This window comes from Capra hircus, chromosome 18, assembly GCF_001704415.2.
Source record: "Capra hircus breed San Clemente chromosome 18, ASM170441v1, whole genome shotgun sequence".
Taxonomy (NCBI): domain Eukaryota; kingdom Metazoa; phylum Chordata; class Mammalia; order Artiodactyla; family Bovidae; genus Capra; species Capra hircus.
In genome coordinates this window covers 783-121,019 of record NC_030825.1, presented here as the reverse complement: position 1 = coordinate 121,019, position 120,237 = coordinate 783, and the positions used below count along the sequence as shown (strand labels likewise).

Genomic DNA, 120,237 nt, shown 5'->3' with positions numbered 1-120,237 from the left:
GTTAGCCAAATGGAAGAGAAGAAGAGAAGACAGGATGGTCTGAGACCCTCAGGTGTCTGCCAAGTTTCCTTTGCTCCTGCAAAGCCCCAAGGAAAACAATGCTAACAGCTCTTCCCCAACCCTGATGGCATGCGGCCCTGCTGCTCCAAACTGCAGGTCAGAGGCCATAAACTGAGTGTTTTGTTTGGCAAATGGACTGTTTTTATAAACTTAGGCCTTTTTTTTTTTTTTTTTAACAGGAAAAATCTGCATAGAAATCCAGATTTCTGAGAATTCGCTGCTGGTCCACTGGCTAGGATTCTGTGCTTTCACTAGCTGAGAGCCCCAGGTTCAATTCCTGGTGCGGGAACTAAGATCCCCAGAGCTGTGCAGCACAACCCCTAAAACACAAACAAAAAACCCTGACTTCTAGCTGTTTTTAAAAAACAAACAAACAAAGAACTGGCTTCATGAACTGATTCCCCCATATGCGAGGACCATCAGCTGGAGCTCCATCCAGCTGGCAGGTCTCTATCCCCAGCCAGAGGTACCCGCCCCACGTTCCCCTGTCCCCACCAGCCACATGATGCGTGCAGCCTGCTGGACCCCTCTGGCCACCAGAGGCCGTGGAGTTTGCTCCCTTCACTGCAGCCTACCAGGCTCCTCCGTCCATGGGATTTTCCAGGCAAGAGTACCGGAGTGGGGTGCCATTGCCTTCTGCGATATGAGAGGGTAGTGGCTCTGGTAAGCCCAGAAGAACTTTCCCTGGTGGCTCAAACGGTAAAGAGGCTGCCTGCCGTCCGGGAGACCCAGCTTCGATCCCCGGCTCAGGAAGACCCCCTGGAGAAGGAAATAGCAACCCACTCCAGGATTCTTGCCTGGAAAATCCCATGGACAGAGGAGCCTGGTGGGCTACAATCCATGGGGTCGAAAAGAGTTGGACATGACTGAGCAACTTCACTTCACAAGCCCAGAAGACTCAGGAGTATACAGTGACTGACAAAGTAAGAGGGCTGCAAAGGGTCAACAGGGAAGATGAAGCACTGCGTGAAAACGATATCTAATCAGATTTAACAAAAACAAATCCATCCACAAAGCTCCAGAGAAAGAAACAGGTTCAGGGATCTGTAACTAAGCAATACTAATCCTGAGTTTCTCATTACATATAATTTTTGTGTTTACGGTTCAGAATGACTTAATTTTATGTATGCAACAGAATGAGAGGTAATTACTTGCTTAGGCAGTCTAGTGTGATAGTTATGAGATAGGGCCTTTACAGGACAATACTGCTTGAGCTTTTGTGAAGTTTGTATTACCTTTGTAACCATGAAAACAAAGATACGATTTTTAAAGGAAAGTTAAAATACAGCTTGCAATATTAAGAAAACTATCTGACAAGTGTGTATGGAATTATTTTTCTTTCCACCCCTCTGCCCTCTTTCCTAATACAGGTGGCTTTGTCATAAAATAAAGAGCATCAGTCTACCATTCAGACCTTTTCTATAAATAGAGATGCCAGTTGAGAAGTAAACAAGCAGGTCCATTAAGGAACGGGGGCAGGAAGTACAAGCTTGAGCACAAGGCCTTGTGTTTCATCTGGGTCCTTGTTCTACTGCCTTCTATTGGGGTGACATTGGACAGTTACTCAAAGTTTATTTGTCTCAGTTTCCTTACTTATAAAATTATCCATAAAAAATGGGAGTAATGATACTGCCCACCACACAGGTTCGTCATGAAGATCAGATGATTACAGTAACATGCTTAGAATACAGACTGGTATGCAGTTTAAGTGTTCAACACACGTTGGCTTCCCCAGGGGCTCAGTGGTAAAGAATCCATCTGCCAATGCAGGAGATGCTGGTTCTATCCCTCAGTCAGGAAGATCCCCTGGAAAGGGACATGGCAACCCACTCCAGTATTTTTTGCCTGGGAAATCCCATGAGCAGAGGAGCCTGGTGGGCTATAGCCCATGGCGTGGCAAAGAGTCGGAAATGAGTTAGCAACTCAACAACAACATCATCATTCAAAAGAATTTGAATTTTCCCTTTCTAAAAGATATACCTAAGACTTCTATTGAGGGAATTCCCTGGTGATCCAGTGGTTGGGGCCCAGCTCGATCCCTAGTCAGGAACAAAGATCCCACAAGCCCCTCTCTCCCCCAAAAGACTTCTACTGTGTAACTATATTCCTTATTGAATTCAAAAATAAGAAAAATAATTTTACACTCAAGATATACAGCAATACATTTTTAATAACAATATAGATTCGTGTATAAATCCAACACTGGGTAGGGCATTTAAAGTGAAGCTGGATCTCCTTGTGTAGATAAATGAAATACAATTTTAAGGTCCAGAAACATTTGAAATAAAGCAGACACTTTCAGCTCACGTCTACACAATCTAATATGCTGCTATCATCATAGTGTCGTTAGGGTGAAAGGGAGAGAGGACGGAAAAAGGTAAAAGCTAGGAGTTGGAGGTGCTCAGGAGAGGGGAAAGCCAAGGGGAAAGGAAGAAATGTCCCTGTCACCAGATGGTCTTATCCTTTCAAGCCCTGGTGAACACACCTGGCCGGCTCTGGGAAGCGTCAGGGCAGCCTAAAAAGCAAGATGGGAGTCAGGAGGGAATCATTCCTGCTCTGAATGGGAATTTGCAAAGAGCATAGAATAGTGGGGGAGTCAGGCAAGGGACATGGTGAATTTCCTAGGCCCTCGGCACTTTTGCCCTTGGTGGGGGCCTCCTCTTTCATAAAAATAAATATTTTTCTATGGCAAAACCAATACAGTATTGTAAAGTAAAATAAAGTAAAATTAAAAAAAGAATAAACATTTTTCCTAAAAAAAATCACATTTTACAGCTGCATTGGTATCAAGGTTAATATCTTAATACTTAAAGTAAAATCTTATTTTTTAATTCTGACTTTATAAGAAGGGAAACATTTTTGTGTTCTCATAAAAATACTATGGGCCCTAGGCAGAGTGGGAACCGTTTGGAATAGAACCTTGGAAAAATAAGAGTAATTTCGGATCAAGAGAAGCAACACAGCCAACTTCATTATTCTGGACCTTAGTTTGCTGAACAAAACAGATTTCCCAAAACCTTAGAAATCAACCATCCGTAGAGCTCCCTCTGCAGGCAGGAGATGGAAACACATCAGTTCCCCAGTCCAGTTCAGTTCAGCCGCTTGGTCATGTCCGACTCTTTGCAACTCCATGGACTGCAGCATGCCAGGCTCCCTGTCCCGACTCCCCATCACCAACTCCCGGAGCCTACTCAAACTCAGCACTGCCTCTCACCCACAATTCCTTGAATAGAATACATGAAAGATTAAACTCTGTTTGAAAGTGCAAGTAGCTCAGTTGTGCCCAACTCTTTGAAACCCCATGGACTGTAGCCCGCCAGGCTCCTCTGTCCATGAAATTCTCCAGGCCAGAATACTGGAGTGGATAGCTGTTCCCTTCTCCAGGGGATCTTCCCGACCCAGGGACTGAACCAAGGTCTTTCTCATTATAGGCGGATTTTTTAACCATCTGAGCCACCAGGGAACCCAATGCTATACCCATCTCTGCTACAAATGTGACCGACTCAAGAATGAACGACAGTAACTCAGCAAAAACCAAAGTCAAAATATAAAGTACAACCTCGGCCTTTTGCAAAAAAAAAAAAAAAAAATCTAGAAAAAGTTGAAGAGCCCACTGTTAGGGAAACTAAATAGTCTTGATTAGGTTTCAGAGACAAAGCAGGGCAGGCTTCTGACCTTGCTTCTAACCTGCCTGGACACTACCTTGACTCTGAGTGCAAGATTTGATAGATAAGCCCCATACATAAGATAGGGGACCTACCTTCCCTGGAGGGGATCAGGCCAACCAAGCCCCAGGCTTAAGAAAATTCCAAGTTTTACAAGACAAAACAAATAGCCTTAACGTGAAATCAGAGCTGCAATTTGCTCACAGATTGATGATGATATCAGTTTATGTCCTTGGATTATAAGCAGGAGCCCTGAACTGTAAAACTAAAAAGAAATTTAATGAAATTAAGATACTTGCTCCTTAGAAGAAAAGCTATAACAAACCTAGACAGTGTATTAAAAAGCAGAGGCAATGCCAACAAAGGTCTGAATAGTCAAAGATATGGTTTTGCCAGTAGTCATGTATGGATGTGAGAGTTGGACCATAAAGAAGGCTGAGCACTGAAGAATTGATGCCTTGGAACTGTGATGTTGAAAAATATTCTTGAGAGTCCCATGGACATCACGGAGATCAAACCAGTCAATCCCAAAGAAAATAAGCCTTGAATATTCATTGGAAAGACTGATGCTAAAGCTCCAATATCTTGGCCACCTGATAGAAACAGTCAACTCATTGGAAAAGGCCCTGATGCTGGGAAAGGTTGAAGGCAGGAGGAGAAGGGGACCACAGAGGATGAGATGCTTGGATAGCATCATCGACTTAATGGACATGAGTTTGAGTAGGCTCTAGGAGATGGTGAAGAACAGGGAAGACTGGCAGTTTGCAGTCCATGTGGTTGCAAAGAGCCAGATATGACTAAGCAACTGAACAACTACTGAACTGTAATTTTTCACCCACACATCAGACTCACTTCCTGGGACATTTTCTCAATTGGGACTCCAGATGAGCTGTGTCATGGGTCTTCCCAGTGCTAAGTCTGGATGTTGGTCAAAACCCATTTTGATGATGTATCCTCTGCTGTTTCTATTTCTTTTTTAATGTTAGTATATTGAAAATAAGCTGGATAATTCTCTAATATATATTGGTATTATTTGTTTGTATATAATGAGTGGCTTATTTTGTTAAGCCTTTGAACCTGAGAAGTGAAAACTTTCTGTGAAACACCACAGGCTCTACCAAAGCTAGCAAGAGCCTCTCACTCTTAGTAGAAATACAGGGAGTGTTTTGGGACTAGTGATCCTAAATCAACTCGGAAAGCTAGGTTTCATTTGAACCCACAGACTCTGAGTATAGGGCTGCTATTCATATCCTCATCAAAGTTGAGGCTTCCTTACTACTTCCAGAGTTTTAGGCAAAGTCTAATTGTGATCACACCTTGGTTGCTTAATGTTGACTCCCTGGTGGCCTAACTTTTGTCAGCTACAAATTAGCACTTGCCAAGAGCATTGTCAGTGACCGAACAAGGGCATTTGCCATCCGCCTCTGCGGAGATTGAACCCCCTGGTGCCACAGCTGTTGAACTTCAACACTCCCAGAGGGAATTCAGGGTGGAGGGAGGCACTCTGTGCTCCAGGGAGTCTGGTGGGACAGGTCTTTAGACAGTTGGATATTTTCAAGAACTGATTTCATGATTCCAATACTTGCATCTCCTCATATCTAGAAAGGCACTGAAAGCACTAAATCTCTTCACGGTGACAGCAAAGCCTCAGGACTAGCAGAAAAGAGAAAGTCAAAGTGGCTCAGTTGTGTCCGGCTCTTTGCAACCCCCTGGACTCTCTAGGCCAAAATACTGGAATGGGTAGCCTTTCCCTCCTCCAGGGGATCTTCCCAACCCAGGGATCGAACCCAGGTCTCCTGTACTGCAGGAGGATCCTTTACCAGCTGAGCCACCAGGGAAGCCCGACTAGCGGAAAACCTTTTGTAAAATGAGCGTTTAATTGTATTGAACTCCCTCCTTCACCAGAATCTTATATACTGACTTCCCACCTCCGCCTCTTTGGAGCAGTCTCTCAGAGCTATTTGAGGTGCCGCCTTCCAGGCTCCAGTCCTCATTTTGCCCCAAATAAAACTTAACTAGAAACTCTCAAATTGTGCATCTCTTTTAGTGGACACTTTAATCTCACTAGTTGTTTGACCCAGGTCAGCTAGCGTGGATTTTAACACTAAGCTGAATTTAAGGTAGCAACTGTACCAAGCCTTATACCTTCTCTCACAACAAACCTATGGGGCAGGTTATCATTCCATCCCGCAAAGCGGCGGACCCAGGGTAAAGAACTTGTGGAAGGTCACGCGGCTTGTCGACAAGAGATTCTGAGTTTGCTCCAAGTCTGTTCCTCTCCAAAGGCGCTTATATCAAGGGCATCCCTGCTCCCAGTTAACGCAGAAACAGACAAGCATCCAGGCAGCGGAACGCTGGGCCACACTGCACCCCCTCTGAGAACACTTGCCCCAAATTCTAAACGCACAGAAGCTACGACAGTGAAGCATCCTGCTCACGTCCTAAGAAACTGGGGCTGACGTCGGCACATCCATGGTCCAAGCACTAATTCCGGCGGCGGGGAAAGCTGTTTGCGGGGTTGGTGGTGAGAGGGAGCGGCGGAGGGGCTAAGGAATGAATAGTTATAAAGCTGACGCGGGTCCGCAGGCGCCTCTACCAGCGAGCTTGCCCATTCGCATCCGCGATCCTTCCCAGGTCGCGCAGGAGGCCGAGGCTGCTGGCGCTCTCGGTCAGTGAAGGTCTAGAGTTCGCGGCTGTGCGGCGCTAAGGGCGCGGGAATAGGGCGCTGCTCCGCGTCCCCGCCGCCCGGCGCGCCCCCGCCGCAGCCTGGGTCCCGGGTGCGCACGCTCGCTAGCCTGCTTCCTGCCGTCGCCTCCAGGGCCATGGCGACCTGCCTGCGGCTGCGGAGCGCCTGGCTCCGCACCTCCGGCGGGCACCTTCCAGCCGGATCTGCCGCCCCCGTGCCGACTGCCCAGTGGCCCCGATCCGCGGCTACGCCCGAGGCCCGGCGGGCCTCTCCTCGGCTCTGCTGCGCACCGACGGCTTCGTGGGCGGCCTCTGGGTCTCGGCAGCCACCACCTTCCCGGTGCACGACCCGGCCAGCGGCGCCGAGCTAGGCTTGGTGGCCGACTGCGGGGTGCCCGAGGCCCGCGCCGCCGTGCGCGCTGCCTACGAGGCTTTCTGCAGCTGGAGGGGGGTCTCGGCCAAGGTGAGTGCGCGCCGGGTGCAGGGGCGATCGGGGCTTTGTACCCTAGTGAAACCAGCTGTGTCACCTCTCCCCTCCCCAGTGCTCTAGGATACACCATGTGGAACGACTTAGTAACAATAAAGAAGTTTGGAGCGTAGGCTTTGTGCGTAGGCGCCCGCCGCTGCGGGCGTTAGAGAGCATGGCCCCGCCCTCGAGCCTCATAAAGGGTCGGGTAGGGGAGCAGAACACGAACCTGCAATGATAAGCCAGCAGACCGCAGGGGAAGGGTGGTTGGTTTCGGGGAAGGTGAGAACACGTGTGATTTCAGAGCATCTGAAGTACCTGTCTGGCTGCAGGAACACCACGCAGGAGGCTAATGGGGTGGTTTACAGCAAGGCTGGTAATGAGTGCTGGGGCCAAGTCATGAGCTGGGGAGTGGAGAGAACTGGAAAAAATCGGGGGCTTTGGGCAAGGGAAGAGACAAGCCCAGACCACCCTCCAGGTTTGGGGCCTGAATAGGCAGATACATCCTTTAACTGACATAGACAGGAGCAGAGAATTGGGGGTGGGGGGGTATCAGGGGGGAGAGATTGCCAGCGATGTTGAGGCAGGGAGATTTCCTTCCTCTTCCATTTAGTTTATGACACCGGAGTCAGCCCAGAGGTCATTTTCTACCATGCCCTTCAGCATCCTTTGTCTGAAGGAAGACAGTGCAGCATTGAGGTCCAAGTACCAAGGGAATCTAACACTGATTCATCCATCAGACATTTTCTGAGCACCTGTTACGCCTGCCACTGTGGGAGGTTCTGGGGATACAGCAGTTCCACAAAAGAAACATTCCTGCCCTCTTGGAGTTCACTTGGAGGTGAGGGGAGGGAGGAGATTTAAGCTGTGACAAATAGCATAGCTAAACAAACAAGTCACTTCTCCTTTCCCCTGGGTCCTGGTGCACACAGGGTGTGCTTGCTCCTTGGAAGAAAAGCTATGACAAACCTAGACAGTATCAAAAAGCAGAGATGTCACTTTGCCAACAAAGGTCCCTATAGTCAAAGCTATGGTTTTTCCAGTAGTCGTGTGCAGGTACAAGAGCTGGAGCATAAAGAAGGCTGAGTGCTGAGCAACTGTTGCTTTCGAATTGTGGTGCTGGAGAAGACTCTCAAGTCCTGTGGACAGCAAGGCGATTAAACCAGTCAGTTTTCCCTAAAGGGGAAATCAATGCTGAATATTCTTTGGAAGGACTGATGCTGAAGCTCCAATACTTTGGCCACCTGATGCAAAGAACTGACTCATTGGAAAAGACCTTGATGCTGGGAAAGATTGAAGGCAGGAGGAGAAGGGGACGACAGAGCATGAGATGGTTGGATGGTATCACCAACTGAGTGGGCATAAGTTTGATCAAACTCCGGAGATGGTGAAGGACAGGGAAGTCTGACGTGCTGCAGTCCATGGGGTCACAAAGAGTCAGACACGACTTAGTGACTGAACAACAACAAATAAGTATGTTAGAAGTAATGAATGCTATGAGAAAAAGTAGAGAAGGCTAACAGGATCAGAGGCCAGAGAAAAGGGGCAAAATGTAAAGCAAATAGTGTGGACAACTGTATTAATTTGCTAGGGCCTCCATAACAGAGTATCAGACTCAGTGGCTTAAATAGGAGTTTCTTGTCTCAGAGTTCTGGAAGCTACAAGCCTGCTCTCAAGACATGAGGGCAGGGCTGGTTTCTCCTGAGGCCCGTCTCACATGGCCATCTTCCCTATCGTCACATGCTCCTCCCTCTGAACTTGTCAGTGTCCGAATCTCTTGAGAGGACACTAGTTATATTGGGTTAGGATCCACTCTTATGACCTCATTTAATGTTAATGACCTCTTTCCAGAGCCTGTCTCCAAATGCAGTCACATTCAGAGGTACTGGGGAGTTACATGAATTTGGGGGGAACTGAATCCAGGCTGTAACATCAGGGTAGGTCTCACTGAGGACATGAGATGCAAAGACCAACGGGGGTGAGAGAATTCCGCTGGAGCAAAAACCCAAGTCAGGAGTGTGCCTGATGCACGTGTAGATCAGCAAGAAGCCCCGTGTGCTGAGGAGACTGACGTGGGGAAGAATTAGGAGAGGGCTGGATGGAGTGGGGTGTGTAGCCACTCTAAGGACTAAGTGGGATCTTACTCTAAGTTAGGCGGGGCTTCATTTCAGGGTTTTTGGGGAGATCTAACTTGCCTTCGGAAAGGATGCTCTGGCCACAGTGCTGAGAATAGACTGTAGTGGGGGCAACCGTGGAAGTCCAGGGACCGCTAGGAGGTGGTGATTTACATGGGAGATGCTGGTGGCCGGCGCTAGAGTTCGTGGTGGGGGCGGTGAGGATTGTTCTGATAAAAGATATGTTTTGAAGGTGGAAGACAGCTGGTTTCCCCAACAGACTGTTACAGGGGAGAGAGAGAGATCAAAGACAAGACTGAGGGTGGGAGAAGGGGAGGAAGGTGAAAGACAGGACTGAAGGATGACTCCAGGGCTTTTGGCCAGAGCCACTGGAGGGAGAAGGAAAAACCACACACTGGGATGGGGAAGGGGTGAAAGGAGCATGGGGCAAGAAACTGGAGCTCAGTTTTGGCCCCACTGAGTCTGAGATGTCTCTTAGATGCGAAGTGAGGGTATAAGGGGGATGTTGAGAGGAGCGCCTGAACTAGAGAGAATGCAGAGGAGTGCTAACAGCGGTGGGAGACAGGAGCTTCCGAGCTTGGAGGAAGCATGTGCACCGAGGCGAGCCCTGGGCCCTCTGAAGTCCTTTGGGAGCTCCCCCTGCCCCGCACCAGGGCCTGCAGACTCAGCCTGCCCCGCTGGGCTGTTTCAGGGGCCCAGGAGCAATTCCAGGTGCAGTCAGACGGTTCCCTGGGGCCCTTTGGGGATCCCTCCTTCTCGAGAGGACCTCGGAGCGACTTACTAAGGACGTGGTGGGGTCAGCTTCCCACCTCTGCTGTCTGGAAGGCAGGGTGCAAACGCAGGTTGTAAGGCGGCTCTCTTGTCCCCCACCTCCGGCTATTCTCCTCTCCCCTCTCTAGGCCCATTCATGTCCCGGGTTCCTGAGGGGTGGTGGCTCCTGTATTCTGCCAGGGAGCCCGTCGGCCTGCACAGCCTGCCGTCACTCACTTCTCTGAGCCCGTGGCGTGGCCCCCACCTCCTTCCCCACCTTGTGCACCCCTGGAGGGGTTCAGAGAGAGAAGGGAGCTGATGCTTGTTGACCACCTTCTCACCTGGTGCATTCGCTTCCTCTGGCCGCTGGGACGAGCCATCCCCAGACTGAGGGATTTAACGTGATGCAACAAAGCAAATACCTACCGTCCTGGAGGTCCGAAGTCCAAGAGGGGTTTTCAGGGCTGCATTTCCTGGGGAAGCTCTGGGGTTTCCTGGGCTTTTCCACCTTCTAGAGGCCTCCCAGGGCTTCCCTCGTTGCTCGGTTGGTAAAGAGTCTGCCCGCAATGCGGGAGACCCAGGTTCGATCCCTGGGTTAGGAAGATCCCCTGGAGAACCCCGTCATGACTTAGCAACTAAACCCCCACCCCCACCCCCAGAGGCCTCCCTGAGTCGGTGGTCTGTGGCTCCGCCTTCCTTTGTAGGCCTCCTAATGATTATATGGAGCCCACCTGGATAACTCAGGCTCCGCTCTCACCTGACCTTAATCAGGTGGGCAGAATCCCTTTGGCCTTGTGAAGCAATACATGTAGTCACAGGTTCCAGGGATTAGGAGGGGAACGCCCTGAGGGCCGCTCTTGTGCCCTCCACAGCTGAGCACTGTTCTTGGTGCTTCTTGTCCTTTCAGTGGCTGGCTTCCTTGGTGTCTCAGATGGTAAAGAATCCGCCTGCAATGAGGGAGACCTAGGTTTGACCCCTGGATTGGGAAGATCCCCTGGAGAAGGGCATGGCAACCCACTCCAGTATTGCGGCCTGGAGAATTCCACAGACAGAGGAGCCTGGCAGGCTACAGTCCACGGGGTCACAAGGGTCGGACTAGACTTAGCAACTACACCACCACCACTCTACAGAGAGGGTGAAATGACTGTAGTAATATTGTTTTAAGAGCTGTCAAGGCCTCCTCTCTGGGGGTTTGAGATTCAGACGACTCAACAACACCACTGAGAGCTAAGATAACAAAGCATGTTAGCTTATCCAAAATAGGGAGGGGAAAGAACACAGAGAAAGACAGTAGGTGGTGTTTCCACAGCCTCAGGCTCTTGGCTCAGGAGTGGTATGAAAAAAATAATTTAAATCTTACACCTACTAAATGGATTAGAATGACAAACCAGGTTTGCTCGTTGCTATGGGCAACCCCTCGGGCAGGTAGGAATAAACCACAGAATCTCCTTTGCTTCACGGACACCTGTTTAGATGCAGGAGGCAAGAGCTCTGGGGATGCTTTCCTTCAGAGCACCTCTGTGTAGTTTGCTTGACCTGGGTTCTCTTTTTTATTATATAAATGAATTCCTTTTTAAAAAAATATTTAAGAAATCATTTCTTCCACAATATACTTAATCCAGTTTATTTGTTCATCCTTTTATCTTGGAAAAATTTTTTAATTGTGATAAAATGCCTATAATGTAAAATTTACCATTTTAGTTCTTTGCAAGTGTACAGTTGGGTGGCATTAAGTACATCCACAGAGTTGTGCCTGGCCTCTCCTCTGAAGTGTGCAAAACCCTTTCCTGAGCTTCACAGACCCCACACCCTCCACCCCAGTCTATGGGACAACTTGCCGGGGAGTCATTAAAATAAAGACCTGGCCATTTGTTGGTGGTCGCTGAGCAAAGATGCGGGCGGCTCTCAGGGGTCTGCCCGGGGTCTCCATTCGGGGAGCCTGAGCAGTGCCCAAGGTCTGCACAGCTCGCCTGTGTCCTGTGGCAAGAACCTGCTCAAGAAATTTGCTTTGAAAACCAAGTAATTTGGGGGTCCTGCAAAGGCTGGGGGTCTCCACCTGGGTGTTAGCCTGCGGCCAAGCCCGCAGCCAAGTCTGTAAGCGCAGTCTCCGCTTGTGAAAGCCCACCCGTCACCGTTACCGTTTGCGGTTTTTCCACCCAGCCTTTTTTCTGTACTTTGATACAGTTGTGATGGTTTTAAGTTTGCTAAAAGCAAAGTGAACTTTCAAAGCAAAGTGATGTTTACATTCCACCCTGGGTACAAGGTTCCAAATCCTCGGATTCAACCAACCTTGGACTGAAAATGTTCTGCAAAAATTCCACGAAGTTCTGAAAAAAAAAAACCTAAACTTGCCTTGCTGGCAACTGTTTTCTTAGCATTTACATTGTATTACGTATGGAGGGAGTTTTGGTGTGAAGGTCCTTCCTTGGGCTCTCACTTGACCTACAAGCCATCCCGGTTGGAGTCCTTGATTAAGAGCACCTCCAGGAGAACCCGAAAGGAAGACCAGGGTGCCTGGGGGCGCTGAACGGCCTCTACAAAGCACTCTCAGACTTGCTATGCACCCCTGAAGTGAGCCAGGAGCTGTGCGACCTGAACGCGGAGCTCTGCAAGGTCTCTCTGGCTTCAGGCTTCCCTGCCTGCCGCGTCTTCTGGAGGGCGACCTCTCTGAGGCCCAGCACACACACTAGAGGCCGTCCTGCGAAGAGTGCTGCACACATGGGGCATCTTCTGATGTCCCAGCAGACCCCGAGGAACGTGCTGCCCAAAGTGTTTGTTCAGGACAAAAAATATGCAGCTATGATGGAGATTTATCGGCTACTGGCAATTGCTGATTTTGGACCCCGAGATGACAAGACTTTGTAACAAAGTGATTTCAGCGACCCCGAGGCCCTGGACTCTGCTTTGCCAAGTGATACCCAGGGCCCTGCGGCACACTCGTATCTGAGTGGGATTGACCACGAGGCACTCAACAAGCAGATCCTGGAGTACAAGAGGAGGAGAGAGAAAGGGCACGGGACCGTGGGCCCCCTGTGGCCAGAGCACACGGCTGAGCTCAGGAAGCAGACGAGGAAGAGGAAGGCCAGACCCCGTGTGGATGATGACCTCTCTCCCGAGAACTACGTGCAGGGCGGGAGTGACGACGGAGGGGGCCTTCTGCGGAGCGCGCCCCGGGCTACGAGTGGGGCGCCAAGAAGCAGAGCAAGAACAGCGATGGAGAGAAAGGATCAGAAGGGAGTGGATCGTGACCCGACTCGGGTGCATGCGCGCTGCTGGTGCCCCCGGGCGCCCTCTTGCGGCTGCAGGTGTCGTCTGCACCCTTTGTGCTGTGTTGCAGGAGAGGTGGTGAGGCCTGCGGGAAGGGTGTAAAAACCTTAGTGGAAAAAAAAAACTTAAAAAGAACTATACTTGAGGACACTGTGAAATAAGCCAGTCACAGGACAGAGGCTGTATGATTCTACTTATATCAAATTCCTAGGGTAGTTAGATTCATAGAGACAGAAAGTATTAATAGAATGGTGGTTGTCACAGCTGGGGGGAATGGAGAGACAGGTCCAGACTCTCAGTTTTGCGAGCTGAAAAGGTGGTGATGGAGGGTGGTGATGGCTGCAAGACCATGTGAAAGTGTTGTACTTAATGCCACTGAACTGCATACTGAAAAGTGATTGAGATGGTAAATGTTGTGTTCCGTGTATTTTACTGCAAAAAGTAAGGAATAATACCTTTGTGTGGTGAAATTCATTATTCGCATTTACTATAAATAGTAACAGTCGTTCCACAAAACTTTTTTTCCGCTTTTACAATTTATGACTCAGCACACCCAAAATGGAATCTTTGATATTACTCACCAAAGAAAGGTCTGTACCCCTGGAACAAATACAATGTTGCATGTCAGTTATACCTCAGTTTAAAAAAAAACAGGTCAATATATGTTTCCCCAAGAATGAGAATGCACAGCAAATATTTTAGAAAACTGAAGACTTTAGTAGTCTCTCTTATACTTGGCATTTTACTGTTTTGTATTTTTCAGGAGAGGAGTTCTTTGCTTCGCAAGTGGTATGACTTAATGATACAAAATAAGGATGACCTTGCCAAGATAATTACAGCTGAAAGTGTAAGTTCAGGACCTAACTCAGTACTTGAAGAAACTGTCCAAGAGTTCTTAGAAGAAAGCTTGGAGGAGTCTCTAACTTCAGTACTGTTAGGTAGCTAAAGAAAATGTGATTTCTTTACTTCATGATCAGATATCAGTTGTTATTTTCGGCACAGATTTTCTGATTAAATCAGGCACACATATTTGCTAAATCAAAATTTCTGTGTTCTAACTTACTCTTTAATAATATGCAAGAAATCGATTTTGAGTGGAACTATGTGAATACTGCTTTTCCACCATTCTAGGTTTTTTTTTTCCCCCACATGACTGCTTTGATTTTTTATGTTGTTTTTGTACATTTGCAAAGGTACCAGCTTTTTGGTTGCTCTGATAAATTACTTTCCACTGTCCACAACATTTAGAAATATCAGAAGGAAAAAAAAATTTGAAGAGGCCGTTCTAGGTGCCTCCTCCTGACTGTAACCTGTTAAGGAGGTAAATGACGACTGTGGCTCAGGGTGACCTGGCAGGCTTCCTTCCATCACCATTTGTGATTCTGCTTTCAAAGACTCACACTGAGGCTAGAAATTTCTCCACCACCCAGTGAGTTTTGTAATGGGAGACTCTCGTACTCTGCTTGAAGAACTGAGAAACACAGAATTGCACTTTTGTTATTAGAAGGTAATGAGTGTGTCCTCTTCTGATTTAATTTAGGGAAAGCCACTGAAGGAGGCACAGGGAGAAATTCTCTATTCTGCCAACTTCCTGGAGTGGTTTTCAGAGGAAGCCCGCCGTGTTTATGGAGACATTATCTCCACTCCAACAAAAGAAAGGCGGGCTCTCGTCCTCAAGCAGCCCCTCGGTGTGGCCGCAGTCATCACCCCGGTATGTGGCAGGATCAGCGAGATCCGGGGGAGGAGGATGAATGGGGCTGGAGCAGCTGTGCTCATCCTGTGATCTCTGGCACCTGTGCTTGGCTTCCTGATGCCACTGCTGGAGGCGGAGGCGTGTTTCCTGGTGTCTGTGATAATGAGAGGTGTGGTGGTAGCCAGTGTTTCCTAATGCCTGCAGGACGGGGATGACCCACAGGAGGACCCTGGGGGCTTCTCTGACTTGGCATTAAAGGCTTCTTGGCGTTGTCTAGTACATCTAAAACAATCTTCTGGTGTTTATCATTTTTAAAAAAAGACTTAAGATGTGACACTTTCAAAGTATTTATGTGCCTTTCAGCAGGCACTGGGCCATATTCTGAAAGTTAAAAGGCTGAGAAATAAGATACTGCATCTGCCTGGATAGGACTGCAGTATCCTTGTGGGGCAACCAGCTTTCTCTACCTGAGTTGCTTCTCTTGGGTCCATCTTCTGCTAGATGCCGTATTAACTTCTCTACAGTGTCTGCCAGCTGGTCTCAGGACTGCTTGTCCTTCCCTGCTCACCACAGTCACAGAGAAACATTCCCCTCGCTGTCTGGACTGACTAGGCTTGACCCAGAACTCAGCCTCCACTAGCTTGTGTGACCTTGAGCAAGTTTCTTAACTGCTCTGTCTCCAAACCTGCAAATACGAAAAATACCAACCTCATTGGGTTGTGATGAGGATTTAATTATAATAGTATAATAGTACGTACAACAGTGCTTAGGTCAGAATAAGCACTATACAAGGTTTTGTTGAAACAAAATATGACTATAAATATCCACAGGGAGCTATCTATGAATATCTAGAGAGGGAAGTAATATATCATATACCATCTTCAAAATCACCTTTGCTAGTATTTTTCCCCAAAGGGTCACCAAACCACAGCCCTCAGGCCTATATTTGTAAATAAAGTTTCACCGGGACAGAGGCACTCCCATCTGTATATATGTTGTCTAGTTGTGACAGAAACTGGGCATCCCACAAAACCTCTTTACTACCCAGCCCTTTACAGGGAGAGTTGGCTGTCACCCAGGGTAGATAATTTTATAGTGTTTTAAACTCTGAAGGTGTTTTTGTCTCCACAGTCCCTGGAGCCAGCAGGTGTCAGGTGTTCTGAGCTCCTGAGTGTAAGAACACCTCTGCCAGGCAGGTGTGCAGAACTTGCGGGCTAGTGTCTTGACCCGCCTGCCTTTGGACCAGCCCTTCCTCTCACTCACCTCCTCTCTCTTCTGATCCAGTGGAATTTTCCCAGCGCCATGATCACGCGGAAGGTGGGGGCCGCCCTGGCAGCCGGCTGCACGGTGGTGGTTAAACCTGCCGAGGACACGCCCTTCTCCGCCCTGGCCTTGGCTGAGGTGAGCCTCTATGCACTGGGTCCAAAAAACGACATTATCTAGCTGGGACATGAGGAAGCACTTTCGAAGCCTCCTTCTTTGCCTGCATCTCCTGTTTGATGGTGCTGTGCTTTAAATCACTAGTCATTATTTTAGGTCAGATGTTCCTCTTTTTAGAAAAAAGTAAGGGGAATTCTCTGACATCTATAGGCTGTTGTTTAGGCTACCCCAACAATGATATCTAGCCATCGTTTTTATTAAGTCATAGTAATGTGACTAAAAGGTGGGCATTTCTCACATTGAGGGCACCTCTTATTAACCACTCCCTTCTCCAGCTCAATCTGCATTCAGTCAGATCTTGTTCTTCTGTTTAAAACCCTCTAACGGCTTCTCATGTCACGCAGAGTAGGATCCAGACTTCCTGCAGACATCTGATGAGTTCCTTCTGTTCGGCAGATTCCCCTCCATCCTTTTCTTTCCCTTACAATCTGTCTTTTGAGAAGCTGGACATCTGACCGGTAGAGCTCCCCATCAGCCAGGCTTTGCAGACAGCACATCAGGAACCATGTTCCTCTGTCTCCTGCGCTTTCCAAACTGGCAGCTGTATCCAGACACCTCATCAGACTCGGGGTCAGTCCCATCTTGTGTCCTTTTGTCAGGAGGAAAGGTCTGGCCGTGTCTATGTTCACGTCTGCACCCATTGCTGTATGATGCTGCCCGGTCTGTTAATTCATTACGAGTTGCCCAAATGGTAATATTTGAATTCTTTCCTTTTTCATTCATTTATTCACCAGACCACTTCTGTAAATCAAAGCTTCCCATCAACTCTATGGTTACCAGCAGTGAATTCACAGAGGAAAGGCAGTATATTTGATTCTTTTTATTTACCAGTTTTTCACATAAATGAATCTATTCCTGTCATCTGCCAAAGGTTCCCAATTTGTTTTTTAAGGAGCATTATGTGCTAATAGATTTTAATGTGTTGGTATTTGATGAGTTTCACTTTCTTGTGGTTATTATCCTTGATGAAGCTCACATTGCTCCCACTTTTGGCCAATAGCAGCCTCTTAGAGTTGGCTCTTTAATCTTTTAACATAACTCTTAATAGTTTTCGAGACCTTCTTTGCTATCTAAGATGACAAGATATTTTAGACTTATCATATATATTTCTTGTCTCAGACCTGGGATTAACTATTTCTGCAGAAAGCCTTTATTTCCTCTGGTTCAGTTCAGTTCAGTCGCTCAGTCGTGTCCGACTCTTTGCGACCCCATGAATTGCAGCACGCCAGGCCTCCCTGTCCATCACCAACTCCCAGAGTTCACTCAAACTCATGTCCATTGAGTCAGTGATACCATCCAGCCATCTCATCCTCTGTCGTCCCTTTCTCCTGCCCCCAATCCCTCCCAGCATCAGATGCTTTTCCAGTGAGTCAACTCTTCGCATGAGGTGGCCAAAGTACTGGAGTTTCAGCTTTAGCATCATTCCTTCCAAAGAAACCCCAGGGCTGATCTCCTTCAGAATGGACTGGTTGGATCTCCTTGCAGTCCAAGGGACTCTCAAGAGTCTTCTCCAACACCACAGTTCAAAAACATCAATTCTTCAGCGCTCAGCCTTCTTCACAGTCCAACTCTCACATCCATACATGACCACTGGGAAAACCATAGCCTTACTAGACGGCAAAGTAATGTCTCTGCTTTTCAGTATGCGATCTAGGTTGGTCATAACTTTTCTTCCAAGGAGTGTCTTTTTTTCCTCTGGTAGGAAATGATATTTTAAGACTACATTTAGGGCACCAGGGATGGCCACTGCTACTGGCTGGTCACTGTCTCTAGGCCTTATTAGTGGCACAGCTGGGAAATAAACATACATTGTGTTCACACACGCACATAAAATACTGCTTAAAATTCATGCAGAGACTTGCAATACATTAATACCACCCTGTCGCTCAGTCGTGTCTGACCCTCTGCAGCCCCATGGAGTGCTGCCCGCCAGGTTCCTCTGTCCATGCGATTTTTCTCAGCAAGAAAACTGGAGTGCATTGCCATTTCCTTCTCTAGGAGATCCTCCTGACCCAGGGATCAAACCCGGGTCTGCTCCATTGCAGGCAGACTCTTTACCATCTGAGCTACCAGGGAAGCCTGAATACCACTAATGTGGCACTAGTAAGAATCTTACTTCAGTTCTAAATATATTCTATCCGCAAAGTCAGCCTATGTTTTTTGTTGTTTTTTTTTTTTTTTGCCATTGCTTTCTGGGTTAAAACATTGATTTCTCTTTTCTGTTTTTCCAGTTTGCTCATTTGCCGCCACATGTTTGCTGTTTGTCTTTATAGCTTGCAAACCAGGCTGGAATTCCCCCAGGTGTGTACAACGTGATTCCTTGCTCTCAAAAGAAGGCCAAGGAAGTAGGGGAAGCACTTTGTACAGATCCTCTCGTGTCTAAAATTTCCTTTACTGGTTCGACAGCCACTGGAAAGGTATGTGACTTAAGTCTCAAAGGAAACAAGTGTCATTCTAATAACTTCTCTATATACAGTATCAAAAATACTACTTCATCTTGGTCACCATTTGGAGGAAGGTTCCCAGCGGAGTGTTAGAAGCTCTGTCCCATATCGTAATATCTGATCATCTTCCAGAAATATCTGGATGGTGTTCCTCATTGTGACGTGATCTAGGTTCCTGTTTGACAAAACTGAAGGTTTAAAGGTAGACAAGGTTCCCATTATTTCCGCATGTGAGGTAGATGAAAGTTGTCCATCACATTCCCATAACTCTCAAATGTGTGTTTCTTTTATAAGCTAGAATTAATGAAATGGATGCCTTAGAACAAAAATTGTGTTTAGTATAAAGATACTTACAGAAACACAAAGATCATTTTTTTTCTAGCTTTCTTCTCCCTTATATGTTGAAAAGTTCTTTCCCCAAAACCTCATTTGTGTGCCTATGAGTGCATTTTTATTTATCCTTTTAAATGTTTAAAACAGGAAAAAGGCAGAGTAGAGCAAAAGTTCTTAGTTATGGTGTTTCTCTCCAGATAGTACACATTTTGCTGCTAGTGTTTGCATACATACATGCACATGCTCATATTAGAGAGTACATAAACGTATCAGATTAAAATAATAAAAACCTAATCTGAACGTTTTGGTGAAACTGGTCATTTTTTGGACACCATGAGAAGCAGGAGAAAATAAACCAATTTTAGTAACTCCCAGCCATAACCATGTTTGTCATGCCACAAACTCATACTTGGGAAGCCTGCCACTCATTCATTTCAGAAGCGTGAATTTTTAGATCCACAAAGTGCTACCACCCTGCTCCAGGGATATGCAGAGCAAACTTATTCTCAGAGGGTTTCAAAGTCGTTGGAGAAAAAGAGAGAGGCCTGGGAGAAGAAGGGTTATAAACCTTTGCCACTGGAGCCGGAGAAGTACCCAGACGCTAGGCAAAGGCCAGCCACTCACTGTTTAACCTTACTTTGCTCAGCAAACTGTCCCCAACGGACAGACCCCTAGGAAAATGTTGACCGCGTTCCTGCCAAGTCCAACTGTCCTTTTAAGTTATTTACACGGGACAGTGCTTCGCTTCAAGTGGTTTAAAGGGAAGAGTGATAGGAATCACTGATAAGCAGCCATTCTCCATACCAACGGCCTCTTCAGAGCTGATCTTTGCAGAAAATCAGTGGCTCAGCTCTGGATCTTGGCACATAGAATCTTGCCTCTAACTGAACCCCCATCAGTCAGCCTCTTCTGGAGATGCGGCCCTGCCCTTACCCTTCCAGGGGGACCGCCCCTCCCGGGGCCTGTGGAGGGGACAGAGTGCCTCGTCTGCTCCCCACAGAGAATTCAGCAGTGAATGGGCATTTGACCTGAGGAAAACAGATTCAGAGGCTGGCCAGTGACCAAGAGCCAATGTCTCATAGAAAGGTAATCTGGGCAGTCATGCTCCCTTTCTAAGGCTTTGGAGGCTGAAGTCCCGAGAAGGTCAGCAGGAGGAATGGGAACAGAAAGAACTCCTCGGGACGTAGCAGGATTGTAGGCAGCAGGGGCCAGAGTCGGGTTCAAGCTCTCATCATGGGTGCTGAGTGTGAAGAAGACTGAGTCAGAGGACGCACGTGGAGGCAAGCGACCCAAGAGCAAACCGAGTCGGGAAAACCAATGACCTGGCAAAGAGCATTTCTTAAAAGTTCTAAAGAAAATAGCTATCTTGAGTCCAATAAAGAAACAGGTTTACTCACACCAGTCAGAATGGTCATCATTAAAATGTCTACAAACAATAAATGCTGGAGAAGGTATGGAGAAAAGGGAACCTTCCTACACTGTTGGTAGGAATGTAAATTGGTACAGCTACTATGGAAAACAGTATGGAGGCTCCTTAAAAAACTGAAAAATAGAGATGCCATATGGTTTAGCAATGCCACTCCTGGGCATACATCCAGACCAAACTATAATTTGAAAAGATACACACACCTCTATTTTCATAGTAGGCAAAACATGGAAGTAACCTAATGTCCATCAACAAATAAGTGGATAAAGAAAATGTGGTACACATATACAATGGGATATAACTCAGCCACTAAAATGAATGAAGTAATGCTATTTGCAGCGAGATGGATGGACTTAAGAGACCGTCATACTGAGTGAAGTCAGAGAAACGAACATTGTATGACATCCCTTATATGAGGACTCTAAAAAGAAATGACATAGATGAACTTATTTACCAAACAGACTCACAGACTTAGGGACAGGGATACTTAGGGACTTTGGGATGGACATGTACACACTGCCTTATTTAAAATGGATAACCAGCAAGGTCCTACTGTCTAGCACAGGGAACTCTGGTCAATGTTATATGGCAGCCTGGATGGGAGGGGAGTTTGGGGGAGAATGGATACATGTATGTGTGTGACTGAGTCCTTTTACTGTCCACCTGAAACTATCACATTATTAATCAGCTGTACTTCAATGTAAAATACAAAGTTGGTTTTTTTTTTAAAAGGTACATATCCCTCTGTGTATATAGCCAAATTCTGGATAGATATACCTTAGGATTTTATCAGTGGTAAACTAGGGGTTCTTGGGTTCTGGGTGATTTTATTATCCTATCTCTGTGATTGTTAAGCTTGTTTATAATTTTCTGAGTAGGTCACACATTGACATGGTTCAGAAATCAGGGCAATATAAACATGCTTATATTCAGAAGTTTCACCCTTACCCCATTCCTGGTTTCCTCCCTTTTAAACATAATTATTTTTAGTTTCTTGTCATCTTCTCCATGTTTATCAAATATAAGCAAGTATGAATATATATATATTATATAATTTTCCCCATTTCTTATGCAAACTGTCATCCCATATATACTGCTGTGTACTTGGCTTCCTCCTCTATTGGGTACTTTTTTGAAAAAAGCCTTACCGGTCCCTGTTGTTGATTGGGCGCTCAAAGCATCCTCTGTCTGCTCCCAGGTCCTGTTGCACCACGCAGCAAACTCTGTGAAGAGGGTGTCCATGGAGCTGGGTGGCCATGCCCCTTTCATCGTCTTTGACAGCGCCAACGTGGACCAGGCTGTTGCCGGGGCCATGGCCTCCAAATTTAGGAACTCTGGACAGGTGAGTCCCGGAGCATTTTTCTGGGTTGTGCACTTTACAAAGATCCTACCCCCTTCCTCAGCTCCTGGGAGAAAGGGCACTTCTGGGTTCTTTCCTTCATTCTTCATGCATGTCCTTTATCGGATGTTTAGTGAGTGCCCTCTCTGTGTCTGGGACTCTGCTAGGCTCACAGGGTACAAAGGGAAATAAGGTGTCTTCCTCCCTGGCTTCGAGGAAATTTCCTGAACAGCAGAAGCCTTTTAATCAAATTGTTCTCTTCTTTCATCTCCTCTTTGAATCTGGTTATTTTCATAGTTTTCCCTTGCTGGACTTTTCTCTGCTGAACAGGTTTAAACATCTCCTCAGATCCAAATAGCCTGAACAGCTAGGGTCTGGAGCCCACAGTGTTAAGGAAAAGAAGGTTGGAAAATGTTGAGACGGTGCCTTGAAAAACTCAAAACCCTACTGCCTGGGTCTCACTCTTCACAAAATGAGGGGGGCAGGACAGGCCTCCACTAGAGGGCCACACACACCACAGTGGGCCAAGGAGAGTCCAGCTTGTCCCCGGGAGACTGGTGGCCTGCACTCACACCTTCTAGGGAATCCCAGAGCATTAGATCCAGCAGGGACCTTCCAAGTTATCTCATACAAAGTAAGCACTTCATCTTAGAGTACCATCAATAAGCGATTTTAAATGCATTCCAAAAAAGGAATAAAAACTGGAAAGTTATCTAGGAGGAAAAAGGTGAAGTGTATAATATTCTTTATTAAATAGTTTTCATCCTGTTTTGACCATTGGTAATTAATTTTTCTCCTTTCACATAACCTAGATAAGCTTGGTTGTTTCTGAAATAGGTATGTTTCCTTTTAGAAACACAAAATGCAAAGGTGTATAACCTTCAGAGTTACACTTACAAAGCTACAACTTTGGGGTATATTGCTTTAAGCCAATAAAAATGCACAGGGTACAAAATAATCTACAAACTGTTTCTATTAGAAAACACACAATTAAGAAAAAAGCCAAGAAGAAAATGTATCAAGGATAACCTCATTTCCAATAATGTGTTTATATTGTATAACTTGAAAATATTAGGTCTAAACTAGAAAATATAATAAACAAAGGTCTTTTCAATAATTTAGGCTGGAAGAATGGTCTTGTGTCCATTTTCAAAATGTTGGATTCTGCCAAGCTGTTGAAAGGTTCACTAAGCTAGAGGACATAAATTAGCCTCTGAATCCTTTTCCTTCTAGCTTTTCCTCTCTGTCGCTGAGTATCACTGTCTCAAGGAGATATTTCTTGTGTTGGCTTTCTCGTTCCAATATGAGCCATTTGAAAAAAACCTGGGCTAGTGGCTTTTTGCTCACAGATTATTTATGCTCGCTTATCTGTTTGACCACAGAGGCGTGGTGGCTGTGGAGGGGCCTGGAGAAGTACAGGCTCTTGGCATGTTTGTCGTTAGGGCTAAGCTCGAGTATGGAGGTGGGACCCAGGACAGGAACCACCTGGGAAGTACATTTACATTCAGAGGTAGCAGCAATCATAGGTTTATTGGTTGGGTCAGTAGCTTCTGATGAACTGTCGATGTGAGTTTCTTTCTTTCTGCGTAGACGTGTGTGTGCTCCAACCGTTTCTTGGTGCAAAGCGGTATCCATGACTCCTTTGTGAAAAAATTTGCTGAGGCAATTAAAACAAACCTTCATGTGGGTAATGGATTTGAAGAGAGAACTACTCAAGGCCCGTTAATTAATGCAAAAGCTGTAGAAAAGGTAAGTCTGTCTTATTACCTGTTCAGTGTCCTGGTTTCAGTATCAAAAACCACTCTGGTCAGGTGCCCAGCAAGGTGGTTTTGGAAACATGGAGAAATTAGAAAAACTAGTGAATTTCTGCCAGTTTGTATGAATCAAGTGGCATCGTCAGGTTATAAGCTTTTCCAGCTCTGTCATTTAGCTGAGTTCCCATGAGATCTGCCTCTTTCGTTCTGCTGCCGTCCCTAAATTTTCTCTTGCAGTGGTGATAATTCTGTATCCTGCTGCTTCAGGAATTACCATCTTGAAATACAAAGTTCTTTCATCTTTGGAACACCTAAAAGGAGAGGAAAAAGGCTTTTTGTTTTTGAGATCAGACATTTCTAGGAATCTAATATTGTCCTCCGAGAGTTTTGAGAAGACGGGACATACTCTTGCCTGGAAAATCCTATGGACAGAGGAGCCTGGCAGGCTACAGTCCATGGGAGTCACAAAGAGTTAGACACAGCTGAACATGCACCCACACCCACACGGGGGTGTATCCATTTTAGTGATAGAAGCTCTACAAAGACTTGAAGTGGAAAAAACAGGTCTATCAAACAAATGCTAGAGGAAACTTGTCAGAGCTAGGAGGAAATAACTTGATTCTTCAGATTGAAAGACTTTGTCAATTGCCAAGTATATAGAATTAGAATAAAGAGAAAACCCAGGTGTGTTTTGCTAAAATTTTAGAATATCGGGAACATACAAAGAAGATTCAAGAAGCTTCTAGAGTGGGGAAAATTGACCCATAAAGGAGTGAGAACTGTTTTTGAGTTAGAATGTTCATTGAAATATACTCAACACTCTGAAGGAAAATTATTTGGGGTCCAAATTCTATTACCAGCCAGTGCAAGATAAAACAGCCCGACCTGCAGTTATCAGAACACTCTGAATATAAACCACCTTCAGTGCACCTTTTTCGAAATAACTAGTACTTGAGGAGGAAATATTAGAACAAAGTGAAAGAGAAGTCCAGGGACAAGAACAGCGTGGGATCCAAGAGCCTGGAACTAACCCAGGAAGGCAAGGAGAGCAAATCCCAGAAAGGCAGCTGAGCATCAGGCCTGGAAAGACACGAGTGTATGTTTATTAGGCCGTTCAGCAAACAGTAAGACCCAACAGCCAGAAACGCACAGAGCAGGGTTGCTGCTGTTCCGTCGCTAGGTCATATCCGACTCTTCGCGACCCCATAGACTGCAGCACGCCAGGTTTCCCTGTCCATCACGCCAGGTTTCCCTGTCCATCACCAGCTCCCAGAGTTTGCTCAGGCTCATGTCCATTGAGTCGGTAATACCATCCAACCATCTCATCCTCTGTTGTTCCCTTCTCCTTCTGCCCTCAACCTTTCCCAGCGTCAGGGTCTTTCCAAGGAATCGGCTCTTCGCATCAGGTGGCCAAAGTATTGGAGCTTCAGCTTCAGTCCTTCCAACGAGTGGGGAGGAAGCAGCATTGTATATACGACCTGCCCTCTTGACTCCATATCTGTGTATCTGGTTCTTCCAACCTAGAAGGAACTGGGGTACATGGTTTCAAACCTATTTGAAAAAGAAAGAAAAGTCCAGTTACTGTTTTTGACGGTTTAAACATTTTCCAAGCATCCTGGATCCCCTTTCCCAAAGGCTGTTCCTTTCTTCCTCACACAGGTAGAGAAACACGTGCATGATGCCATTTCCAAAGGGGCCACCGTTGTGACAGGTGGGAAGCGACACCACGTTGGGAAAAATTTCTTCGAGCCCACCCTGCTCAGCAACGTCACCCGAGACATGCTCTGCTCTCAGGAAGAGACTTTTGGGCCTGTGGCACCTGTTATCAAGTAAGGCCATCCAGCGTGTAGGAAGACCGGAGGAAGAGTAGGAAAGGAAAAGGAAGCCTGGAGAGTAATCCAGTTCCTGTGTCATTTGCGACCTGCAGGAGAGGGACAGGAGCAGAGAGTGGGGCTGTGTCAGGGGAAGGGCCAAGACCAAGGCATGGTTTTTTAAACACTGGTTTTCGTTATTGCCCGTTTAGACCACAAAATTTACCAAATTCTCTACTTTGCTCCCTGCCGAACTCATTTTTGTTCATAACAGAGTGCATCCTTCAAGACTTCTTTCAAGGGTGTCTGTGGGAAATGAACTTTGTGTTCGTATGGGACCTTTTATCCCACACTCACAAGTAAATAATAATCTACCTGCGTAAAAATCTAGCTTCACAAGATATCACTCCTTGGTCTGCTTATTTTCAGGGTTGTTATTGAGAAAGCTGATGTCTGCTTCTTGTTCCTGTGAAGGGAACTTTTTCTCTTCAGAGACTCAGGGCCTTTGATGTTCTTAAATTTTACCATGGTAGCTTAGGTATGGCATACTGTGAACTTTTTTTTTCAATCTGAGATCCCAAGGCCTTTATTTAAAATCTGAGGTGTCTGTCTGTTTAGTCCTGGGAAATTCTTGGTCATTATTTCTCCAAATATTTCTCTCTCCTCCATTGCTAATGAAATTTATAGATTAATCTGACATTGGGAGAATGGACCACTTGGAGAACTTTCATCTTTTAGTAAAAAAATTTTTTACCTAGAATATGAACTTGACATTTTCCAAAAGGATGCAGGGGTTAGGAATGCAGGCTTTGCTACTTTATACCTGTGTCCCCTTGAATGAGTTAACTTCTCTGAGCCCCAGGGTTCTTCATGGGAAAAGGACTAAAAACTAGTACCTGCCTCATGACTTCCCAGGTGGAACAGTGGTAAAGAATCTGCCTGCCAATGCAGACCTGAGAGACTCAGGTTCAGTCCCTGGAGTAGGAAATGGCAACCCACTCCAGTATTCCTGCCTGGAGAATTCCATGGACAGAGAAGCCTGGTGGGCTATAGTCCATAAGGTTGCAGAGTCAGACATGACTTAGTGACTCAACAACAAACAAAAAAACTTGCCTCACAGGACAGCTGTAAGGTTTAAATTATGTAATATACATAAAGCACATCACCTAATATCAGTGTGGTTGTTATTGTGTAAATAGTGAAGTCATGCAGTCACGTCCAACTCTTTGTGACCCCGTGGACTGTGGCCTACAGGCTCTTCTGTCCATGGGATTCTCCAGGCAAGAATACTAGAGTGGGTTGCCATTTCCTTCTCCAAGGAATCTCCCAGACCCAGGGATAGAACCTGGGTCTCCAGAATTGCAGGCAGACGCTTTACTATCTGAGCCACCAGGGAGTTCACACTCAAAAGGTGAAATCATTGAGGATGTCCCACCTGATACTGTGATGAGTGCATTTTTGAGGGACACGTAGGCAGTGAGGACATGGATGACGCCCTGGTTTTTATTCTCTGGCAGATAGAACGGCTTGCTCTCTACAGTGGAGAGACAAGAGCTGCTCATCCTTGGAACAAGTGATTCTCTTGGGGTCCCCCTCCTCTCTCTCCCACTCGTCCTCTTGCACTGACCAGGGTCTGCCAGCTCTGCCCGAGCCTTCAGAGGGCTGACTGCTGCTGGGTCTCTGATTTGAGGAGCTGGGATGCATAGAATGTTCTGCCCTCCATTTACAGTTCTGGGGCAATAGAAAAAGGCCTCTGAAATCTAGTTTCAGAAATAAGATGATCAAGCTGGAAGCGACTGCATTAGGCTTCCATACTAGTAGTCTCATTTCCAAGGGGAACAGACCCCCAGCACTGTTAAGCAGTGGGGCCAACACTGGAACCCTGGGCCCCAGCAGGCCCTGGGTGTTGTCTTTCTCCCACATCATGGCTGCTTCTGAAGTAGTTATGATTGGTGCACGTCTTAAGACAGAACAAGAGCAGTAACCCTTTTTCTTAGGCATTTTATTCAACATTCTGAATACACTGTAGCTCCCTGTGTGTCTCCTGTTCTCCTAGAAGAGATGAACCGGTGTTGATCCAAGCTCCTTAGCCTTGAACTCAGCGTGTGCAGTGAATAAAGGTGTTTTCCTCTCTGCTCCTTACAAAACTCTGATTGACCCCTGGCTCTTATTTGGGAAACAGATCAGAAGGAAAAACAGCTGGTTTTCGTTCCCCTGTGGGATTTTGCTGATGACCCACCCTGACTTTGGCAGGTTCAACACAGAGGAGGAGGCGGTGGCGATCGCTAACGCGGCCGATGTCGGGCTGGCAGGTGGGTGTCTGTCCTCACTTGGCGACAATCACAGTCACTTCTCCAGCTATGCCTTTTAAATGTCGGCGTTTTGAGAAGTCAGCTTCTTTGCAGCACATGTTTCATTGCTTTCCAAGGGGCAAGGGCGGGTTTGTGCCAGTCCAGGTTCTTTGCTGTGTCCGCAGGATGTGGGATGGGAGCTCCCTGGTCGGAGCTGGGCATGGTGGAGGGAGAAACAGCAGTGCCAACTGTTCTGGGGAGAACCACCCACACCCCTTAAGCCCCATGTTCCCAGAGGCTCGATGCCTGGAAATTCCAAGTGCTTCTCCTCGCATCCCTCCTGGAAGCGTGAACAAGAGATAGCGCTTGACTTCACAGAGAGCATCGGGGCGATGAAGGAAGGGAAGACAGCCCAGGCAGAGGGAACCTCAGGGAGTGGCTGCCGTTCTTGCAGTTTGGACATGGTCAAGGCGGCCACAGTACGTACCGTGTCCCTGACAAAACTATGTCTGCATAAAGACACTCAACAAATCTGTCTTTTGCATCCACTAGTGAAGGAAGTGTTGGCAAAGATAAAAAGACATAGATTCAGCCGTGGCTCTACAGGCGCTTCTCTGGGTGGACAGGAACCACTGATAACCAGAGAAAGGATGTCCACACTGTAGAGTCCCTTATTCTACAGCAAAGACTCCGAGTTGCTGACTCAGAGGGCCTAACGCTCGAGTAAGACGTGTGCACGAGTGCCCCTGTAACACTGAGCTCAGTATTCTTCTCGTCCCTTCTTGATGGGATGATGGTGGAGGAAGCCACATCCCAAACCAGGGCATCCATTCTGGGCAAGACTCTGATGGTGCAGATTGAAGAAGAGAGGTTCTGGGCAGAGGGGGACCTAGGGAGTTAAGTGAAAACAGGACAAGGAGAACTGGGTGGACGAGTTTGGTGGAGATGGTCGGTGACTGGAATAATGGAAGATAAAGCTGGACGTGTTGATTGAAAGCACATTAGGGAGAGTTCGAATACTCACCAGGAACTTAACCTTATTTATGGGTAACAAGGAGTCACTGGAAGGTCTGGGTAAAAACATCACGTGGATAACCTAACAGATGTGTGCAGGGTGGATTGATTAGGAGGCCATAGGAGCCAGGTTCATTGTTACAGTCCTCGCTGGAGATGGTGAGAGAGCTAGCGAGAGTGGAACAGAAGCAAAAAGATAATTTCTAAAGGTTGTGAGATGAAGACATACATGGAACCAACTAGGGGCTCCACTTGGAAGCAGGAAGGTTCCAGCCCGCATGACTAGGTAGCTGGTCATCCATGGCACCCTCAGCTGTGGACATGATGTCTTTAATGACTACATCTGTGTCTTTTATCCCCATGACAGGTTATTTTTACTCTCAAGACCCAGCCCAGATCTGGAGGGTGGCGGAGCGGCTGGAGGTCGGCATGGTTGGCGTTAACGAAGGACTGATCTCCTCCGTGGAGTGCCCTTTCGGGGGGGTGAAGCAGTCCGGCCTCGGGCGAGAGGGCTCCAAGTACGGCATTGACGAGTATCTGGAGCTCAAGTATGTGTGCTTCGGAGGCTTATAGGATTCTTCAAGAAATAAAAAGGGAGGCTTACCTATGTATGGGGACATGACATCCGTTATTTTAAATAAACCCATAGGGTAGGTGAACTAGGAATTTTAAAAAACGAATCATCCAATCCTTATAAGCAGATACAAAGCCTATCCCTCCCCCTAGCTGGCTTGGGGCCAATACATGCCACAAGCCTGTGGCCACAAATCCCTGAGAACCAGCAGTGGGTTTATAGGATGACGCCCTGGATCGCCAGCCCCCACCCTCCCCACCCATGACCTCATCTGCCTCAGAGCAAAGTGCAACAAGCTGGTCCTGAAGCCCCCTCATCATGGTGGGGCCACAGCCTGGGCAATGACATAGCCAGCACCCACGTGGCTCCGGAGCTAAGACCCAGGGGGCTGCGGGGGACATCTCTTGAGTGTGACTGACAGGCTGGGCAGGATGCCACTGCATGCTTGGTGACCTGCCAGCTGGGTATTCGGAGGTGTTGCTGCAGCGGCTGAATCAGTGGGGTTTTTTTTGTTTTGTTTTTTTTTAAGAACTTTAGACACAGCACAGAATTGCCTGCATTTCTTTGAGAAGTGAAAGAACCCCTCTCTTTTTTTTGACTAGTTTTTAAACTGAAAGCTCCATCATCCTCAACTGCTTAAAGATTCTGTGTTTACTTCTGTGCTGTTTTTCCACATCATGTTTCTGAGAGAAAATAAGCATAAAGCAGAGCGCAGCAGCAGTGGCTTGGTGGGGCTTTATCCACGGGTAACAGCCTGGCCAGGCTTTATCTGCACAGACATGCTGTCTACCCCCCACACCCAGCCCTCAGTACAGTGGAGATTCTGTTCATGCCTTACTTAGCTCCATGGGATACTGTGAACCCAAGAGAAAGCAAACATATGTATTTGCCAAAAAGTGAAAATTCGATGTTCAGTACAGGAGTCATCATTGTTATGGGTGGCACCTCCCAGCCCGGCTTGGGTCTCCAGCAGTGGCTTTGCCAAGGTGAGGGGAGGCTGGTACCCACCTGCTCGGCACCTGAGCCCGAGGGCGGGCTGGTCTCCTATAGCCTGCTCTTTATGACATGCTGCTCCTTCACCTGCAGGGAGCGCAAAAGCACTTTGAGCACAGTGATCTCAAAAGGGAAAAGAATTTCCATAGTTGCCAGTTGGAAGAGGCGCTTTTTATCCAATGAGTTTTTATAGTTCTTCTTTTAAAAACAAAAAGCCCAACGATCACTGTTTCCTGTTGCTCTGAAAGAAAAACTCTTAAGAAAACAGTAGGCTTTTCTGTACTGTGTCTCTAAACGTCCTGATACATGAGGAAAGGGGAGGCTGGTCCTGGTGGAACAGACAGGGACGAAGCTCCCCCTTTCCCACTGTGTGTGTGTGTGTGTGTGTGTGTGTGTGTGTGTGTGTGTGTGTGTGTGTGTGTGACAGGGACGAAGCTCCCCCTTTCCCACTGTGTGTGTGTGTGTGTGTGTGTGCGCGCGCGTACTTCACTGACATCCTCTGGATGTTTTGGGGAGCAGAAGGAAAACATGAATGAAAGGAGTGCTGGAGGCAGTTGCTCCTGGACCAGCCAGGACATAGCACCCCTCACTGAGCCACGGGGAGCTAAACAGCTAAAGGTCTGAGATGTCCCTGTGCACAGAGGTACCACGGCCAGTCCCGGAGCTGCCTTGTGTTTGCCCTGGGTTACATCAGCCGTCCCCCTGAGGCCCAGCTAAGCAATCAGCTGAAGTCCACCTAGTGACAGGCACTGCTCAGACTCCGTCCACAATCACATACACATCATATTGACCGTGAATTTGCACTTACTAGTTCTGGGGTTGTTTCATGTGACATTTTAATTACTTAATGTTTGGATGTGTCCATCTGTTTTCTATTAACGATAAAAATGCTCTAAATAGTTTTTAGAAGTCCAGAATACTAGTGCTTGAAATGTTTGGGGGAATACATTCAAATACGTTTGTTAATTTTGTAACTCAGCAGATGCTTTGGCTTGATGGCAGATTTTGTTTTCTAGTATATCTGTTTGACCAGGTACATAAATTGAGGGCCAGAGACTCACTGCAACATCCTTGATTAATTCTGGAATTAAAGTAAGTTGAAAAGGAAATAGCTTACTGTTTAGTAAAATTGATCTGGATTGTGGGGAAAGACGTATTTTTTAAATGAACATTTTTGGGGGTTATTGTTCAGTAAGGTGATCGATTATGTGATGGAATATGTGATGGATTTGTTAAAAATGTGTATTTTAACATTAAATAGAAAAGGACCATTAGACCAGGGATTGGCTCACAGGCGAAATCTTGCCTGCTTTTGTACAACCCAGAGCTAAGAATGGTTTTTATATTCCCAAATGGTTAGGGGAAAACAAATCAAATGAATAGTATTTCATGACACATGAAAATTTTCTGAAATTCAGATATTAGTATCCATAACTCTTTGCGATCCCATGGACTGTAGTCCGCCAGGTTCCTCTGTCCATGGAATTCTCCAAGCAATACTGAAGTGGATAGCCATTCTCTTCTCCAGGGGATCTTCCCAACCCTGGGATCAAACCCGGGTCTCCTGCATTGCAGAAAGGTTCTTTACCATCTGACCCTCAGGGAAGCCCCAAATAAAATGTTATTGGAGCCCAGCCACGCCCATTCAGTTACCATATGATCTGTGGCTACCTTCTAGGCAGAATTATTTGCACCACAGACAGAACTGCCCACAAAACTCTTTGGCTTTTTACAGAAATAATTTGCCAACCTCTGATCTAAACCAAGAGGGAGATACTGACTTTCCCATGTTAATGAGGCATTATTTCATTTTATTGAACACCTACTCTGTAAAAAATACTTTTCCAGGTCTTGCTCCAGTGAATCCTCACCAAGAACTTTCCAGCAATCATCACATGACTCATACGAAATCACCCAGATAACAGGAGTCGTTGGCCTTGAGAAAACAATTCTCAGTTTACTTTCCCTAGCTATGCAGGGATTCTCATTTTAAACCTCCTCTGTACCTGTTATCTTTATCCATTTGAGCAGCTTTTAAATATAATTTTATGTCAAGTGTTGGCTCATCTACCTTTAATTTTTATGGAAAGACTTAGTGAAAGTAAAGATCAGAAGCACAATGCAGATAAATCTGTTTTATTGTAAACTTAGATCATTAACTTTAAACTGTGCCACATGACTGCCTTCTCTGCAGGCTGAAGCCCAGGGCTTTAATTATTCATATACGGCTATGATAGATAGCGTTTTACTTCAAAAATATTTATGCTTTGGTTTTTTTTCACGCTGTATTTTGCGGGATAAAACTTAGGGATAAGTGTAGTTGGAACTGTGAAAACGTTTTGTTTTTTAAAAATGTACATGTAATTCACTTTCCGGTTTTTGATAACTGTGTATGTCAAGGCAGTGGAGTTGTGCGTGTGTGATTAATAAAGGTTGAATTAACAGAATTTCCTGTTTTAAGTGAAGGTTTCTGGTTTGTGGGATTTTTCTTGCCAGTTCATCATCTGAGTTTACTTTGGAGTTTATTAGACCAGTTTGGATATGTATGCCCTCCTCACAATATGACTGTAGGAGTTCAGGACACACCACCCCAAAATGTGCCACTTTGGCATAAGGATTTTTGTGAGCTGAAGACAATTAAGTAGCAGATAAAAGAAGAGCACTCTGTCTTTTTGTTACCCCTCTATTTGCCTAAAAGCAGGATGAGTGCTAAGTCGCTTCAGTCATGTCCGACTCTTTGCGACCCCATGAACTGTAGCCTGCCAGGCTCCTCTGTCCATGGGATTCTCCAGGCAAGAATACTGGAGTGGGTTGCCATGCCCTCCTCCAGGGGATTTTCCTATGCAGGGATCGAACCTGTGTCTCCTGTGGCTCCTGCATTGCAGGTGGATTCTTTACCACTGAGCCACCGGGGAAGCCCCAAAAGCAGGATACAAATTTACAAAGGTGCCCCCTTTCTATCAAGAGGATGGGATAAAGGTTAATTCCCAGAGACAACTTCAGGCCCAATCAGCCTGGATTCTAAATAACAAATTGTACTAACTAGCCTTTGGCTCCACCCTTGAAAGCCTACAACTGTTTTCCTCTAGCCTGTCATTTGTCCAGAGATTTATTCTTCTTTGTTGAAGATGCTATGTAAGCTGACGCTTTAAGCCACTCTCACTTATCACTTCTCTCTGAGATATACATGAGAAGTTTATTAAAACGTCTGCTTTTCTCTTGTTAATCTTTTATGGCAGTGGTCTCAGCCAACAACTCAGAAAGGGAGACGGAAAATTATTTCTCTGCCACATGTATAAACAATGCTCCTTTGATCTGTCTGTGAATCTCCTGGGCAGGGAGCCAGCCTATGAAATTTGGTACCCTAGCACATTCATACAGGAGAGACTATAACAGGGAAGAAACTTGTAGTATTCTACTACAAGTTAATCGGACTTCCCTGATAGCTCAGTGGTAAAGAATTTGCCTGTCAATGCAGGAGACATGTGTTCAACCCTTGGGTCAGGAAGATCCCCTGGAGAAGAAAATGGCAACTCACTCCAGTATTCTTGTCTGGGAAATCCCATGGATGGAGGAGCCTGGTGGGCTACAGTCCGTGGGGTCGCAAAAGAGTCAGACAAGAGTCAGATACAACTTAGTGACTAAAAAATAGCAGCAAGTTAAGCTTAAATTATTTGTAATGGCTCGTCTCTGAGAACCCTGCTTCCCAGGTAATAAGCATTAACCTAAAATAACTCTGTTTAGCTCAGAGGAAATATCCTGACCAGGCCCATCTGTGAATGGCTGTAGGAAGAAACCTACACACCCCTTCAGAGGCTGATGGAAACCAGGAAGTGTTTGAGTTTACTCTCTCCTCTTTCAGTATAAAAGAAGCCTGAATTCTAACTCAAGCAAGATAGTTCTTTGGAACATGAGCCCTCCATATTCACAGCCTGCTGCCTTTCTGAATAAAATCATTATTTCTTGCCCCAACAACCCGTCCCTCAATTTTTGGCCTATGTAGGGAGAGCAGTAGGAGCTTAGACTCCAGTGAGTCTAAGGTTACTGAGTACAGGCTTACTGAGTCTAAGCCTGTCCCATGGCTTGTGCTAATACATGCTTGCTGAATGAAACTGGAATTTACCTGGTTTGCAGGTGTGGCTGTCTAAGAAAGGAGGATCCTCCAGCTTTCTCAAGTTCACCAATCTCTCTCTGCTACACAGGCCACTATTATCCATTATGTAGTTTTTTCAAAGTTTGGGTTTCTTGGCTACAGAAATGTATGAGGAAGACATTTATTGAAACCCTGCTATTCAGATAAAATCACTATTAATTATTTAGACAGCGTATCTTATACTTTCATACAGTGTTCATTTATATTTTCAAAATTTTCACGTAGGCCTCACTGAATCCAAGGTACATCAGTAGGCTTTGAACAAAATAAGAAAAAATAGCATTCTTTGGAAAAAAGAACAGCATTCCTGGATACCCATCTCCCTTTATCATACCATTTATTCCATGCGTTCTCTTAATCTGCTTTTGATTTTTAAAATTACTTTACCAGGAGAAATGATCCACTTACCTCTTGTGACCTGAAACAAACTTCCAGATATTGCTCCAGCCAAGATGGGTTTAGTTAGGACGAGCAGAGAACTAACTGTAACTTGAGATCTGCAACCATGGCCAGCTGCATCAAGTCCCTGCACATCAGCAGAAGAAAAATGCTTTTATAGGGAGGAAACGGAAGTTGGGCGGGTTAAAGTGTTCGTGGCTTTTCATTGGCTGAGTCCTTATCAGGAAAGAGAGGCCTTCCTCCTGGCCGGCTCTGCTGTCATCACAGGGCGTGAAAGCGCCCTCTTCTGGTAGCCTGACTCTATTGATGTTTCTGTTTATTTTTTACACTCAGTTTGTGGGTTTGTTCCATGCTTAGTCTAGGCCTTCGCTTGGAAGTGTATTTTCTTCTTCCTACTATTTCCAGCAGTAAATTTTCACCTGTTACAGTTTCTTTATCTCTGACTTAGCTTGCAACAAATTAAAATGCAAACTAGTGTGGTTTTCATTTTCATTTCATCAAACTAGTGGGAAATCTGGCGGGAAAAAAATTGGTCATGCTAGGTGTGAATATTGAAAGGCTATATTCTATTTGTATGTTATTTATGAGGAAGTGGAAGTGGGTTTGGAAATTGGTGGTCTGTAAATCTACCTATAATCCATCCATTTTATCAGCTAACCAGGAAGGAGTGGCCACAATTCAGACCACAGACAACACCACTGTCCCAGTGGGTTAGTGGGCGAGAGTGATTGTTCAGGTGTTCTGCCGAATTATATTACATTACATTATATTCTTAGGACACAGTCTCTGTTTAAACTACTCACTTCTACTCTTGTAGCACAAAGGAAGGAATGAATGTTCTTGTGTTCCAATAAGACTTTATTTAGGGACACTGACATCATTGGAAGGACTGATGCTGAAGCTGAAACTCCAATACTGTGGCCACCTGATGCAAAGAACTGACTCATTTGAAAAACCCTGATGCTGGGAAAGATTGAAGGCAGGAGGAGAAGGGGATGACAGAGGATGAGATGGTTGGATGGCATCACTGACTCAATGGACATGAGTTTGAGTGAACTCCAGGAGTTGGTGATGGACATGCTGCAGTGCATGGGGTCACAAAGAGTTGGATGTGACTAATGACTGAACTGAACTGACATCTGAATTCCATGTGAGTTTCAAGCGTCAGAGAAATATGATTTTTTTCACCCATTTAAAAATGTAAAAACCATTGTTAACTCACTGGCTGCAGGAAAACAGGTCATGGGCCAGTCTGCTGCCTCCTCTCTGGGAAATCCCTCTACACAGAGGTATAAAGAATGAATATCATCCCAACCCACACAACAGCATGGACGCATTACAGAGAATACAGACACCTTTATTCAGATTAGCACATACATTTAATAGTGTTATATTAGAAATGATACCTTGTCAATACATGGGGAAAAGACATTTTAAAAAAAAAGTAAAGAAAACCAAGACTCCAGCCAAAGTCCATGATGGTTTGGTCACACACAGAAAAGAATGGTACTGCCCCTCCTCTCTGCCCATAAAGGAGGTGGTGTTGGCATGCCACATGGTATTACTCCTTACCTCACTTTGTCTCTTTCAGCAGGTTCCTTAGTCATACACAGGCTTGACCTCTTAGTACTGTGGGTTTGAATGCTCCGCCATTGATTTTTTTAGCCAGCAACTAATAGTCATCTTGTGAGCCCTACCACTGGCCTCTCCCACATTCTTGGGCCCTGCTTTGCTCGTCTAAGCTCCTGCAGAGCTTCATCTTCCCAAGGCCCTTGATGCAAAGTGCACAAGTGAGGAATGCTGGCTGCATTCCACCTCATGCTTGGCTCCTCTGCTGAGAAGTGGGATAACAAGAGACGACTCACTTTCTGATTGCTGGTGTGGTGTTTATGTTTGATCCACCATAGATTCAAGAGCCATTGGTGGCAGAAGGATCAGACCCACTGGGCTGGAGACAGGGTCAGAAAGGGAGCAGAGGCAAAAGCAGTGCTCAGCCACCCAGAGGGGCAGCCTCGGGGATGATCCCGCAGAAAAGATGAAGTCTTCTCCCCCTTTGCCTTCTGCTCCCTTCACAGAGGGAATTCTTGGTCCTAGGAACAAAACTTCCAAGTGGTCCAAAAGACACACCAGAATTTGCCCTCCAATAACTGGGCATGGGAGTTCTTTGTGTATAGGGGAGGAGGGTGGAAGGCATGGACCTTGCATCTTACAAAATCTGCATTCGATTCCTATATCCACCACTGACTGGCCATGACCGTGAGCAAGTTACTTAAACTCTCTGGGCCTTTATTATGTTCAATATGAGAATAATAGCTACCTTTCCAGCTTGATTGTAAGGATGAATAGAGTATGTAAAATACATATATTATGTACACAGATAGCACTTAACACATGATCACTTCTTCTCCATCACTGTGCTCTGCGGACATCATATTTAGGCTGCCATCCTCTGTGCCAGAAATTTCCAGTTGTGCACAAAGGTAATATAACTGGCCACTGGGTAGGGCAGATTTTAAGTTTATGAAGATAAATATTTATGTAAAAAGCATCACATTTTCCTTTTAACACCATCAACAGGACTGAACTGGCTGGCTAGACAGAAAGTGTACACATAAAGAAATGCTTAAAAATAAAGTCATACCTGTATGCTTTTTACTTTGCCATTTCCCAGAAAACAGAATAATTAAAAACAAGACAGTCTCAAGAGGATGGATATTAGCAGCGAGAACAGCAGCACTGGAAAGCTTCGTTTTTTTTCAGTGGCCCATGGGAACTGTTTTCTCTATTGTCCTGTCCTGATGATTTAAACCTCATGATTTAATGGCCTTGCTTCTCCACTTAATCATAGCAAAGCAATCCCAGTTTCCCTCTCCTGTGACAAAAGCTTGTGCAACAGAATATTGCTTAAATGTGGTCATGCTTGACGCCACAACCCTGGTTCTATCTGCGATGGGCCCCATCTCTCATGCTGATCTCTTCACGAAGAACGCCAAGGGCACCGCCCAGGCCATCAGCCTCAGGACCAGGGTGGATGGCAAAGGATCAGCAGCCAGCTGAGTTCTCAGGCTACAGTTCACCGTAATTCCTTGCTCTAGGATGCGGCTTTGTGATTAGAAATGCTTTTTTTCATACACTTAAAATAAGCTATTTAGTAGAAAATGGCAGAATAAATACAGTTTTAAACAAATTAAGTGGATATCTATGTCAAGTTATTAAGAAGAGTAACTACAGGGGCCGAGTATCAAAAGCATACCATTCTCATTAAGACTGGCGGTATTTCAGAGTTTGAGAATACACTCAGCCCTCCCCCTTACCACTTCTGCATCCACGGGGCCCACATCCCTGACCGTGTATATTACCAAGTTTCTGAGTCTTTATTCCTATTGGTGGAGGTCCAAACGCATGGCCTATTGCACATGATAAACCACTGATGAATTACTAATCACTTTTCTTGTTTCCTGTAAACTGGAGCTGAGAGAGGCTTCAGCAATAGTTTGTTTTTTCTCGGAAACCTGTTAAAATGTTACCTTCGATTTTCAACCCACAAGTCAGCAAACCCCACCTCGCTCTCTGTTGCTTCTGGTCCTCAGAATACAATTCTTACTGAGCTCTCAAACTTCCTAGAGCTACTCGCTAGAAACAGCACAGAAATGGTGGCTGGCTGTCTCGAAGCAGCAAAAACAGGAGACCTCAGCTCTGTACGTGTGTCTCTTTAGCACAGGAAACTGGCTGGACAGAGGGCAACCCACACCGCAGATAAATCAGCTTAATACACACAGACCTCAGGCTCCAAGACTCCTATGACAGAAACCACGCTAGGAAAGTCATCTTTAAAGGCAATTACTGCTCCTAAGAGAAGTCAGTCCTCTCTGCATCCGTACTGAACTCACCTTCCCCAGGGGTCTGCAGATAGAAACAGATTCATCTTTTTCTTAACATAGGACTATAATGCTGTGTTAGCTACAAAAACACAGACCTCTTTTAAGCATATACCTTAGCGTCTTACCCCACCTTTACTCCTACTAACAAGCATCTCAGTGAAAAGAGCATTGTTTTCATTCTGTTTTGTGTCTCGAAAACCCCAAGAAGACACGTCTTTGCAATTATGGGGACACACCTCCAGCCCAGGGTGAAAGGACGGGAACACGCTATTCTAACAAGAGTGAGTTTTGTCTGTAACTCCCACCGACTCTTGGGATTAAAGGATTCCTGTAGGCGTCCTTCTGTTTCACAACCAACCGCTCCATTATCTGTCCTTTGAGCAATAGCTGAAGGAAGCTCCGTTTCTGATGGATCCGTTCATGGAAACCTTCGGATTCCCTCGCTCCATCCTCTCTCGGCTGAAGATTGTATCCTGGTCGCTGTCAAACTCGGACTCAGACACCATCAGGCTGGAGTTGTGCTCTGTGCTTCGGTGCTTGATTCCTAGGGAGAAGCGGACAGACGCTTCTGGAGGGGAGCAGCATCCTCCCTCTCCGCCATCCATCATTCTGGTCCTGAGCACTGAGCCCTGCACTCTGCACCTGCAAAGCCATCACTTCCGAGGCAGCAGGCGCTTGGGATTCCCCGGTGGGTGTTAACAGGGACTGTGGAATCACTCCTGACCCTGAGCCCAAGCTCCATCACTTATCAGCTGCGTTCTCACAGAGTGACTCTCAGACGCCGGGATTAAACACTGGCAAGGCGCTGGGAACCTGTCTCGGAGACTCACCATATTTGGGCCTCAGCTCCATTCTTTCCTGGTCATCCATGTCGTCCAGGATGGTGTACTTTGTTTTCTTCCTTATTTTTGTCCTTTTTCGTCTGAAAAGGACAAAGAAAAAAGTCAGCTCAGATTCTCAGAGAGGTAGGTGGGATCCAGGATTTAAAACACACGGAGGACACTAAAGGAAATGCTGTGCCTTTAGAATGCTATTTCATTTCATTTTATTAATTGGCATCTTTTATTAATGATCTGTGGGGCTTCCCTGGTGGCTCAGATGGCAAAGAATCTGTCTGCAATGTGGGAGACCCAGGTTTGAGCCCTGAGTTGGAAAGATCCCCTGGACAAGAGACTAGTAGGCCACTCCAGTATTCTTGCCTGGAGGATTCCATGGACAGAAGAGCCCGGAGGACACGACTGAGTGTCTAACACACAAACAATCTTCTTTATTAATGATGTGTGTCGCAGCCAAATCTGGGTTTGGTGAGTCTGAGATACATCATGTACCTTTTTTTTTTTTTTAACTTTTTATTTGATATTTCTGTTATTTAGTCGCAAAGTCGTGTCCAACTCTTTTGTGACCCCATGGACTGTAGCTGGCCAGGCTTTTCTGTCCATGGGTTTCTCCAGGCAAGAATACTGGAGTGGGTTGCCATTTCCTTCTCCAGGGGATCTTCCTGACCCAGGGATTAAGCCTGCATCTGCGTCTCCTGCAGTAGTAGGTGGATTCTTTACCACTGCCCCAACCAATTAACACTTTTGTGATAGTTTCAGGTGAATAGCGAAGGGACTCAGCCATACATACACAGGGATCCATTCTCTCCTAAACTTCCATCCTATCGAGGCTGCCCTATAACACCGAGCAGAGTTCCATGTGCTGTCCAGTAGGACCTTGCTGGTTATCCATTTTAAATACAGCAGTGTGTACCTGTCCATTCCAAAGTCCCTAATGATCTTTCCCCCCTCATCCTTTCCCCAGACAAACATAAGTCCGTACTCTAAGTCTGTGAGTCTCTTCTTATTTGCGCCATGCATCCTGGAGAAACACATGTTGGAGCAGCACTGCTATCACCTGACTGCAGGCTCCTCCGTCCATGGTGGGCTGCAGTCCATGGGGTCGCTAAGAGTCGGACACGACTGAGCGACTTCACTTTCACTGTTCACTTTCATGCGTTGGAGAAGGAAATGGAAACCCACTCCAGTGTTCTTGCCTGGAGAATCCCAGGGACAGAGGAGCCTGGTAGGAGGCCGTCTATGGGGTCGCACAGAGTCGGACACGACTGAAGTGACTTAGCAGCAGCAGCAGCAGGCTCTCACCCAAGCCTCAAGCTGAGGTGCAGGGACCTTTCCAGCAACTCTGTGTGTTGGCCCAGCAAGCTTTTCTCCATGAGGAATTCCTTCCTCAGAAAAACCTGGATGAACAAGTTTCCCCCTGAACCTATACTACCCTGGGATGTTGAAACAGGCAAGAATGATAAGATGACATAACTAGCAATCAGAAAAAAAAAATCAACAGAAATTATAATAAATTCTCCCAAAGGAATAAGCAATAACTCAGTCCTTCATTTTTTCACAACACATCAAGACACCCAGGCTGATCCTATGGACTTCACCCTGTGCTTTAGAGGATAATTTGAAAATACACATCAACACTATGGTTTAAGATTTGTAGAGAACAAAGGCAATAATCTGAGAACTTGATGATTAAGAGCATGGGCTTCCAACTCTGGGTTTACTAGCTGGGTGACTGTGAGGCCATTTATTGTCATCTCTTTGACTGTAAGTTCCCACCTGTAAAATGGGAATAAGAACAGTTCCTTTCTCATATGATTGATGGGAAAACTCAGTAAGATAACACATAGAAAGCACTTAGAAGCATTCATTATAATGGCAAGTACTTAATAAATGCTCAGTCACTCTTGTCATAATCGTCATCTACTTGATACAAATGTCACAAAGCTGTAGAATTTTGAAAGCCAAGCACAGCAGGGTGACCTTCATCCCAGATGGTTCTGGGAAAAGGTAATGCGATAGAAGCCGCTAAGTACCTCTTCCCATGCACTGGTTCACTGGTTCTACCTTTGGGAAAGTAATCACAAATAAAACTACAACAATTGATAAGTGATCTCTGAAAAATAACTATTATTATGGTATAACATTACGTTTTGTTTATCCAATCCTCTTCGGAGAGCATTCATAGAGTTCCATGTAGGAAAGTGGATGTAATGCTGCCTTCTAAGGACTTGAGTAATCATTATTCTTATGAATGTCCTCACAGAGGGTTGGGCATGGGGTTCTGGAAGGTTCAGACCATAAGGTAAGTCTGGGGCTCCTCAGCAGTCAGCTTCATGGGGAAAAAAAAAAAAAAAAAGGAAAACCTAAAGCAAAACTTCTCTTTGGTGATGTTCCCACCTAAAGTTTTGCATTTAGGAAAAAGAATTCAGGTAGATTTGTTGCTTCACAGATGAAAACTAATGAAAACCTCCCGTTTGGATCAGTATATTCTAGAACTCCTTTCTCTAATGAGAGTGGATTAGTGTTGTAGTGACGTGAGACTGGTAGAAAAGAGGATTAGATTTGATACAGAAGCATTGAATCTTCTAGAAAATATGACAGCTTCAATGAAAAAAAAAGTTGCCTCTAGTATTATTCCATTTAACTAGTAGGCATATAAGCCCTTGTGGGGGAGAACGTATTATCATGTGGTTTTAAAGTGGAGTCTCTCTTCATAAAAAGAGGGATTGTCAAAAGTTGAGCAGTTTCACAAACCCAAGCAACAGCCCTTAAACCTACCACATCACCTTGAATGCTGCATCTTTATTTTCAAAGAAATAAATAAGCATGCCAGGTACCTCTTAGAGCAGCAGATGCAAAGCCATGTTAAAGCCCCTGTTAGCACAATGAGAGCGAGAGCCAGTACTGTCACATAGAACACGCTCCACTCTGAAAAAGAGGAAAACCAGAGCGGACACGTTACATACCCTTTGCAAAACGGCTTTATTTCAAGAACTCTCAATGAATATTTCTGAATCCTTACAAGCAAAGGCCATCTGTGGTGGTGTGACCACCTCACCAGGCTGGCTGCAGGGGCTGGTAAAATACTAACAAATCAAGACCAACTTAAAACCATCCTACATTTGTCCAACTGGTTCAGAAGAAACTGAAAAAAATAAACCCATCAATGAAGAAGGCTTCTTAAACAGCCAAGTAAGGCACACCAAAACATTCATTCCAGAAATACAGAACCTCAAAACTGGTTCTGGTCTGGTTTCAATAAAGCAAATAAGGTGTTTATTTGCATGGCTGCCTGGGACAGGAAGATACTTATCATAGAGCCCGACAGTCATTCAGAAACTATTTCCTCTTCACTTCACTTCTTCCACAGCCTTACAAAAATCCAGTGTAAAAAGCTTTGCAACCACCCAGGGAGAGAGAAACCAATGGAGCAAAGACACAAGGTTTAACTCCATTAAACGTTACAACACTACTTGGAATAATGATTCAAGGGCTGGTTATTTTCAAATTCTTAAGAAGTAGAAACAGGAACATAATTTGGCAGGGAGCTCGTCCTAATTTTTCTGCCAATTATGTCCATCTGCATCCCCAAGAAGACAAAATGACTCTTAGAGGCAGACTGGCATTAAAACACAGTTTCCTCCTTAGAAGAGACAGGCGGTGGCTCAGGCCGACGCTGGCTGAGATGGTGGCTCCAATGTTTGGAGCCTGCTTGAGCAGACAGTCTGGTGAGTGGGTCAACTTTCTTGCTCATCTGATTCCAGCCAGGTCCATACCAGGGGCCACTTCTCCAGAAGGTCACACCCAGTTCAAGCCAAGGCAGGTACAGTCTGGACATGGGGTCCATGTAGCCCAAAGAGACCTTCTCAGCAATGATTGGCTACATCTGCTCTGCTGAGGTGGATTTCCTCAGCAGGAAGTTTTAAGGAAAAGTCTTAAACACATCTCCAAGGTGAATTGTGGGAATATCTTGACCCATCACAACATGAGCTGGTTCAATGGGCTTTGGGTGAGAAAAGGGATGAATTTACAGCTGTACAGTCAGGCAGGTCTTTCTGACAGGTCAGAATGATTTGTCTGAAGCTTCCTCACCCGGAGCCACCCACCACGCCAGGACTCACCACAGTTGCTTTCCCCATCCCGGATGTAACGCTGGATCAGGTTCTCCATCCACAGCTGGGAGCAAATACAGCGCTTTGTGATGGGATCACAGTGACCATGGCCAGAACACTTCAGAAGGCATCCTGCAAGGAGGCGAGTCAGGCAGAGGTTATCATGGAGCAAAGGAGGTTCCCTGGCTTCAGCTGTGTCTTTTTCTTCCATAGACCCGGAAGAGAGGCACCTTGTTGAGTCAAGTGCCTCTTACTGTATGGACAGTGGTCCAGGGATGGTCTCTCATACTGACAATCTCATTGGGAGGTAAATGGCAGAAACATGTCAACACTTGCACCATGAAACAAAAGCCTTAAACATGTAGTGGAAATGCAGCACCCTCTGGCCCAAGAATGATAAATTCTAATGATTTATCCAGCGAAAATGATTGGGGCGGTGCACAAACATTTATCTACATTGTGTATGTGTGTGCTCAGCTGCTCAGTCATGTCTGACTCTTTGTGACCCCATGGACTGTAGCCCACCAGGCTCCTCTGTCCATGGGGTCCTCCAAGCAAGAATACTAGAATGGGTTGCCATTTCCTTCTCCAGGGAATCTTCCTGACCCGGGGATTGAACTCAGGTCTCCTGTGTTACAGGCAGATTCTTTATCGTCTGAGCCACCAGGGAATACTCTCTCCGCATTGGTTTCCAATTGCTGCTGTAACAAATGACTGCAAACTTGAAGGCTTAAAATCAACCTGACAGTCTGCGAGTACAGAATTAGTTGTATAAACTGTGGAACACATCCAGGATGGAGTACTATGTGACCACAAATATCTTACTGAGGGATAAATTCTAAAAGATTTGAGAAAATGATCATAATATGGTTTGAAGTTAAAAAAAGCAGATTTAAAAATATGTATCAAATTATCCTGATTGCATTACATGTGTCTAGAGATGGGAAAACTAGAAGGAAAAACATCAAATTATTAACAAAAGTTATCTTTGAATGGTGGGAATTCTAGACTCTAGAGGACTATTCTAGGATTATTCTAGTTTTTTGTCTTCTTGTGTATTCCAAATTTCCTCCAATCAACAAGGATTACTTTTGTAGCAAGAAAAAAGTTCTTAAAAATTAACTTACTCCACATTATAAAAAAAGTCAACTGTGGTTAGAGCCACATCTGAGACAAATTAAATTTTACTATCCAAATATTATCACAGTCCCCAGTGTCTACTGAAATGATCCTTTTAACATAATAAGGTATTCATGTCCCTGGGAAGGTGGGGACAGAGACCTGGGATAAAGACTACATTTCTATCCATACACGTGAATGGATTTGGTACCAGGAAGAGGCAGCAAGCAAGCGGTTAGGAAAAGAGGTCCCACTGGAAGGCACTATAAGCTATCTTAAATTTCCAATGGGCTTCCCTGGTGACTCGGATGGTAAAGGATCAACCTGCAATGCAGGAGACCTGGGTTTGATCTCTGGGTTGGGAAGACGCCCTGGAGAAGGGAATGACTACCCATTCCAGTATTCTTGCCTGGAGAATCCCATGGACAGAGGAGCTTGGCGGGCTATAATCCATGGGATCCCAAAAAGTCAGACATGACTGCATGACTAACAATTTTACTTTTCCTGATGGCTCAGCAGTGAAGAATCCACCTGCAATGCAGGAGGCACAGTTCAATCTCTGGGTCAGGAAGGTCACTGGGGAAAGAAATGTCAGCCTACTTCAGTATTCTAGCCTGGGAAATCCCACGGACAAGAGCCTGGAGGGCTACAGTCCATGGGGTCGCAAAGAGTTGGACATGACTTAGCAACTAAAGAATAACAAAATTCCCAATAATCTACATATTCACAACCTAAGCCACAATGTCCCAGGTCAATCAATTTTCCAGCCATTAATACTTATCTGTCTTTAACAACATTCTGACTGTTTAAGTCCGAAATTTCCAACAATGACCAGTGCGTGAGACTATAGTTTTAGAAACGAACCATGACTTGTTTCTCTCCAGGTTCCCTCAAAGAGAAAGAACAGTTGACAAATGTGTGTTGCAGGAAACCGACTTAAGAAATAAATGCAAAACAAATCCCTGGATGCTAAAGTGAAGCTGTCCACACGTCTTCTTTCTGTGCCAGCAAAATGTAGCCCTGATTAGCAAATCTGATTCTTTTAGAATATTCCCATAGAAGTTGACATGGAGAAATTAATTAGAAAGCTAATTAAATACTGAACTTGATTTCCACTTAATTTAAAAAAGACTATGAGACCTGGCTATAGTCCTGCCATGTTGGAATCAAATCATATTTCACCTCCTCCAAGAAATCTTTTCCTTTAATCTGGGCAGTTACTTATGTTTCTGTGATATTACCATTGCATTTAATTGGATGGCATGTCTACTGCGTGGTGTTTACTGTTAGTCACTCAGTCGTGTCTGACTCTGGGACCCCATGGACTGTAGCCCATCAGGCTCCTCTGTCCATGGGATTCTCAAGCCAAGAATACTAGAGTGGGTAGTCATTCCCTTCTCCAGGGGGGTCTTCTCAACCCAGGGATTGAACACGGGTCTCCTGGATTCCAGGCAGATTCTTTACCACTGAGCCACCTGGGAAGCCTTATGTCTAGCCCAGTGGAATCCAATTCTGAATATACAATTATATATTTACATTACTTGACCTCTGAAAATAAAGATATTTCTGATAGGGGGCATACCTGCTGTGTCAATCCTTAAGACTTTGAAAAGCAAGAAATCAGCCTTTTCCTTTGAGAGCCGCCTGTGTAGATTTCGGGCCACTTCGGCAGCTTTGAGGACCTTGAAAGGTGGCCCAGTCTGTACGTAAAACACAATCACGGTGCTGCAGAGGAGACAGAGAGGGGCCAGCCACACAGTTAGCCAGTGCCCGGCGTGACATATCCACTCCAGCCATGGGACCTGCTGAGAAGGCAGGCGGCCACAGCTCTGCGGCCTGGCAAGGACACAGGTGTATCCTGGGGGGCAAGGAGTTGATCGGCTTCTCTTCACAAATAAAGGCTCTTTGGTCCCAGAATTCAACTGATGAGGGGCAGATCCTCAGATAAATGGAGCAATGTGTGACTGCATGCATGCTAAGCCACTCAGTCATATCTGACTCTACTGCCCCATGAACTGTAGCCCGCCAGGCTCCTCTGTCCATGGGGATTCTCCTGGCAAGAATACTGGAGTGGGTTGCCATGCCCTCTTCCAGGGCATCTTCCTGACCCAGGGATCGAACCTGCGTCTCTTACATCTCCTGCTTTGGCAGGCACCTGGGGGGGGCCCAGAGCAATGTGCACAAACAGGCACAACCACACACAACATGAGAACCTTCAGATGCATCTTCATTTTTACCTTTTCACTGAGATATGATATACTTACGATAAAAGTCACTGTTCTAAAGTAAGTGTGTGTCTCAGTGTCCTTTAGCATATTCACAAAGTAGTGCATTTCCAGAACATTTCCATCATCACAGAAACTCCACACCCATCAGCAATCATTCCCAGGACTCCAGCTCCTGCCAACTACTAATCTATTTTCAGTCTCTGTGGATTTGATTATTCTGGACTTTTGATATACATGCAATATGTATGAGACATTTTGTGCCTGGCTTCTTCCACTTTGTATAATGTGTTCACAGTTCATCCAAGTTGTAGCATGTATATCCCCCTCCTTCGAAATGCCCACTATTATTCCATTGTATAAATAGATCGGAGAAGGCAATGGCACCACACTCCAGTACTCTTGCCTGGAAAATCCCATGGACAGAGGAGCCTGGTAGGGGTCCATGGGTTCGCTAAGAGTCAGACATGACTGAGAGACTTTCCTTTCACTTTTCATTTTCATGCATTGGAGAAGGAAATGGCAACCCACTCCAGGGTTCTTGCCTGGAGAATCCCAGGGACAGGGGAGCCTGGCGGGCTTCCGTCTATGGGGTCGCACAGAGTCGGACATGACTGAAGCAACTTAGCAGCAGCATGAATAGATATCATTTATCCACTTATTGGACTGTGAATAAATCTGAGCGCTGAAGAATTGATGCTTTTGACCTGTGGTGTTGGAGAAGACTCTTGAGAGTCCCTTGGACTGCAAAGAGATCCAACCAGTCCATTCTGAAGGAGATCAGCCCTGGGATTTCTTTGGAGGGAATGATGCTAAAGCTGAAACTCCAGTACTTTGGCCACCTCATGCAAAGAGCTGACTCATTGGAAAAGACCCTCATGCTGGGAGGGATTGAGGGCAGAAGAAGAAGGGGATGACAGAGGATGAGATGGCTGGATGGCATCACCGACTCGATGGAAGCGAGTCTGAGTGAACTCCGGGAGTTGGTGATGGACAGGGAGGCCTGGCGTGCTGCGACTCGTGGGGTCGCAAAGAGTCTGACACGACTGAGTGAGTGAACTGAACTGAACTGATCCACTTATCAGTCGATGACATTTGGGCTGTATCTACTTTCGGGCCATACGAATAACACCATTGTGAATGTCCACGTCCTGGATTTTGTATGGACATATGTGTATCATTTCTCGTGCATATATATTTAGGAGTGGAATTACTGAACAATATGGTAATTCTATGTTTAGCATTTTGAAAAACTGTGGAAGTGTTTCCCTCAGTGGTTGCATCATTTCACATTCCTACTGGCAATATATGGGTGTTCCAATTTCTCCATATACTCGCCAACATTTGTTACAGTCTCTTCTGGATTAAAGCCATCCTTGTGGGTATGAAGTGGTATCTCCACGTGATTCTGATTTGCATTTCCCTACTAACTAATGATGCTAATTAGCCACTTGTATATCATCTTTGGAGACTATTCAAATCTATATTACTCTCCAAATGTTGCCATAAAAATCATACCACAAATTAGGTATATAAAGGTTTTTTAAAAATTCAATTAAAATTATAAATCCTGTAAGAAATCAATGCAGAGGTTGAACCTTACAGACCCTCAGGAGGAGGTTGGTAGTTTAGTTACTAAGTCGTGTCCAACTCTGGGACCCCATGAACTGTAGCCTACCAGACTCCTCTGTCCATGGGATTCTCCAGGCAAGAATATTGGAGTGGGTTGCCATTTCCTTCTCCAGGGTATCTTCCCAACCCAGGAATCGAGCCTGGGTTTCCTGCACTGCAGGCAGATGATTTACCAACTGAGCTATGAGGGAAGTGGTAATCCAAGGTCCTCTCAGAGTGGGAGAAGTCTCAGCCCCATGAACATGAGGCAGGAATGGAATCTGGCTATGAGACATGCCCCGGGCATGCCCCAGACCATTTGCATGCCCTCTGTTGATACCAGAACTAAAACCCAGCTCCCTCTGATGGTCCCTAACTGCTTCAGTCAGAACATTCTCAATCAGCAAGCATTTACTGAGCCTTGCAGGAAGGACCTCTAAATCATGCCCTTGCTGCTGCCCTTTGAGGAAAAAAAAAGAAGAATACGAATGGGATACACGTGTATGCACAGACACAGAACGAGAGGGGAGCCGACCACCACCAGGCTGGACTGCGCGGCTCATACCTGAGGTCTGAGTGGGCCTGAATCTTCTGAACCCTGATGTCTGAGTCCAGCACGTTCAGCAGCGCCGCCAGCTGCCTCACGAGGGTGTCCTTGTGCTGCTCCGTCAGCCGCCCAACGCCGACCTGCAGGATCAGCTCCACCAGGCCGCCCTTCTTTGGGTCTGGGGAAACGAGAAGACACAGGCTTTGTTTCCACTTGAAAACCCCAGGCTTGATAACAGGAGGCGCAAGGCCTACACAAGAGTCACAGGGCTTTAAGTGACCCCTGTGTTGGGTTCTACACTTGGGTTCTATGGCTCAGGTCAATTCTCCCAAAAACCACGGAGGCCACTGTCTGTGAGGACTTCTTCCCTGTTTTATATCAGCTCGCTGCCTACTAATTTTTCTCCAGATGATAGACAGGTGTGCTTAGTCAGTCTTGGGGCTCACTCAATGTTCTGGGACCTCACACACCTCCCCTGACACAGTAAGATAACTCAGTCCCTGAGGGCTGTGGGCCCAGCCTAGTTCATGCCGGGGCTCGGTGTGGCCACCTCACTGGAGCTGCCCTCCTGGCGCTCCCAGGAGTGAAGCCCTCGTGTCCACCTCATGAGGTCTTTTGTCTTTGAAAGACCTCTTTGTCTTCTGGTAGGAAAACCAAAGTGACCAAGGAGTCTTGCTGTCAGGCCCAGTTCTCCCTAAGAGTTCAGAGGCTGGATCTGTTGGGGGGGTAGATGACCACATGTAGAGAAAACCACAGGTGGGCCTGGCCTCCCACACTGGGTTCCACTGCCACCTGCAAAGAGCCCCAAAGGCAGACCCCGCCCTGCCCGACCCCGGCTCACAGGCCAGCCCCACAAACGCAGGCCCAGAAGCCCAGTGCACACCTGGCCGCACTTCCACTGTGGCGGTGTCCGTGTCTGAGGCCCCCTGACCATCAGCAACTCGCAGGCGGAAAGTGTAGACGCCCTCCACCAGGTTGGTGAGCTGCAGGGCCGAGCTGTGGTCAGAGCCATCGATGACATCCTGAGAAATAACACATTCACAGTCCGTACTCAGCTCCCAACCCGGGCCTCTGCAGACCCCAAACCTCAGTCTCTTGTCTTTGTCACACATGCATGATTCTAAGGGACAGGCTAAGGAGGAAGTGGGGAGGGGAGGTTAGTGAAGGTCTGGGTAATCCTCGGTGTCTCTTTCACAGCTATTTTTATTTGTTTTAAAAAATTTTTTATATTTTGGTCACAGCTAACAGCATGTAGGATCTTAGTTCCCCAACTAGGGATCGAACTCATGTCCCCTGCATTGGAAGAAGAGTCTTAACCAATGGACCACCAGGAAAGTCCCTCTTTCACTTTTAAAGCACCAGGAGACACAAGATTCAGACAGGACTTTGTTACAGGACCTTCCCAAGGGCTCTGCTGCTGCTGCTGCTAAGTCACTTCAGTCGTGTCTGACTCTGTGCGACCCCAGAGATGGCAGCCCACCAGGCTCCCCTGTCCCTGGGATTCTCCAGGCAAGAACACTGGAGTGGGTTGCCATTTCCTTCTCCAATGCATGAAAGTGAAAAGTGAAAGTGAAGTCACTCAGTTGTGCCCGACTCTTAGCAACCCCATGGACTGCAGCCTACCAGGCTCTTCCGTCCATGGGATTTTCCAGGCAAGTGTACTGGAGTGGGGTGCCATTGCCTTCTCCTCCCAAGGGCTCTAGGAATGTCCAAATTCTACCCAGCAGAGGCAGAAACTCCTGAAATTAGGGCAAAGACCTGGAGTGTGAAGCACTCTTGCTGAAGAGTTTTCTGGGTCTTATTTTCAAAGACAGCTTCGCAGTGCGTAGGATTCCTCGTGGTGTGTCCTGTTCACCTTCTCTGATGACCCACGAGCCTCCCTAGAGACATCTCTGCTGAAAACGTTTGAGAAGAATCTCCTAGACCCCTGCCCTGAACTTGCTAGCAGAAGAGGGTGCAACCAACGGTAACAAGTGCTCTGATCAGGGAGCTATTATAACTACACTTAGAAGCCAATCCACCATCTGGCTGAACAGTATTCATTCCAGAGTTACTTTGGAAATTATAAAGCACTTTCAGTTCTTTCCCTGGGACCACTCCCTCGGTACATCTCCAAGAGTAAATTTTCATCTTTCAAGTCCTTAGCAACAGCAGGAATGAAGATGTACCTACATTTATAGCCCAAAAGGCAGGGTGCTCTAATGTGGAAAAATGCCTGCTAGGAACGAAAATCCTAAGCCTATCTGGTTGGTTAAAGATGACTTAATCAACTTTGGCCAAGTCGCTTTCCATCTCTGCATCTGATTTTCTATACTTATGCAATGGGAATGGCAATCCTGAGTTTAGTGACCTATCTGGTACAATGAGAAGGAAAAGGAAACAATCCACATGGCTCAAAATAGGAACAATAGGAAAGCCGAGGAGCAGAATGAGTCCCATGAGAAGATTCCAGGCTACAGTTTCTGACTCTGTCAAAGTCTGGGTACGGAAAAAGTCAGAAAGGACTTCAGATTTATTTAAATTGAATAGCAGCTTCCTGCACCCAGTCGTCAGAGGAAACCTAGAATCATAAACATCTTAGGGAGGCATGGAAAGGGAGATGAGATGATAACAGAGACACAGAAATGGAGTTAACTGCGTCCCCTCAACGGTTGAGGTCCTAACCCTCCAATGTGACTCTATTTGAGATAAGGTCTATTATGAGGTAATTACGGTTAAATGAGTCATAATGAGGAGACGGGGAAGACAGAGGATGAGATGGTTGGATGGCATCACTGACTCGATGGACATGAGTTTGAGCAAGCTCCAGGAGTTGGTGATGGACAGGGAAGCCTGGCGTGCTGCAGTCCACGGGGTCGCAAAGAGTCGGACACGACTGAGCGGCTGAACTGAACTGAGGTCATAAAGGTGGGGTCCTGATCCCATAGGATTAGTGTCCTTGTAAGAAGAGATGCCCAAGAGCCCTCTCTCTCCCCTATTTCCTCTCCCTCTCCAGCCCCGCTCCCATGTGAAGACACAGCAAGAAGGCAGTTGGAACCAACCATCTACCACCTTGATCTTGGATCTTCCAGTCTCCAAAACTGGGAGAATATAAATATCTGTTGTTGAAGCTACCCCGCCTGTGGTATTTTGCTATGCAGCCCTAGCAAACTAACAGACGTAATGATTAGTGGTCCAGGGGCAATTCTCTTCAAGTACTCACTCCAGCTGCTGGACTCTGGCTGTCCCGGATCCACAGATAGGACACAATTCCTTGGTCATCAGTAGACCTTGAACCATCCAAAGTAATGGAGTTATTGGGAAGCACAAGAACATGTCTGCCACCAGCCTGGGCTCTGGGAGGACTATTATTTTCTAAGTCAAATACAGCAGAAATGAAAGCAAAGAAATGGATTTAAAATACTTGTGATCAATGTGTCATAAAATATCCATGACTATTCTATCTTGCAGATAAGTAGATTTAAAATATCCAGAAAGCATCATCTCTTACCCAAATTACCCATAAGATAAACTAAAGACTTTCTTTAACATCCCTTTGTACTCAGCTACTTATAATTTGGCAGCCAATATGTTGGACAGTTTTCTATTATCATTACAGTTTTCCCCTTTTTGAAAAGAGAAACCATGATCTTATTTATATTTGGGATCTGGAAAATGAAAATATTTTGGTTTAAAATATGCTCTGGATCATTCTGTACTGGTCCATGCTATCTGGCCATAAATATTTATGTTTCTAGTCATGCCAAATTTTGATTGTGTTAAATACAATAAAGAACTTGAGTCAGAAATAATTAGACCTCATTGTTCTGACTGGGTATCAAATATAAGGAACAATGTAAGAGCCATTTCTGATATAAAGAAGATGCTGTGAGGCAGATGGGGTTGTTTAGATGGGATTCTGGGATTCAATAAATCAGTCAATAGAAAATGGGTGAGGATAGTCATATATTGACCCAAAGGAGTAATTCACATCCCACTGGTCACTGGCCACTTTCTTCCTAAAAAAGAGGCCAGAGACTGGAATAGAGCCAATTGGTGCTCTTTTTAGTTTGCCATTTTGTCCACTCCACTTCTCCACAAGCATTATCTTTTTAAAAATCCAAATCTTTCAGGTAAAAATGGCATGATGCTAGGGTTTGCCTCAAAATGCTTTGACCAGGATCAAAGAAAATGTGATAGATGAAATAAGAAGGGGAAAATGTTGCTAACTGTTGAAGCTGGGTAATGGGTGCATAATGGTCCATTAGGGCTATTCTCTCTACTCTTATATGTGATTGAAAACTTACACAATAAAACATTTGGAAAAAAACTCAAATTGCTGTCACCGTGCTGAGAAAATTGCTTCAGCCTCTCCCAAATGCACGATAAAGTCCCAACTCTTCAGCACAACATGATGTACACAGTCTTTTTGGCTGAGCCTCAGGCTCAGCCACCCTCCCCAGGGTTCTGACCCTCTTGCTGATCCCTAATATCCAACTGGATTTTCCCATCCAGCCACGCTCTTTTACATTTCTGAGCTTCAATACATCATAATCATTCATTCATTCACTCATTTACTGAAGGAGCCAACATTTATGATTTGCTGTCAGTCTAGCACTGCCAGTCCCAAAGAATGCTCAAACTACCGCACAATTGCACTCATCTCACACGCTAGGAAAGTAATGCTCAAAATTCTCCAAGCCAGGCTTCAGCAATACGTGAACCGTGAACTTCCAGATGTTCAAGCTGGTTTTAGAAAAGGCAGAGGAACCAGAGATCAAATTGCCAACATCCGCTGGATCATCGAAAAAGCAAGACAGTTCCAGAAAAACATCTATTTCTGCTTTCTTGACTATGCCAAAGCCTTTGACTGTGGGGATCACAATAAACTATGGAAAATTCGGAAAGAGATGGAATACCAGACCACCTGACCTGCCTCCTGAGAAATTTGTATGCAGGTCAGGAAGCAACAATTAGAACTGGACATGGAACGACAGACTGGTTCCAAATAGGAAAAGGAGTACGTCAAGGCTGTATATTGTCACCCTGCTTATTTAACTTCTATGCAGAGTACATCATGAGAAACGCTGGGCTGGAAGGAGCACAAACTGGAATCAAGATTGCCAGAAGAAATATCAATAACCTCAGATATGCAGATGACACCATCCTTATGGCAGAAAGTGAAGAGGAACAAAAAAGCCTCTTGATGAAAGTGAAAGTGGAGAGTGAAAAAGTTGGCTTAAAATTCAACATTCAAAAAATGAAGATCATGGCATCTGGTCCCATCACTTCCTGACAAATAGATGGGGAAAATAATGGAAAAATGACAGACTTTATTTTGGGGAGCTCCAAAATCACTGCAGATGGTGACTGCAGCCATGAAATTAAAAGATGCTTACTCCTTGGAAGGAAAGTTATGACCAACCTAGATAGCATATTGAAAAGCAGAGACATTACTTTGCCGACTAAGGTCCGTCTAGTCAAGGCTATGGTTTTTCCAGTGGACATGTATGGATGTTAGAGTTGGACTGTGAAGAAAGCTGAGTGCCGAAGAATTGATGCTTTTGAACTGTGGTGTTGGAGAAGACTCTTGAGAGTCCCTTGGACTGCAAGGAGATCCAACCAGTCCATTCTGAAGGAGATCAACCCTGGGTGTTCATTGGAAGGAATGATGCTAAAGCTGAAACTCCAGTGCTTTGGCCACCTCATGTGAAGAGGTGACTCACTGGAAAAGACTCTGATGCTGGGAGGGATTGGGGGCAGGAGAAGAAGGTGATGACCGAGGATGAGATGGCTGGATGGCATCACCAACTCGATGGACATGAGTTTGAGTGAACTCCGGGAGTTGGTGACGGACAGGGAGGCCTGGTGTGCTATGATTCATGGGGTCGCAAAGAGTCAGATACGACTGAGCGACTGAACTGAACTGAGGGGTCTGGGAGACTGAGAAGTAGAAGGCGCCCAGTCCCTTCCACCGGCGGATCCACCCGCCCTCTGCCCTGACTCACCCTTCTTCACGGCCACGGTGAGGGTGGTCGTGCTGCTCAATCCCTGCTGGTCTTTCACTGTTAAACGGAAGTGGTAGGTACCCACCTGAAGACCGCTTACTGTGGCTATAGCTTTGTCGAAGTTTTCCATCTCCACTGTGCTGGGGCCTCTATGAAACATGACAGTCATTAACAATGGGCTTAGGGTATGAAAGTCTGAGGATGCCAGGCATGTTGTTTGTTATAAACGTTTTGTTTTTTTTTTTAATGACAATAATATATACCATCTAGAGAATTCTAAGATAACTTTTTACTCATTTAGATTCTCGAGTTCTGTGTAAGAGGCACAAGCTAAATCCTATTTCAGACAAAAGCTGCTGGATTCCTGGGGAGAGGATTTGGGGGTTCTCGTTTTCGTTTTTTTTTTAATTGAGCTGTCAGTGAAATGATCTGTTTTTAGAAGATGGAGCCTTAGAAACCACTCCTACTTCTTTCGTTCTTTTTTATTTTGTACTGTGTGGCACGCAGGATCTTAGTTAGTTCCCTGAGCAGGGATCAAACCTGCATCCCCTGCAGAGGAAGTGCACAGTCTCAACCAGTGTATGGCCAGGGAATTCCCTCTCCTATTTCTTCTTTAAATAAAATCTGCTAAAATCCTCAGCTATCTTTCAGGAGAATATGGAAGAGGTGGTGATCAAGCCAGGTAACTGATTTAAGAGAGGAATTACAGCAGAGTTGTGAAGACTGGGCTCTATAGTCAGGAAGACCCAGGTTAACTCCGGGATCTTGCTCTGTCTGGACAACTATAAGCCCTGTGATCTCACTTATCTCTGCAAGCCTCAGTTGCTTTACCTTTAAAATGGGAATAGTAGTATTTACTTCCTAATAACTGATCTAGCATTCCACAAGATTAAGCACGTAAAGTACAAAAAGAATGTCTGAGGATACAGGAATCCCCTTGAACTCCGCACTTCTGCTATAGTCACTGCAGGTGGTTTGAGAGTGTGTAGGTGCGGGGGGCTCTCATGAGGAACCCCCACCCAGGTTCCCCTGCACCTCCTCTGTTATGAAGCTCACCTCACCCCAAGACTGCCCTGTCCACCTGCCCTCCACTGTCAAGAAATGCCCATCTTGTCCATCTACACCTGATGGAGAATTTAAACGATGGTGCCCCTCCTCTTCTAGAAACTAGCTTAAATCCTGACTCCTCAATAATCTCAAGTTGATTGCTTAATCTGGATCCTCCAGAGAACGGGTAGTATTAGCACTGAGCCAGGGTGTGAACCCAGTACTCGGTGATGAGATGGGCAGGCTACCTGACACGCTCCCAGCGGTAGAAGACAATGCCGTGGTCATCGCTGCTCCTGCTCCCATCCAGGGTGGTGCTTTCCACTGGGAGGATCAGCTCCTTATCTGGGCCGGCCACAGCCACCGGAGGCCTGTTGTTTTCTAGAATTATAGAAATGGTGTGAAGAAGTAACATCTCTTTGCATGAAGTCTGCCATCCTCTGATTTCTTGATTTAAGCCAATTACTCATATTCGGATCAGATGGCTACTAGAGTGTGCCCTGTCCTTTGGGAATCCTGGGGGGATACGTGCAGTCTCTTAGCTGACCCAGGAATTAAATATTCCAAGCTTAGACTGGGATGACAGATAGCAAGAAATACTCTTCTGTAATATGTACATCTCTGGTTTCTTGAAGAGACCTCAAAAGTCATGGAGTGGAACTCTAGTCAATTGCCAAAGTCTGGCCACAAGCCTTCTGTGTATCAAGCCACACATAACTACCAGGCTCTTCAAGAATGCCCTTGAGCTTTGGGGCAGAGTGGGGCATGGCATCAGAGCCCACAGTGACTCTGCAGATGGCTCTCATTTGTCCTTTGTGCTATAGTTTAGGGACACCGTCAGGACACAATTCAGAACCACAAAAGAAAACTGGCTTTATATTAAGATTTAGCTCCTGCAGCCCCAATTTCTTGACAGTTCAAAGACTTGCTTAAGAGAATTTCCACCAAATTTGACTGGTCTGAAGCCCAGAAGCCCAGATGCCATTTCTGTTTTAATCTCTGGGGCTAAATTCCTTTCCTGTTTCACCTACCAGGCTGGACAGTCACGGTGACCACAGCCGTGGACTGTTGCTTCGAAGAGTCTGTCACCATCAGCTGAAACGTATAATCTCCTTCCTCCATTGCAGACAAATGAAGGTATGGTGTCTTTACTCCCTAAGTCATAGCAAATACAGAAATGAAAAAAATAATAATAATATTAAAGAAGCAAAAGTAATCAGCATGACAGAATGAAAAACTAGTGATTTTACTAAATGTGGAGAGCCTGCTTTTAAAAAATATATACATGTCCCAGGAAAATGGGATCTAAAGTCCACAGTATATCCTCAGACACTGTTTAAAGAATATAAATTAATGTAGTCTTTTTGGAAGTCAATATGGCAGCATCCATTCAAATGTTAAAAGTACACACTCTTCAACCCAGCCTTTCTACTGAGTATCTACCCTAAAGAAAAGCCCACATGTGTAATAATGGAAGCTCGCCCATGGATGCTAACATACTGCCTATAGAAAAAAAAAGAAAAGGGAACAACCCAGACGATCAGCAAAAGAGAAACAGCCAAGCCCACCATGATACACTATGGGATGCTAGCTGCAAAGAAAGACGTTTAAAAGAATGAAGTAGATGTTCACACTAAAAAGTGGAAAGATATCAAAGATATAATATGAATCAAATAAAACTGCAACAATGGCTACAGGGTGGTAGATACTAATATATGTACTTTACACACATACAAACACAGAGAAGATTCTGGACACACACAGGTTAAACTCATCACAGTAATTATCTCATATAAAGGGACTTGGTTGAGGTCAAGGCGTGTTTCCGCTTTATCAGAATTTGAGTTTTTTTAACCACAGGAAATCAATCACGATCAAAAATAATTTTTTGTTATTTTCCCCCATATATTATCATCTCTCGAATTTTTCTTTTTGTGCATGTATTCTTTCTTTTTAATTTTTTTTGATGTACAGTTGATTTACAATGTTTCAGGTGTCTAGCAAAGTGAATCAGTTACACATACACATATTCTTTTTCAGATTCTTCTCCATTATAGTGTATTATAAGATATTGATTAGAGTTCAACACCTGCACTATACAGTGGGTCCTTGATGTAAAATAACTCTTTTAAATGCTAGGACAACAATACTTTTCAATAAGGCTGTTGTTTTTTCAGTTGAGTATACAGTAGTTTACCCTTGGACTATATCCTGCCAGGCTTCTCTGTCCATGGAATTCTCCCAGCAAGAATACTGGGTAGGTTGCCTTGCTCTCTCCAGGGGATCTTCCTGACCCAGGGATTGAAGCTGGGTCTCCTACATTGCAGGCAGATTCTTTACCATCTGAGCCACCAGGGAATCCCAATACAGTAGGTCCTTGATGTAAAATACATTTTTTAAATGTTGAGACAACAAAACTTTTCAATAAGGCATTTTTTTTTTTCAGTTTGAGTATACAGTAGTTCAACCTTGTTGCCTCCAGGTTAATACCCCTTTGGTTATTTTTGCTCCTTTGTTGGAAATATTCCCAGCTGTTGCCTGTGCTTAAAGTTTATGGCATCCTGGAAAGGATTTTTAAATTTAAGTCCTATCATAATGTATTTACGTTCACAGATCCTATGATTCTCTATAAATTTCTGTTCATGTGTTTCTTTTAGTTTTAAAGGAAAAAAAATTTTTTTTAATAATAGAAAATCAAGTATGTTATCACAAGGGGAGTTATTTGAAATACATTCTTTTAAGACTTTAAAAACGGGCTTTCCCCTACTTTGACTCAATAGAGCAAAGTACTTCTTTTTCTGGAAAGCTCTTAGAGAAAGTATAATTTCCAGTACATGACTCAAAATTAACATGGTTACAGGAATGCTACGCACACAGTTAAAAGGAAGCTTGCAGCAAATGGGAACTGAGCGGACAAATTTACTGAGAATTTTTAGTCTAAGTATAAAGGAGTCTGGTTTAAGAGCTTATCTTTGTGATTGTCCCAGTTCATAAAAAAAATTACTCCTTTCGACACCTTAATCAGTCAACCAAAAGCCAGCAGCATCCTTACTGTGGCTAATCTGAGAGTGTTTACAGGAAGTGGGCAGATGCACAGAGCAACGAGGTTAGCCCTGCAGTCCGGCACAAGTGACTTCCTGTGGATCCAGATCCCATAGACATGGATGCACTGCCCCATTAGCTCTGGGCACATCATTCTCAGAAATTAAGGGAAAGAAATTTTGAAATATTTTTTAAGTGAAAAAATGCAAAATAGTCCATCTTCTTGTTTGTATCCAAACTCCTCTGAATCTGAATTCTTCACCCAACAGCTGCAAACAGCATTTGCCACAACTCTCAGGTAGAGATGAACACTACATCACGTGCTCTCTAAGGGTAGCCAGAGGACTCACAGCTCTTTCAAGTTCCATGCATCCAATCGGTCATTTTTAATTCATCATAATCACAAAGCTCTTCCCAGAAAGATCAAAAAAGTAAAGTAGGTCAGTCTTCATGGACTGTCTGACTTCATCACAAACACTAACAAGAAATTTGTCTTGGACCGGTGAGATGGTGTTTGAAGAAGAAAAGGAAGGGAGCAATGTAAGGTACTATCTTTTTTTTCCATTAAACTCTTAAATAACAACATAACTTCAAAGGTACCAAGCTGGTTAGCAGCAATAAGTAAGCAGCTCACATACACGCATACAAATATAGCAACATTTCAAGGTTATTATAGACAGATACATTAGAGATTGGAACCAATCAAAAGGTAAATACAAAGAGATCTCAACAAGAGACCGCTGAATCTAGAGACGATAACATGCAATTTATAAAACGAGGAGGAACAAAATACACAGGAAATGTCTGATAATGAGGTTTAGACTAGATTACTTCTAATGTTTATCCTAATACGTACTAAAATAATATTTCTGTAGCAAATGTTGGGTCAGCCTTTTCCCAAACGAACCTCAAGGTCAAGTTTTCAACATTCAAGGTCGACATTTCAACTAGGACCTGCTTAGTTGCTATTCCGGGCTTACATAGAGTGAGTGAGGGAAAGCGACATAAATTTAGAAGATTTGTGAGTTTAGCTACTCTCCTGATGGTTATAATAGGCGACTTTATAAAACATGTTTTCCGAATTTAGCTTTCCCCTTGTACCAATATTTTAGATGGATGGATGGATGATGGACAAAAAGACAGACAGAAAGAAAAAGAGATAGTCTGAGAGACAGATGAACAGACAGCTAGAGAAATAGAAGTCTGAAGGCAGGATGGAGAACGCACCTGCATAGCCACCTCTTGGTTCTCACTCCCAGGCACCAGGGACCACTCATAGAGGACAATCTGGTGATCATCACTGCTCTGGTTTCCATTCAAAGTGATGGAGTTTTGGGGCAAAGTTATAGTCTGATTTGGTCCCGCATTGGCAACTGGTGGGTAGTCCACAGCGCTGCTGACTATTAGGGCTGCCGTTGTGGAGTTAGTGGCTCCATCTGAGTCTGTAACAGTCAACCTAGTGAAAGGACAGGAGGCTATTATACTGCATGAATATGCCAAATCTTAAGGCAAGTGGTCAGCTGAGTCTGCCTATGTATATTTCTCAGAACAGCTCAGAGCAGAAACTTGAAGATGAAGCTGAGGAAAGAAGAGACCTGAGGATATATTTTTTGCTGTTGATTTATTTTTAGCTAGCAATACAGTCACATGATAGGGTTTTCTTTTATGTGGATTTCTCATGATTCTTCTAGATGCTGGATGAAGAAAACAACCCTGGCCAACACAGAAGCCTCTCTCTATTACCTGAGATTCAGAATATATCAGTTTAAGTCCTGCTCTCAGGCCTGAACATGTAGAGGCAGAAAATCACTCACAAATTTCAGATACAAAGCCTTTTAAATTTTTTCATTCTTTCCTAGAGGACTAAGTATTAAGTGTTTTCAGGACACTCCTTGCAAAGCCATTTTAGAATTGCTGCTAAGTCACTTCAGTCGTGTCTGACCCTGTGCGACCCCGTACACGGCAGCCCACCAGGCTCCGCTGTCCCTGGGATTCTCCAGGCAAGAACACTGGAGTGGGTTGCCATTTCCTTCTCCAATGCATGAGAGTGAAAAGTGAAAGTGAAGTTGCTCAGTCGTGTCTTGACTTTTAGTGACCCCATGGACTGCAGCCTAGGCTCCTCCATCCATGGGATTTTCCAGGCAAGAGTACTGGAGTGGGCTGCCATTGCCTTCTCCAATTTTAGAATTAAGCACTTTCAGATACAAATGATACTCAACCTACACAAACAACAGAGAAAGAGCTGCACTGACCTCCTGTAGTAAACTCACTGGTGATGTGGCAACTGGATCAGTGAGATAAGGCCACTGTATCTTTCTGCAATAAAGATGTTAATTCAGGGTAGCAGTGCATGTTTAACAGGTATAAACAGGACTATGAGAATGAAGCTCTGGAAAGAATACAGGACATATTTGTAGCTAAGGTACTTACAGGGGGCCCAGGTATTCTGGGCCTCTAAGGAGATCAGCCCTGGGATTTCTTTGGAAGGAATGATGCTAAAGCTGAAACTCCAGTACTTTGGCCACCTCATGCGAAGAGTTGACTCACTGGAAAAGACTCTGATGCTGGGAGGGATTGGGGGCAGGAGGAGAAGGGGACGACCGAGGATAAGATGGCTGGATGGCATCACTGACTCGATGGACGTGAGTCTGAGTGAACTCCGCGAGTTGGTGATGGACAGGGAGGCCTGGCGTGCTGCGATTCATGGGGCCGCAAAGAGTCGGACACGACTGAGTGACTGAATTGAACTGAACTGAGCCCACATATTCCATACAACCAAGATCCAAACTCCAGTTCTCACTCTGACCGGAAACCAAACACCTAAGATCCTTCCTCCACAACCAAGTTTAGTCAGGATACATTCTGAGTCCTTAAATAAATGACTCGAAAATGACCCAAGATTCTACTCTAAGAAGTCATTAGTAGAAGAAAAAGAACAAAGTAAATCAAAAGTAAATAGAAGTAAATAAATAGTAAAGATAAGAACAGAAAAGAACAAATTAGAAAACAAGCAAATAGATTAAAGCAGTTCTAGTTAGGTTCTATGAGAAGATAAATAAAATTAACAAACCCCTTAATTAAACTAATCGAGAGAAAAAGAGAACATAAATCACCAATACTGGAAATGAAAAAGGGGTTATCATCACAGATCCTACAGACTTGAGAGGATAATATGAAGATATTATGAGCAACTTGATTCCAAAAAACATGATGATTTAGTAGGAATCCACAAAGTTGTTGAAAAATACAATTTACTAAAAACTGACACAGGAAAAAAACAGATAAACATCATTATTAATCAACTATATTCCAATATAAAACTTAAAAAAAGAAAAAGTTAAAAACAGAAAATCTAAATAGCCTTACATCTATTAAAGAAATCAAATTTATTATCAAAACTTTCCCAAGAAGAAAATTCCAGGCCCAGATGATCTTACTGGTTAATTCCATCAAACATTCAAGAAAAAAAAATGCCACCAGTTATTCATAAATAATTCAGAAAATAAAGGAGATGACCTTGTTTTATTTGGCCAGTATAATCCTCACACCAAACCTTAACAAAGACAAATGCAGAGGGAGAGAAAGACAGAAAAAAGCATAAACCAAATCTTTCATGAGGACATTTAATTTATTTTTATAAATATTTTATAAATATTTATAAAAATATTATCAACTTAAGCCCATGCTATATAAAAAGAATATCATGATAAAATAGGGCTTACTCCATAAATGTAAGGTTGACTTAACATTCAAAAATCTCACACAGTACATAAAACTAACTCAAAATAAATCACAGATTTAATATAAAACCCAGAAATACAAAAACTTAAAGAAAGAAACCAGGATCTTTGCAATTTGGGGAATAAACAACAGCTACCTAGATAGAACCCAAAAAGCATGAAACAGAAAAAAACTGATAGATTAGACAATCAAAATTTAAAACTTTTGCCCTTTAAAAGCTACCATTAAGAGAACAAAATTTCATATACTGGGAGGAAATATCAATAACACATATATAACATAAAGAACTTGTTTCAGAATGTATAAAAATTTTACAACTAAATAAGACAAACAATGTAATTTTTAAAATAGGAAAAAGATCTGAATGGAGCTGCACAAATGAAGTTACACAAATGGCCAAGAAACACCTACAATATGCTTAATATCATTAGTTATCAGGAAAATGCAAATTAAAACCATAATGAGATATCACCATCCATCAAAGTAGATAAAATTTAAAAGAATGATTACATCAAGTGTTGGTAAGGATGTGGAGGTTGAAAACTTCATATACTATGAGTGGGAATGTAAAATAATATACTCACTTTGGGAAAGAGCTTGGAAATTTCTTAAAATGTTGAACAAACTCAACACAGGACCTAATTCTTCCATTGGTGGGTATTTACCCCAGAAAAATGAAAATATATGTCCACAAAAGACTTATATGCAAATGTTCACGGCAGCTTTATTTATAATAGTTCAAAGCTAAAAAACCCCAGAGTCCATACTAGATGAAAGGATAAGCAAACTGTGGTATATCCATACATTGGAATAGTACTCAGCAATTAAATAGAACATGCTATTGATAGAGACAACAGCATGGATGAATATCAAAATCATTCGCTGAGTGAAAGAAACCAAACAAAGAGGAGCACATATTGTACAATTCCACTTATATGAAATTCTAGAAAGTTTGGGATAATTTAAAGTGGCAGAGAGCAAGCCAGTGGTTGCCCAGAGACAGGGACGGAGGGAGGAAGGGATCGCCAAGGGGCATGAGAAAACTCTGGGGATGATGGAAATGTTTATTATCTTGATTCTGACAACGATGCAACAGGTATATACATATGTCAAAACTCATCAAATTTTATATCTTAAATATGTGCAGTTTATTATACTTTAGCTATACCTTAAAAGTTATAAAAAGATAAATAGATAAATCATATAACTCTGCCTCACACTGACTCAGAAGATAGAAACTTTCTTTCATGTTTCTCAACACAGCAAAATAGGTGCCATCCCATACTGTTAATGACAACCAAATCCAGACACTTGTAGTTTATATTACTGATCAGAGTACAAAGTGGTTGCCAACCAAAACCCCCGACAAAACCAAATCTGCCCTGTCTCCTGATGAAAATGAAAAGATGCGTCAATTTAAGGAAAGAGTCAAATGATCAGTGCTGGAAACTGAGCCCACTTGCCTGAAAGTATAGTTCCCAGGAACAAGGTTAGACAGATGTAAGACCGCGGAATCAGCTGAGGTCTTCTCTTCTCGGGAGGGCCCATTAACTTCTTCCCAGTGATAACTCACGATTTTAGTATCATCTGTACTTTCTAGAAAGATTGAAAAATACATGAAAACTAGAATTAAATACAAGGATATTAAAACATCAATTTCATGATTAATATCATTGGGTGTTTAAATTTGTATTTATTTGAAATTATTTAATTGCAAAGATTTCAATGGCCATATAATATGTGTTAAAAGGAAGATTTCTTCTTCTCTCTAAATTATCATCATGATTTTTCTCCCAGATTTCCACCAGATTTGAGTCAGGGTGTCTCCACTCAGTTGTGAATTTAAATGGCACAGTGACAGGCACTATTGCTTTTTTTTTTTCTTTAACTCACTTTAACTACAGTACATGATATCTTACTGATAATTTAAGTAAGTATATGACTGACAGATTCATAAAGAATTGAGAGGTGCTTCTATATAATTACAAAACACCTTTTACCACCCTAATCATTAAGTGTAAATCCAGAGAAAGACTGTACCCTCCATGAAAACCTCCCACCTCTACTTCAAAACAGAATAAACAAAATGTACTATGCAGAATAACAGTAATTTAGACCTAGAAGGGAGCCAGTTTCATCTCACTCATTTATGAAAACAAACTTCCATGTGACAGATTAATCCTGAACAGTTTCCTATAACCAAGCTACACTGAATTAGAGGAATCAAGACATAATGCATTCTCTCATAAATATTTTCATTTAAAATGTGCTTTATTTTCATGTTGCTAAGGGGGCAATATAGACATTTATATTGGAATAGATGCAAAAGACTGTGTCAATGTGATTTGTAGATATTTCCGTATCTGTGCAGACTTGGAGCAACACTAGTGACTGACAGGTACTCTTCTCCTAGGAACCAAGGCAAGTATTCTTCACTCTCCGGATTTGCTATTACCTTTGTGATTTGACAGACATAAATGCAAATACCAGTAACACTGATACTGTTGAACATATTTTGAATACAGTGTCAAACACAGGATATATTTTCATCTATTCTCATTTGCCTGGACCCACGAAGTTACACTGGGGCCCTTCCACATAGGCTAATTGAAGGAATGAACTCTGAATTAAATGAACAAAACTCTACCTGCCCGCACTAAAGACACCCCTTCTACCATTTGTTAAAAGTGACTTTCCAAAGGCTCATCACATAGACCGCATCGAAAGGAGAGTCTTTCCTAATTGCTTTAATTCCCATGCAATAGCTAGGCCCTAAAGGACTTTTCTCATAGACAAATGAGACATAACTGAAGGGAAACTCAGCCCAAGGCAGAGAAGTTGTGCTAAAGCAGCTGAAGGACTTGAATATACAGACAGATGCCCATCTATTAAGTCCTCTCAGCTTCAGCAGAGAGTTCCCATTACATTTCATGGTTCATGGGGCCAGACCCCCGACATGGGGCAGGGTACCCACGGCTGCCGTCGATGAGAGCCACTGTCAATGGCAGGGAGAGCTCCTGTCTCTCGGGAGAAGCGATTGCCGTGGGAGGCAGGTTGACTCTTCCGGCTGTGAGACAGAAAAAAATGACAAGGACTGAGTCACGTTGTGTTCTGTACACACCATCCCCTAAATAAACCATCTGACTTTCAAACACACTGGTCATCAATATCCTGTCCAGACGGTGTTTACCCTACAGGGCTTGAGTGTGCAGAGGGCTTGTTAATGTTTTGGGATGTTTCCATACATTTTAGGAGCATGTCTGCGGGTTTAGATTTTTGCACAAAAACCCCAGGTTCAATGAACACGTGTAATAACAACCAAGGCATTGGTGACAGAGTTTGAGCAGCAGCTACAGAAGAGGAGCCCTGGAGTATGGTTCCAGCTCCTATGATTAACTGGATCTTCAATCTTTGACTGAAGGCTCCCTCATCACCCCTGAGGTAGAAGCTGGAGCGGGGGTTGGCACCCAGTTGGTCCACTGCCCTTCTGTCCAGTGGAGGGGATGGAGGAGGTTCAAGACCACACCACGCTCCATGCACAGAGCCAGAGCTGTGCCCACCCTGACAAAGGGCCACTGTTTCTAACTCACACAACCGCACTGACCTATGGGCTCGTGGTGGCCTGAAAGGACCAGGGGGCTTGAAAGCCCATGGCATGCATTTTCCTCGACCCGTGAGGCGCTCAGTTAAATGTATTTGAAAAGCCCTTTCACCTAAGGTCAAGCTGAGTCACAGTGAACCAAGGTAGAAGAGTGTCAGATGGAGGAGGCTAAGGCACAGACAATTTGCCACTGACTTGAGGCTTCCCTGGTGGCTCAGATGGTAAAGAATCTGCCTGCAATGCAGGAGACCCAGATTCGATCCCTGGGTGGGGAAGATCCCCTGGAGATGGGAATGGCAACCCACTCCAGTATTCTTGCCTGGAGAATCCCATGGACAGAGGAGCCTGGCAGGCTATAGTCCATGGGGTCACAAAGAGTCGGACAAGACTTAGTGACTAACACTTAAGAAGAGAAAGCAACAAGCTTGCAACCCTTTACAGCAGTGTCAATTAAGTACTAAGAACTATACTAAGAAAGCAGAAAGGAAAAAAAAACCAATGTCATCTTTGCATGGTCTCTACAATGGTGTCCAATGTAAAAGTAAATAATATATTACCGTGTAGTTCAAGCACCAAAAGGCGAGGGAGACCTGTACCACAGGAGGATATTCTCTTCCACAAGCTTACCTGGCTTCACGGTGACATTTACAAATCCCTCTCCAAAGGCATTTTCACCAGAAACCGCTACTTTGAAGGCATAACGTCCTACTGACAACTGCAAGATAAAGAAAAGTTACACCAGCAAATGTGCAAACAACAGGATGGGTCCACTGCCTGGAAGATCCTTAAATATTCCAGAAGCTGTTCTCCGGAAGTCAGCACAGAACGGAGGCTTGGGACCTAGGGACACACTGCCACGTCTGAAGCCTGTACTCTAGAACACTGACAATCAGCTGGGAAGGACTTCAGCTTCATCACAGACGTTCACAGGCCTTACAGAGGCATTAGTGAGATGGACCAGCCAAGGGCGGGCATTCGCAAAGTTGTATGTATGGGAATCCTGCATTTTTACCAAGCTGGTGGGTCAGCTGTCTGTGGTCCAGGTGCCAATCTTTGAGAAACAGCGCTCAGTGACAAGGGGACGGTGATGCTAACTTGTGTTGTACCCGTAGCTGTGCGGTCTCAGAAATGAAGACAACATAATCGTCTATGGCCCTCTAAAATGAGGACATGTTTCCTCCTGTGATGGCTTACATCTTGGAGCAATATTTGGTAGTCAAACCATTTGTGAACTGGAATGAATTTTTGGCAATCCTAGAATTGTGCCTAAGAATCAGAGATGACCAGAGCGTCTCTGACACTGCAAAAGGGGCAAGGGTTGGAACACAGGCTTTAACCTCACTACAGAGACCCACATCAGCCTGGGCAACCAGCCTTCTTTCCCAGACTGATATGCCAAGTAAGTCAAACGAAGAAAAAGTTCCTGAAAGCCCCTTTATTCATATCTACCTGTCTGCCTACATGCTTGAAATATAATTCATTAATGTGTGTGCTCAGTTGCCCAGTCACGTCCAACTCTCTGTGGCCCCAGGACTGTAGCCCACCAGGCTCCTCTGTCCATAGCTCTTCTTTTAATCTTAACCATAACAGAGACTTCTGGGTTCAACAGCTAAGAAGATAACACCTGAATTTTTAGGTACGCTGTCAATTACAACCAGTCACCAGTTACTTACTTGAGAGACATTAAGAGCCTGCGTGTGTCTCTGTTTTATTTCTCCTTGGTAGTCTTCAGGGTGGCTTATTAAACTCCATTCATAGCTGTAAGTTGTTTCTGAGAGCCAAAGAGAAGTATGGGTAGTTATAAATTCTTAGAAGTCACTATAATCTGGGCAGAGGAAAGAAAGTGAGAGTCTTCAATCTCTTAGCAGAAATTAACTTAGGCATGTTGAACCCAACTTTCAAATATCATCCAAGTAAGGAATAATAAGGTTTATGTACCTTTTGAATGTAAAATTTCTTTATTATAAGAACACATAAATTATAAAAATTGAGAAAATTAGAAAGGTTTTTTTTTTTTAAAAAAAAAAAGGGCCCCAATTTCATTGTTTGCACTTGATGGCTTTCCTTCTGGACTGCTACACCTGCCTATACAATATAAATTTTAACATAATATAATCCACTGTGCTATGGATTTTTTTCTCCTTTATTTTTCTCCTTTTAATAAAAAGCAAGAAGATTTTAATTCATCTGTTGTAGGGGTTTATATAAGGACGTAAGAACAGATTAAACCTCTATATGTTAAGATGAACCTATCTTCTACTTTGTGATACTAGTCATTAAGGCATGATGTACTTCAGCTGAAACGAATAAATTAAAAACACCAAGTATTATCATTTTTGCCTAAATTTTGATCCATGTGTGACAGGGAGAAACGAATAAAGGAGCTAACCTGAATGAGAAATATTCGAACGCCAGAGGAATGAATATATTTTGAGAAAGAATGTATTTGACAGGTCACAAGGTCAAATGTTTGCTGAACAGCAGAGTGCTGGACCAGTAGGAGAAAGAGCATTTTAAACAACACGTTTTTGAACAGCTGTCATCACTACAGTGTCTGCAAACAAACCTGTGTGCACGTGCGACCTCCCTCAGCCGACAGGAGAATCGCTCCAGGTTCTGCGGGCTGTGTGTGCTAAGTCGCATCAGTCGTGTCCAGACTCTATGGACTGTAGCCTGCCAGGCTCCTCTGTCCATGGGATTCTTCAGGCAAGAACACTGGAATGGGGTGCCATTCCCTTCTCCAGGAGATCTTTCTAACTCAGGGATCGAACCTGTGTCTCTTATGTCTCTCGAACAGGGAGGTGGGTTCTTAACCATTAGTGCCACCTGGGAAGCTCTCTTATTACAAGTAAAAAGCAAGCATATGGAAACCTCTCCTGTTCTAAGATTATCACTCTGTTTTGCATCATTGGAAATGTAGGACTTGGGACTTCACTGGTGATCCAATAATTAAGAATCTGCCTTGCAATGCAGGGGACATGGGTTCGATCCCTGGTCAGCGAACTAAGGTCCCACATGCCGCAGAGAAACCAAGCCCAAGCAAAGCAACGACTGAGCCTGCGCATTCTGGAGTCCATGAGCAATAGCTGCAAAGCTCATGCACCCCAACAAAGATCCTGTGTACTGAAACTAAGGCCCAATGCAGCCAAATAAATAGATAAGTATTTTTTAAAAACGTAACTCTCGACTTAAAAAAAAAAAAAGAAAATGCATGACTTTTTATTCTGACCAATTAAAGGAAATGTACTGGATTTAATTCCTATCCTCTTACTCCGTTTTAAACTATTTCAACAAACTTTAAAGCTTATGATTATCAAAGCCTCAAGAGTGACATTTCCAGGTTGTGAAAAGGAATCCAAGTTGTAAAAACCCAGTAAAGACTCCTTAAGAACACACCAGCTAATGGGCCCTCTACGGATCCCAGTGTGTTAGTCTCTTAGTCGTCTCCGACTCTTTGCAACCCCATGGACTGTAGCCTGTCAGACTTCTCTGTCCATGGAATTCTCCAGGCAAGAATACTGGAGTAGGTAGCCATTCCCTTCTCCAGGGGATCTTCCAGACCCAGGGATGGAACCTGTGTCTCCTCCAGAGTAGGCAGATTTTTTAATCTCGTGAGCCACCAGGGAAGCCCAGTGTCCCAGAAAGAAAGAAAAGTGAAGTCTCTCAGTCGCGTCCGACTCTTTGCGACCCTATGGACTGTAGCCTGCCAGGCTCCTCCATCCGTGGAATTTTCCAGGCAAGAATACTGGAGTGGGTTGCCATTTCCTTCTCCAGGGGATCTTCCCGACCCAGGCATCGAACCCGGCTCTCTCCACACTACAGTCTGAGCCACCAGGGAAACCCACTGGTCCCAGAGGAAAGTCACACTCTCACCTGCAGGTGGCGCTGGCACAACAGAAGCCTTCAGTTCAACTTCATCTGCTGGTGAAGTTATGACTAGGTTCTGGCCAGCAGACACCATGAGCTGTTTCACTGAAAGTTAATTAGAAATTGTCCATTTCATCATATACTTTAATGATGCTACATTACTGTCCTATAATAGATTTTTTAAGTATCCATGAAATAAAATAACACACTTCTGTAGTAGTTCTTCATCTGACTTTATCAAAGATACTTTTTCCCCTCTGACTAGTAACTGAACTGTACCCCATATTAGGCTTCACGGTAGATTTCATCAATTTAAAACTGTCTATGTGAGTAGGCACTGTGGGGAAAATAATGCCTCAGGTTGACTGAGCAAGGTGTCAGTGACAAGAGTTGTGAGAAACAGGTGGGATACTGTGGGTCAGGTCTATTTTTCCCTCTTACCACCAGCTTTGCTTGACTCTCTAGTAGGTGCTATTTTTAGCCATAAAAAGATGGAGTATAATCATAAGCGTTTCTGAATCATTATTCATACACCACTCAGTTCTTCTGATAGTAACCTCATGCACTGCTGCAATGGCCTTGCTCTTGGAACATTTCCAAGAGAAAATAAATCCAGGCAACCTCAATGCTAAAAAGGCTATTTTAACTCAAGCAGTAGGCACATCCACTCTCACTAAATCAGCATTCAGAACAATGGTTCCTTGCTCTATAGCCAAGATTACACTGATACATTCAATTGACTAGACTCAACAGGACATCAGCCTCACTCGTAAAACACAATTGAGATAGGTCAAGATATCACACAGAGAAAAGCAAAGACTAAAAAAAGAGGCTGAGTGCTCTCTAGAGGTCCCAGCTACTTGGAGATGTTAGAGGGACATGTGGCTCATTTAAATCCACGTTTCTCCTCCTGGTCTGTATCCAGTCCCTTGAGTGCCTTCCTAGACCAGCTATAGAGGGTTTGCTGCCCTCTCTGGCTCCTCTTCCCCGTCACTGACTCTTTGTAAGAAAGATCAGCAATTGTGAACTAAGAAAGGACACTGGTTCCAACCCCTCACTTTAGAAATTGAGCCCTAGAAAGGCAATATGAGTTGCCCAAGGTTATGTGGATCACCAGCAACAGATATTTAACTAATTTAAATGTATTCATTTCAACAGTCGCTTATTTACCAGACTGAACACTGCCAAGGGCTTTAAAATGATCAATTCATTTCATCCTCTAAGCTCGCTAAGCAATAGATGCTATTAGAACCCAAGGATGCTAATTCCCAGGCCAGTTTCCTTTTCATTACAGTACTATCCAGCATTTCCTCCAGCATGTCCTTCTCTCTACTGAAGCTCAGGATCAAAGTAAATAACCAAAGAAGACAGTGAAAGTGAAAATAGCTGAGTCATGTCTGACTCTTTGCATCCCCTATACAGTCCATGGAATTCTCCAGGCCAGAATACAGAGTGGGTAGCTGTTCCCTTCTCCAGGGGATCTTCCCAACCCAAGGATCAAACCCAGGTCTCCCACATTGCAGGCAGATTCTGTACCAGCTGAGCCACCAGGGAAGCCCAAGAATACTGGAGTGGGTAGCCTATCCCTTTTCCAGCGGATCTTCCTGACCCAGGAATTGAACCAGGGTTTCCTGCATTACAGGCAGGTTCTTTACCAACTGGGCTACCAGGGAAGCCCAAAAGAAGAGAGGGTAATCCTGAAAGGATATCACCCACAGAAAGGCTCAGGAAACATGACAAAAGTCTCTAGTAACTTCTTGAGTATTAAATCTAATGGGAGCTTTTCAGTCGCTCTATAACACACAGCCCCCTCATCACTTGGCTTCCAACGTGGAGCCCGCTCCTCTCTCCTTCCGTCAGTCCACATCTGCTCGCTCGCTCCTACCTGTCAACCATGACCACCTGGTCAGCTCCGTAGGCTCCTTCTGCTCTCCCAGCTCCTAATTCAACGACAAGCCCAGTGTTCCACCCCTCAGGCCTCTCCCCCCTGGACAGCCTTCATCGATCACCTCTCCACCAGTGACATCTAGCCCTTTATCTTCAGCCCAACTACTCAGCTAATTTTCAGTTCCAGGTATTTATATACCTCAGCGTTCTCTCTGCTCCCATAGCAGCCTCTCACAGCATATTGTATGAGATCCTGTATTGCCATAATGTTTGCCATACTGTTTGCCATATGTATCAAACCATCTATGTATCTGTTAGACTGGTCCTCTAGATCAGAGACTCATGGAGGGAAAAGACAATATCTATTCATTTTTTAAAATTCCCAGTGCCTAGCACTATTTCTGGCAAACAACAGATGCTCAACAATGTGCGCAGAGGGAATGAGCAAACTTTAAAAGTTGTCGCTACTATGAATATACTATTCATAGTATACAAATATAAAATATAGTGTGAACACAGCATGTGTTCAGCACATTTCTTCCAGGTGAATTTTTTAACTTACCTGTCCTGGGAGCAGTGGGAGCAGATCTGAGCTGCTCAGATGGGATGGTGCTGGTGGGAAGGGTTGGAATGCTATGCTCTGTGCTCCACGGGGTGACTGTGAGAACCAGGCTCTTCTCCACAGTGGTGGGGCTGACCTCCAGGCTGGCTGGAGGAGGATCATGGGATGGCATTAGGACCTAGGCGATCAATTACAAGGATAAGTTGATAGAGGGGAAACAAGGTTAAATACAGCCAGGTCAGTAAAAGTCAGGCTAATAAGACAGGGGACCCAAAGGGGGAAGTTGGAGTGCAAAACCCACAGGAAGAAAAGCTGTAACTCAAACATTAACTGGAGAATGGGGCACTGGTATTTACTGAAAAGGGACTCACTTTTGCAGTTCACTTAGCCACATAAAAGGTGAAATGTGTTAATACTTAGTGGTGGGGGAAAAGAACACGGTTAACCTGTGATACTTAATATTTTAATGAAAGTCTTAAAGTGTTTAAGACAATTACAAGGACAGAAAAATACGGAAACTTTGAAAAGAAACATATACCAAAGTGGGGAAAAAAAAAAAAAACCCACTTCTGATAATATCACTACTTAAAAGGCTGTTTAGCAATTTTTAATGCTTGAGATTATAATACAGTCAGTTAAATCCAGCTTTCCTTATTCTAATCTAAGCACTGATATCTTAAATAACATTCTTCTTTTTTTAAAAAAAGAAGTCTTAATTGGTTTATGTTCCTTTATCTTCTGATGTGCCCTCTTGCACCTTGAAATACACTAAATTCTCCCATGACCTGTCCTCCAGTCACTGTATTGCCAGCTGCCTTTGGCTTCCCCTGATCAACTCGCTCACTGCATCTCACCGAGTCCTGGTCTTTCCCAAGCGAGCACCCTCTGGACTCTCAACTGTTCTCCCCACAGGGCAGCCTCCGTGTCTACCTCCCTGAGCTTCTGCTCTTAGCCCTTGAACCTTCCCTCTGCCTCGGTATGTCTTCTCTCCCAAAGGTTCCCACTCTTTTCACCTGTGTTGTTCATGGAAAGTTCCATACAGTTTATGTCCTCTCCTTGGTACCTCGCTCCCCCGATCCAACTGATTCATGTCACTAGTGAGTTTCTAGCAACCTCAGAACCTGTTGGGTCTTGAAGAAACTGCAGGGGGTTGAGAATACATCATCCCCAAATAAGACACTCTGGCAAACTGATTATTTTGAATTAAAGGCACTTGGAAAACCGTCAGTGTAAAAAGAACACTCTGACCCTCCTCTGTCCCCCTGAAAGCAAGAGGCAAATCTCCATGGGAAAGGGACCTTTCCTTTCAAGGATTATCTACAACTTAAAGCAGCTCAAAAAAATTTAACTGGGACTGTTGGGGGAAATTTGTATTTTAGTGGAAAATAAAGCATTGTACCAGGAGGATAGAAGGTAACCTTTCCACCAGAGAGAAGAAATCTAGGGCTGAGAAGGCTGAATAAACAAACCTTGTGTTAAAACAACAGGCCCAAAATAGAGTCACTTATGCCAAGTCCCTAAAGCAAGACTTACAGTTTCAGCTCTCCCGGAAAATGAAGCTTAAACCAGTCAATCAGGAATAATCTTAAGGTAATCTGCTTGATAAACTCCCACTGTCCCTTAAAGGAAAGTAACCTTGCAATAGTCAACCCACTTGCCTGCCTTGTATAATTTCCTTGTTTCCAACTCCCTTCTGCCTAAAAATGTCTTTCATTTTGTACAGCTCCTCGAAACTCCTTTCTATCTGCTATACTGGATGCTGCCTGATTTGAATGCATATATATTTGTTCAAACTCTTAATAATGTTAATATGCTTCAGCTTAATTTTTTAACAGATACGTATCTTAAACATATTTTGTCACCAATTTACTACCCCAAGCCGAAACCTCTTTGGCTTGTCAATTCTTCACAGATTTATTGTTTCTCCTGTTAATCAGGAGGAGAAAAAAAAAAAAAACTTAGAAGAAAAAATTTTTTCTGCTCCTACAAAACCTACCACAAGAGATTTGCAAAGCCTCTGTCTATACATGCTGCATTTTATGGGCTGGCTTCAAAACGTCTAAAAAACCCTCATTCATCTTAGATACCAGCAGAGGCATCTAAATTATCACTAGGTGGCTGACTTGTGAAGGCAAAAGAACTATTTGCTCTTTTAAACAGTCTGGTCACAAGAGCCCAACAGAGGAATAAGATGTTAGGTCTGGAAGGTTCTGAGAGCCATCTTTCTTGCCAATACCTTAATAGGTGCCCTTAAGAGGAAACTTCTTGTGTCCTCCACCTAATGAGGCTGTGTTGTTTAGTTGCTAAGTCGTGCCCAACTCTTGGTGACCCCATGGACTGTAGCCTGTCAGACTCCTCTGTACAGGGCATTTTCCGGGCAGGAGTACTGGAGTGGGTGGCCATTTCCTTCTCCAGGGGATCTTCCCTGATCCAGGGAGGCGCCTCCTGCACCACTGAGCCTGGCTCCAAAGTCAACTCAGCCACCCCCATCACACACACACCAGCCACACCCACCTCTTTCCCAGAGCTGTTGCCAGCTTGCCCGTGGAGCTGAGAAGTCTCTCTCTCCAGTTCTTCTCCTGGAGGTGGGGCAGTGACCAAAGGAAGCAACAACCTCTCTGGAGAGGTTTTCGGGGCCGGGGTCCATGCTGACTCATTTGGCTTATGGAGCTCTGGGTCCTCCAGCTGCTTCTCCGCTGGTGCTGCGAGGCTGTCTCCAGCAGAGGAGTTGAAACCTCCGTCACCTCCGGGCAGCAAGCCCCAGTCCCTGTACTCTGCACTGCCCCGGGGCTCCTGCTTGCTGACAGGCTGGAAGAGGTTCTGCTCCAGCTCCCTGTAGTCATCTGAGTACTCAGACATGTCCAGGCCCCGATCTTTGCCCAGGAAGGGCAGGTCCTTTCTGATATCCTCAGGTAAGTCCCCCCAGATTCCCGACGGGGCGCCCCTGTTCAGCATCACCTCCCCGTAGTGTAGCAGCGGTGCGGGCCTCTGGGCGGGCCTGAGCACAAAGGTCAGGTAAGACCTGATGGAACCCATCTTCTTGGGCTCGCAGCTCTCTTTGTGCGGGCAGCTCACCAGGTAGCAGCGGCCCTCAAACCACCAAGCCAGGTCGCAGCTGGGTAGGTCACAGCAGGCGGATGTGCAGTCCCCCAAGGGGGTGGTCTGAGGCACCGGCATGATTTTGCTAGTTTCCAAGTTAGGAGAGATGATGGCATTGGAATATGTCCTCCCCTCACTGCACTGTGTCCAGGCACAACCTGCAAACACGCCAGCCACCAATAAGGAAACATGGCAGGTCACTTCTGGCAAGCAAATAAACCACCAGCATCTCCTACAGGAAGTCCCCTGCCTTATCGTACAGCCCACCCATCAACACCCTCATCTGTACACCTGTCCTCGCACCCTTCTACCCCAACCCATCCATCCATAGAGTCTTCCATGCGTCCATCTAACCTTCCATCTTCTCTCTTTATATGGTGCTTCTCCACTTAGTGAAGAGAAGCGTTCTTTTCTACGCGTGTATTGCTTTTACACTCTTTGTAACATTTTGTTCCTCGCCCCAAATCCAGTTATAAAGGTTTACTTTAGGAACAATGTCATATTGTTGTTGCTGTTAACTGAATTTTTAAACATCTCAGCTTATTCTGATAACAGGGAATTATCAAAAGAAAGAAACACTCATCCTAAATATAGGTCTAGAACAACTAGCTTTAAGCCGATTCTAAATAATGAACCACAAACGTTGCCAACTGGCAAATCAGTAGGCAGAAGAGTGGTGCTACCTAAGTGTGATCTGCAGACACAGCGGGGCAGGCCACAAACTCTGGGACCAGCCCACGGCATGGTAAGAGAATCTGGGGCTTTTAGAAAACTTGGTAGCAATTTGTCATTCCCTGGCACCCAAGGACAAAATCACTTTTCTCCTTTTTTATGTTGTAAAACAAAGCAGACATTGGAATCTAAAAAATGGTACAAATGAACCTATCTACAAAACAGAATCAGAGAGGTAGAAAACAAACACAGTTACCAAGCAGGGGAAGGGAGGGAGGGATACACTGAGAGGCTGGTGTTGACATATACATAATTAACATATATAAAATAGATAACTATTAAGAACCTACTGTATGGCACAAGGAACTCTACTCAACACTCTGTAATGACCTATGTGGCAATAAAATCTAAAGAAAGAGGGTATATATGTATAACTGGTTCATTCTGCTGAACAGCAGACACTAACACAACATTGTAAATCAACTACACTCCAACAAAAATCAATTAATTAGAAAAAATAAAGAATGTTGCCCACCATTCGGTTCTACAAGGATGAAGTCATTGCCCACTGCAGTCACTGACAGACAGTGTACCCAGAAAGGAATTCAGGATGAAAAGCAGGATGAGGCACTCTGTGCTTTGGAAAAACAGGCCCTTAGATAGTTGGACACATGTCTCAGGAAGAATTCTAATGAGCCCAGATTCTTACATCTTTCCGTACATAGAAAAGCACTAAAATCGTCAGCAGAGATACCTGTTCCTTGTGACTAGCAGCAGCGGTGTACCAGGAGGTGTGCTTGGCGGCATGCATTCTCTTGCCCCAAATAGTATACACACGGGCTTCTTCTCCCCAGTTTTTCAGAGCAGTTCCCTCAGAGCTACTGAGATGTTGTTGCCTGGGCTATAGTCCTCAGGAAGGTCCCTGAATAAAATTGAAACCTACAGCTCTTGCATTGAGTGTTTTTCTTTCAGTAGACAACTTGTTGATATCTTACCAAAGAGTCTGTCTGTGGTAGATTGGAAATAAAAACAAATTGGTCCCTTATCACATATAGTTCCAGGAATGCAGTTCTGCTGAACTCTGAAGAGCAAAAGATCTTTCTAGTGAGTGCTCATCATTGATCATTCTCTTAATAACTGTTACATTTTTCATAATGACAATTAGAGATGACTTCTAACTGGAGGTAAGATAAATGGTTAAACACAGTACAAGAATTCATGTCGTTTGGGACTTCCCTGGCAGTCTGTTGGCAGGGATGCAAGTTCGATCCCTGGTCAGGGAGCTAAGACCCAACATGTCTCCCAGCCAAAAAATCAAAACATGAATGAGAAGCAACATTCTAACAAATCCAACACAGACTTTAAAAAATGGTCCACATCAACATAAGAATCATTTCTTTTTTTCACCTGTATACACATCATCACCATTATAAATTTTTAAGAATCATTCAGTACCAAATATTGACTCAATAGGAAAGTCTAACTGGTCTTATCCAATAAGAATTAGACATAAATATGTATCTTTCCCAGTAAATAAGCAGGCAAACTGCTTTACTTCAACTGAAATGATATTTTCTCAAACCAAATCTATTTTTTTAATCACTTTAATAGTTTTAGCCTTTTGTTTTCTAAAGAAAAGCTTAATCTTTTATCAGATATGGAGAGCGGGAAAATACTCTGTGCTGAACATGACAAAATAGTATATAACCTTTATAATCAAGGTCAAGAGATGATAAAGGGGATAAAATAGGTAGATAAATCTACAACTCCCAGCCCTACTCTCAAAAATACTGTCTTTGCTTGTAAAGACATCACTACATCCCTTTAAATGAAGCAGCCTTTAAATGAAGACCCAAGCTAGAAATTTCTTTCAAACACAAATGGCAGGATACATTTTATTTCCCTTGAACAACTGTTGGGTCACTTCCTTTTGAAAAATATGATTCATAAGAACTATCATGTTTCACTTCTGGCTTTGGACACCAGAAGCTTAAAAGTCAACGTGTAAAACTGTGTCAAAGAAATCATTAAACAGGAAAAAGGCTGTGACCCTGGAACAAGCAAATTGTTCCATGTGGTTGAGAAGCTTGGCAGAAGTCTTCAACACAAAACTTAAAAGCAGTTTTCCCCCAGGTTGCCGGTGGTGGTCTCTATAAGCCTCTAGGGCAGATCATCATTTTGTTCTGCAAAAAATCACCTGAATGGGCTGTTTATCTAGATAAATATACTTTAAGAGTGGATCTGAATAGTAAACAAAGAAGTTTGAGAAGTTGAGTATCGCAACAACTAAACCATCTATTAGACTCACTCAAGAAAGTTCTTGAAGAAACAGGAGAACACTCATAGGTTTGTTCCCTCTACAAAGCCCCAGTCCAATCCATGAACATAGTAAGCACTCCACGGGTATTGACAAATCAACAAAATCAATGGTTAGCATCTTGTCAAAGGTAAAGAGGACAGAGAGAAAAGACAGACAAGCCCTAAATAACATTACTGGGGCTCAATTAACTCAGGAATTTTGAATAAATGAAAAACACTCCATAAGAAAATGACAAAAAGCAGTGAAAAGGCAGGGGTTTTAGAGAAAAAAAAGAGCTCAGACATTAATGACAGCACTTTCCAGAGTACATCAAGCATGGGATAAAGGGTCATTTTGCCTTTTATACTAAGCAGTGGTAAGGTTAATAAGATGGACGTTTGGCATGAGGAGAGTAATATGCAGGCAATGGTAAAGCTTTCCTGACTGTAGTATTTCCTCAAGTGGCTCTTGTACGACCTAAAACTGTGCTTCTTAAAATTTAGATGCTTCAGGCTCCTAAGTCACACCCACTAGGAGTTCTGATTCAGTAGGTCTGGATGGGGCCTAAGAAGACACATTTTAACAAGGGTCACTCCCAGGTAAACCTCAGTGTGTTTTTACTATATTGTGACAAACCCTGGATATTAAATCAGTTTCCCTAGCCATATCTCCATCCTCAGTCTTCAGTAAGTTTAAAGGGGTCTGGCTGGCCTAGCTGGGGCATGGATCACCAGAGCTGATGCTGATCAAGGATTTTATGCCATGGTGTGACCAAAATAAGTAAACAGACTATATGAAAATAAAGATTTAAGATTAAAAAAAAGCCTGTTATTTGCTTTCTTAAAAAGATCTACTATGCGGTTCTTTGAAATAAATACATGAAGTTTTCCTAGTATATACGAAATATGATTTTCTTTTCCCCAAAATAGTCGTGACAAAAGTTAAATGCCTGTTTCCAGAAACCACTTATGCATGAGGCCTTCCTTTTTATATGTGAAATAAGTCTGTTGGAAAGCAAACACACAGCACCTCCATCTCAGGTTGATCTGAGTTGCTTAAGTCAGAGAGGAAGTTCAAGCGTGAGGCTGGTGTCTCCAGGGTAACGGTTTCCTACCTGTAAAGGTCACCAGCAGCAGCAATGAAGTGAGTGCACCTGTGGGGGGTGCCATTCTGCCTCACACAGCGGGTGCAGGCAGGCTTCCTGGACAGGCTTGAGAGGTCTTTGCTGCGGGCTTCCTTTGTGCTTCTTATTTGGCCTCAGAACTTCAAAGGAAAACCAGGAAAGAGGAAGGAAGAAAAAAATAGGTAAATGCAGAAACACACACAGTTCTATCGTTTGCTCATGGCAAGGGGAAGCCTCTGGTGGGAACAGCCCAAGGTCACAGTGGGGTTCAGGGCAGGACACCCCTAGGTGTGCCACTCTGGCATGTGGATTATTTCAAGATGAAAACAACAAACTCCAAAGGACTCGGGATGAAATTCTGTCCGTCCCTCTAACTGCCGAAAAGGATTTAGACACAGGACCTGTTTGAGGAAGGCAGCTATCACCACGAATGAAGGCAGTATAATATGAGCTAGGCGTGGCAGACATGGAGGAACCTAGCAAAGTCTGCTTGTTAAAACGCCTCTCTGCATCCCACTATCTCCTTAGGACACAGAAAACATCCATTTCCCAAATATTGGCTCTTTTTCGTCTTCCTGTGAATTGCCTTCCTTCCCTTTGAAGTCCCAGATCTCTACCTGCTTCTCCTTGATCCAGGAGGACAAATATACCTCATTATACCTGACTCTCATTTTATCTGGAATCTCTCACATTATGTGGATTTCTTATTAAATTGCAAATTTAATAGGCAATTAAATTTGGTTTTCTCCTGTCAACCTGTCTTATGTCATTATAACTATTTGACCAAACACACAAAAAGGGCCCCTCCTGACAACCATTTCTCAGGCAAACCATCCACCTGAAGTTTGTTTAAACAGAAAGAACAGTTCCTATAAAGGGGCATAGGGTTTCTCATGCTCTCTCCCCTTATAAGCCCAAACCTAGGAAATAAAAGAGAACTGGCGTCAGAGGTTTGAAAGAAAGCAATGCAAAGCCCTCTTTCAGAAATGCTACACCCCCAATGCACATGATGACACAAAGGCAAGATTGTACAGAAAAAACACAGCTCACTAAATGCCTTCACAAGTGACTCAGCAGCAATGCACTAAGGCTGTCAGGAAATTTTAAAATATTTTAATGTGTATTCACATATATTTCCTGGTGGCTCAGAGGGTAAAGCATCTGCCTGCAATGCAGGAGACCTGGGTTCAATCCCTGGGTCAGGAAGATCCCCTGAAGAAAGGAAATGGCAACCTATTCCAGTACTCTTGCCTGGAAATTCCCATGGACAGAGAAGCCTGCTAGACAAGTCCATGGGATCACAAAGAGTTGGACACGACTGAGCGACTTCACCCTTCACCCGAGAATGACTCAGGAGAAAAAATTGCCTGAAGCAACCTCCCCAAAATCTCCTTCAGTGTGTAGAAACAGTTTACAGGATAAGAAAGGGACGTGCTATGGTATAACTGACAGGATTTTCTTTCTTCCTTTGTGGTATTTAAAATAATGATGCATCTTCTAATCGCAAGTATCTTAGACTCAATGATCTAGAGCAATATGAGCATCTTGTTTTTGCCTGTCACTTCCTTCAATATCATCTTCACAGTAACCCAGGTGGCATTATTATCAGCGCTTAAGATAATATGACGATGATGAAGCTGAGATTCACAAAAGTTCACTGATTTCCTCAAGGGTGAAGAAGAACCAGTACAAGGAAGGTCTGGACTCCAAGTACTTGTTAATGTAACAAGGCTCCCAGGAGTGAGCACAGCTAGATAAGGGCTTCCTAATCACAATAAACTGTGGAAAATTCTGAAAGAGATGGGAATACCAGACCACCTGACCTGCCTTTTGAGAAACCTGTATGCAGGTCAGGAAGCAACAGTTAGAACTGGACATGGAACAACAGACTGGTTCCAAATAGGAAAAGGAGTACATCAAGGCTGCATATTGTCACCTGCTTATTTAACTTATATGCAGAGTACATCATGAGAAATACTGGACTGGAGAAACACAAGCTGGAATCAAGATTGCTGGGAGAAATATCAATAACCTCAGATATGCAGATGACACCACCCTTATGGCAGAAAGTGAAGAGGAACTAAAAAGCCTCTTGATGAAAGTGAAAGAGGAGAGTGAAAAAGTTGGCTTAAGGCTCAACATTCAGAAAACGAAGATCATGGCACCCAGTCCCATCACTTCATGGGAAATAGATGGGGAAACAGTGGAAACAGTGTCAGACTTTATTTTGGGGGGCTCCAAAATCACTGCAGATGGTGATTGCAGCCATGAAATTAAAAGACACTTACTCCTGGGAAGAAAAGTTATGACCAACCTAGATAGCATATTCAAAAGCAGAGACATTACTTTGCTGACAAAGGTCCATCTAGTCAAGGCTATGGTTTTTCCAGTAGTCATGTATGGATGTGAGGGTTGGACTGTGAAGAAGGCTGAGGGCTGAAGAATTGATGCTTTTGAACTGTGGTGTTGGAGAAGACTCTTGAGAGTGCCTTGGACTGCAAGGAGATCCAACCAGTCCATTCTGAAGGAGATCAGCCCTGGGTTTTCTTTGGAAGGAATGATGCTAAAGCTGAAACTCCAGTACTTTGGCCACCTCATGCAAAGAGTTGACTCATTGGAAAAGACTCTGATGCTGGGAGGGATTGGGGGCAGGAGGAGAAGGGGACGACAGAGGATGAGATGGCTGGATGGCATCACGGACTCGATGGACGTGAGTCTGAGTGAACTCCGGGAGTTGGTGATGGACAGGGAGGCCTGGCGTGCTGCGATTCATGGGGTCGCAAAGAGACGGACACAACTGAGCGACTGAACTGAACTGAACTGAATGAGTGTGCCATAGCCTTGCAGTGAGCTGCAAATTGATACACTATGGTCAGCTAGAGTTCAGTTCAAGTTCACACCACTCTCTCCCACCCATCCCTGGTTCCCTCCCCAAGCACACTTACACTCAGGCTTTTGGGAGAGAAAAAGACACCTGACTTTTCCTCTTCAAGTCCCCTTTCCAGAAGCATCTCATTCAGAAACTTACAAGGGGAGCAGGGATGACAAAGAGTGGGACACAATCCAAGGATCGAGGGAGTAGAGGGCATCTAAGCAGTGGACCACTCTTAGATTTGGGGCAAGAATGAGTTTTATTGAACATTAGAAGCAGCAATGCTGAAAAAGGGCACAACGGACTAGGAGGTCAGAGATTTCCTTTCTTACGAGGCGAGCAGGTCCTGTTTTCTAGGGTGAGGTGCTTGAGCAAACTAAGCTGAGCTGGGCTTAGTTGCTCAGTCATGTTTGACTCTTTACAACTCCATGGACTGTAGCCTGCCAGGATCTCTGTCCATGGGATTCTCCAGGTAAGAATACTGGAGTGGGTAGTCATTTCCTTCTCCAGGAACTCTTCCTGACCAAGGGGGTGAGCTGTGTCTCCTGCGTCTTCAGCACTGGCATGCAGATTCTTTACCACTGAGCCAGAGAGGAAACCGGAAAGGACAAGGAGCCGGTCAACACAGCCAAACCGGGATCCTATGGAAGAAGGGCTGGGGAACCACTGGACCTTGCTTTGAGTCTTTCTCGAGAAACAGTTCAAACCACAAGAAGGCCACCCACTGAACTGCAGTGATGGCTCTGTCACTGGCCACTTGGAACACGTTGCTGCACAGCCTACAAGCATCACTGGCCAGTGCCCACTAAGGAGAGAGGGGGGCCTCCCTGGCCCATGTTACTGAGCTGAGTCACATCAAAAGACTGGACAGGAACCACAGTGGAGGTGGCCATGGTTATATTCAGGAGGTTGTTTCTGTGTGATAGGATAACAGAGGCCATCAGAACACAAGCTTCCATAAGGTGAAGCAGAGAACATGAACATTCAGAGTCCCATAAGCTTCAGGCCTAAAAACCCAGAGGAAGACCGCCTGCTGGTGCAAACTGTCTGCCACTAATAACTTCCTTTCTCTGAAGCAATGAAAATGTGGTTTGGGATGGAAAGTGGATAGAAGAAAAGATTGGCCATATCCCGTCTGCAGTGATTGACCGTGCCCTAACAGGCAGGAGAGCAACTGGTCCTCCAGCGATGGCATTCGGCCTGCTGCCAAGACACTACCCAGAAGAGCAGAGCTGCTGTCAGCCAGGGGCGGTTGGCTGAGAACCCCATGGATCAAGACCAGGCAGGCCCCTGCCACACCATAGGATAACTTCAGCCAAATTAATAAAAGGTGAATCTCTGGGCAGACATTGCTCCAAAGGCACACAGCCTGGCAAACGGGCCATGGGCCAAATTTCCAACCCCTTTGGCAGATGCCCTTGTGCAATGTACCTTGAAAACCATATCCTACTTGGAAAGCTCTGGAAAGCAATTATCTTAGAGCCAGCTTATAATGCTCAGCAACAGTAAGCATCTCCTATTGTCAACACCTGACCTGCCTCTTAACAGTAAGCATCTCCTATTGTCAACACCTGACCTGCCTCAGGAAGCAGCAGTTAGAACTGGACTTGGAACAACAGACTGGCTCCAAAAAGGGAAAGGAGCACATCAAGGCTGTACATTGTCACCCTGCTTATTTACCTTCTATGCAGAGTACATCATGAGAAACGCCAAGCTGGATGAAGCACAAGTTGGAATCAAGATTTCCAGAAGAAATAACAATAACCTCAAATATGCAGATGACAACACCCTTATGGCAGAAAGCGAAGAAGAATTAAAGAGCCTCTTGATGAAAGTGAAAGAGGAGAGGGAAAAAGCTGGCTTAAAACTCAACATTTAGAAAATGAAGATCATGGCATCTGGTCCCATCACTTCTTGGCAAATAGATGGGGAAACAGTGGAAACGGGGGCAGACTTTATTTTGGGGGCTCCAAAATCACTGTAGATGGTGACTACAGTCATGAAATGAAAAGATGCTTACTCCTTGGAAGGAAAGTTATGAACAACCTAGATAGCACATTAAAAAGCAGAGACATTACTTTGCCGACAAAGGTCCAAAGCTATGGTTTTTCCAGTAGTCATGTATGGATGTGAGAGTTGGACTATAAAGAAAGCTGAGCACCGAAGAATTGATGCTTTTGAACTGTGGTGTTGGAGAAAACTCTTGAGAGTCCCTTGGACTGCAAGGAGATCCAACCAGTCCATCCTAAAGGAAATCAGTCCTGAATATTCATTGGAAGAACTGATGCTGAAATTGAAACTCCAATACTTTGGCCACCTCATGCAAAGAACAGACTCACTGGGGAAGGCACTGATGCTGGGAAAGATTGAAGGCAGGAGGAGAAGGGGACGACAGAAGATGAGATGGATGGATGGTATCACTGACTCAATGGACATGAGTTTGAGTAAACTACAGGAGTTGGGGATGGACAGGGAGGCCTGGCATGCTGCAATCCATGGGGTTGCAAAGAGCTGAATACGACTAAGCAACTGAACTGGACTGTCAACACTGTCTATAAGGTTCCTTCAGCACATTAATATAAGCAAACAATGGATCTCTATTTCCTCAACATTTAAAGGCATACAGACTTCATGTTATCAAGTCTTCTCTGCTCTAATAATTTGTAGGTTTTGCAGGTATTCTTGATATTTCTAGCCTGACCTTATTCTTTAAATATATATATAGCACCTCATTGATTAAATCATATTTTGACATATATTTTCCCCTTTGATCCCTATAACTACTCTCTCTGAGATAGGAGGTTTTATTATCCTCACTTTACACAAAAGGAAACTGAGTTTTGGGGTCAGTCTTGAGACTCTGGATCTCAAACCTGCCCTGTAGCTGCCCCAGTCCTCCTCTATCATTTTGGAAAGTAAGAACATTCTACTCTGGGTGACTGAAGAAGATCTCTTTTACTTATTATTCAATCTCTGAACTGCTGGATTCTCTTGATAGAGTCTTGCCCTCTCAGCTGCTTGCCTTGCCTACCTTCCTGTGGTTTTATGTTCTCATTAAATGAAAGAAAAGTATTAAAGAATTCACAGAGAAAGCCTCACTAGCTTCCTAAAAACTTCAATCAACGGCAGTGTTGAATCTGAGCAGTAAAATAGGGCTTTTAAAATAAGGCTTAACAAGTTCAAAAGGCTATAAATACTACAAATACATAGATCCTTATATAAACTCTGCATGGATCAACTTTATACACATGAAGATCTGAAAGAAATGCCCCTCCAAGGTGAAAACTGGTGAGAATAATTTTTATTTCTTCCTTTTGATGATTTCTTGTCTCTTCCTTTCTTCCTTCCTCTCTTATCTGTAAATTCTATTTTTTAATACAATAAATACACCTTCCCTTTGTATTAATAAAATACAACTGTATTTTCATTTTTAAAGAAGGCTTAGGGGACTTCCCTTGTGATCCAGTGGCTAAGACTCCACACTCTCAATGCAGGTGGCCTGGGTTCGATCTGTGGTCAGGGAACTAGATACCACATGTAGCAATCAAGAGTTCACATACTGTAACTAAGACCCAGCTGCTGCTGCTACTGCTGCTAAGTCGCGTCAGTCATGCCCGACTCTGTGCGACCCCATGACGGCAGCCCACCAGGCTCCCCCATCCCTGGGATTCTCCAGGCAAGAACACTGGAGTGGGTTGCCATTTCCTTCTCCAATGCATGAAAGTGAAGTCACTCAGTCGTGTCCGACTCTTCGGGACCCCATGGACTGTAGCCTACCAGGCCCCTCCGTCCATGGGATTTTCCAGGCAAGAGTACTGGAGTGGGTTGCCATTGCCTTCTCCATAAGACCCAGCACAGCCAAATAAATAAACAAATATATATATATTTTAATTTCAAAAATAAAGCAAGCTTTGGTTGTTGTAACATAGCATTTTTTTTTTAAGTTACCAAGATGTATGTAAAAGGGCTATTTCTGATTCTTGATGCTTCTGGCCTGATTTTGTTCATAAGCGTCACCCTATCTCTGAGCTTCCTGCCAAGCATAACCATCCCAGAAGCCTCACACCAACTGTCCTTTCTCTTTGGATGATATAAAGTTCAGACATGGGGTCAGAGAGTGAATGAACTGTAGGAATGGAGTGATATCAGAGAGAGCTCTGAAAAATGTATTCAACAAGTAATGATGGAACACATCTCGTCCTTGCCAAGGAAGGGAGGAGGGTCAAGGAAGCAGGAAGGGTGAGGCTCAAAGATCGCTGCTGTCTGTTCAGTAATGTCCTCCCCTTATTCCCTGGTAACAAAATTTCAGATAATTATTTGGGACACAAGGGAACCCAGTTAAAAGACTATTTCCCAACACCCCCAGCAGCACCATGGGGTTACACATGATTAAGCTGTGGTCAGTGAGATATTAATATAAAGGAATTGTTGGCAAGGACTTCCAGAAAAAGCTCCTTTTGCCCTCTTCCTCTTTTTTCCTGAGAGCTGGAAGAGGACCCGAGAGCTAACGCCCCAGCAGCTGTCTACTTCCACGTACAGGCCCTGAGGAGGCGAGTCAGGTTTAGAACGATCAAAGGTCCCTGATGATATGGAGCTGATGTATTGATCCTCAACTGCCAACCTGTGAGTTTTTCTGAGAAGGAAATAAACTTTTACCTCATTTAAGCCACTGCTTATATTGCACTTTTCATTATATGGCACCAGGTGCCATTTTAATCCATAAGTGACATTACTTATGGATTACTTTTTTTTTTAGCTTATGGATTATAAAATACTTAGGTTCAGGTAAGCTCAGTTGCTTCATGGAGATTTCAAATACTATAAAAGGCCAAACCTTTATAATAGTAATTAAAAAATAATTTGTGTTGGCCACACTGCGTGGCATATGAGATCTTAGTTCTACGACCAGGGATCAAACCTGCAGCCCCTGCATTGGAAGCATGGAGTCTTAACCACGGGACCACCAGGGAAGTCCAATAACTTAATCACTTTTAAAGAATATTTTTATATATTTATTGCACATGCAGCATGTGGGATCTTAGTTCCCCAACCGGGGATTGAACCCATGCTCCCTTCCACTGGGAGCTTAAAGTCTCAACCACGGGACCACCAGGGAAGTCCCAACTTAATCATTTTTAAAGTGGCAGATATGCCCATGAAATCTGAAACCATTTATATGAGAGTCAGCAAACACTTCCTTATAGGATTAATTAACTTTTTATGTATATTTTTTCTCTAATAAACTATAAACTTCTTGAGGAAAGATCATCAATCTTAAAACACAGCTTGACTACATTTTCGCTTCAAGTTTACTAATTTCTCATCTACCAACATTAACAATTTTAGGTTTTAAGAAAGCTAATGTTTGGAATTAGGCTGTAATGTACAGAAAGATCAATCACTATGTTGTACACCACATTTAAAATAGTACTGGAGGTTAATAATACTTCAAAAACCAAAGGCATAGAAAAAAAGGTCAGATCTGTGGTTACCAGAGGCAGGGGTTGGGGAGGGGCAACTGCTTGAAGGTGATCAAAAGGTATAAACTTTTAGTTATAAGAAACGTAAGTTTTGGGGATGTAATGTACAATGTGATTAATATAATTTACCCTGCTGTATATTATATGTGAAAGCTGTTAAGAGAGTAAATCATAAGACTTCTTATTACAAGAGCTGCCCTGGTGGCTCAAATGGTAAAGTGTTTGCCTGTACTGCAGGAGACCTGGGTTTGATCCTGGGTCGGGAAGATCTCCTGGAGAAGGAAATGGCAACCCACTCCAGTACTCTGGCCTAGAGAATTCCATGGATGGAGGAGCCTGGTAGGCTACAGTCCATGGGGTCGCAAAGAGTTGTACACAACTGAGAAACGTCACTGGTTCACTGGTTCTCATTACAAAGGGAAAAGCATTTTTTATTCCTTTTCTTGTGTGTCTGTATGAGATGATGGATGGTCACTAAACTTACTGTGGTCATCAATTCATGGTGTCTGAAATTCAAATCATTGTGCTGTACACTTAACTTATATAGTGTTATATGTCAATATATCTCAATAAAACTAGAAGAAAAGAATTTAAAAGAAAAAATAAAAGAGCTAATGTTTAATGCATTTTAAATAAAAATGTTTCTTTAGGTGAAAACTAGGTAAAGTGACAGATGATTTAAAAATTACTTGCATGCATGACAAGTACCTTTCCAATCTCAACTGTGAACACAGAAGATACATTTGAAAATGTTTATTTTCAAACCTCAAGGAGCAAATGATTTTTAAAAAATAGAAAATTAAGTTGCATGCAATTTCTCTTAAAATTTTACCATTAACAACAACCAGTTAGAATAAGAAATGAAAGAAAATAACAACAAAAAGGAATATAATAAAAGAGAATAGCAAACAACAACAAAAAATAATGAAGATCTAAGAATGAATTTACAAGATACTTGTCTATTTTAAGACAACTTTAAAATTCTGGTGAGAAATACAATAAAAGCTTAAATAAATAGACAAAAACATGAATAAATATTCTTGGATAAAACGATATCAGAAATATGATCATTTTTCCCAAATTGACAAGTAAATTTCTATGTTCCTAATAAAAACCGTGAATTTTTTAAAATAAAATAGAAATTTATTTGGGCAAATGCAAAACTAGACAAAGATGATTCCTCAGATCACATGGAAGAATCAGTAAGATATGAAGGCCAACAAACTTAAAGAGAAGAGAATTAAGGGGAAGCTAGTCCTACCAGACAGCAAAACCTATTATAAAGTAAGAATCATTAAAATGGGACAGTACAGGTACAAAAGTAGATCACTGAATGGACAGATATTCAAAAAATGAATCCAAATATTTAAAAGATTATAGGACATGATTAAAAATGCCATCTCAATCAGTGAAGGGGGTAGATTATTAAACAAATGATACTGAAAAATGGAGAGCCATTTGAAAAAAAGTAAGTTGTATCCCTATCTCACATCTCATACCAAGATAAATTCCTAATGTATAAATAAGACCATAAAAGCACTATAAGAAACTGTGAGGTTGGTTTTTGACAAGGATGCCAGGACAATTCAATGGGGCAGAGACCAATATATATATATTTTTCTATTATCTCATATAATGTATATGGGGTTTCTTTTTGAAATAGTAAGTTCATAAGTTCTAAAATATATTGTGGTGATGGTTGCCCAAGTCTGTGAATATATTAAAAGCCACTAAATTCTACAATTTAAATAGGTGAATTGTATGATATGTGAACTGTATCTTAAAGTTGCTTTTTTTTTTAAATGAAAAGAAACTATGGGAGATTATATTTGTAATCTCTGAGTGAGGAAGGCCTAGGTATGAAATGAACTCAGAAATCATTACAGAAAACGTGAATAAATCATGTACTATGCTCTTTGCGATTGTGACCCCATAGACTATAGCCCACCAGGCTCCTCTTGCCCATGGAATTTTTCAGGCGAGAATACTGGAGTGGGTTGCCATTTTTCCCCTTCAGGGACTCTTCCTAATCCAGGGATGGAACTCATCCCTTGCATCTTCTGCATTGGCAGGCAGATTCTTCACCACTAGTGCCACCTGGGAAGCCTGAAAAAAATCATGTCCACTAACAAAAAAAATGCATAAATAAAACTTTTCATGGAAGCAATATCATTTCTGAAGTTAAATTGTCAACAACATGAGAAACGCTGGGCTGGATGAAGCATAAGCTGGAATCAAGATTGCTGGGAAAAATATCAATAACCTCAGATATGCAGATGACACCACCCTTACGGCCGAAAGCAAAGAAGAGCTAAAGAGCCTCATGATGAAAGTAAAAGAGGAGAGTGAAAGAGTTAGCTTAAAGCTCAACATTCAGAAAATTAAGATCATGGCATCTGGTCCCATCACTTCATGGCAAACAGATGGGGAAACAGTGGAAATGGTGACAGACTTTATTTTGGGGGGCTCCAAAATCACTGTAGATGGTGACTGCAGCCATGAAATTAAAAGACGGTCGCTCCTTGGAAGAAAAGCTATGACCAACCTAGACAGCATTTTAAAAAGCAGAGACATTACTTTGCCAACAAAGGTCCATCTAGTCAAGGCTATGGTTTTTCCAGTAGTCATGTATGGATGCGAGAGTCGGACTATAAAGAAAGCTGAGTACCAAAGAATTGATGCTTTTGAACTGTGGTGTTGCAGAAGACTCTTGAGAGTCCCTTGGACTGCAAGGAGATCCAACCAGTCCATTGTAAAGGAAATCAGTTCTGAGTGTTCACTGGAAGGACTGACGTTGAAGCTGAATGAAGCTCCAATACTTTGGCCACCTGATGAGAAGAACTGACTCCTTGGAAAAGACCCTGATGTTGAGAAAGATTGAGGGCAGGAGAAGAAGGGGACGACAGAGGGTGAGATGGTTGGATGGCATCACTGACTCAATGAACATGAGTCTGAGTAAACTCCGGGAGTTGGTGATGGACAGGGAGGCCTGGCGTGCTGCAGTCCATGGGGTCACAAAGAGACAGACACGACTGAGCAACTGAACTGAACAGAACTGAAATGGGAAAAATATTTACAGCTTACATCACAAAGATAATTTCCCTAACACATAAAAGTGTCCTCTAATAGAAAAGTCCGTCAATAGATACAACATTGAAAAGGTTTTAAATGCATTTTAAATACCTCAAAAGATACTCAATTTCATTCACAAGAAGAGGAACACAAATTAAAGCTAAGAGATACCATTCTTTCATCTATGAGATTGTCACATACGAAAAAACATTCATACTTCGTGGTGTGGGTGAGAGTTTGGCTACTCAGACATTCTCATTCTTACTAATGGGAATGTAAACCAATCTCTATGGAGGGCAAAGTGGCACCAAGCACATTTCAGCAGCTCTACTTCCGGAAATTTATTCTACAGAATACACATAACCACTCATGAAATCATATGTACACTAGTGTATTGCTCGGGTGCAATATTGGTATTAACAAACAGACTAGAAACAACCAAACTTTCATCAGCAGGGAAGTAGTTACACAAATTAAGGCTGCCCATACCCTGAAATTCTCTGCATTTGTGAAGAAGAAAGAGCGACGCTCTCCACATGCTGGTCATATACCAAGACCTAACATTACATGACAAAAGCAACTTATAGAATGGTATCAATGGTATTCACCATTTGTGGGAAAAGAGAATGGGCTGTGGAAAAACATAAATATGAACTTGTTTGAAAATGCATTAACTATCTCTGGAAGAACACAACCAAGAAACCATTATTAATGCCTGATGATGAGGGAGGGAGCAGGAAGAGAGAATGTTTTTCAACAAGCAGTCTTTTGTGCCTCTTGAATCACGTGAATGTCTTCAATGTTTTATACGTAAATAAATGTTTAATATTCTTGCCATTGTGCTCGGTCTGGAGGCTTAGATCTACTGAGCATCAAGACCTCAGTAAATAACACAAGAGGTTCCATGCAGGAAAGGAACCTGGGCATGTAACCCAGAGGGGGACGGGCTATGAGAAAGGCAGCCAGATTTAGCAAAAACAGACACAGGATTCCCAATCGAATGTGAATTTCAGATAAATAACAAATAATTTTTAATATGCAATATTTGAGACATGTCTATACTGTATTTTGTCAGGCAGCCCAGTCTATGAGAAAATGCCTGGGCTTTCCTGGGCAGCTAGTTAGAACATCTTTGCTCAGAAGGTCTATATATACAACACTACGGAGAGAAAGAGCTGACATTTATACTTCACCTTAGAAGAAACAGTCTGACCCAGATTCAGACAGTATGCTGACTCCCCATGGATCTGTGAAATCATTTCAGGTAAGCATGAACAACTTGCTAAGACCACAAGGAGTTACCATCATTTCAGGCAGAGGCTTCCCTGGGTGGCTCAGATGGTTAAGAATCTACCTGCAATGAGGAAGACCCAGGTTCGATCCCTGGGTTAGAAAGATGCCCTGGCGAAGGAAATGGCAACCCACCTCAGTATTCTTGCCTAGAAAATCCAGGCATGGACAGAGGAGCCTGGTGGGCTACAGTCCATAGGGTCGTAAAGAGTCAGACATGACTGAGTGACTAACACTTCAGTTTCAGGGAAAGAACCAAAGTGAGGGGAAGAGTTAGAAAACAAGTCACTGAAAAAAGGGGCTGTATTCATATTTTAATTTGCGACTTTTAAACTCAGTAATCTCTATTTCAGAGAGATAGAATTACCATGGTTCTCGGTGACAAATGACTTTTCAAAGTCAGCTGACAGATTTCATCTCAGCTGGAGCTGAGTGTATAAAAAAGAGAAAGAAAGAAATCCTGTGACGGCCAAAACCCGACATATCTGATATTTGCTTCCTAACTGCCTTACTTTCTGGTAAGGTTTGCCCAGAACGAATCTGTGGAGAATAGCAGGAAATATATTATTCATATATTTCTCTTTCCATTTCACTGCAGTGCACTTTTGATCTTAGAAAAAAATCACTGTAGTAGCTGTGACCAGTGAACTCAGTTCAATCAAGTAGGAACCACCTCCTGGCCCATGGCAGGTCTCCTAGGAGGATGGTGATTGCGTGCATGCTATTGGGTAGGCCAAAGAGTTCGTTTGGGTTTTTCCATAAGATGGTATGGAAAAACTTGAACAAACTCTTTGGCCAACCCAATACATAGACTGGTTCAAATGCTGACTGGAGCCAGTGTTATTACAAACTCCTGAAATATGCCAGGATAGACACCTTGGGAGAGGAGAGCAAATTCATTGTAAGACCCTCCATGTCCCCCTCTTCCCAGTCTTCTTTCCAACATCCACAACCTCCTCTACCCTGCCTATATCCAGCTCAAAAATCAGTTCTTCAAAGAAGCCTTCCTCAAAGCCAGAATTGAAAGAGACACCTGTACCCCAATGTTCATTGCAGCACTGTTTATAATAGCCAGGACATGGAAGCAATCTAGATGTCCATCAACAGACGAATGAATAAGAAAGCTGAGGTACATATACACAATGGAATATTACTCGGCCATTAAAAAGAATACATTTGAATCAGTTCTAATGAGGTGGATGAAACTGGAGCCGATTATACAGAGTGAAGTAAGCCAGAAAGAAAAACACCAATACAGTATACTAACACATATATATGGAATTTAGAAAGATGGTAACAATAACCCTGTATGCGAGACAGCAAAAAAGACACAGATGTGTTGAACAGTCTCTTGGACTCTGTGGGAGAGGGCAAGGGCAGGATGATATGGGAGAATGGCATTGAAACATGTATATTACTACATGTGAAATGAATCGCCAGTCTAGGTTCGATGCATGAGACAGGGTGCTTGGGGCTGGTGCACTGGGATGACCCAGAGGGATGGGATGGGGAGGGAGGTGGGAGGGGGGTTCAGGATGGGGAACACATGTACACTCATGGAGGATTCAAGCCAATGTATGGCAAAACCAATACAATATTGTAAAGTAAAAAAATAAAATAAAATAAATAAAATAAAAAAGAAGCCTTCCTCAGCTTCCTGAACATAACCTCCAAGCTGAAGTCATTGTTCCCTCCTCTGAGGACATGTTCCTAGGCTAGATTATTATCACAAGTAAACACTATATGAAGTACAATTAACCTCTGTTTGTCCCTGGCACTCATTTTAATCCTCTTAAATCCCTCCAATTGCATATTATCATTCAGTGAAATCAAGGCTCAGAAAAATTAAAATGCCCAAGAACCGGAACCCAATCCAAGTGTGTCAGACACCAGAGAATATGTTTTTCCCACTATTCTATATTGCCTTATGAGTCTCTCCATTAAAAAAAAAAAAAACTCTAACTGGGTTTTCTTCTAATGTATAAAAACAATAATATCCAATATTAGGGTACAGGTAAATATAATTGTATATCCTATGGATATATAATACCCATGTATTATTACTATGAGGCCCATGGTCCAGTATTATCAATTCATGAAAGATGCATATTTTAAAAAGAAAATACATGAGGAAAGTCTAGATTTCTATGTCTAGCAAAATGGCAGCACATACAATATTGAGATTTCTGGGGGAAAATAGAACAGACACTTTTCAAATGTATAACTGCACTCATAAGGAAAGAAGGGAAATCCACTAAGGCTGAAAAAGAACAGAAAGCTGGAAGTTGATGCTGAGGTTGTAGCTGCCTCAGATATCTGTTGATTTCTAGAACATAGAGACAGGAGTCTAATGGCTACAATACAGAAGTTGGAACCTTGGGCACATTCAAGACGAGGGGTTGGAACTAAGGTGCCTTGGAAAACCAGGAACCTTTAAGAGATGCATCCTTGTGGGTGAAAGGATGAACTGAGAAAAAGATAAAAATAAAACCCTGGCCACCGTGCTCTGTGGGAAGAAATAATTCTCCCCTGAGAACTGACATCCACAGGTTCGCTCCTCACAGGTCTGGGCTCCACTTTTCATTACAAGTTTGGTTCAATTAAAACCAAGGGGAGAAATTACCTTAAAGTAGTTCTGGGCTGGTAGTACCCACAGATACCTGGCAGAGACAATCACAGATCCTTTTTGGAAGAATTCACCTCAACCCTCAGGGAGAACTCAGATAAACATGAGCTTAGAGATCCAAATTAAAAAACACACAGACATCAGGAAGAAAGGCAACAGAAAAGAAAGATAAGAGAATCCGGTTCCTGAGATTTTAAAATAATAAAATACTGACCTACAAATATAAGACACTTAAAATGTTTACGAAAAGTAAGATGTAAGATTACTACAAAAAAAAAAAAAAAGACCCTGGCAGATTTGAAAAATCACCAAGCACAAGGGTAAAAGTAATTAAGATACTTTTGCTATCAAAAGCTCAACAGACGAGTTAAAGAGCAGGTTAGACACTACTGAAGAACTCATGAACTCAGAAGGTCCTATTTGACATATGTATACCTATGGCTGACTATATTGATGTTTGGCAGAAACCAACACAATTCTATAAAGCAATTTTCCTTCAATTAAGAAAATAAACTTAAAAAAAAAAGTCTTATTGGAGCCAAGTCTTAAAGAGATGAGACAATGAAACATGTGGACAGAAAGAAAAGTTCTAGGCAGAGGGGACCTGAAACGCAACGGCTTTGAGGAGGGAATGTGCCTTGTATTCCAAAAACTACAAGACGGTCACCATGGCTAAAGGAAAAGGTTGGGGAGGCAACTGGAGGACACACTGGTTCATAGGTCAATACAAGGATCTCTGGCATTGCCTCTGAGATGGGAAGTGGTGCAGCATTAACTCTGTTGGCTGAGGCTTCCATGTCGAAGGGAGTGTAGAAGGCAGAGAGCTAAGTGAGAAGCCCAAGCACTTATCTAGGTGGGGGGATGGCATCTTGCCCTGAGGTGGCAGGAGTGAGGGTCTGGGTCTCAAAATACCTGAATTATTTTGCAGGTAGAGACTGCAGGATTTGCTGTTGGATGTGGTGGAGGGCCTGAGATGAAGACCAGTGGTCAGGATGACTGAGCAGCTGGAAGAATGGGGTTGGAATGACCTGAAATGGGGAGCAACTCAAGACAGTCAAGTGGAGTGCTGATCAGGGCACTGGATGAACAGGTCTGGAGTTGAGAGGAGAGACGACCCAGAGGTATAAACAGGGAGCCACAGAGTGGGTTTAAAAGCTGCAAGACTGGCTAACAGCACTGAGGGGGAGAAGTATAAACAGAAAGGAAAGAGAAGAGTGGGGAGAACTGCCTGAGTGGTAAAGCTGAGCGTGGAGTGCAGGGACTGGTCCGTCTCCAAAGGGGTCCATCAATGACCGCTCTCCCCGAGTCAGGTGGACCCATGAGGAGGCCTCGATGTGCAAGGGGGAGAAACTTAAAATAACGCCTTCTGATTCGGAGAGCACCACAGTTTGTTGTCAATGGGAGTGCAAATCCCACGGCAGCAGCTCCCTGGCTACTTCAGCCAGAGCAAACCAGAGCTCTGGTCGGATGAAAGAACTAACAACGTCGACCATGAAGTGGATTCCGATCACTGCCAATTCTACCACTACCAGATGAACTGATGTCAAACCCAGTTTTGTATCTCCTCCATTAATAATATACCACTGGGGGGAAATTAGACATTTATTTTTAATATATTTTAACAACATTGCTGGGAGGGATTGGGGCAGGAAAAGAAGGGGACGACAGAGGATGAGACGGCTGGATGGCATCACCGACTTGATGGACATGAGTTTGAGTGAACTCTGGGAGTTGGTGATGGACAGGGAGGCCTGGTGTGCTGTGATTCATGGGGTCCCAAAGAGTCGGGCATGACTGAGTGACTGAACTGAACTGAACTGAATAATGCTGGAGGAGAGTAGGAGAGTCAGGCTTCATGAGCTTGACATTAGGTTGTGTAAAACTATGCAATTCTACTTCAGAAACTTTTAAAAGGGCATTTTGGTAAGGCAGGCTGCAGCAATTCGGAGCTTGGTTGTAATCTCAGCTTGGAAGATTCCAAATATGAGGGCCTCTGCAGTTTTTACCCTGGAGGGAATGCTGACAATCCATAACTGTGTTTTTGCTTTCTGTATCCTCAACCTAGCCCTACACCTAGCCCTATCCATTGGGCCTGTGCATGCAGAGCACTCATCTTCCTGCTGCCAATTCTCTTTGGTATTTCATTTCAAAGCAAGAAATGGAAGTAACAAGATCAGCCAGTGAGTGTTGGCACACAGAACTGAGAAGCACACAATTATACCTATCTCCCCTTTTAGGGGGGTGACTTCCCTTGTAGCTTAGTCGGTAAAGAATCAGCTGCAATGCAGGAGACCCGGGTTCGATTCCTGGGTTGGGAAGATGCCCTGCAGAAGGAAATGGAAAGCCACTCCAGTATTCTTGCCTGGAGAATCCCATGGACAGAGGAACCTGGAGGGCTATAGTCCATGGGGTCGCAAGAGTCAGACACGACTGAGCGACTACACCACCACCACAACCCCTTTTAGGGAGTCTTGGTCAGGGTCTCCCCTTCCCCTCCATCGATCCCCTCCCTGCAGGTCTCTATAAACCCAAGCTTCCAGGCAAAGGTATTGGCTGTTATTACTTGATTAAACCTTAGGGTCTTTTTCTTTATGAGGATGTCACAGGAGATTCCTGGTGACCAAAGGCTATTTTAGGTATTTTTGACAGAAGGGTATGGGAGATAGCTGGAGGATAGGTGTCTGTCTTAGAGTTCTCTAATCACAGCTTCTTAACACACCCATTTTGTTCTCAAAGCAGCTTGAGAAAAGCCGGATGCTGTAGTACTAGACCAAGTCCCCAGGTGTTCCTTAGAGAAGGACCATTTCACCCTTGCTGTTTGAGCTCTCCAAAGAGGCAGATCCTGGAGATAAGGGTCACCATTATACCAAGAGACCCAGCCCACAGAGCAAATATATTCACATGAATCTTCCTTGGGGGGAATTGGCTTCATTAACAGGATTAATAGGACTTGGGAGTTTTGAAATCAGCTTCACTAATAACTGAGAAGAAAAAGAAAACTTTCTAGTTCCAAATTGCAGACTGGATAGATAACATCTATTTCCCCTCTTTCCTACATTTCTACTGAAAAATGAAAATAAAGGGGAAAGGTGGCAAGGCATATGAACAGATGGGAGAAAAGAAACCATAAAACCATAAAACATTGGAAAAATAAGAATGAGAACCACTAATAGACCAGAAACTCCAAAGAATTCCTGGAAGATAGGAAGCACGTGGTATGGAACCGAGGAGATAAAGGAAACCCATTCTCTAAAAACTGGGGAAGCAAAGGACTCTCAGGGGGCACTGGAGGAGCCCTAAGCCCCTGAGCCCATGAAAGCCAAGACAAGATGGGCCAATGGACAATCTCTGTGAAAGCCAGATCTCAAGCGTATGCCAGGAATCTTCTCTCTTAAGAAATAGAGATCTGGGACTTCCCTGGTGGTGCAGTGGAGAAGAATCCGCCTGCCAATGCAGGAGACACAGGTTCAACCCCTGATCCAGGAGAATTCCATATGCCGAGGACCGGCTGGACCCGTGTGCCCTGACTACTGAGCCCGCAGGCTGCCACGACTAAATCCCGTGCAGCTGGAGCCTGTGTCCACAAGAGAGCCACCACAGTGAGAAGCCTGTGCACAGCCACAAAGATCCAGCGGAGCCAAAACTAAATATTTATATATATTTTTTTTAATCTCTAAAAAAAAGAGAGAGATTGGTCCTCATAGGGTGTCAGTGGCAACAGAGGGCCTATGAAAAGAGCAGAACCAAGGGAATGTGAAGACTGTCCTGGAAGGAAACATATACCATTCCCCAAGCCATGTACCTCAAGAGCAGAGCTCTCCTCCCCATGGTAGGACCTGGGGAATCCCTACCCACCTAACTGGAGGGAAATTTTCCCACTTTTAAAGTTGTTGGCTTTCAGTGCCAAAAAGTTTTCTGAGCAACCTTACATGTTCCCGTTTTCTAGCCTGGAAGTTCTCTTCTTTAAATTGTTTTAATATGTTGTGTTTTACTCAGACAAAAGTTCTGAAGCATCATTATCCTGGAGGGGCTTAAAAGCCTGACCAGGTCCATAATGATAATGCCTTGTCTATTTTTGCTCCCATCGGGTGATCATCGAAGTGGTTATTTACTGACTATACCCCTTGCTTTTCACATCTGTGTTAGCTTCCTGGGGGTGCTGTTATAAAGCACAGCAGACGAGGTGGTTTAAAACAGTAGCAATTTATTCGTTCACAATTCTAGAGGCCAGATGTCTGAAATCAAGGGGTCACAGTCCCTCTGAGACTCTGGGGCAAATCCCTCTTTGCCTCTGTCACTGATATTCCCGGGGGTGCAACTACATCACTCCAGTCTGCGTCTGTTGTCAAATGATGCTCCCTCAGGCTGCCTCTGTATCCAAATTTCTCTCTGCTAACAAGGACACTAGTCATACTGGATTAATGGTCTCATCCTAGCTCAAGTACATCTGTGAAAACCCTATTTCCAATAATGTCACATTCACAGGCACCAGGAGCTGAGACTTCACCTTATCTTTTGGGGAGGACACAACGCAACACACAACACCATCCTTCGTCCTTTTCGACAGAAGGGCTTTGTGAAATGTTCCCACTTTGTCCCATTACTGACCCCACAGAGTACCTAAAACAGACAGCATTTTCTAAGTTTAAGGGTGGACCAAAAAAAAAAAAAAAAGGCCAACCATTTTACAAGGAGAAGAAAGAATAACTCAGGTCTTCACACACTGGGGATATTCTTTCATCTCTGCCCAAAGGAAACCAGTCGAGTCAGAACCAAGGTAGGGTGAATGGTGAAGGACTTCAGGGTATTCCAATCCAGACCATGATACACGGTAGCCAGAAGTTACAGACACTGCATGGTGATGGGCTGCTAGTTTTTGAAATGAAAAGCCAGAAGGCGCTATGAAAGATCAACTTCGTGATGAAACTGCTGTTCCTCCGAGGCTCCCATTTTTCTGTGCTAACATTTCTGATCAAAGGGAAAAGTTAGTTTTTTTAAATGATATATTACAAAAACCCAGGAGAACTGCCTTTTATTAGTTGTTGTCTGTGTCTCCAGCCTCTGCCACACTGCCTGGATGGAGGCCGAGTGAATGAAATAACTTGTTTTTTAACTGCGATGACCAAAATGTACACTAAAAACATTATGATCAAATCATACTAGTGAACGGCTATTTTCTCTTTCCAGGCTCTCCTTCCATTTATTATGTATACGTATACTTCACCAAAGCTATTCTCTTAGTGAAATATAGCTCTCATTTTCATTTTACATTCTATCCCTCATTATCCTTCATTGCTACTTTCTTATTCATTATTCTTTTCTGTTATTTCACAATATCCCATGGAGGTGATTATTATAACTGACTTCACCATTTCCTTGTGAAAGTGTTAGCTGCTCAGTCGTGTTCGATTCTTTGGGACCCCCATGGACTGTAGCCCAACGGGCTCCTCTGTCCATGGAATTCTTCAGGCAAGAATACTGGAGTGGGCTGCCATTTCCTTATTGCTGGATAATTGGTTGTTTCTGCTATTTGGCCTTTACCAACAATGGTGCAGTGAAATGCTTCTACAGGCTCAGAAAGAAAACAAGCTCTAGCATGTCTGCCTGAAAGAAATGAAAACAGCTCAAATAGGGCATCATTTCAAAGAACTCAACGGATCTTCTGGACAGCATTTTCCTGCGGGCTATTCAGGAACAGGCTGTGTTTATAGTTGGTCCTGTTTGCAGTTAACTGGCTAGCAAAAGCAGGCTGGTGAACTCTTGCTTTTCAGAGCCAGTGAACTCAAACAGGATAAGCTGTATTTTGCTATTTCGACTTAGCCCCTGGGAGCTGCTGGAGGTGCTCTCTTTGTCATATTATTCTTATACCATCTGAACCTCCAAGCTTTATCAGTCACTACTGTGACAAAAGCTGTCTTTGCTGAGGCAGTCTTTATCCACAGGGGTGACTGCAGGCCCTGGGCTACCATCTGAGCATCTTGCACTCAAGGAGTCAAAGTGACACTAGAGAGGAACATGGTGATTTCCTGGAAGTAACTGGATAAAACAGTCAAGAGAACAATTCAAAGGACAGGTGGATAGTGAAAGGCTGTATGTGAGAAGGAAGAAAAGGTAAAGAGAAGTTATAGTTACTTAGGTACTGATTCCTAGAGTAAACCATCTTTTCTGAACTTCTGGAAATGGACACACTGTCTCAGGGTCCTCATATTATAAATAACACCAGACATTGGTATTCCTGGAGATACTATTCCTACATTAAGGGAAAATTTTTCAGAAGGTGAAACCTTGAGTGTACATCTTGGAGCTTTAAATAGTCTCCCTAATTATGGGAATAGCTTAGCTTTCAGTTGGCTCAGCATTTCTGTTTCTCCCTAAATTTAATTCTTACTAATGGGGTCAACACTGCTTTCTAAATAAATGCTTTGTCTTGTACTCTAAAAATTAAATCATCACCTTTAGAGAGCATGCACGAGGCAAGACCAGGAAGAGTGCAGACACCATCTGCCACCCACTGTAGGGGAAAACCCAGTCAGTGCTCAGCGATGTTTAAACTCAGATACTAGAGATTTTGTGTGTCAACGACAGTGAATCTGCTTTATGCCAAATTCTAAAGACAGGTGATGATTACCAAACTTCTGAAACCGGCAAACTGTTCATCAATTCTGAGACTGTTCAAGTCCTTAATGCTATTAATATTTATCAACATGTCTATAATTAGCTGGTCTAAGAGATCTTTACACAACAAAGATTTACTATAAAGAACAGGGAACTATCTTCAATATCTTGTAACAAACTATAGTGGAAAAAGAATTGGAAGAAAAGATTCAAATCACTTTGCTGTATACCTAAAACTAACACAATATTGTAAATCAGCTATACTTTGTTTAAAAAAAAAAAAAAGAGTTCTCCTTTAGAATTTCACTTTCTGGCATTAGGTAAATAATTATTCATTTATTCCCTATGAAAGAAAAGGAATAAAATAGAAAGAAGGTAGAATATTCTAGGTTAATAATCTATCCTATTAATAACAAGAAAAATGGTTTGTAATATTCATCATCACCATCACAATAGCCATTGATAATAGTCCTTTTATTCACAAGGCAGTTTTACATACTATTTTCCTATTATTTGAAGTTCCCACTAAGAATCTGAGACAAGTAAGACAGATACGTGTCATCCACAACAGGTATATAGAATATTCTGGTTGAATTAGCTGAAATTCTGTGGTTCATCAATCAGAAGTTAGTTTCCAGTTTCTCCAAAGCAAGGCTCTAAGTTTCAATGGGTAAAGAACACAAAGAATGAAAAAGAGTCAAGGTTGCTTTTTCCTGATCTTTTTCACTTTTAACACTGCCTTTGCCAAGGCAGTTGATATACTCTTCATGAGTCACACTCCTTCACCCTGGGCCTGCCTGAGCCTGGAGAGTGGATTTGAAGAAAAAGCAACTCAGAAAGTACATGTGGAAGAAGCTTCAACCCACTGCTCTTGCATCTACAGAGGGCTCTCAAGGCCTCAGATCTTCACCAACAAACCAAGGAAGCGAGGTGGTGGAGGAAGCCCAGATATGATTAGATGCCAGGCCAGGAAGGTAAAAACTTCGCAGGGTTTCAGTACGGTAATCTATGGTCTGAATTTCTCCACTGAAAGAGGATAAAGTAGAACTAGTCCTAGAAAAAACCTGTGCCAACCTAAACAGAGGACTACCCAGGAATTTACTGGCAACAGAGATAATGCCTTACAATTACAGTATAAAATGATTTCCTAATAGGCGATCAAGCAGAATTAAGGGAAACATGATCCAGCACTGGTTGTTAAACACAGGATGGGCATTCATGTGGAATGGCGAGTGAACAGATTCTGCGATGCTCCAAAGGGTAGACCAGGCAATAAATAGGAGGGAAAACAAGCCGAAAAAAAAGAGAAAAGTCAAATCACTCTTTTAACAATGTTCTAAGAATCAGATTAGTAAGGAGACAGTGAAGAGAATAACACAAGATGTTTCCTCATCATTAGACACATTAAATTAGTGAAAGAAATATCAGCTCAAGGGTTAATACAACTAGGCTGGTGAAGATCAGCAAAGTTCTTTGAAGCAACAGCATCTCTGTATAAAGCAGACAAATACCCAGATAGAGCACTAATTAGAGAGATCCCATTTCTAGGCATGGCCAGAAGCATTAAAATATGCAAAAAGACTCAAAATGTGAAGAGAATCTATTAAAATACAGTAAGAAAACTCTACTGGGAGAGATAACAGGAGATACAAATACTGGGGGAAGAAAACCTTGTATAATCTGGAAAGACAAAAGACATTAAAGATAATAATACTGTTAACAAAGAAACAAAAAATGAACTAAAACTCAACAGACGGCTTTAAAGTACTTAGCAAAATTCATTTGCAAAGAAACAAACAGGCAAAAGGATATTTGGGGAATAAAAGAAGAGGTAATGGTAGATTCTAAAACTCATTATAAATCAAAACTCATCTATTAAAATATATGTGCTAAAATGACTTTTTATTAGGGCTTCCTCTATAATGGGGCTTCCCTTCCAGTGGTAAAGAATATTCCTGTCAGAGCAGAAGACACAAGAGACTTGGGTTCAATCCTTGGTCGGGAAGATCCCCTGGAGGAGGAAATGGCAACCCACTCTGGTATTCTTGCCTGGGAAATTCCATGGACAGAGGAGCCTGGCGGGCTACAGTCTGTGGGATCACAACAAGTCAGACACGACTAAGCATGCATGCGCCACTCACTACTACTCTATAACAAACTAGGAGTAACAAACAGTGCGATGGGAATCACTATTTAAGAAGCGCCAGCATGATAATGAATATATGTTTCCAACAAGAAGGAAAATGTACTTGAATGTTCAAAAGACAAACAAAAAACTTAATGGGAATAGTTTTTAAAAAGAAAGAGAAGGAAGGAAAAATACAATATTGGTTCCAAACGCAGGGACAAAATTAATTTAGATTAATTAAGGAATTAGATATTATCAAAGACTAATGCAGCAGGAAAGTAGCTGAACATCTATTGACATTATAAAATATTATGAGGAGCCTCACAAACACCACTGCAGACTGGAAGAACTAATGTATCCTAGGAATAGGGGCTAGAGGAAACCAGAGGCATGCCATGACAAGACTGAAAGAAAACAGAGGAAGATGGCCAAGATGCACCTCTCTATGGGGACTTCCCTTTCACAACCTGGTACAATACCAATTTATAAGTTCTATTTCCACGCTAAGTGGACCATACACATACGTAACAACAACAAAACATTTATTAGCACAAAGCTAAGTGCCGAGGCAGAAGCAAAGCAAAAGTCTGTTTAGAGGGACAGTCCTGGATACGAAGCACATAGAACTCCACCAGAAAAGCAACTCCCACTGAAAATGAACCACCGTAACAACAAGAGTACTACACCTTAGGGAACAAACCAGTACAAAGGAGAGGTGGCAAATGTTAACAGATGAGAGCAAGAAACAGAAGTAAAAAGTGTACCTAAGAGACACTATAGAGTAAGTATGTTTGAAGTGGTAAAGCAGATTAAAGTGAAAAGAGGAGACAAAAATTAAAAGACATAGTTTAAAAGATGCAATCGGAAGTTGTATAATTAAAGTCACTGGAGTCATGTCAATGTATGGCAGAAGCCACTACAATATTGTAAAGTAATTAGCCACCAATTAAAATAAATTCATTTAAAAAAACTCAGTGAAATGAAATGGAAGCTCTAACTGAAGAAATAAGCTGAAATACAATTCAAAGAAATAAGCTGAAAATGCAAAGGACAGAATAAAGTCCTGAAGTCAAAAAAAAAATGGCCCAATATACATCTTCTGATGACTCCAAAAGGAAAGAATAAAAAGAATTGGGAGGATTAAATAGCTATATTCCAAAACAAAATAAAAATTTTTTAAAAAGAATTGGGAAGAAACAAAATGTAAAGAGAAAACAGCCAAGAAGGTTCTGGAATCAATGAAAGACAGAATATCTTCATATCCTGGAAGTACAAAAAGTTTTGAGCAGGTTGAAAATAATTCTATTTCTATTCTCCCTGAAACAAAACTGCAGAACTGGAAAGACAGAGATTAAATCTTGTGAAACGATCACCATCACCATCCCCAGAATTTGCCATCATTCCAAATGGAAACTTTGTGCCCATTAAATCATAACATTAGCCACTTGTGGAAGTTTCCAGTAATTACTATTCTACTTTCTATATGTATGAATTTCACTCTTCTAGATATTTCAAATAAGTGGAATCATACAATATTGTCCTTTTGTATCTGGTTTACACCACTTAGCGTATCTTTAAGATTTATCCATATTGTAGCTCATGTTATAATTTCCTTCCTTTTCCAGACCGAATAATATTCCATTGTATGTAAGGATCACATTTTGATTATCCATTTATCCACTAATGGACATGACAATGAAGATTCTGAAGCAGAAGTGTGACATGTTCATATATCTGCTTTAGAGTAACCCTAGGAGGGGACTGAAGGATCGTATTTGTGAACCAAGAGAAGACTTTGTTTCAAGACAGTGAGAATGGTAAGCGGTCTCATAAAATGAGATCAGAAAAAGTTTCTCCAGATTTGGGAGGAGCAGTTGCTGCACAGGAGTAGTTAGGAAATTCTGATATAGAGTGAAGACTAGTTAACTAGCAGCGTAATCCTAAACACGTATGTGTTGGGAAAGAAGTCTTTCCCACAGGATAATAAAATGTTGAGCATTTGGCACCTAGAATTTGGACGTCTTGTAGTTTTAAGATAAGGAGGCTGAAGACACTGAATTAACAAAATATTTCAACCTCCCGATAAGTAGAAATACAATGAGAGAGATAGCAAAGACAGCAGTTTTATTGAAGATAAGTCATCTTAAGAAGTGGTTACTGAAGACATTTTCAAGAAAGAAAACTATGTTATATTGACCAGAAGACATCCTACTCTTTATTTTAATGAGGGGGGACAGAAAATAAGTGGTAAAGTATGCTGATAATCACAACCTTAGAATAACAGGCTCTTTATCCTAGAGAGGAGTAAGCCATACTTCCCCATCACATGAAAAAACATACCACACACACTAACACTTTAGATTTGTAGGTGGGGACTTCCCTGGTGGTGTAGGGAATGTGGTCCCCGGCATTGCCTCTGAATGCAGGGGACCTGGGTTCTATCCCTGGTTAGGGCACTGGATCCCACATGCCGCAACTGGGAGCTTGCATGCAACTAAGACTCAGTGCAGCCAAACAAATATTTTTAAAAATAAAATTTGTAGGTGGCGAAATTGAGTTAATTTACCCTCCACACTTAATAATTTTTTAAACTATAGCACAGAATAAAACTAACTTTGAAAATTTATTTTGAAATTGAAATTATCCTTTCTCTAGCTACATTGCTTAAATTAAACAGATGTTTCCTAGAATCCCTTGCTTTTATGAACTTAAGGAAAAGAATGCACAGCAGGCTAGACATAATACCACTTTCCAACAGGTAACATATTCTACCAATGTTATTTGGAAGGGGTTACAGTCAAACATCGTATCTTTAATCTATCTGTGTGTCATTTAAGAAGACTTATTTTGAAACCACCACCTATGGTTAAAAGACTCTGCCAAATGATGCAAAAATAGATGCTATTTTGGTCCAACCATATTTACTGCTTAACAAAAATAAAGCTTCTCACTATGGAATTCACATGAATACTGTCTAAAAATACACATTTAAAAAAATAAATAGAGCAATAACTCACCAATTACTCCAGGCCCATTACAGTGAAGCTCCTTCCTTATGGTATCAAATATAATTACCTGGAATTGACATGCCTTTAAGATTGTGATTATATTTATTGTTGTTATTGTAAAGATGCTACAAAGAAATATTTATGCATTTCTGATGATTTGATATTACAAATCAGAACAAGTTTTGGTCATATTAAAATATTTCTATTTTTTAGTGCCAAATTATTCTGAAGACATAGAAAATATTTTTTGAAAAGAAAATTTATGCTGAGAACAATAATAACAACCAACTTTTACTGAAGTGGCCTTCCCTTGTGCCTTAACTGTAAAGAATCTGCCTGCAATGCGCAAGACCTGGGTTCGATTCCTGGGTTGGGAAGATCCCTTGGAGAAGGGAAAGGCTACCCACTCCAGTATTCTGGCCTGGAGAATTCCATGGACTACACAGTTGCAAATAGTCAGACTCAGCTGAGAGACTTTGACTTTCACCTTTTACTGAAGTGTTACTGCATGCCTGGCAATGAGTAAAGAGCTCTTATATGTATTGCTTTAATTCATTCTTATAGGAATTCCATTAGATTGTTCCTATTATTATCCCTATTTTACAGATGAAAAAAATTGAGTCTAAAAGGAAGTTAGGAAGTTGTCAAATGTGACACAGCCACTAAGTGGAAGAGCAATGACCAAACCCGGGCCATCTGACCTGGCAATTTACATCACTGCCTCAGAAATAGTCATGCTTGATTCTACAAATTTATTTAAAGAAAATGTATCTTCTCTGTTTGGCTAGAAAAAATAAAGAAAATTTAACAGCATATCCATTCTTTTACAATTAAAAATTACTGAAGCTCTCTTTTGACTATTTTCATTGCATAGTGAGTTCGGCTGAATTATTTTTGTTATTCTGAAAGGAAATTAATTTCCTAAATTAGCACCTTAGATGGCAAAGGTGTGATGAATCTATCACCTGAGGTCCTAAAAAAGTCTTGATATATATTTGTATTTCTCTTTTTCAAATTTTTCAAATTCAAAGAGGAATTCAGCTTTCCATATGAAACAAAAGTCTACAGCTGAACTGATATTTCCAGTTTCCCTTGTCTATATGAAAAATCATCTATAATAATAAGCACAAGATAAAATTTTACATTTGGCATAATTTCAGGAGTCTCCATGATTGTGGTCTTCTTGTAATGAACAATTTGAAACATCTAGACAATGAACATACATTTCAGGAATAAAGAAATAAACACTAACACTCCCCTCACAATTTCCTGCTCTTTTGAGGGGGTTGTCTGAAATTGACATTTTCTATTATTATCAAAGATATCATTCAATTTTTCCATTTAAGTACTGGAAAAACACTAACATTTAACCCACAAACAAAAATGTTTAGATGAGAAATCTAGCAATAAAAATGAATGAGTGAGTATATCATATTCTTTTCTCACTCCACATACTTAAGAGAATGAATGATGGAAAGAATAATGACTTTCACAAACGAAGTTTATGCTCTTGATTAATAATATAGTGATGAATATCCACTCTGTGGAGGAAGTTCAAAGGGAAGGAGGAAAAAGCCATGAAAAGGTTTTTAGCTTCAAATTATGGTTAAGATACACAGACAAAATGAATTTAGCAAATGATAGTAACGATCACATAAATAACACCAAACGAAGTTTAAAGAAAACCGCTTCTACAGGGCTAAGAAATGCAATTCACGAGATTGGGAAAAGATGCAAATTTTCTCGACTCCACCCTACTAAGAAACAATCAATCGGTGCAGCAATCAAGAATAAGCCCTTTCCTAGATTGCCAGAAGAACCTTAAGAAACTCACCTCCTAACTCAGGGCGTCTTGATTTTATTTCTCTTTGGCATAACCTGCCTACTTGCTGCCCTCTCTTCCCATTACTCGGCCAGAGGGCTGGGAAGGGGGATATTTTATCCAGGCGCTGCTGGCCAGGAGAGACTCTTGCCCAAACCGGAGATGGGAGGAGGCTACTGCTGCGCTCGTACCTCCAGCAGTGACAGCGACTGTGGTCACCGCTTCTCTGCGCGAGGCCAGCCAGTTCCGCCGGGATTGGCACGGGTCTAGCCAAGATGCAACCAGGAAGGCCCCCGCCCGCCCCTCGCTGCAGCTTCTGCTGGAGCTGGGATAGCGCGCGCCCGTGATTCAGCGCCTTTCTGCTGCGTGGTTACCACGGCGACGCGCGCGCACGCGCACACGTGCCCCCAGGGATGGGAAGGCAGCAGTCCTTACCCAGCTCTTGGCTCCCAGCTCGTGCTCTAAAGACGGGTACGCAAGCCACCCAGACTCCCACCCCATAGGGGACCAAGCAGAAGGCTTTCGGGCAGCAGGGTGGCCTGCATTGCTCACCTTTCCTTCACCAACCCCTCAGGCCACCTTGGTCCTAAACAGCCTGAGGGGATAAGTACCTCTTCCAAATGCCCGGGCCAGGTTCAAGGGAGGCGTGAGCACAGTACTTGGGTCAAAGACCCTTTGCAAATGCCTCCCCCAAAGAAAAGTCACCCCAGATGCACACGTCCTGCTCCTCCAGCGGGAGCCTCTTTAGGCTTCCCATGAATTTTGAGCACGTGTTGCTTTCTAAAACGAGGATGGGAACCGGTGCTAGGAAGTATTGCATTATGGGAAGGTGATCGTTGGAACAATAGAACTCCTGTGAAAGATTCTCCCTTGCATTTATAGTTTCTTTGTAAGAAAGATGCACACATCGAGATATGGTAATATAGGACCGAAAACCAAGCCAGGACACTGCTGAGGCCTTCCTTGTACATTCCCATGACTATTAAGTTTAGAGCAGTGCTATTGGAAGCAATGACTTTGGGAGAAATATTTCCTGTTAATTTTGCTTCTGGGTTAATCTGTACCTGTCCTCCCAGCCTGATCAACTGCTATTTCCACTCTCAGTCCTGAGTAGTTTCTGACGAACAATCAATCCCCTTCTAGGCTATGCCCTGGCTATGGCTGGGCCTTGAATGAGTTACTTGCTAAACCTTTCTTGTCAATTATAAAATAGAGATGGTAATAGCATTTGTATAAGATGATTGTGGGGATATGAGGAGTGCACAAAGAACAAAAACTATTCAGGACTGAAAGAGTGGAAACACCAGTTGACCACACTGGGAGGACAGGTACAGATTAACCCAGAAGTGAAATTAACAGGAAATATTTCTCCCAAAGTCATGCAATAGCTATAAAATGACATAACAACCTCCTCTTAGAATGACTGCTTTCCTACCAGCCACCCCCCTTTTCTTCACTATTTCTGTTAGTAACTAGTGATACCCCATTGCTGAATTCTCCTTCCCTCATGACAGCGCCCAATTCATAGTTAGTCCCTGCTTCTCCCAACATGGCTCTGAAAAAGAGTAACCCAACAGGACCAATCTCTGATTCCAAGACCCTCCTTCAGAGGAAACCCAAACCTTACAAGACACTCCGTCCTTTCTCTTCTTACAGTGGCATTCCATTGTACCCCCTGAGTGCCCTTTCTCCCCACATCAAGAAATCTGATGTACTCAGACAATAAGGCTATTCCCAGGAGTCTCTAACTAAAAACTAAGTAATGGGCTTAAAAATTTTTTACATATATATATATATATATGCTTACATATACATGCAAGTTTAGCCTAGACTTTTAAACTCAGAGTCATTACAATGAGTATCTATTTTGACATATGTAATACATATAATCGGGGAACTTCCCTGGTGGCTCAGACGGTAAAGCATCTGCCTGCAATGCAGGAGACCTGGGTTCAATCCCTGGGTCAGGAAGATCCCCTAGAGAAGGAAATGGCAACCCACTCCAGTACTCTTGCCTGGAAAATCCCATGGATGGAGGAGCCTGGTAGGCTACAGTCCATGGGGTCGCAAAGGGTCGGACACGACTGAGCAACTTCACTTCACAATACATATAATATCTATTTTCACACTGAATTGTGAAAATATTCGCTGCCTCTGTAAGGCACAAACAAGAGGCCACTATCATTTCTCTTTAGCATTTACTGTGTTCCTGCTACATGCCAGACACTATCATAAATACTAAAGATAAAATGATGTACTTTTAGTACAGCTTTCCAGACTTTATCTGATCTTTATATGCTGTTGGTTGGGACATCTGTTCTTATTGAACTGCGCAATAAAAGACAAGGACGAACATTTTTTTGAAGGTGGGACAAACAGGTCTAGCATGATTCAAGTACTTTCCATATCAGTGACAAAGATGCTGCTTACCACATTGATATATAAGAGTCTGAGTTGGAATTTCAACAAGACCGGAAATAAGGTACTCAAAGCTACAATACTGAGAAAACCTGAGATTCAAAGTAAAAACTCAAACAGAGGCCCTGTAATAACCTAGAAGGGTGGGAATGGGCAGGAGGTGGGAGGGAGATTCAAGAGAGAGGGGACGTATGTACACCTATGGTTAATTCATGTTGTTGTACAACAGAAATCAAACCAATACTGTAAACCAATCATCAATTAAAAATAAACATTAAAAAAAAGATACTGAGTAGTAGTGTCTTTATTCTTGCATTAAGAGAACTATGGCCTCTGGAAAGCAGATGAAAAGTAGCTTTATTGTTTTTATTAACTTCTAACTTGTTTTTTAGATTTTGTCACTATAAGCAGTAAATGGGAAGGTATTTAACTTGGATGTTGAGTCATATTAAGGAAATGATACTCCTTTCCAGTTTTTAAAACAATTTAGTAATTATTTAATCGAATACACAGTACTACATTTTTTTTTTATATTTAGCCTGTCACTTATCCAGATTTTTTTTTTGGTAATATGAAGTGTGGTAGAGTTATTCTAACTCTTCTTTCAAGTGAATAAGCAGTTTGTGCCCCAAACATCCTTTTCCCACAAAAAATGAACTATTGCTTCCATAATATATGCTAAAATTTTAGCATTAATTCTCATTTTCTTAAACAATTAACATATACACCTCTTTTCAATTGTGACAAACCATATGTACACATTCAGTTTGTCTTTTTAAAGGTGTTTTGGATCTTAATTTTGACACTCCTGATGAAAACAAGGTTCTGCCACTTATTCCAATTATTTACCACCAGTTTTCCTTTCTGTATATTGAGGAAGTCAATTCCTGGTAATACTTGGCAGAGTGAGAAGTAATGAAAAAGCTGCTTTCTTCCACACAAAGGTGAAGCTGCAGTAGCTGTGCAGCCAGAAATAGGAAGCAGGGAATGACTTCAATTCCATCACGAGCACAAAAGCATGTTAACACAGACTACAAACAAGCAAAAGTCTTTATTTAAAGTATACCCTCTTTTGGGGAAAAAAAAAATGTTTCCTTAAAGCACACGTAGAAGTGTTCCTTATTCACCTCCTGAGAAAAATTCAGTTTTACAAGCAGTAAAACTAAATGTCTATTTCTGTTGACATATTTTTCCCTTAGAAAAAGAGCCCAATGCCTCTGGAAAACTGGCTTTAATCATTATCAATGACATAACTACAAACTCAAGTTTGACAAAAAATCTGATGGACAATAACTATCAGATTATCTGGATTTATGAAACAGTATTAAAAGATCCAATCCCAAGGACTCTGTAACCTTTTTATTTTGAAGACTTACTTAAAATATAACTATTTTGGTACCTGATTTAAAAAATAAATCTAATATAAAGGCTAGTCCACAGACAAAATGTGGCCCTGCTTGAAATCCAGCCAGCAGCTATGAACACTATTAAAAGCTCTGGTAGCCATTGTGACTTTGCATTAAGAGGCCTCATGTTTTCAACACAGGTATGCTTTAGCTTAAATGAACATTAAGATTTAGTTCTGAAATCTGAGGACACAATCCACAAAACAAAATCACAGTAGTTTTTCCTTCTGTTACAATGATCCAGTTTATAATTCCTCCTTGGTAAACTACCTTTCCAGAACAAATAGAAATTTAATTGAAATTATAATCACAGAACAAAATCACTTCAAACATTTAAAACTAGTATTTGAAAAGCAGTTCACAATATTATATCTAAGTTGCACAGAAGACCCCAGTGATCACTGGGAAATCTACCACAGTCCAGTTTTTCCAGCCCAAGCAGGTCCAAACTTTGGGGAATAATGTGGCCACCTTCCGCTGCGGCTCTAAAAAATATTCGATCAAAACGAAGCTTACAAGTAGCAGCTATTCCAAGATTAGAGTTCATTTGTGTATCCCAGGTATACTGGCAGTGCTTAGGTTTGCCCAAAAACTCCCAGACATCCAAAATGTTGTTGGGTAAACCACCACATTTGGTAACCTGAAAAGAAAAAGAAAGAACTCTTTTCAGTCTTTTTTCCCTTAAATTAAAAAGGTCTTTACCATGACTGCATCTAAGTACAATTTATACAGTCAGAATGCCACAGATTATTTGTTGATGCACAAATGCAAAACCGGGTACAACTAGATATTTTATAAAAGTATTTTACTGCATGATAATAAGTAGGCAATGTAAAGATATCAAGAGAGCCAGAGAGATCTGAAATTTGCCCTTTCTCTTCTAACATAAATAGATCCCTAATTTTGGGTATCAGATAAAACCCAGAAGACTGACAACCCATGGCCTCAGTTATTGTTATTAGTAGTTTTTAAAAAATGAACATAAGTGTAGAGAAGGCAAAACTGTTACTCTAAGCTATTTAGATGTTACCTAAATTTAGACATAACCTAAATTTAGATGTATACCATTTTATATGATCTAATAATGTCAAATAGCTGCAGTTTTATTTGAAATTTACTAACATTAACTTTTCCTCCCATTCACTCTAGGATTTAAAAGAAACTTTTATTGTGGTAAAGTATACATAAAATATATGACATTAACACTACAGTTCTATGGCATAGGATTCCAATTTCTCCACATTTCTGCCAACACTTGTTATTTTTTTAAAAAATAATAGTCATGCTAATGTCTGTGAAGTGGTATCTCATCTTGGTTTTGATTTTCATTTTTCTCATGACCAATGATATTAAACATCTTTTCAAGTACTTATTGGCCATTTGTATGTCTTCTTTGGAGAAATATCTTAATCTTTTGCCTTTTTAACTTTTCATTTTGTATTGGGATATGGCTGATTAACAATGTGATAGTTTCGGGTGAACAGAGACAGGATTCAGCCATACATAGACATGTATCCATTTTCCCCCAAACTTGCCTCCCATCCAGGCTACCACATAACAGAGTAGAATTCCATGTGTATTTTACCCATTTTTTAATGAGGTTTTGTTTGTTTAACTGTAGGAGGTCTTTGTATATTTTGAATATCAATCACTCATCAGATATATGACTTGGAAATATTTTCTACCATTCCATGGATTGCCTTTCACTCCACTGATAATATCCTTTAATGCACAAACGTTAATTTTGATTAAGTCTACCTTATCTAGTTTTTCTTTTGTTCTCTGTGCTTTTGGTATCATATCTAAGAAATCACTGCCAAATCCAATGTCATGAAGGTTAAAAAAAATAAAGGTTGAAAAAAGAAAATCTCAGAAGGAAAAGTTAGGGAAAAGTAGGCTGGTCAAATCTTTGTTCTTCTCACCTTGCGACTAGAGAAACCGAAAATAAAGCGACCTTTGCTAAACTCTTCTAATATTATTTTCTCTACACCCCTCTTTTTAATCAACATATATTGTTTTGTGTTGTCCTTTTCATATGCTATATATATACATATATATTTCACTAATAATGTAACAGCGTCTTCTGCCTCTGCTTTCCCTGTGCAAGGCAAGTAGTAGTCTAAATAATTATTCACTGAACTGCATCTGCAAGGCCACTTACAAATAATGAACAAATGAAGGTCCTAGTTTTAATAGCTTTAGTCAAAAGAAACCTAGGGGACTTCCCTGGTAGTCCAGTGGCTAAGACTCTGCACTTCCAATGCAGGAGGCCCCTAAGTGATCCCTGGTCAGAAAACTAGATCCCACATGCCTCAACTAAGAGTTCTCATGCTGCAGCTAAAGACCCCACATGCCACAATGAAGATTCAGTGTAGCCATGAACAAAATTAAAAAAAAAAACACCAAAAACACAAGAAAATCTAAATGAATTTCCACAGCAACAAACTGCCCATAAACACTGAACTGACTTCATCACTCACTTCTTGATCCCTGAGATTTGTATCTCCAGCAAATATAACTGTAGCTGATCCTGGAGCCTCTTGCATTTTCTCTAAAACCATTTTCAACTGATTCATTCGTTCCTTAGCATGCCCTCTGGTGCTTTCCAAATGAGAAGTCATAAGGCAGAGTTCATTTCCTGACACACTCACCTGCAACAAGATAAATAAATGATGAGAGCTGGAAAATGATCCACTGTTAACACTGAACTTTGTTAGCAGAATCAGTAATTATTCAATTGATTGGTTACATAGTAATATTTATTACAGTGAAACTGTATCATCAGCAATGAGCTTATCTCTAAAAGGTCAAAGAAGACTCCCAAAGAATACTGAGCAAGTACCCACTAATACTGCAAGACCTAACCCCAATGTCCGCTCCACTGTGAGCCCTTTCCCAATGTCCCAGGTCTCAGTGGCTCCCTCTTCTATCCTCCTACAGCACGCTGTAGACTGTTCATAAGGTCCCGCAGATTAAATTGCAGCCCCATTACCTCTCTCCTACAAAGCTGTTCAATCATTTCAAAGCAAAGGCGGCTCTTTTGTTTTCTACTATAGTATCGAGAGCCTGGCACATAGCTAATTCCAAGTAATGTCAATGAATGAATGATCAATGAATGAATGAGAATCACATACCGTTTGCAATGAAGATACCAACAATGTAAGATCTGTCAATATTTCAACTAATTGCCTGCACAGTCAAGTCCAAATTCTTTTATGCTGGGCATTCATGATCTCTTATAATCTGGATCCAACCTACTTTACTAGCCTCTCATCACACTACCCCTCCTCTTTGTACCCTCTACACTCAACTGAATAGAACGCTCATTTCGAGCTGTACATGCCCTCTTTCATATAAACATACCCTGCTATTTGCAATTTGCACAGGTTTGCTCATGGTGGCTCTGCCACCATGTTCTTAATGTCTATATTTGACGTAGTTTTCAGGGCCCAATTCAAATACAACTTCCATCATGAAACCGTCACTAAACAATGTGGCTAAAAGTCATCTCTTCCTCTAAGCTTTCAAGGCACATGATTACACCTCTCCTACAGCATTTATGCCTTTCCTTTATTTCAGTTACTATACATATAATCTCTCCCCTGCTAATATAGGAATTCGATGAGAGTAAGACCTATTTGGCTACTTTTTGAAAGACTCACAGAATGCAACACAGTACCAATTACAGTGCCATTAATGAAAAAAAAAAAAAAAAACTAGAAAGCAAATGTGGAATGTTAGCAAACTCATATATTAAGAAAATATCTAATGAATCAAGGATCTTTTTACAAATTTGTCTATATTTGAAATGTGTCTAAAAAATTTATTTATAAAGTTCTTTAAGACTATTTAAAAGAATCTGGGAGGAGTAAATATTTCTCTAAATACAATGTTTTATTGTTTTTTTAAGACATCATCAGGGAGCTATGAAAAAATTAGTTCATTCTTCTTTTTAAGTCAATTTAAAAAAATTACTTACATGCACACACAAAAGGTTTCTCATCATCTGTGTATTTGGAAAAGGAATAATTTCTTGGCTTTTAAACTTCACTCTCGATTTCTTCAACATTATAGCTGTGAAATATCCTTCTTCATGCCCTTCAGGTGTTTGTGGAAAAGAATGTACACTGAGAGGTCAGGGGTATTTGCAGTTTACCCAAGTTCCCTACTAAAAATTCTATTTTAACAAACAGGTACAGAATTTAAATGGATCTACATCTTAAGAGTAAACTATTACTTCAGAATAGTTGAAGATGGCCAACTAAGTCCCGACATAATTGAAGTATGGAAGAAATACAAAAATGTAGCTGGAAATATAGAAGAAATACAAAAATAAAAATGAATTTACATAAATGCCTCAAACAGTTAACAGTGCTAATACCAAATATAAAAATTTGAAAAAATTTTGAAAGGCAAGAGTATAAGACAAATTGAGGCAACTTCATAGGAACTTACTTTTAACTCTGAAAGCACCAGAAAAATCATAGTAAGTGAATAAAAAATTTAGAAAGTAAAAACTTGCAAGAAGAGAAGAGAACAGAAGTGGAGGGGCAGTGAATAAAAGCTTCCAGGTTTCTCAGAGAGCAAAGCAGATGGAGAAGGGGTGACTGGTTTATCAGAATAGAGGGAAACCAGGAAAAGAAGAAAAGGGAGAGAAGGGAGGAAGGACTGGAGAGGGAGGGGCAGGGAGGAGGGCAGCAGACTAGGAAGACAGCAGCTGGGCAAGGCAGCGGGAGGAAGGGAGGAGGGAGACGGAGGGAGGAAAGGAGAAAGAGAAAAAAGAATTTTCTAGAACCGAAGGATATGAACCTCCAGACTGAAAGGCCCTATGATTTTTTTAGTATCAGAGAGTGTGACTTCTTTTTCTCAAGCTTACTTTATTTGTGCTTTTTTCCCCTATGTTCCAATTGTTTAACTTTGATTTATCTCTCTCCTTGACTTCTTTTTCAAAAAAAAAAGACAAGTTAAATAACATAAAAATTGTCACCTGTAATAATCTTGTAACTACTTGCTTTCTTCTTTAGGTAGGCATAATATGGGGGAATAACTTCCTGTAGAAATATCACATCCGGGCTGTACCTAATTAAGCACATCAATTCATGATAAGTACCAGGTATACCATTTCATTTGCAGCTACCTATTAGGAAAATACCACAGCATAAAAGAAACACAAAATTATAGTCCTCTAGGACACCTACTATTTGATGTTTACATTGATCTTTGATAACTATAAAATGAGAAAGATCTGTGTTACTTAACACATAATACTGTAAAGATCAAATTAAAATATATATATATATGACAACTCTTTAAAGTCAGAAGAACTGGAATCACTGATCGTAGACACCCAGTAATATTAAGAGCTTCCAACTGTCTTATACTCTAATAGATGCCTGAAGTGTTGTCTCTTTCTGTCCTCTTGAAACAGTTATTATCCATGATGAAGAAAACGGAGCTCCAAGCTCCAGAGAATTGAAGTGGCTCTCAAGTGGTTCCACAGGGTCACAGAGCCAGTGTGTGGCAGATACGGATCACACTGGCAATTTTCTTTTCACAATAATAATTATATAACAAGTTTAGTAAGTAAAACAGTACCAGAAGGCTTCAAACAAAAGTCAGTGTTCCCTCTGAACCCCAACCCACAGTCCTGCTCCCAGAGGCAATCACTGCCGATTCTTTCTGATATTTCCTCTGACAGCTGGACTCTGAAGTCAAGACCAATTGCAAAGCCCATAACCTTGATCTACTACCCTCCTTGTAGGCAGGTAAGACACATTATCACTATCATGAAACAGATGTAATAATACTTACAAAGCTAAATAGGAACACACCCCTCGAGCCCTCTCTAGCAGATTGTTCATGTCCAGTCCATCAATATTCCAGGTAATGAAAGAGAATACGCTGCCATCTTCTTGCTGGACAGTTTTCTCTTCAGATGCGCTGGTTTTAGAACTAATGGAATCATTTGTTTCTTCCTTGGTTAGGTCAACACTGGCAAGAGCAGAATGAAACACAACTCTGCAACTAATCTAGAAACTGATTAACTTAAAAATCATTTTTCAAATCTTTGTAGCCCTCATTTTACAGGTAAGTAAAATTCTCTTGCTGAAATTGTATTTATGTTATTTTTATTGCAATTCATGATCAATTTTGGATTTCATATTTATTCTTAGTCTTCTTCATTGCGAAGTTGGGCAGGGGGGTAAGTACATTTTAAGAGTCCTAAAACTATCTGCTTCTGGAAGACCAAGAGTCTGATGACTACAGAAAACTAGATTCTGTGTCATGCAAAAGTCTGCTCACTTAGAACCAACTTGATATCCCCCAATGATATAGGTCATTAAAATAACTTTATAGACTACAACCCCAAATTAGATTAAGTACGTAAGATTTCCACATTTATTTGGATTCATCTTAAATCATATTTGAAATATGGTTTCACTGTGCCAGATAAGGAATGGCTACAATTCTGTTATTTGCCTCACTGAGAGGTGAAATCCAATGAACACCCTTCTCTTTGAATCTGGGCTTCAGTGACTTACTTCATCAACAGAACACAGTGAAAAGGATATTGTGGGGTTTCTGAGGTTTGGCCATTAGAAGCCTTGCAGCTTTCACTCCAGTCTTTTGGAACCTCTGTCCAAGAATCTTGAGCTCTCACATGGCAGTCTGACTGCTCTGTGACTGCCATACTGGAGAGACCCCATGCGTGGCTTCCAGGCCTCAGGCCTGCCTGACTCCACCTCTCCCATCAAGGCCTGAACATTTGAGTGGAGGGACAAACGTTACTAAAAGGTGACTCCTAAACATTTATAAAATACACACAAATTTAAGAACTAGGGTTTTGTATTTATAATTTTAATATATTGAATGCCAGAATTTTAACTTCTTTTAGAAAATTGTTTTTTATTTTATGGCCTTGCCACGCGGCTGGCAGGATCTTAGCTCCCCAGTTAAGGACTGAAACCCAGCAACAGCAGTGAAAGCTCCAAGTCTTAACCACTGGACCACCAGGGGACTCCCCCCATTTTTTGTTTTAATCAAAATATAATTAACCAGTATTGGGGACAAATCCATATCAGGTGCCTCCTGATCTACCGCACTGAGGAGGACACCCTATCACTTCTGTGTCACATAGTATAATGTATATAAAACATTATACCAGTTTCAGGTATACAATATAATGATTCAATATTTGAATATACTGCAAAATACTCACCACTGTAACTATAAACTTTCTTTGCAAATAATTTCAGACTTTCAGAAAAGAGTAAAAAGAATTCTACTCACCATTCATACAAATAAATGTAACATTTTACTTATTTAACATTTACTTGCTTTACCTGTTATTCAGAAACAATTGCATAAGTATTCTGAATGTACTGATCCCCTCGAGAAGGAAATGGCAACCCACTCTCTATTCTTGCCTGGAGAAGCCCATGGACAGAGAAGCCCAGTGGGCTACAGTCCATCGGGTCAAAAAGAGTTGGACGCGACTGAGTGCGCAAACACACACACCTAAAGATAAGGACATACATATATACCTAGTA

At 43.0% G+C, this 120,237-nt stretch overlaps 3 protein-coding genes across 3 annotated transcripts; 1 reads left to right on the top strand and 2 right to left on the bottom strand.

The window, feature by feature from the left end:
- Nucleotides 6,533–32,587, top strand: ALDH5A1 (aldehyde dehydrogenase 5 family member A1). The gene is given in 11 exon segments (XM_005696784.3): nucleotides 6,533–6,575; nucleotides 6,578–6,873; nucleotides 13,792–13,875; nucleotides 14,569–14,739; nucleotides 16,006–16,122; nucleotides 18,435–18,578; nucleotides 21,563–21,706; nucleotides 23,294–23,452; nucleotides 25,117–25,286; nucleotides 27,522–27,580; nucleotides 28,941–32,587. Coding segments are annotated over 11 exon segments (1,578 nt in total). The 5' UTR covers nucleotides 6,533–6,547; the 3' UTR covers nucleotides 29,147–32,587.
- On the bottom strand, nucleotides 36,034–80,070 carry KIAA0319 (KIAA0319 ortholog). Its single transcript, XM_018061654.1, has 20 exons — nucleotides 79,942–80,070; nucleotides 75,272–76,014; nucleotides 72,758–72,935; nucleotides 70,315–70,413; nucleotides 68,115–68,212; nucleotides 67,069–67,156; nucleotides 65,815–65,907; nucleotides 64,304–64,436; nucleotides 60,327–60,555; nucleotides 57,089–57,212; nucleotides 56,306–56,438; nucleotides 55,011–55,159; nucleotides 52,226–52,377; nucleotides 49,907–50,045; nucleotides 49,042–49,201; nucleotides 46,223–46,365; nucleotides 43,531–43,653; nucleotides 42,247–42,337; nucleotides 39,404–39,495; nucleotides 36,034–39,117 (listed from the first exon to the last, which is right to left on the bottom strand). Exons 1-20 carry the CDS (start codon nucleotides 79,994–79,996, stop codon nucleotides 38,939–38,941), a joined length of 3,201 nt encoding a protein of 1,066 aa, XP_017917143.1. The 5' UTR covers nucleotides 79,997–80,070; the 3' UTR covers nucleotides 36,034–38,938.
- TDP2 (tyrosyl-DNA phosphodiesterase 2) lies at nucleotides 111,568–118,678 on the bottom strand (the record flags this gene model as incomplete). Its single annotated transcript, XM_018061653.1, is given in 5 exon segments — nucleotides 111,568–113,327; nucleotides 115,168–115,338; nucleotides 116,667–116,785; nucleotides 117,675–117,766; nucleotides 118,499–118,678. Coding segments are annotated over 5 exon segments (844 nt in total), but the record flags the coding sequence as incomplete, so codon positions are not given.

Coding starts and splice junctions, on each gene's coding strand:
- KIAA0319 (XM_018061654.1), bottom strand. CDS start 79,996: ATGGCACCCCCCACAGGTGCACTCACTTCATTGCTGCTGCTGGTGACC. Junction 70,414..72,757: donor TCCCACTGCTCCCAGGACAG/GTAAGTTAAAAA, acceptor ATTAACTTTCAG/TGAAACAGCTCATGGTGTCT. Junction 64,437..65,814: donor GGCTCTCATCGACGGCAGCC/GTGGGTACCCTG, acceptor CAATCTTTCTAG/AAAGTACAGATGATACTAAA.